This window comes from Protomyctophum bolini (assembly GCF_963924005.1).
Source record: "Protomyctophum bolini genome assembly, chromosome: 15".
NCBI lineage: Eukaryota > Metazoa > Chordata > Actinopteri > Myctophiformes > Myctophidae > Protomyctophum > Protomyctophum bolini.
Genome location: NC_137876.1, coordinates 31677232 through 31799102, shown reverse-complemented (window position 1 = coordinate 31799102; position 121871 = coordinate 31677232). Strand labels below are relative to the sequence as shown.

The window sequence follows — 121871 nt, the reverse complement described above, 5'->3', positions numbered from 1 at the left end:
TGTCAGGCAGCATTCAATAGGATTCAATAGCCTACTGACAACATCTTTAGAGTAGACTGATAATAAATGCCTGTGACTCAATGTTTCCCCTTTTCATATACAGAGGCTAACATCAAATATGAAGGTATAGTAGGCTAGCCTATATAGCCTACATAATTACTTATTTGTAAACTGATAATAGCCTAATAATTGAGAAACAGATTTTTGTGGCAACTTTCAACGTTTGCACGGGAAAAACATGATAGTCTAGTTATGCCAACTCTTCGTGTGAACCGTGCATCTTTCATGTATCATGTAAGTACGAATAACCAAGCGAATACCTTGTCTTCAGTCTCAACATCATCCCCTTTGGCACTTTCCTCATCAGCCACTGCTGTATCCTTTGCTCCCCGTTGCGCAGAATGTGTGTCTCCCATTCTCGGAACTGCAGCGCCTCGCTATCCGGAATGTGACTGACTGTTCGCAGTGCTGAAAATATCCCAAATGCGCACAGAAGCGATGGATAGGTCCCGGACGACCCGGAGTGTGTGTGCGAGAGATATTGAATGCTCAAATGGTGCAGCCTGGCTCTTGAAAACTCGTTTAGCAAACACCTCCCCGCAGAATCACATGAAGGCCATATGAGTCCGGCCCGGTCCGGCACGCCTTCACTGCATCAAAAAACCTGCCGAGTAGATTATGTCCTTACACGACTGAGAAAAACACCCATTCATCTAGGAAAAGAACATCCACCAGGATGCTAAGCTTGCTTGGCCGCACGCATGTGTGTATATAGCTACGCGTGAGATCAAACTTATAGGTTCACTTCAGGCGGGTGGAGCTTTGTACATTAAAGACATTATTAAAAAATATAGTATGTGCATAGCTGCATGTGTGAGGGGAGGGGTATTCTCAGATTTGGATTTGAGTAGGCTACAGTGCCAATGTCACTCTGTAAAATAGCCTACTTTGTTACACTTAAAAGTAGGCCTACTGTATAAAAATCGTAGTTGATTATAATTGGCAAGAGTAAAAGTATAGGCATCACCCACTTATTAGAGCCTAGCCTACATAATGCTAATTTTAGAGTCATACTAGGCCTATCTATAGGCCTAATTACTGATCATTGAGACCCATTTTAATACATACGATATATTTTTTAAACAATTTCATTAATTATTAATAATCTAAATCGGCAAGCTGTCAAAGGTGGAGTTAAAAGTGCAGTATTTGCCTCTGAGATGTATAGAGTAAAGTATCAATTAACGGAAATAACCATAGGCCTATACAACAAGTGCCTTGCAGTAAATATAGGCTATACTTACTTATAGTTATTTACATCATCATAGAATAAATATAGGTTGAACCTTATCACAATGAGCAGAATTTCAGGACTTGTCCCTTGGGCATAAGCTTACTTATTCAAACAACTGAGATTGCTTGGATTCAGTTCAGTTCAATCAATGAACGGAATTGAATCGAATCCTGCTCGAAGTTAATTTCTTGGAAGTATATAGCCTAAATTCATTTAGAGCCAGCTTTACTTATAAAAATGCGTGAGAAGTTTGAAAACCATTGATGGCCCGTAAAAACAAACATTGCTTCAGCAATATAACATAAAATATATATATTTTGCCAATGAGCCCTATAATTAAAAAGCTACCATAGTAATTCATAATACGTTTACTTCATATTATGCTCTCAATCACTTCATCAGAGTAGGTCTCACCTCTTTTTAAATATAGTAATAATATGCCTATAGTGCATATTATCCTTTAATTTGTATCAAAATATTAAAATTGTAGGTTAAGGTAAGACACAGAAGTCTGCATCTTGAGCTTTAGCCTATGTCCACATGAAATGACAGCTAAGATTATCTCTACGTATAACATTTGGCCCCCTCAAAGGGGAACCTATACAATTAGACCAAAGCATAAAAGACCAAGCAAATCACATTATATGTGGACAAGCCAACTCATATGGTTCATGACTTTCCATACTAGGCCTACTGGCAGATCTAGCTAGCTGTCTCATGGGAATATGACCCCCCCACACACACGCACGTACGCACGCGCACACACACACACACACACACACACACACACACACACACACACACACACTACCAGTCTGCAACCTTGACCATCTTGGAACTCTTGCCAAAACAACGGAATGTCCATTGCTTCCGTTGTTGGGAATAAAGAAGGTTTTGTAACTACTGTCACACCACATCTGTTGCATGTGGTATGTCTGTTTATGAAGAAATATTACAATATTTGAGGCTAGGAGTTAAAATTTAACTCTTAGCAGAAAACAGAAAATTGCATTATTTAACTGTTAAATAATGCAATTTTCTGTTTTTTTTGGTAACAAGCCACATCATCTAAATTCTCAATGAGCAATGGAACCACAACATATGCATCAACAAGCATTTGAGTCCTCACAGTGGGATACTGTATTTAAGCGCAGGCTATTGTGATGTAGGCCCACAGTAGTGGCTAAAGATCGAAGGGTAAATGTACATGGAGCATTAGTTTATTCAAAATTACTTAATCTTAAAAAATCTCTTGTACTGTAGTACAGTGTACTCAGCATAAGAGTTCTATTCCAAAATCTAGACGCATACTATTATGTAACATCTGAGTTGCGTGTACAGATGTAGGCCTACTGTATCACTTGAAACCATGAATCATCAATTTGTGTGAGGGAAAAGGTATATCTCTTGGGCCATTACGTATTAATGTTACATTCCAAGCTTAGCATTGCATTCTTTAATAGACATATACATGTCTGCTTATTAGCTATAACGCAACAGTGCTGCAGTGATTAAAGTTATACTAAAATGGGGCGCCTGCTGGCCTAGTCGTCCAGGCGCATGCAACCTTTGCTGCATGTCTCTCCCCTTCTAGTACAGGAAATCTATGGAAAATACAGGATCAAGCTCAAACTAATTGCAAAAGAAACAAACAGGTGATTTTTCATCTTCAATATATCCTGAATAAAAAAAGTGTCTATGGTGGCCATACTGTACAGGCCATTTTCAATACTTTCCCCTCAGACAATTCCAGGCAACTTTCTTTCTGTTATTCAGGATATACTGAATAAAATCAGTTTGTTTCTTTTGCAATTAGTTTGAGGTTAAATTACATTATTACTGGACTATTCTCTCTCTCCCTCTTTCCTGTCCGTCTTCACTGTAACTATCAACAAAGGCACAAAACCCAAAAACAAATCCTTAAAAAAAAGGTTATACTAAAATGAAACCATAACAGTATACCAGGTTATGTAAGGAACAAGAAGCTTGCTTGAAAACAGAAATCAACTGACTGGTCAAATGTTACTCTGGAGCAAAACAGACTTTATCATAATGTAATTTGGAGATTAAACAGGGGCATGCGGACAGACTATCACGAGCAGAACAAACAGCCACACATTCTGAAACAGTCTAATGTTGCCTACAGTATGCTGCAAGAACCTCTTTGATAATTCAATGTTCATCTACCAGAGGGAGTGGTGGGCACTTCTGGAGAACTGACTTAGAACTGCAGCATCAGGAGGGCCTGTTTTTCTTCAGGCTCCTTGCTGTTTGTGTCACTGTTTGGAATTATATAATTGTAAGGGAAACTGAATACATTCATGTATTATTGCATTATGAAGTAAACATTTCAACATGTCTGTGAGAACCCAATAGGCTTGAAGTCTATTAAGTTGATGGTCAGTATTAAAAATGTGAACCAATTTTAGTGAACAATTTGATTCTGAAATGATGAAGTAATGATATTTCAATGTGAAGGAGAGGTAATACAATGAGTTTAATAGGACTGTTTCTTTAACCCTGGTCCTTGTCATTGCTTCTATCTAACCAAGAAGGGAATTGCATGCACTTGTATTGGTGTTTCTAGTGCCTGATAAGAATGAGACTGGTCAATTACCAGAATTATTTGTCATGTCACCATTATAAAGAAATAGGATAGTTGAATAAGTATATTCACCTTTGACCGAACTGTACAGTCTGTGCTTTGAGATATACGGTATGTTCATTTAATGGAGCATGCCATCGTTGACCTCCTGATTTGTCATGGTGCAAAGGCAAAGCTAGGGACAGGCCACCTGAAACAGCAAAAGAAATATTACCTTTAAAAAGTTAGACCTTGGGAAATCCACAGAGCACAGAGACACTCCGAACACATGACAAACATCCATGTTAATTCAATAAAATGGCCTGAGACACTGGTGTTTCTGTGCAAAACCTCCATACTAAGTTAATAAGATGAGTTAATTGCAGTCACAGCTCACAGCTACACTATGGTAACTGTATGGTAACTGGAAACAGCTGATGTTTTCTTCACTGATTACAGCATTCAGAGTCCTGAGGTCTGAGGGGATATGATGAAACAGACATGAAGGGACCTAGTCTGGGACCATCTGGGTACCCTCAAAAGAAGAAACAACACATATTACAAGGGCTTTAGAGATTACTCCAAAAAGGTCGACATAGAAAAACAGTAGCAAGACAAAATAAATCTTAATGTAAATTCGAAGAAATCTCTCACCCTATGGGCAATTGGGCATATTCCATTCACTTCAGGAAATCTAAAAACGAGATTAAAATACTGGTTAAATTGTAACTTTATGACAACTTTCAGCACAGTCACACTCCTTGTGGCGCCATGTTGCATAACAAGTGCTGAGCAGAGTTTATGGGAAAGGGAGCTAGCTGATCTGGAAGAAAATGACTCAGGGTTTTGGTTGAGGGCAAGATCGAGGTCTATAAAGACTCAAGAGGAGGGACACAGATAGCCTAGCATCGGTTTTACATGTAGAAATGCTGATTTGAGTCCTTTTTGTGTCCAGTTCAAGTACAGGTTTGGTAGCTAAAAAGAGATTCCAGATTGATATACTTAATAATCACCTCTTACTTTTTTTTTTTTTTTGTGGATTTGTCAGCTTGGTCAGTCGATGAATCCTCCATGGTGCCTCTGGATTGACCAAGCACTGCAACCAACATACTGTAAATCAGTGGAGCCATAATATAATGTCAATGTTGTGTCAAATAGTCCCCATGTAATAGTAGCCTATCTTCATAATTAAAAGAATGGTGTTCATATTTATCTCAAGAAATGGACAAACATTAAACATATAACAAAGACAGAACTACTCAAGTACAGTAAAAGTACCTTGATATTGTAGGGGGAAAAAGAGCATCTTGGAAACGTCTGGATGCACTTCATTTTTGGCATGCCAACCACTCACTCACTTGCTGAGCTGAGTGGTGAAGCTATTTGGTTGGCCACCAAACAACAGACTATAGTCTGTAATGAAGCGAGCATAGCAAGTATAGGAGCTTTAAGATTGATTGATTGATTGATTGATTGATTTATTGATTCATTTGATTGACAGACAGATTGAGAACAGTACATGACAGTACAGTTAAAAAGCTATGCTTAATGCCCTGGGGGTTTGTTCCCATTGTCATTTTCATCATCAAGATTGTTTTCTGTCTCGAGTAGGCTACAACTTAACTTACATTAACCATGATTAGCTCTTACTCAGTGCAGCTAAATATGTTAGTGAAATAGTGAAAGTAGCAGATCTACAATCTCACAGTGTTGTCATGTGTTGTGACTGTGAGTGACAATAAGGCCCAACCCTAACTGGGCCCTAACTGGTCCGGCCCGCCCGACTAATTAGCATAAATGTAGGCCCGACCCAGACCTAAAACGTCAGGTCGGGTTGGGTTTGGGTAGAATTTGAGAACTCTGTCACAGAGTAAAAGTGAAACGCCAGTCAGCACTATCTTGATATTAGATACTGGTAATTAAATTATATACAGACAGACAGAAAAAATATGATTCTTATTATTATTATTTTATTATTAAATTATCAATACATATATTTTTATTCATGGTACCCGAGGCTAGGCCGGCCCTATTAATTAGCATACATTTTAGGCCCTACCCTAGGAAAACGTCGGGTCGGGCCGGGTCAGGTTCGCTCTGAATTTGAGAACTCTAGTTGTGAGCTTGTAGATCGGCTACATTAATTTGAATATTGGGGATATTTTTCACATTTTCAATACAGGAATGCAGTATATTACAATGCAAATGTTCTTTCTAATTTGTACTTTTGAATACTACGGTATTTTTTAAAGCATGTACTTTTGAATAGTTAAGTATTTGATACAGGTCCTTCAAATAGACTTGTTGTTCTGTGGTCACTTTTGGAGTCAGAACAAATGTTCTCATTGTTAATTTAATTCTGACAGTGTAAACACGATCGCAGTTCTGTTTTTAAGTGAAATTATCTGGAAGATTTTTCTGTGCAGAATTGTGTTGTGGCTCTTAATTCTCTAAACACAATTAGTAACCATGATCTCTACCTGTAAAATATAATATATCCAAGAAGGGCAGGCAAGGGCTCAAGCACCTATATCTGATATTCAAGTCATGTTTATAACTATAACTATAACTAAGGGGAGGCGGTGGCTCAGAGGTAGAGTGGCCAGATGGTAACGGCAAGGTTGCCAGTTTGAACCTGGGCTCCCCCAGATTTAGTGTCGAAGTGTCCTTGAGCAAGACACTGAACGCCTAATTGCTCCTGATGTGCCGGTTGGTGCCTTGCATGGTTTCCGCTGCCATCAGTGTGTGAATGGGTGAATGTAATGCACAATCTATGTAAAGTGCCTTGGATAAAAGTGCTATGTGTAATGTAATGTAATGCACAATCAAACTATAATAATAGCAGCAGCAACAACCACACTATAGTTATTCAAATTCATTTAGCCTATTTATTTGCCTAGAGGGGCATCTCAGCCACTGGAAGTGCCTGGAGTATACATAGTTTAACTAGAGAAGCAAAAAAGAAGTCTGGAATCCAAACTTTGTTGCCATCTTGTGGTACATATGTGTTAAGTCTGGACATTCTATTACTGTGGTGTTTGTGTGCGTGCGTGCGTCTGTGTGTGACACCACTGGACCAATCAGTCAAACCTTATTGCATGTAGTACAGTGCTCTTACAGATTTTTTGAAGAATCAATCAGCCTCTAGTAGCTGTATGTGAAACACACCAGACAGTTTCAAAATATTCGGCCCTCTCCAACTTATACATTTCTTACATGATGACAGACATTCCAGAGAGGGAAAAATGAAAAAAACGATGGGTTATAGCCCATGTTTTTCGGAAATTGGAAATTGCGGAATTATGTTGTGAGTCATGTGTTATACAGTAAAACAGGGTTTTGGTACTGTTTGCCTGTTGCCTTAATGAATTTGCGGGTAGGGCCTATTTCGGACAAAAAAAACAACACACAAATTGCGGAATTGCGGAAATTGCTGACACTTTGCATTCCACACTAACATCAACTAGCACAGAAATTCCCCATGATTGTGTGCCTCAGTGGGCCAACGGATAAGTCAAATGATATCCGTAGTATACCTAGTAGAAGTGTGCCGGTTCGAACCCCGACATACTCAAATCTTTACTGACACTTTGCATTCCACACTAACATCAACTAGCACAGAAAATCTGTGTTGTAGTAACCAGCAGTTAGCTCAGTGTGATGAGTGGCTGTACTTGTCATCCACAGGTCCACGGTTCAAATCTCACATTATTCATGTGTCTCTGTGATGCTTTGCTTTGCACACTGACTTTCAGAAGGACAACTTTAAAGCAGCACAGAAATTCCCCATGATTGTGTGCCTCAGTGGGCCAACGGATAAGTCAAATGATATCCGTAGTATACCTAGTAGAAGTGTGCCGGTTCGAACCCCGACATACTCAAATCTTTACTGACACTTTGCATTCCACACTAACATCAACTAGCACAGAAAATCTGTGTTGTAGTAACCAGCAGTTAGCTCAGTGTGATGAGTGGCTGTACTTGTCATCCACAGGTCCACGGTTCAAATCCCACATTATTCATGTGTCTCTGTGATGCTTTGCTTTGCACACTGACTTTCTTGAATAAAAAATAAAAACTCAAAAGCACCAGGAGACATCTGCTGAATGCCCCAAGGTGCCTTGGCTCAATGGTGTGGAGCGCTTGACCCGTTGCCTCTGCTACAGACAGTTGGCTGGTTCAAGTCCCATGTCATGACATCAAGGTGCTGGGAAGGACCATCGGGAGACGGTGCTCTCTCCCCCTGTTTCCTGAAAAGTAACAGTTGGGGGTTATGTCTGAAAGAACCCTGTCCACCTAAAATTTTACAGATAAGAAATTGCGGAAATGTTAATTGCATGGTTTTCGCAACGATTTTTAAAAAAAAAGTGAAAATGATGAAAAAACGACATTGCGGAAATTGCGGAAATGGTAATTCCGGAAATTGCGGAAATGGTAATTGCGGGAATTGCGGAATTGCGGAAATGGTAATTGCGGAAATTGCGGAATTGCGGAAATGGTAATTGCGGAAATTGCGGAATTGCGGAAATGGTAATTGCGGGAATTGCGGGAATTGCGGAATTGCGGAAATTGCGGAAATGGAAATTGCGGAAATTGCGAAATTGCGGAAATTGCGGAAATGGTAATTGCGGAAATTGCGGAATTGCGGAAATTGCGGAAATGTTAACTGCATGGTTTTCGCAACGATTTCAAAAACAAATGTGAAAATGATGAAAAAACGACATACTATAGTTCAAAAGGTTAGCTGGACAGGGTTCTTTCAGACATAAGCCCCAACCGTTACATCTCAGGAAACAGGGGGAGAGAGCACCGTCTCCCGATGGTCCTTCCCAGCACCTTGATGTCATGACATGGGACTTGAACCGGCCAACTGTCTGTAGCAGAGGCAACGGGTCAAGCGCTCCACACCATTGAGCCAAGGCACCTTGGGGCATTCAGCAGATGTCTCCTGGTGCTTTTGAGTTTTTATTTTTTATTCAAGAAAGTCAGTGTGCAAAGCAAAGCATCACAGAGACACATGAATAATGTGGGATTTGAACCGTGGACCTGTGGATGACAAGTACAGCCACTCATCACACTGAGCTAACTGCTGGTTACTACAACACAGATTTTCTGTGCTAGTTGATGTTAGTGTGGAATGCAAAGTGTCAGTAAAGATTTGAGTATGTCGGGGCTCGAACCGGCACACTTCTACTAGGTATACTACGGATATCATTTGACTTATCCGTTGGCCCACTGAGGCACACAATCATGGGGAATTTCTGTGCTGCTTTAAAGTTGTCCTTCTGAAAGTCAGTGTACAAAGCAAAGCATCACAGAGACACATGAATAATGTGGGATTTGAACCGTGGACCTGTGGATGACAAGTACAGCCACTCATCACACTGAGCTAACTGCTGGTTACTACAACACAGATTTTCTGTGCTAGTTGATGTTAGTGTGGAATGCAAAGTGTCAGTAAAGATTTGAGTATGTCGGGGTTCGAACCGGCACACTTCTACTAGGTATACTACGGATATCATTTGACTTATCCGTTGGCCCACTGAGGCACACAATCATGGGGAATTTCTGTGCTGCTTTAAAGTTGTCCTTCTGAAAGTCAGTGTGCAAAGCAAAGCATCACAGAGACACATGAATAATGTGGGATTTGAACCGTGGACCTGTGGATGACAAGTACAGCCACTCATCACACTGAGCTAACTGCTGGTTACTACAACACAGATTTTCTGTGCTAGTTGATGTTAGTGTGGAATGCAAAGTGTCAGTAAAGATTTGAGTATGTCGGGGTTCGAACCGGCACACTTCTACTAGGTATACTACGGATATCATTTGACTTATCCGTTGGCCCACTGAGGCACACAATCATGGGGAATTTCTGTGCTGCTTTAAAGTTGTCCTTCTGAAAGTCAGTGTGCAAAGCAAAGCATCACAGAGACACATGAATAATGTGGGATTTGAACCGTGGACCTGTGGATGACAAGTACAGCCACTCATCACACTGAGCTAACTGCTGGTTACTACAACACAGATTTTCTGTGCTAGTTGATGTTAGTGTGGAATGCAAAGTGTCAGTAAAGATTTGAGTCTTTCATTCTGTCTTATCATGACAATATCCAATCAACTCCTATAATTAGAATCGCATGTTGAGAGACCTACAAAACATGCTTTCTCTTCAGCTCATAGGGGCACCACGAATGTCAAAACGTGAACCGTATGGCGTAAAAGAGAGAGAGTGAGTGAAAATAGCAGATCTACATGCTCACAATGTGTCACATTGCGACACTGTTGTACGATGAAGTATTAAACAGAGCTTTTTAACATTGATTCATTGACAAAATATATAATAACTAGAACTGCACTCTGCCGAGTGCATACTTGCTTGTTGCACACTAGTAGGCCATAAATGGCCTACTAGTGCGCAAGCAGAGCGCGCAAGTACTTTCGAATTACAACTACATACTCTGTATGTAGTTGTAATTTGATTAGCAGTATACTGTGGTTACTTGGTTCCAAAAAGTGAAGCCAAGTTTTTTTCAACCGTAGGTTTGTGCCTGGTTTGCTGGGACCAGTTACAACATTACGTCATCGTTGTGAACTGGGACCAGAGTACATGGTGTGTATATGACGTAATGTTGTAACTTGTAACTTGTAACTAGTCCCAGCAAACCAGGCACAGACTGTATGTAGTTGTTCTAGTTACAACTACATACAGAGTATGTAGTTGTAATTTGATTAGCAGTATACTGTGGTTACTTGGTTCCAAAAAGTGAAGACAAGTTTTCTTCAACGGTAAATCTGTGCCTGGTTTGCTGGGACTAGTTACAACATTACGTCATCCTTGAGAGAGTACATGGTGTGTATATGACGTAATGTTGTAACTTGTAACTTGTAACTTGTAACATTACGTCATATACACACCATGTACTCTCTCAAGGATGACGTAATGTTGTAACTAGTCCCAGCAAACCAGGCACAGATTTACCGTTGAAGAAAACTTGGCTTCACTTCGAAGAGACCAAGCGAAACGATTACTTGCGCGCTCTGCTTGCGCAAGTAATTATAAAAAACTAAATTATTTGATTAATTGAAAAAGTAATCGAGTGAATTATCTCTACGATAAACATGTAGCCCTATAGCATCTGTAATACTTTCAGTATTCAGACGAAAATGAAGGACCCATCGTACTGTGGTAATGACACCGCAACAACCAACTGCCCGGCCAACTTCCTTCTTCCATTAGCCTGTTACCCTCTTTTCTCTGAGTGAATGATTAAACAGGAAAACGATACAATGTACAGGCCAAATGAAGTCACAACTGCTGCAACAACTGAACATCTTTTCAAAGATTGTTGGACAACCTTCAGAAACTTTATACATCCATATATAAGATCAGACTAAAGAGGTCCGTTGTCCACCAGTCGACTTTGAGGCTTAATCAGGAGTTGTAGTAGCCATGGGGTAATCTAGGCAGTGGACATTGCTCTTGTCTTCATGTCTTTATGTATGTAATATTATTTTGTTCTTTGTGCTATGTCAAATGTGTGTACCGGTATATGTGTTCTGCATACTGCTGGGTTGCAAGACAAATTTCAGTGTGAATTGACAATAAAGTACTATATCATATCATTATGTTGATCCTTCCCCATCCATCCATCGTCTCCTTTTTGACTGATACCTGTCCTAGTTAAACGGGCATGCCCCAAAGTTATTAGTGCATCCGCGCCCGGCACCCGGCGAAAACTATAGAGTTCTCAACAGGCGTTGAGTTCTCAACAGGGCGTTGCTGAAAATGAGCACCTGTGCTCAGCTACTTCCCTGGGTAAATCAATAATTACAACATATATATATATATATATATATATATATATATATATATATATGGCCTGTACAGAATTAATTTCATATGTTGATTTGACCCTCCATGCCAAAGCGCCAGCGCTCGCCCACCAGTCTGCTGTCACTCAGGCGGATGCGTGCATGGGCGAGGTCGCTTCTCGCCCTCAGGCGTCTTACTGGTATGGGGACTAAAATTAAAGTACATATTATCAGTCACATTATCATCATCTGAGAAAAGGCCAAAATGACAAATTTCTGCATTTAGCCCTATAAGAAACACTGACCAGTGAAAACCAACCAGTAACTGCAATGCATGTGTGCAAGTTGGTGATATCTCAGTCTTATGTGTCACTAACTCAAAGGGGAGTTTTCCCCTTCCTGTGTGTGTGTGTGTGTGTGTGTGTGTGTGTGTGTGTGTGTGTGTGTGTGTGTGTGTGTGTGTGTGTGTGTGTGTGTGTGTGTGTGTGTGTGTGTGTGAGAGGGGGGGGGGGGGTCTCTTCTCTAAATTGTCTTGAGACAACTTGCTATGATGTGGCACTATAATAGGCTAAAATTGAATTGTAATGAATTGAATTAATCAGTGTCTGGGAAAGAAGCGCTATGTATTCAAAACTACATTTTGGAATCTCTTAATTGTGTTAAGGGATGATAAGATTTATTTGCTGGCCGCCATGTCTGAACTTCCAACTACTTAAAGATCTTTAGATTAAAAAGAAAGTATCTCATAGGAACACAGCACAACAAAACAACATAAACTCACTATACACACTATATACAGTAAATGATCTGTAATTATAGGTACTATAATTGTTATGATCAGGTGTGGGTTTATAGCAATTAAGCAGGTGTGTTTGAGATGTATGATCAATGTATGATCAAGATGTATGATGTTATGTATGTGAGAAGTTGAGGCCTTGTATTATGAGTCTTTGTGAATACAACTGAAAACGGATTAATTTCCTTTGTATCGATTTTTGTTTACAATATCATTTTAGCTTACGTTCTTGAAGTGAATTTGAAAAATCTTGAAAGTGTGCAAACTACTAATTTAGAAAGCATTTGTAGAATCGGCCTCAGGTCTTGAGTTAAATGTTTCATCACTGATTTTACCAACAAATTTTTGCTAACCAAACATTTCAAGCTAATCTTTATAGTCAATCAAACGTATTGGGTGAGTTTGGTAGAAAGTCCTTCAGATAGTAAGTACATTCATGTTGATGGTGATATTAATACTGACCTACAGTATGCATGTTCTATACATTGCTCTGCCTTTGTAGCTTTTCACTTCTCAGGAAACTACAAAGAAAGAACACAGTGACCTAGATTATAACATGTAGCCCTACAAAGAATACAAAATAAAGCTCTTTGTGTTTAGGAATTAGGAATACTGTGCAATATGATGATAATTAATATATCACTCTGGCCCAAATTGAAGTATTAATCAATAAAATGAATAAACCATATTTTTGAGGGACACTCTCAGCCTTGGTGCATCTCTCTCTCAGATATGAGATGCAGACAGGCCTCTTGCACCCTCTTTGCATGCACAAACACGCAACAGTAGAGTAAACAAAATGTGTCTATTCCCTTCATTCACTAGAAATGAGATGAGAGACAGACTGAGTTAACTGCAGTCGATCCAGAACAGGTTCTGACATATATCCATATATGGAGATCTAAGGGTTCGAGGTCAGATGTAGAGTTGCTGGCCAATATTGATGACATCAGGGATCTCCATATATGGGCTTTATTGTGACAGCAGGTCGCATTTACTATGCAACATCTCCATCCCTGGTGATGTCACAAGACCTGGGTACCATATGGGGGCTTTCCCCATGTATGGGGATTTTGAGTGACTGATGGGAAATGCCCGATTTCATAGTAAATGAGACCTACAGTCCAAAAAACCTTCACTCAGGCATTTGCGACTTTGCCTACATGCTGCATGCATTGCTTGTGTTGTGACCTTAATTGTGTGAATTGTGTAACCTTTAACTTCTGTAAATAGTTGGGGAGGGGGGTGGGGATCTCATGTCATTGTAGTTTTTTAATGGCTTTATTTTTACTCTTTAGCTGATTGAGATTTGCTTTAAATGTTGTTTTATTTTATTTTCTATCTTGAATAAATATTTAAAAAAAGAATTGCCATGTTGTTGAAATGTGCTATGCAAAATGTATAGGCCTACCACATTTCAACAGCAAGTTTATTTGTTGTATTAGCCTACAAATAAACTACCGGTATTTGTATTAACAATAAAGTAAACTTGCTTTGCTTTAATAAAGAAAGTAGAAACTCCCTTGTTCTGCATGGTGCGTCTCACCATTGTCTAATAATAAAGCAGACAATGACGTGACATTTTGATAGAATATCCTACCAAATATAGGCCTGCAGTTACAGTAGCCTACAGATCAGAGTGAGATTGCGTAATCGGAAGATTAATCTGTGTGCGAGGAAAAATTACACTCTAATAAGAGTATGTGTAATTGCTGTCAGGACCCTGTAAAACGTGGTGAATATTGGAACGGGGTGAAGGCGTGATCTTCCGCGTTGGTTGGGCTACTTTGCAGTCACCTGCTGCAGGCTGCAGCGCCTATGTGTATGTGTATGTATGAGGAAAGTTTGACTGGACTCACTTCACCCCCATTCTGCGGGAACTCCCATTAACTCAACTGTCGGTTGATTTCTGAAGATGTTGACATTTTTGTTCACCCTTACGATTTACGAAGAGAAATGGTGAAATGAATCGTTGCGTAGCCTACTCTTCTTAAGTGCTATTGTGTATGGCTATTTGAAGGATCTTTGGAACGTATACGAGAAGGTAGGCTCACACTCACTCTGCAACTGTGTAATGTTGTCTAAATAATGTTACATGTTTTGTGTCCGTGGTGGGAAGATTACGCATAATTGCGTCTACCTTTAACTTTTTGAAATGGTTATTTCTAAAGAAAATACATTACATTTACGTCTGTGTGCCTGTAGCTAAATTGTGTTGTGGTCAGGATGCTGTTCCCTACGCTATAGTCCTTGAAGTCGTGTGATGCTTAACTGTAGTAGTGTTAGTGTATGTTAAAATTAAAAACCTATAGGGCCATGCCTACATCAAATACCCTAATAGGTGTAGGTCTACTATATACACAGAGATACAACATTTTGTGATGGTGACAAGAAGACCCAGGGCTCTAATAAAGGAAGTACAATTTCCTCTTCAAAGATTTTGCATGATACATGTTCTATTTGGGTCATGGCCACAGCTGCCTCTAGAAGTCACATCTTTGCCAGCTAATTATGACTCCTCAGACAGACAAAGTAAATAAACATTTGTTTTCGCAATGTGATCAGATAATCTAAACTTCCATCAAAAGATCTTTCAACATTGTCTCATTTATTTGCATATAATGTCCTGCTAACATAAATGTTGTCATCAGAATGGAAGTATAGCGTGGTTAAACCAAATTTAAGTAATTGGCATTACAAGATTTTTAAGATTGTAAACTATTTTGAAATCTGGTAGCATCACACAAAGGCATAACCAACGGAGTAGCACATGAAGAACTGGAACAAAATAATAACTCACTAAATAACTGGAAACCATCATTGACAATAAATACACCTTTAGTAGCTTCAATGCCAGCCAACCACCCCCCACCTGCAAGATCATTGGAGACCTGGGGATCTGGCAGGGGACTAAAAGTCCCACTAGCCAGGAAAAATGTGTACAAGAAAAAAATTGTGCCCTTGCTGTGGCCACTCACTCAATACAGGGACATAAAATACCACCCACTGCTGCAGATGAAAATATATGTTATGTATTTCTGTATTTTAGCAGCACTTTACTGTCTGTTTTGCCAGAATGCCCGAAGGCAAATTTCCACTTTACCTATGTAAATTAACTGGACCATAACGTTTTTTCATGTATCCTGGCTACCAGAAAGCAGGTCCTAAGCACAAACGCTATGATCAGCACATTATTATCAAAAATAATACAAAGGCTCTATCCTCTTCCATTTTGAAGGCAATATGAAGGACAGACTAAGTGCGCTCCATAGTGTCACTCCCAAGCCTGGAGCCACAGAGAGCAGGCATGAGGATCAACAGACCAGTGAGCATGAGGGTAGCCTGGGGCTGCTGGAGCAAGAGGCCATTGTGTTCAATGGAGAAGATGAGATGGACTGCATCTACAAGGAGGCCCAGTCAATGCGGAAGGAGATCTCCCTGATCAGGTTGGATGTGACACATCTTGGGAAGCAGAATACCCGATTCCTCACATCCGTCCGAAGGTTGAGCAGCATCAAACGAGATTCCAACACCCTCGGACGTAGCATCAAGGCCCGAGGGGAAGCCATTTATGCACGTTTGGACAAGCTGGGGAAACGGAGCAAGGAGCTGGAGGCAGAATATGGGCCTACAGCGGCTCTGGTGCGCATGGTGCGCTCACAGTTTATCTCTCTGACCATTGTCTTCCAGGAGGCCATTTCTGAATACAACGAGGCCGAGATGGCCCAGAAGGAGAACTGCAAAACCCGCATCCAGAGGCAAGCCGAGATTATGGGCAAGCAAGTAACTGGAGAGCAGATTGACGAAATGATAGAAACGGGCAAGTGGAACGTGTTCTCTGACAACCTCCTCACTGATGGGAGAGCTGCCCGGTCGGCCCTCACGGAGATTGAGAATCGCCACAAGGAGCTCCTCGAGCTGGAGGGCCGTATCCGGGACATTCACGACCTCTTCTTTCAAATGGCCATGCTGGTGGAGGAGCAGGGGTGCATGCTGGACAATATAGAGTCAAACGTAGGTGCCACCCAGGACTATGTTGTCAGTGCTACGAGTAAGCTCAAGAAGGCTGTGATATATAAAAAGAATAATCCTTGCAGACGTTTTTTCTGCTGTTGTTTCCCTTGCTGCAATAAGTAAAGTCAGTGTTATGTATATCTCTCAAGTGGAGTTTGAATGACAATGTTTGCTTTCATTACCGGTTTAATTTCTCATTATGAAAAAACTGTATTTCAAATTAACTCTCATATCTTGCTGGTCTCAGAGAAAAGGCCTTGTAGCTCTGTCTGTTACATATACAGTACATATAATGTATACAGTATTTTTAATCCAAGACATTTTATTCTCACTGTTTTAGCACTTTCAGCTTTAAACGAGATTGGGTCCTGTAAAACGTAGAAAGGTAGGTTTCTGTAAACTGTCAAGATTCAGAAGACATTTGTAGAATAAATGTAATAAATTAATGTTTTAACATAAATTAATGCTGCTTGTATGGCTTTAGTTTTCAAATGCCCTGACTAATTGAGTAGGTAATGCTGATGAACCACCAACTCATACTGTAGTGTTAGAATTGTTGCTACACACATGTTGAAATTCAGTGAACACAGCACAGCCTCTGTGGTTATTTAGCTAAGCAGAGGGAACAAGATAGCATTGTGCAACTATCTAGCACAGTGGCAGCTACCCGGCAGTCTGGCTATTGTTATCCAGGTTAGGGCATGTCTGTTTCACAAGGTCTGCCTTCACACCAAAGAAAACATGCACTATCATGTGTTAAAATTGTGACAGTGAAACAGGATATATAATATACATGTTTTTTACTTTTTTTTTGTCTGTCAGTATTTAAAAACTGATTCAATAAAAAATGAAATTATTGTAAGAAATTGACTCATACAGTTATTTATGTAAATGTATTCCATTGTTTTAAACAAATAGATTTAATGTGGGTGGTCTAATTTTGGACTGAAACCATGCCATTTTGTTGTGAACTGTGGAATGAGGTGAGTAGGAAAATCGTGAACATGTTATACTCTTCAGTTCAAACACATAATGGGCCCAATTTTTGTCAGTGCTAAACCCCTTATTCCTAAACTTCTTTGCCTTTTTACTATTTCGAAAAACAGATTAAAATAGTTCAACTAGCCGGTCTACATCAACACGTGAGCTTGTAGATCGGCTATTTGAACAATAAAAAAAATCAAAATAGTAAAAAAAAGGCAAAGTAGTTTAGGTTTAGCACTGACGAAAATAGGGCCCATAATCTGTGTGTTAGTAATTCGATTTCACCACCGTGGTGATTTCACACTGCTTTCAATACTTCCTCCATGGTGACTTCACACTTGAACATAATGAACATCAAAATGTAGGGGGGTTACTTGTACCTAAAAAGATCACACCCGTGTGAAATGAGTGGTGCAACTCCCCCCCCCCCCCCCCCCCCTCCTCTCTCTCTCTCTCTCTCATTAGCAGGCAACAATGCAGCACTATCTCTCTCTCTGTTTCTGGCACAACTGCGGCCCTACTGGTGCTAATAGTCATACTGGTGCACATAGTCACATAGGTGAACACGGACATTGCTGTTCCTTGGAGTGGTTGCACCACTCAATAAAAAAATCTTGATCCTTGAATGAACTCATGAGTTCTACTATTTTGAGTAAGCTGAATTTTGCCTTTAAATTTAGGTATAGGTGAAAGGTCAGCCAGCATGTTGCTGGTCAACCTTCTTGAGTCTCATGGTGTTGTCTCTGCAGAGTTACAGTGGCTCCCCAGATAAGATCTGTCCAACGCAACTGAGCTAACTAAATCTCACAAGATACTCACTAAAAAACTAAAATATCAATCAAATCAATCTTAAAAGCTACATAATCATAGAAAGGAAATATAAACATAAATAATACAGTGCTATATTATGACCACAGCACTGCTTTTCATTTGACTCATGGCATGCATGACTTAACCACTGAAGAACATTTTCACTGTCCATCTAAATTCTGAAAGATTCTCAGAGGGGATTTATAAACCAAAGGTGCAGATACTGTAGGCTGGAATGGCTGAGGGTTGACGACATTGGGTCTGGTCTACAAGATTCGCTACACCACCAAGATAACCATGTACCTGTCTAAATACTTCTTAATAAGTCCACACTCACAACACCAGAGGGAGTTCAACAAAACCACATTCGTTTTAAACAAGGGATTAAATTAATTCCGCTCCTATGCCACTAAAATGTGGAACACCCTACCAACAGCCATTAAGATATGTGAATCCCTTGACTCCTTCAAAACCGCTCTCAAAGAGCACCTATGGACGGCTGCAGACGCTCTTAATCCAGAGCGATTTACATTAAGCAATAACAAAAAGCATGGCATACATCATATATAAAAAGTAGTTATTAAAAGTAGGTATTTAAAGGGCAACTTTAGGGCTTTTTTTCAGCTAAGGTTCATGTTTTAGGTTGATATTGGAGAAAGTAAAAGATGAGTGTTATTCTTTTTCCATTTTATGCTTTCTTTCATTTTAGAGATTGTAACTATTTTTGACAGGGGGGCGGGGGCATTCGAAATGGTCCTAAATATGTATTTTTATTTTTTGAGTGGTGCAACCACTCCAAGGAACAGCAATGTCCGTGTTCACCTATGTGACTATGAGCACCAGTATGACTATGAGTACCAGTAGGGGCGCTGTTGTGCCAGAAACAGAGATAGTGCTGCACTGTTGCCTGCTAATGAGAGAGAGAGGGGGGAGAGGGGAGTTGCACCTGAGTGAGTATGGATGCTATCTTAGATAGCATCCATAGTCCATACCATACTCACTCAGAAACAACTTGTTGAAATATGTCTCACACACTCTTCTAGAGAATGGAGGACCATTAGCCCTGAAACATGTTTTGTTTGAAGTACGAGCATCATGTGAACCATGGCTACTCCTCCATGTTTGTTGACTATAGCCACAGCTAGTAACTGTTGTCAGCTGGTTATAGTATCATTTAGAAATACTGAGTGAAAGCCCAGCTTCCTGTTTCCAACAGGGTAAGGGTTACATAATACACACTATAGCCTCACCCTGTCTCTGAATTTGGTGGCAACATTAAACAGAACATTGAACTTGTTATAGTTATAATAAACAACACACATTACCGTTTTCACCTGTGTGCTTGCCTTCTCTCTGTCTCTTGAACTCTTCCTCCTTTTTTAGTCCCACCCCCTCAGAACCTTTACTACAGTTGATTGAGCTTTGTATGAGTATAACAAACCAGTCTGTGGTCCGCCAACTAGTTAGTGCTGCAAGACAGGAGAAGATTTTTGTCCAATAATTGTTTTGTATTATTAGTTTGAGTTGACCAGTTTTATTGAGGCACTTGATTTTACAATGTATTATGGCACTTTGACGCCATCTAGTGGGGAAAAGAGGAACATGTTGGATACCTCTTTTGCGAATAACTGAGCAGATGAGCCGTGTCTCATGAAAATACTTTGTCGTGTCATGTCATTACTTTTTTAAAGAAAAACAAAACTTTTAATGCTCAAGGAAAGTATGATACACTCGAGGAGCCTGTAAACACAATCCATGAAATAAACAGTTTTACAGCTGAAAAACGTTAACTGATGTATTTGCCGAGAGCCCAAACACACCCATATATTCTCTTTCCTGATTCGGCTGACATTAAAAACACTAACATCTCATCTCAAGTAATAAAAATAAAAAAACAGAAAAAAAAAACCTTATTGCCCCCCAACAAATAATCCAAAGAGCAGCAACTGAAGGAGCAGTGATCTCCTTTTTTGTCAAATATTGTTGGTACATTAGTAGGTAGTATGCAGTCTATTAACATTTACTGGCATACATTTTGTCATGTGCAATACATAAAATGTACATGTCATTCAAAATGGCAAAAACATAAATGCTTGCCTTTGTAGGACAGTGTACATTGAGAATAATGAACGGAACATGTGCGAATGGGACAACTACATGAATGTACCAACCCTGTGAATTAAGGCTGAGGGGGAAGAAAAATAAAGAAAATCTCACTCACATGCAATAAAAGGGAGAAAATCCCTGCTACTTGAGCAAAAACACCTCTCACTACATTTCTTACAGTACATCATGTGCAAAAGAAAAATCTGAAATTCTGCCTAGACATTACATACACAGGCATGTCAATCCAAATAATAGTACCAGTAAAACAAAAAACTAAACAATATAAAGCAAACAATTGTGAATTGGGTTTTAACAAAGTGTTTAGGCTGTACAGCAAACTCCTTCAAAATATGAACACATAAAACAATGTTTCCTCGTTAACTATTGGCTATTTTTCTGTGCCATTTTTAACTTACTTTCCATACAGTATAGCAGAGCTATTCTTCACATAAGGGGGAGAAGAAAAATAAAATACATTTCTTAGACCTTGTTTTTTCAACATACCAAATAATGGTTTCATTAACAGTAAACTGTTAAACGTAGTGTTGACTGAGATCAAGACAGCTTACTTTCACAACACATTCAACAGTTTAGTTGGTAGGTGAGTTCCATTACTCAGTCAATTGGGACTATGATGAATAGCCATCATCTCTTCCAGACATGGAAATCATTGTTAATCCAACACTGCAATACACACAATTAGGCTATAATACTGAGTGGTATCCCATATTCCCAGTCAGTCCCTAGTCTCCATGATAATCAAGTAGCTGGTGTCTTCATTGTGTAGCTCTCAGTGATTCTGTAATGCTAAATGTATACACGGTCGTACAACAAAGTATAAATAAAGCTTAAGGCTACAGGCCAATGGCCAACACTTTGTGATGCCGTTTCACACTACAACCCTGAGACACCAAGAACATTTGTACACTGGTTGGTTGGTTATGTTGTGCCAAGAGAATGACCATGAGAGAAATAACTGAAAATGAATGATCCTTATCAGAGGGAAGACTGTGCCTCTTATATTTCTTCACACCTGGCCTGCAGGATTTTATGAAATATTACATTAGGGCAGGAAACAAATGTTTTTCCCCACCAGCAACGGTGGCAAACTTCATCTGGCACTTTAGCTATTTTGCCAAATAAAAAACAAACTAATAATAATGGCTGGTTAGCTGCCAAAGTGGTAGGTCGAGTAGGCAAACTCACAACAACCACAGCCAAAATTTACCAGCATTTGGCTAATGGATGGGGTGATATCTCATCCTGTCCAATGTGCCAGCACATTTGCCAGAACTTAGATTAGAACATAGTTAAAGTTAGTTACTGGTAGTTCAGATTTTTGGATTTAAAAGCTGTAGGAAATACCTGCCTGGTCTGGTTTTGGTGAATATAGCAATTATTCAATAATGAAACTGGCCCTGCTAAGGATTTTTGATGGGAAGTAATTAATAAAAAAAACTAGAAAGAGGTTAATCTACCCGTTTAGTGTTTAGCACTGATTTAGCAGTTAATGTGTTAAGTAGTTCCAGTCATTTGGTGGGGGTCTGGGGACCACGCATAAAAAAAAATGAATCCACAAAACTCAATTGTATTGTTGACCTATTTCTACCATATAGAGCAACTTTGACCCATCACATGGAACTATTTTTTGCGTCCAGTATCACTACACCAGCAGCACCACAAAACCATAGTTCCATATATGGTATATGGTAGACATAGGTCACCAATACAATTTACTTTAGTTTTGTGGATTTACTTATTTTTAATGCATGCCTCCCAGTGCCAAATGACCTTAACTACTTAATATTCACCAAAACCAGACCTCACACCACAACTCAGGCAATCAATGAATACCTTTGCAACAACAATATTAATGGTATTTTCTACCGTTGAAGTCTAAAATTCTGAACTAACCCTTTAGGAAGAAGACCAATCAGCTAAATCACACTGATTACACAAAACACACATTTGATGTCTGGTCAGTATCTAAAAATGAATTATTAGTGAGAACTATGAGCAAAGTAACGCTGGTTACACTCTAGGTGTCAGGATAAGATATAAAACCGTGCAAGATAAGATAGCAGTATTTGTTCCAGCAGGAAGCCATTTAGAAATCTCACCGAGATATTCAGAACCCTCATGACTAGAACTCAAGTGTGTTCATACGTTAAGGCTCTGCTCTCATTGCCCACACAGCACAATACTAATAACTTCTTAATATAAAAATAAAAATTCTACATTGAAATATCTTATTATATACACATCACTGGCATATGCAAAAATTAAAATCTTCAGTACATTGGTATTAGTTTAGCAAATCACAGAGGCAGCATTGAATCTAATCAAGTGCTCTCTTTGAGTGGAAAATTGCAGGCTTAGACTTGAATTGGCTCTTTACGGTGCTGAACTGCACCGTCTTGTCCTGCAGGGCTTCCAAACATAGTAATACGTAATTTCCATAATGACATATTTGAAATGATATCTTCTTCACTCCAATAAAACTCGTACATGAATTGTGAAGCTGTAAATTTGTATTATTTGTAAACAGTGGAGTAAAATAATAGTATTTGGAGTTATGGGTGCATTAAGATAGTTTAAAAAAAAAGCTGTATCTGCTCAAGCTACTGGCTTGAGGACTGAGCGTAAACATCTTCCCTCTTTAGTGAGCTCTCTCGTGAAACACATGCAAGGCAAAGGGATCGCCTCCTCCCGACGTGAGATTGTGTTGAACTTGCACTTCTTGAGGTGGTCAGCCATGCTTGCAATGTTGGCAAATTTCCACTCGTTCACTGTACCAAAGGCTGTGCTGAATCGCCACACCTGATTGGCAAACAGGAGAATAAATGTATTACTTCTCTCGTGCACTATTTAAATACACATTACATTTCTTGGAACAGACATGACAGGTATGTCTACACAATGGTGCGTCAGTCAAAATGGAGAATTGTGAATCCAAATGAACAAATGCAAAATGCCTGGTAAACTACCTGGAAAGAAATTAACTATGACAAAATGTACTAAATTACTAACCTTTTCTTTTATCTGCCAAGAATGTGATCCATCAGCGCATCGTTTCTTCTCCCAGAGCAGGACCACCATGCCACGATTCTGTAATAAGCTGGCACACACGTCTCTCATGGTTCGGGACACTCTAGACAGTTGGCACAGACTAAAGCCATCCAGGAAACTTGCTACATGCTGCAACAACTCAAACGGAAGACTGGTGAGGTGGTCACACTGGGAGCCAAAGCGGCAGGTGTTTCTTGGGAAACTGCCCCCATTTTTCAAGGGCAGATTGGGCTGCACTCCGAACGAACCAAGGTGCCTGTCGTGGATGATTCTTGAACCCTGCACAGATGGGCAGAATCGTCTTTGTGAGTAGGTACAGCCGTAGTAAGCCAGGGGGCAGCGGTGCTCCATCCAGCCATTTAGCCCAGCATGGATATCCCCATGGACATTTTTGAAATGAGAGGAGAACTCATCCCGCCGGAAAAGCTGGCCACACACAAAGGTGAACATGGAACGCTGCTTGGTTTGGTATCGGGCCACACACTCAAGGACCAGATCCAACCTGAGCGTGTGGAAGGGGCTCGGGTTGGAAAGCTGCGGGCTGGCATGATCGCAGGCAGAGGCTGAAGCGATGTCTCCAACCATGGTGTTGGTTGCGAGAATGGCAGAGGGAAAAGAGAATGTCTGTGTACCAAAGTCAATGTGGTAGCCATCTACAAACCTGCTGTCTGAGATTCCTCGGCCGCCCGGAGAGTCCCCCAGGCAAAACAGCAAGGCGGCAGTGATGAGATCAATGCCGTGGAGCCCCATTGGGTCGTCTGCAACCTCCAAATCAGAAGTGTCTACTGACTTGTCCTCCATCTTTGCCCGAAACAGGTAACCATCAGACAGCAGTGCTCGTCTGCCATTGAATGTAAACACACCCATTCCTCTTAGCACCTCAACATTATGCAGCTTACGTTCCAAGCACCTGTATTCAATAGGCAGGTGTTGAAACAGATTGTTTCGTACGTGAAGATCAGGCAGCAAGAACGGCATCTGAGGTGGAAGTGGCGCTGGTTGGGGCCCTTGCGGCACCGTTGCCACTGCAGGCATGGAATGATAAGGCACCTCTGGCCTGACATAGGAGTTGTCATCAATTGAGTCATTGTCATCGATTGACTGGTTGTCATCCGGCTCTTCAACATACAACTCAACAAAATCAGTCTCTTCTACCCAACCAATGTCATTTTCTTCCCCAACCACACAATCCACCCCGCCTACAGCTCCAAGCTCACAATCTGAATCAGAGTCACTTTCCTTCATGTCTACGTTTTTCAAATCCTCAACAGCGTAATCACTGTGCCCATTTTCTCCATTGTGAAGCACCCCATTCTTATCAGTCTTTTCACCATTCAAGTTTCCAATGATTGCATCAACATCCCTGGAACTGGTGAGGATGTCTAAGGCAGCGACCAGGCTTCTACTCGTCTCTACCGATGCCTTGTACAGCTCATTGTAGGGTTCCTCTTCCATGTCCACTGTTCCATTCCCCAGTATCGCTTCTGATGATGACATTTTGTTTTTGTCACTTTCACCAACTTTCTTCTCACCGTTCTTAGACACATTTGTTATCACTTTCAGGGATTCTAGTAGCATCCTCTGGTCCTGCAAGGCCAATGCCATATCAAGCTGCTCCACCTCATCAAAGTCTTTGCTCAAGTTCTCGTAGGACTTACGGTCGGCATAGCTCACAGGCCAGCGGTTCCACTCCATTGTACAACACACCACGCTCGCTGGGCATGTTTGAAGGTGCTCTGCCATCTTTATGCGAGCGATGGTGAACGGGCACCCAAAACCAGTGTTTAGGCAAGGCACCCGTTCATAAGGACACAGCAGACGATGTTCCTCTATTTTGCATGCATGGAAAACAGCCCCACAAACAAGGTGGCAGCCGATGAGGTCACAGGAAACACCCAACTCTGGTCTGACCATGCATCTTCTATTGATGCACTTGAGGCAGTGAGTGTGCAAATCTTCCATTGTCATGTGGTTACTCCAAAGCAAAGAGGTGCCTTTATAGGAAGGGGTGAGGTTGTCAACCCTGAAACAAAACAAAACACTTGTTTCACAACGTTTCTGAAATTACACTAGTAGAGACTTTGTCAACCATACATATTCGTGCTTAAGTCAAAGCAGCAGACACAGACGGTGATGGAATAAGCCATGCATGTGCATGTTACAATCACATTATCCTATGGACACACCTGTCTTACCACACATGAAGACAAATCATTCTGTAATATAGCTCCTGAACTTTTCTCTGACAGTATCTGTTTACCAAAACGTATGTCCCATGACATTTCACAAGACCCATCTTGAGTTACATGGTCACAACAGTTCCCCAAAGACCTCAGGGTACACTTGACCCCTCACCTTTGGCTCAGAGCAGGAGCTGCGCAATGACTCCATTCATGGCGTTTGGTGACAAGTCTGACAACAAAACCTAAAGAATGTGAACAAGCTATGTATGCAATTGCAAACTATAATGGTCATGACAAAAGCAAGGGGAGAAAGAGTTTTTTTTTTCTTTTGTACTAAACTAAAAGGTACTAAACGCTTATGTCTGATTAGTATGATGACAAGGTATTAACTTTAAAAAGTTAAAACCCCACAACGATGTCGCAACTTGCAAGTCACAACACACCACAGTGAGTGAGTACACACAGCACAGCCATTGTTCCAAGTCACTGCCAACAGTCTAGCAGCTAATTACGCAAGGTTGGCTGGCAAAGTAACTGCTATAATAAACAAAAACACAAGCCAGCGCTTCTGTCGATCTACAACACTTCTATGACTTAGTGATGTAACTTGTTAGGTTTAATATCTACAAATTACTTTACAGTCCAGTTGTGTTACTAAATAAGCTAGGCTGATGTTGCAAAAAAAACTTTTGTTACACAAAGCACAACATCAACATGGCCAGCAGGCTAACGCTGGATAGCAGCTACCTTGGCTAAGTTCTCCCCGGTAGCTTCTAGAAATGTGCTTACCCGAATAAAGCCGCGCTCCTACGCGCTTTGCTTTTGTCTTCACGTTGTGCCAATTTACTCCTCAACTATAATGTAAAATATTTAGCTGTAAAGACGATGATCTGCGGTGATAATGTGTTCAAGTCTTATTTTATGCAGAGGCTACTAGCGGCTATCGCTGGCTAAGTTAGACCTTTACTGTTCGGCCGTTTGTGTGTTGCTTCTTGCTTGCTACAAGTGTGGGGCACTAGAGTACTACGTCAGCAGGCAAGAGACCAGTAACATTTGGGCTGGCGACATGGGACCTATGAGCGCACCGTAAATAGACAAGTCTGGGGAATACCCTAAGTATATTATGTATATATATGTCATCATCAGACACTACATGCAATTTATTGAAAATTCAGGGAGTAGAGCATTTAAAAAGCAGGTGTATTTTACAAATGACCAAACTCAGGGACAGCAAACTGAGCAAAGATCTTTATTAAGTTTTGTTGTTTTCTTACAAAACATGAAAATAGATTTTGACAGAGAGAAAAGAAAAAGTTTTCAAGATTTTTATAAAGCACATCTCCTTTTACAAAATCCTTCAAGTATTTCCATGCTGAGGTTTAATTTACACCCTCAATAATCTGTGTGTGTGCATGTGCGTGCTGCGTGCGTGTGATGGGGGGAGGTAAAGAGAGGGAGGCAGAGGAACAGTGTTTCAGTACATTATGTGTGTGTGGTCATCTGTCCGTTTGCCAGTTCAATGGGGCTACTAGTTCACGAGGCCACCTCTGAGATGTGGTGAATGTTAGACAGGGTGAGCTGTGCTTCTTGTGCAGGGTAGGAGCGTCTGGAGCGAAGCCATAACCTCCCAAACACCCCTGTGACCAGCAGCAGGACAACCAGAAGCCCTCCGAGAACAAAGGTCTCCACAGGGGGCACACCTCCAGCATCTGCCAAGAAAAGGGAGTTAATTGTAGCACATTCTTCACATAAATTAAAAGTATATTATGTTGAATCACATTTAGAAGCTGTGAAAGTACCAAACAAATATATTAATCTAAAAAGAAGATCAGATTAGTGAGGATCACAGGTTTACAATCAAATAAAATACCATCTTTGAAATAACCTAAATTAAACAAAAGTCATATAAAATTATATTGTTTTAAATTACATAAAAGTGCAAAATGTACAAATAACAAAATAAACACAGTGTCTTAATATTACGTGTTCATGATCAGCCTGTCCAAATTAAAGAGAAGAAAGACAAGCCACACTGCCATTGTTGGAAACATACTCAGACCGGGTTGGTCCATTTCTGACATAACCCGTCTGATAGGTCCATAAGACACTGTATGGGACAAAGGGATGTCTCTCCGTGTCCTCCCCAAGGGATCTTCACCAGAGCAGTTCTGTTGTGGGAAAGACATTGTTTTGTCAGGCATATGAGTGACAGAAACACAGGGGCATCAACAGCCTCATTGTCACGTTTCAAGTCATTAACACAGCCTCATTGTCAAATGGTGTGTCAGACTTTTGTTTATTCATCAAGAACGAGAAGAAACATTGTCCATTTGGGCTTAGAATCAACTTAAGTCAACTTAGGTCGGGTGCCACACTAGGATACAGCTGGAAAACAATTCTCGACTCCTTGGTCTATTTTAAGACATCAGCTGTATATATAGGCTAACTTGTCTGAACTGGCCTCTGACTACCTGTCTGAGGAATGGGCACAACATGAACTCAACTCACAGGATGGCAGAATCCTGGTGTATTGTGGCAGATTTGGACATTGCAGTGGAGGAAGACATCAGTATAAGAGCTACCCACAAACTTGAACATTTGTATCCTGAACATGGCCTCCGGACCCTGGCCGTTCTTCAACACTGTCAGTGTCTGTTCACTTGATAGCACTGGGCAGCTGAGAGAGAGAGAGACAGACAGACAGACAGACAGACAGACAGACAGACAGACAGACAGACAGACAGACAGACAGACAGAAATCAAGGCCTGGCAGTACAGGAGACAGAATGTCATGAGGACACAGATTGTCATATTGAACAGTCAGTATGTCATCTTCTCAAATGATGCAAATTGCAAGGGTAATGTTGTATTTTCATTATAAGCATTGCATCCATTCACTCTGATTAACTGCAAAGCTAACACAGCTAACAAAACAATGTAAACACTAAGTTTACAGTTTGAGTTTTTTAAGTGCAATAGAGACAGCATAAGACAAATCGCTTTGAGGATCATCCCCATTGCATGGCATTGTGAAATCCTTGTGCATTTCATTGCCTTGCTGTTGTTAACAGTACAATATACTGCCTGGTTGTCAAGGGCATGCACAGCTGTTGAACAGAAACGCATATGGCCTCAAACAGGGAGGGGGTGGGGTCATATGACCTGGCCCAAAGAGTTGTTGTCTGGGCTGCTCTCTAAGCAACTCATTATTTTATTTTGGATTTCAACAGTGAACTCCTAGGCTGAGTAAACAGTTATTTTTATTAAGTTGTATGCTGGTGTTGCACATCGAAAATAGCCAAACTACTGTACAAGCTCACAATGTGTCCCAGCACAACACATTATGGCTTGTATATCTGCAATTTTTGGTTTGCTATTGCTGGTATGTATTTTGATTGAACAGGAAGCCAGAGCATGTGATACAAGCACAGACATCTTTCAAGTATTTCAAGTATACTGTAACTTGTAACACTTGTATGGTCAAGAGTCAACACTGATACCAGAAATAAAATAAGGATTGACACTGATGGCTTTCCAGTTTTCTTGTGAGAATGCAATAAAAACATTTCAATTTGGAAGAAGGTGTTTATGGCATGACTTCTGAATTCAGCTCCTAATAAAGCAAAAAAAAGAAGAAACAGAAAAAGAAAAGAAAAGGTAAAGATGAATACAGCTGGATTTATTCAAGCTGTCTTAGGACAGACCTGTCCCTGATGAAGGTGTACTGGATGTTGCTGTATGGGTCACTGGTTGGCGTCGCCCAACATCTTTCCATACGCAGCATCAAATGTGCCGGTATCTAAAGTCACAGAGACAGCCAGGGAGTCAGGAATATATCTGATGCAATCATCCATAAGGCAAAACTGACGGTCATTCAAGTCACACAAGGTAAATATTTTCCATAGTGGCGTGGGTCAACAACACCATTTCACAACCCGTAAACAACAGTTGCATGGGGGGGATGGGGTTCTTGGTATCTCCAGTGGCACATTTGGGATCATAACAAGCTTAAAATATTTGCTGGGGGGGGGGGTAGGGAAGCAAGAGTGATGTGAAGAAACACAGAGGCTGTGCTAAGATCTGTTTTGGAAGGAAGGGCCTGTTCAAAGAGCATGAGCAGCATTGAGCACGAGACCAATAAGTAGCTCTGATTGACTCAAATTACTGTCTGGTCTGGTACGGTCTGGTCATGACTACAGCTGGGCCTGGAACCTCTTACAACACCACATATTGCTTAACATAGACTAGCAGAAACATGCCTAACCTAGTCAAGAAATAACTATCAATGGGTTAAAAAAGATAAAATCATCTCATGTTTTCCACCTGATGTTCAGTGGTGTCACTATTTTGGGAAAACAGGTCAAACCTTTAAAAATACCGGTAATTAAAAAATGTGAAAAGAATTCCAAAGATTTCGCAAAGCAACACTTTGTGAGCTATTTTTGCTATGTGTTGTACAATGAAGTATATGGGGAATAAGTGGTTCATAGGATAATTGTAATACATGCATTTCATCCATTGAACATGTAAATTGTATTCTACTGATATTATTATTCTTAATAACACTAATAGTAATATTCACATTCACATTAACATTTGTGCAAGAAATGTTAGGGTGTGCTTTTTTAGTAAAGTATGATTTACTTAAATTTACGGCATATTTGTTATTAGGAGAAAATATTAACGCCATAACTGAACATATATGGTTAGTAGCTTAGTATAATTATGTTAGTAGATCTCAAGTCTACTTGAAATTCCTGTATAATTTGTTGCACTCTAGTCTTACATTCCTGCATAACATAAGATTATCAGTCCCAAATAAATGTTAACAGTAACTAAATCTTGGTTCAAAGGTTATTCAAATCCAATTATTTGATACTGTCTAATATTTCCACATAGTTTCCACATTGAGCAGTGGTTCTCAAGTTGGGTCCGGGTCCAGGTCCATGCAGGTCCTCGAGGGGTTTCCAAATGGACCCTTACAGATGAGATCTGTACTGTCAGAGTCATGATGAGGTCCTTAAAATTAAAAAGTTTGAGGACCACTGACCTTCAGCATCCTCAGGGAGGACAGACCCGTTTTCAGTCCATGCTAATTACCATAAAAACGTTCACAAAGATGTTGTCCTCCAAGGTAAGTGAGGGCACGGTAGTCCATCTGTCCTCAAAGTTCTCATCTTTGAACAGCAACATTGATACTGAGAAGTTCCCATCCTCTGTGTTCAGAGTGATTGTTCTGCAGAAAGAAGGTTAAGATTCACATTTTTATATAAAAAAGAAACCATCATCGGAAAAAAAGAAAAACGTTTCCAAACATAGGGTTGCGACCCATTTAGGGTCATGGACACATTTCTATCGGTCGCGGAAATATCCCATTTTCTTTTTCACCTTTTATACAATTTATTTTCTTTAAAGGTTTTGAGCGTGCACAGATCTGGTATTTCTAGTATCTAAGTGATTCTTCCATAATGTAATTTTGTACGTTTAGGTCCTAGCAACACTGGGTCTCAAGCTGGAAAAGGTTGGGATCCCCTGATCTAGACAGAGAAAAAGAAGAGTGTTTACTATTTATAGCTTACCTGACATCCACTCGAATCAGATTCTCTCCATTAGGCTGTTGGACCATGTAGTTGATCGGATAACGGCACACAAAGGTGATGTTGATGTAGTTTCTGGTAACAATGTCTGTATCATTATTGCGTATGGTGTTTATGAACATGATATGTGTGTCATCCGAGGTCTGAAGAGAACAAAATAAGCAGACGTTTAGTTGTATTATTAGTCAGAATGTTGAGCCATCCGTCTATGACTCTATGTTATAAACAGCAAGATTTGTTCTTTTTTACACTGATGCTGGGGCATTGACCATTTCAGTCTCACTGTATACTAAACGAACAGTAAGTAAAGCAAAGACAAAGTATAAAGACACAAGTACTTCACATGCAGTGCAACTGCAAATAGTGCAATAATATAATTATAGAGTAGACATATATTACTATCCCATTTTGTACAGTACATGCAATATTAATCTATGCACTGTGGCAAACCAGGGGAAACAGCCAGGCCTATTCCCCACATAATGAGGCTGGGGGAGGTGATAGAGGGAGTATATCACCCTGTACAAGTATTGCAGCCAATGGGAGCCTGGACATGGACGCACCTGCAGCCGGTAAGGCAATCACCAGAAGCTTTTAAATAGCCGACGCCCAAGCTGTCTGGTGAGTCAGTTTGAACTAATGGAGGAGTGAGGAAGGAGGAATCACTATGTTCATGAGGAGGCTGGTATGAGGGAGATCTCACAAGTGAGTACAAGACTTAACTCAAACCTTTGGACCCACTTGGATGTGCTGTGCGTGTATTGTGGCTCACCTGGTCTCGTTCTCTATCCCTCCCTCCTAGGCTGACTGAACTCCACAAGGGAGAGCCTACAGCACTCTCTCCCAACTGAGTAAAGTAGTCACTAGCTCTCTCTCTGCTCTACCCACGCATGTGGATAGAAGCCCAAGCCCCTGACAAGAGGAACCCTTTGACGTTTTGCCCCCTTTCCCTAACACTTTAATAAAAGACAATTTAAGTTTATGTTGAATCTGACTCTGAGCCTCTTATTTTATTGTGCCTATTCTCCCCTGGGTTGCCACAGCACTAAAGGACCAAGGCATATCATATGGCGGCAGTGAGGTGGTATAAAGTGTCATAGGAAGGCAAATGGACAGGCATAACACGACAAGTGCTACAGCATCTTCCAGCCACAGTCCCCACATAAAAAGTAATAGGAGAAATGTCATGGCACCTGCAGATAACCATGAGTGGTCAGTGGTACAGTAATGCTTCTTCAAGCTTCCATAAAAAAACACACCAATCTTGCCAATGCCATTGCTCTTTCCAAAGCCATAACTTTAACAGTAATAATCCCTTCACACTGTAAATGTGAATGATACAGTTCAATGCTCAGTTGCAGGGCAGTGACGTAGTTGAAACCATAAAATGCAGACTTGTTGAAAAGGTTGCGTCCAAGTTGTGTCTGGGCCCCTGTTGAGCTGAAATGGAGTATGGGCCCCGTGGTCACTGAGCAGGATGAATTGCCCCCCTGTGCCCCTAACGGTCCAGACACCTTTTACTACCTCTTGGTAAATATGCAACCCCCCACTATGACCACTACAGACTGGTTTTCTACAGTGAAAGGACATGTCTGCATTTCTTAAGAGAACCCCACTAACACTTGCACTTATTACAAGATAATGCCAAGCCTTGATGTTTCGCGGATGTAAAAACATCAGAGGGAACATGACCACATTTATAAGGAAATGGATGACCTGTAAACCAGTTATCAGTCATTTATTTTGCGGAGACTGGGTTTAAAAGCTTTTAAGTTCAAGGTGAAAGGCGGATTGGCAGCTACGACATTCCTCTCTTTTAACAACAGCATCTAATACAAAGCAGGCTTACTTTCTTCAACTGCTATGCAAAAAGTCTTATAAAACGACTGAGGTGTGTGTGTGTGTGTGTGTGTGTGTGTGTGTGTGTGCGCGCGCGCATGTGTGTGTGCATGTGTGTGTGTGGCTATGGAGAAGGCGGGCCGGGTTCTACCACTTCAAAGCTGTGTTAACCTTTTACTTGCTTAACAAGAACATGCCCCCTATATGCTTTCTCAGCGAGGCCTTCAATGGCACTCGTGTCCTGAAGTGCGGATTTATACCTTGCCAATGTTAGAATTGTCCTCGGTGCAGTGTGCAGCCATTCTCTGAGTGTTTGGAGGGAAATAATAAGGCAAGACTGCAAGGTTGGCCAAAGAATTATGGTCCCCCTCTTAACCAATTTAAACACACGGTCATCATTTCCATATAAATCCTGAAAATTTAGAGCTGCAGGGCCCTTTCAGCTACCACTTGTTGCTCTGAATGACATTCTGGTCTATTATGGGGAAAAGGAACAACGCTACCCTTCTCTGTATAAACATATGCCACTTCCCCCCTCCTTTTTGCCTTCCTTTCTCTCTGAGTTTGTGCCTTTCTCTGTCCACCTTATTATGCCTGGTATGAGCTAATTCCAAAGTAGCAATCTGGACACAGGGGCCCACCGTCTGCACTTGCGTCATAAAAAGGGGGGGGGGGGTCTCTTTTAGTTATTTTTAGTGTTATGTAAAGAGCAATTACCTCACCCAATTAGCTCCTTTTCTACCACCCAGATGGGTGGCCAGTTCCCATTACAACCGTAGATATCATAAAATAGATAATCTATTATGACGACTATTTCATTTAGTCAATAATGGGTGTATGAACTGTAAGTTGCCTTCATATTATGAACGTAATGTCAAGAGCACCTGCATAATTAGTCTATACATTAGCATGCAATGCCTGATTCATGTTCTGATAGCTTAAATCTTCAATCTTAAAAGAAATACACAAATGGAGGTAAAGTGTTAAAGACATACCATGATGGTTCCACAGTCAGATAGGTTTTTCTTAATGCTGAAAATGTAATCATCTCCTTTCTCAACACCACGGCACTCTGGATCATTTAAATGCAAGTCCCAAACCTAGGTAAACAAACACACATTTACACTTGAGAAAAACATGATTGGCCTAGATATGACAGACAAAGTACTTGGTAAACAGTGTTGAATAGGGTTGGTGCTCACTCACTTACATGAACTGGAGGCACTTTGTTGAGGAAAAAGGTACTAGGAATTACGACCTCCATATGATCGTTAGTACATACAACAGTGTCATTGAGCTCTACAAGAAAGGAGAAAGAGGACAACAGTTTACACCTCACTTACAATATTTGATTTATCTCAACTCACATAAGTAAGAAGTAACCCTTTGTTTGCTATCGTGATTTTTACCAGATGGGCAGGTTTGATTACATTAGGTCGATTCATACAGAATCAGCACCATTGACAGTCACACAAATGCTAAATAATGAATAATTTAACCCTGAAATCTTAAATTAACACTTAATACATGTGGCATATAATTATGAATGTTTTGGCTGCATAACTTCCTTATAGACACAACTGTGCACCATGACACATGTAAGTTCAATGGACTATCCATACATTCTTTATGAAACATACCTCAGGGCCAACACATGGACATTTTTGACCCCTTGACAGATGTGCAGCACAAGCAGTTTCCCCAACCTCAGGTGAAGAGCTTACCCTGCTCCTCAGGCTCCAGATAGACAGCAGACGCACCCATCCTCACGGTGAGCAGGAACGAGACAAACACCAATCTCACAGGTGCCATCTTCCAAGGAGTCTCTATTTGGCGTCTCTTCAGCACGAACACTTAACTCACTCTGCACCCGTTTTAGCCCTTTCCCCCCTGAATGTGTGAATCTTCTGGGACTCCTTCGCCACAGCTAGCTGTCACCACCTCAAGATGTAGTACACCCCCTCTCCTCTTTACTCCAGCCCTCAAAAAAACTGTTCGAATGGCCTGGGGAGCCTCCCTCCAGCCTTAAAACACCAGCTTGAATGATGTCCCTGACCAACAATGAGATTCCGCACATGAATAGGGGGATCCGAGGGGAGTCCAAGGTAACACGCATCCAACTCCCCTATTGCGGTGATACCCCCTTTAGTAAACATCTTACAACTTTTTCTTACTATGGGGAGCAACAAGAAGTCTGGTAACCATGCAAAGAGGAACAACTGGGGATGGTTCCCTTTTGTTGTCTACATCTTTTGTCTGTGTGGATTTTAAAGGGCACGGCAAAATCTTTACTAGTGCGGGAATCCCGGTCAGTCAGACGGAAGGCCATTATGAGTCAAGGGCAGTTCACTGACACTGCCAAACGCCTGAGATTGTGTGTGTGTGTGTGTGTGTGTGTGTGTATGGGGGGTGGAACAGACAATAAAATTCATCAAGATTAATGGAAAGAAAATAAACACAAAACTATCTATGTAAACACCACGAAAAAAAGAAAGAAAATGCATAATGTATAGCAATTATCAGCATGTGGATATTGATTCCCAAATAAACCATGAGTAATATCACAGAGCAGTGTACAATGATTTGAATTACATGACCCTTTTGTTTTCCCAAATTTTTTGATTATTTTACAAGATGATTTTGAAAGAAACAGAATCTTGTAGCCTATTTGTCTTGTCCTGCAAATAATACAAGCTGAATTGTTAAGACCTGGTTGTGCAGACAACTCGCATAAAAGGATCCAATGGAGGAAGACAGTCCTAAGGTGTAATCTTTAATGGCTTCCTTCCGGCTTCCCTGTTTACAACATGGAAATAAACCATAATGGCTGCAATCGGAAGAAATGTCAAACAAAAGAAGCAAGTCGAAACAGATGTGTAAATGCTTAAATGCTTTAATTCTGTGATCCTCCATCATATTATGTTGTACTTTTCTGACATGAATTAGATTAAGACAAACTTCAGTTCAATTGAGTAAAAGCAACCACAAAAACACGTATTCAGAGTTGAAGTTCTTGAGCTAGACACTAACAAGTTTTCAGCAAATATATGGGCTACTGCAAAGTGGTTTTATTATTCTAAAAGACATTTGATAAATAACTAAATGCAATACGTCACTGGTTTGCTCAAAATCCTTCTTTTGGAAGTTAATTGTTTACATTTGGAATGCATGTACTGTATATAAAAAGTGGAATGTGCAAAAGATACAGAACATGTATTATCGTCACTATCTGTCTGTCTGCTAATGTGGAGTACAGTGGATAGATTCACTCCAGAGGCTCACTGTCTTCAGTGAACAGGTCTGCGAGGTCAGCCACTGTCAGGACAGCAGCCTCCGAGTGTTTCATAGCAGTGGTGCTGTGGCTGGCGGGGAAGAACATTTACAAATGCTCAAATTAAATGCCATGCAATATCTTCTTTAGCTTCATTCACCTCTGTTATTATATTTAAACTCTCTTTATACTATATTAGATACAATATTAGTTTTGATGTGGATCTTACCTCTTCTCTGCCGTCTTTAGCATTGCCTGCATTCTCTCTTCAATAGTGGATTTGATGAGGAATCTGTGAACAAAGGTTGGTCTAGGGCAGTGGAGAAAAGGGGAATTAGAGCACTGGGCTAGTTATGTTTCAAAAGGCTAAAACGCACACCACTATAAATGGTTTAAATGTTCCTCTTGCATTGATAAAGTGGTTTAAGGAAACCTGCCAAGAGAAAGTGCCTTGCCACCTAAACAAGGACTGGATAGTAGGGAATAGGGATTGATTCTGTGTAGTTATGATTCATTCGCCCTTGGGGCTGATAATGATCAAAGCGGGCGGGTTGGTGTGTCTGACGCTTAGGCCATGCTCTGTGGCCTTCAAATTCCATGTTAATGTCCAGGGGTAAATGTGGCTTCCAACTCGAAAGGACCACAATGTTGGAGATGGTTTTGGAAAGGACCGTATAGTAGGGATTGATTCGGTGTAGTTATGATTCATTCACCCCCGGGTGTCGGTCAGAACACACTGGACTCGCCAGCCGCTTCTTTTCACCTGACAGTGAGGAGATTCACCAGGACAGCGTGACGCACAAGCTGGTTCACGCTATCGTTCAAGATCCCCTTCCTGTCCTGACCAACCGGTAGCAGTTACTAGTGCAATAACAAAGACAGAATCTTCTGCTGACTCTCTGCTCGTGATCACAGCCAAAATTTGTGTTCATTAGTGATAGTGTGCCTGGCCAAACCAGAGGCACTTCTGCCAGGAATCAAACCCGGATGTCTGCAGTGGTGGGCAAGTGCTTTATTATGCTTTATAAAGCACTTGCTCTATGCCACCAGCAGGGTTCTTGCACCATTTTGAAATGTAAGACTTTTTAAGACCATTTTAAGACCTTAACAAATGTCGCAACAATGTCTTCCTAAATTTAAATTGGTTAATGGGAGACTGGTGACCAGGACACCCCTGCCATAAGGGTGGCATTTCCACGCTGTCCATTAAAATAATGTATTTCCTGGTTCTTACTTGGTCTGGCCAATGCGATGCACCCGGCCTATGGCCTGGAGCTCGTGGGCTGGGTTGAGAATTGGCTCCACCAGTAACACGTGAGTGGCCTCGATGATGTTGAGTCCATTGGAACCCGTATGGAGTGGAAGGAGCAGAATGTTGATCTTCTCCTCGTATTTGAATGAGCTCAGATTCTCCTGTGGACATTGAGATAATGGTGCATCAGTTCAAATAGAGGAGAGGACAGGAGAGCTGGAGAGAGGAATATCTGACAGCAGCAATAACGTGGTCAGGTATGTGATATGAATAAATATATTATTATATATCAGATAACTGCATTTATTATGAGCTTGAGTTCTGTTTTCCATCTTACTCTCCTCTAAAGTGTTAAAAGTTGGAATCTGAGAGCTAATACAAACCTGGAATTTATTAATCCCGTTAATTTGAGAGAATTCCATGTTGTTGTCAAACAAAGCCTTAGCGATAATGTCTAATACACTCTGCCACTGTGGAAACAAAACAACACAGACAACAAAGAATTTAAATGATCTGGACCGGTTATCATCAAGATCTCCTTCCATACCAGATTGAAGAAGGGTTTTGTGTTACCGTGGAGAAGACGAGGCACTTGGCCCCAGGGTCAGTTACTTGAATCTTCTTCAGAGTTCTCACAACCGCTTCTACTTTGGTAGAGTGGCTTCCCTGTATACAAGAGTATATACAAGCAAGGGAGTTAGCCGATCTACAAGCTCACAATGCTCACAATGTTCTGTGAAGCGACAGCACACAACACTGTCTTATATAAGTTATGTTGCACGGCTGTTCCTTTACCGAATAAAACTCATTTTCAAGCTAACAACAACAACACAATGCATCGCGATTTGAGTAATCGTGACATTAGACATTTTCAGCGGGGTGTTGTAGTGAGTAGTGTTGCGTGTGGCCATGACATCACTCACACACACACACACACACACTCAGGGTGTTGCCACACTATCTAAAGAGCCGCGCACATTCTCGGCTGCGCGCAGCTTCTTTTTCTGGGTTTTTAGACAGCTGGTGGATGGAAAAGACTCCACTTCCACGGACGACTTGCGGCCAGATTCCCGGAAACGCTCTCCTCCGCGTCAGTCGTCCGTGGAGGTGGAGCTTAATTTCCATCCACCAGCTGTCTAAAAACCTGCGCAAAAACCTGCGCACAGCTTCAACTGTCCGCAGCTTCTTTTCGTTTTGCGCTTAGGTGTGGAGACAGTGACAGTCATTCAATCATTGTCTACGCCTCTGTCTCTCCTCTCCACTCATACCGACACACCCAGGCTGGCACACCTGCAGCAGATTCCCCTAATTGTCCTCTGCTGCAGCCCTCTGCTATAAAAGCCAGCCAGCTCAGTGTCAAGGCAGACACAGACCCAGCAACAACGCAGTCCCAATATGATGTCAATATTTTTTCAGTTAAACTTAATTTAGTTCAGTTTGGCCTGGAGATGGCCGGCAGTCATAGTTTTCGTTATTAGTAGTTAGTTGGTTTTAAGTTAGGGGAGGGGGGAAACAGCTTCGACGTCCCTACAGGGGGTGGCCTGCCCCCCCCCCCCTCATTCTCCTGTTTTGGCTGGCGTCTCCTTTGTTCTCCTTCTGTTCTACTGAGTTGGTAAAGTACCTCACAGTAAAATGTATTTTGTTTGATATTTTGTTTGTTGAATACTTCTGTGGGGAAGTGGTTAATAAAAACGTTAACTTGTCCACTCTGTGATGTCCGTCCTTATGTTGAGGTCTCCAATTTGAGCCACTTGTTATTTTGCATACTTTGTTTGGAGGCCGCAACAAGTAGTTCAATTTATGTTTTGAAAATCAATCTTGTTGTCAGAGCTAGCATCACATAAGTTCTTTTTTCAGGAAAATACACTACTTTTTAAGCATGATTCATCACAGTTTGAGAAAAGATAGAAAAGTGCCTTTCCACTATTCGGAAGGCAAGATCAAATTTGATAAAGTTTGGACTTAAAGGGCAACTTATTTTTACATTAGTCAAAAGGCACTGGAAATCCTCGCTAGTGATTGTGAAATGCATTAGTTTACATATTAAATTGTCAAAGTTGCTCATTAATACAAACACAACTTGTTAATTCAATTGTAATACTTTATGAAGCGATAAAGGTTGACTCTCTCAAGACAGACTGTTGCCTCAACAGGGGTCGTTGTTTTCCCGGAATATTTGACGATGGGATTCTCAGATTGTAAATGATGTAACAATTATTTGTTATTATTAAACACTATATTTTTCTATACAATTTATTATCTATAGATCTGTGCACCCATTAGCTGACAATCTAATTAAAAAAAGAGCATAATAAAAGTGCCATTCTTGACTGACCTTGACTGGGATGTCTTGGTCCTTACTGGAAGACTGAGCGGTGAACACATAAGAGATCTCAGCGTGTGACGTGGTCTGCCGACAGATGGCACACTTGATGGCACGACGCCTTGAGCCCACGCTGTATTGCTCCACAATGATGGCGATGCACTCATTACAGAAGCAGTGGCCGCACGTCAACACTGCCCACTGGGGAAAGAGGGGCAGAATGATGACTCAAAACCACCACTACACAGTAAAATCCTCAGTGGGAAGGGCCTTTCAAACGTGAAACGATATAACGAGCCTACTGTATAGTTCATTTGCAATGATGAGACCTGCGGTTTAGTGTATTTACAACATGGAATGAGTGCAGTCCCGTGAATTTGTTGCGCGCGTGCTCGTTTCGTGCACACTCACCAGACCTGGATACTGTTTAGCTTTTTTTTACGCTTGCGTTGTTGTGCCCCTCTTGACTTGTCGTTGATCCAGGCAACAACGTCTGCGTTCCTCGCTTCCCGTTTGAAAGGCCCTAGACCCCTTTAGTCTTTTAAACTACTAACTACTATCATTCAAAAGCTGAATTTAATTTCAACAAACTAGCAAAAGTTGAACAGCTATTTTCGCTATTTGTTGTTGTTGAATTTGCAGAACTAACAGCATAATATTTTCATTCATATTTTTAAGCAACTCTTCAGATATTTTACAAAAAAATGATTCAAATGAGTTGATCTTAAAATTTGCATCAATTAAAATAATTACTTTATTATGTCACACAGTCAAGCTTTCATGTAAATATTGCTTACTACTCACCCCTTGTCCAAGAGGGCGAGCACAGATGGGACACGGTTCTGGGTTCTGTCCTCCAGTGGCTTTGTCCTGGGACTAAAACAAGAGAATGTTACCTGTATTTTCAGTGTGAAAAATGTTGGTGTAGACAAGCTCTTAATTGCAATTAAAACTATTCAAAAGATGTTCAACATTTTGGTGTTATGACCTTCATTAAGATAGTGTTACATGATTTTGTTGTGCTATTTTTAACAGTCATATCACACATTAAAAGGTATATTCAGTGATTTCACTTAATTCAAATATAACTTATTTTTTTGTTTTGTTGTGATAATCCTCCCTACTATAGAGTGTGCTGAACATATAAGGAGTTCCTCCCTGTCCCCAGTTAACCCCTGTGGTCAAAAAACTTCAGGTTTCATTTTTGGCTTGGTGGCCCAGCCTTCATCCAATCAGGATAGAGAGGGGCCTTCCGCAAATCATGATCGAGCGGGGGTGGGCCTTGGTGTGCGTGCAGTTGGCCTGTCGTGTGTCCCCCCCCCACTGTAGTGCGTGCATGTGCACATCTTGTTACCGTGGCAGACTGGGGGGTTTTCCAAATCATTGAATGCTCATTTAAACATCAAGAACTCATACTGTGTACAGACAACAAATGGTGGATATGAACTAAGGAATTGGTCATAAGAGAAGGTAGTGCAGTAATCACAAAGCATTTGTCTTCCCCTACTGTATGTGAATAATATTAATCAATCATCATAAATTGATGAATGAATGAACAAATCAAGTTTTTAAAGTAATTTCTTAATGTTCGTAGAATCGTAGTGGCAGGCATAACATGTTTATTTAGATGAGGTTGAATAACAAAAAGTTAAAGTACAGTGTCACTCTAAAACGCCTGGGTGACAGACTGCTGGGCGAGCTCTGTCGCTTTGGCATGGGGGGTCAGATCAACATATGGAATGAATTCTGTACTGGCCATATATGGAGTGTGTCTTGAGTGTACAGGGTTTGATGAGGTCAGATCAACATAATCCATATATGGAGATCTAAGGGTGGCAGCGGGAGCAGTGTCTTGAGTGTAGGGGCCCAGGTAGGGCCGTGGCTTAATTTTCGGCCTGTTGAGAACTAGTTTTCGCCGGCTGCAACGGCACTAATAACTTTGGGGCAGGCCCGTCTAGAGTTTAAATGGACAGGTATCAGTCAAAAGGGAGACATCGAAGAGGAAGGATGGATGGGGAAGGATCAACATATGGAATGTCAGAACAGGTCAGCTCCATATATGGAGATCTAAGGGTTTGAGGTCGGATGTAGAGTTGCTGGCCAATATTGATGACATAAGGGATCTCCATATATGGGCATTCCCATATATGGGCTTAATATTGATTGATTGATTGAAATATTTATTAACAGTTTGTAGAATTACAGTACATTTCAAGCACAAACTCAATACAAAGACTGTTAACTGTGAGTGGACGACCCAATTAAGCATTACACTTGTTTACAACAGGGTCCACATTGTTCAATTCATCAAAACATTTAGAGACATACAAATAGACACTTCTATGTAGTAACAGAACAGGAATTCATCATATAGGAAGCAAAAAGGGAAAAGATACATATACAGTGAGGGGAAAAGGGTGGGGGGGGGGGGGCGGTGGGGGGGATTCCGATTTTACAGAGGCCAGTTTCGAATTGCAGCCATCCGTAGGTGCCCTTTGAGAGCGGTTTTGAAGGAGTCAAGGGATTCACATGTCTTAATGACTGTTGGTAGGGCGTTCCACATTTTGGTGGCATAGGAGCGAAAATAATTTAGTCCCTTGTTTGTGCCGAATCTGGGTTGTACATGGTTTGTTGCACTCCCTCTGGTGTTGTGGGTGTGGACTTCGTTTACATTAAGGAAGTATTTAGACAGGTACATGGGTATCTTAGTGGTGTATCGAATCTTGTGAACCAGACCCATTGCAAGATGCTGTACTCTGTCGTCGACCCTAAGCCATCCCAGCCTGTCAAAGTGGGCAGGGGTGAGGTGGGTTCGGAGGATGAGGCCAAGTAGGAGCCTGACCAGTTTGTTTTGGGAGGTCTGGAGCCTTGTTTTAAGGGCCTTTGAGGTGCTGTGGTACCAAGAGGTGGATGCATAGTCAAAGAAACCTTGTACGAGGGCTCCTGTTAAGGTCTTCAAGGTGTTTTTGTTGACCAGTGAGGAGATCCTGTAAAGGAATCTTGTTCTTTGATTGACTTTTTTGATTACGTTGGTGGCCATTTTATCACCGGAAAGATTGGCCTCCAGGATGGAACCTAGGTAGGTGTATCGAATCTTGTGAACCAGACCCATTGCAAGATGCTGTACTCTGTCGTCGACCCTAAGCCATCCCAGCCTGTCAAAGTGGGCAGGGGTGAGGTGGGTTCGGAGGGTGAGGCCAAGTAGGAGCCTGACCAGTTTGTTTTGGGAGGTCTGGAGCCTTGTTTTAAGGGCCTTTGAGGTGCTGTGGTACCAAGAGGTGGATGCCTAGTCAAAGAAACCTTGTACGAGGGCTCCTGTTAAGGTCTTCAAGGTGTTTTTGTTGACCAGTGAGGAGATCCTGTAAAGGAATCTTGTTCTTTGATTGACCTTTTTGATTACGTTGGTGGCCATTTTATCACCGGAAAGATTGGCCTCCAGGATGGAACCTAGGTAGGTAATTTCATCTTTTTGTGTGATAATATTGTCACCCACTCTAACCAAGAATCCATCTGCCTTGCTGAGATTACTATTTGAACCGAAGAGAATGGATTCAGTTTTTCCTAGGTGTAAGGATATAGTTTGTTATCAGCGAGCCAGGTGCAGATTCTACCGAGTTCAGAGCTGAGGGTCTTTTCAACCTGCATATTGTCCTGATGATGTCACATGATGTCACGTGATGGGGTGACGGACCAATGAATAACGGGAAATGCTTTCATAGCAAATGCGACCTACGGTCAACTGTTACCTTCTCAAGATTTGTGAGATAAAGAAACTGTCCAAGCTTCTTCTGGAGTTGAGACTTTGCCACTGCCTGGTCGTTTAAGAGCTTCACTCTGTTCTGCTCAACCTGAAAGTAGTGCAATCAAAGAAAAGAGGACACATACAATGGAATAAGATGGTGTGTAAAAAAATGTTTTTCAAAAACAATGTGACACTAATTTATTTATTTATTTTTGTACATTTTTATTTTGAATAAGGAAAAACTAAAAACAAACAAAAAAAAGCAAATAATTCATAATAACAGTACAAAAAAATGCATATTAAAAAAGGAGTGAGAATAAGCATAACTTATTGCTCTCAGTCTCACCCCTTGTCCATCAATTACAAATATCAATCAAGAATCTAGTCAATAATAAATACTTATATTATAGATATATTTGTGAAATACATTTCTTGCCTGTTCTAAATATGAGGTCAGTGTAACCCTGTAATTCCTTGATTAACACACTGAAGTCCAGACTAGTGGTTCTCACTCTCGTGGTTTAGCATTAGCACTTAATTAGACAATGAGTCACAGTTTGTCACCCACCACTACCATTCATCTGGTGGGAGCTTTACTATTGCCACATTTTCAAAGCATTCAGAACTGTCCCATGACGTACGTTTGGACCATGAACCACTGGTTTGTGGTCTAGACATGGGAGACATTTTATCCAAAAGAAAGCTATTCAACATGAGAAACTAAATATGTCAACTTAAGACTTATAATAGAGCATGTGTTATCGATAGAATAGTCAACATAACATTTCAAATCTCTTGCTCACCTCATGAGGCTCTATGATGTGCAGAACCTTGGGTTTGGGCTCATCAGGTAGGCGGACACGTAGCCGCTCTGTAGCCATTCCCAGCTCATCTATAGCAGACACATGGTTCCGCAGCACCATCCAGTATTCATGTAGAACCTGAGGAGGGATATGGAGTAGAGTTCCTTCTAATCTGGAAACAGTCCGTTTCTAGAACCATACAAAGCTATTTGCAGTAAGTGCACTAATATCAGATTTTTCAATGTGATAGATAGACTAACGAATAAAACATGATAAAGCGGCAATCCCTTATTGATTTCAATGATCAAATCAATTTTGTGTGAGTGTGCATGTGCGTGGGGGGGATTAAAAGGATTGGTTGTCATTCCCGATATCCGATATCTCTACTGTTCTAAACAAAGAAAATAAGGATGAACAATACAGACTAAGATTCGACTTTATTAAGTGCCTACCATACCTTGTACTCTTTCTTCCAGTTCTCAAACAGTTCCATGAAAGTGTTGCCTTCCTCCACCAGGTCGGGGTTCATGCGTTTAGCTTTGGCAAAAGACAAGATGGCCTTCAGGGTCCGCTCAGTCTCACTGGCCGCCCACAGACCACGGCTGGTCGTTGGGAGTCGGTCATCCACCAGCCCCTCCTCGTCCTCAATCATCTCCTCAAAGATGGCCGTTTGACCTTTAACACTGTAAGAGAGACAAGATGTCACAGTAGCATGCATTATAACACTCACAGGACCATATACTGTATACTATATAAAGATAGAATTCAAGTAATAACAATAATGAGAAATAGTTGCTGAATGCTGAGTGTGCAAAGAGCCACAGTGAAATAAGGTGACTAAGAAATCTATGGTGAATGTTTGTGTGTTTCGGATGGTATTTCTCAAACTTACGTGTGAGAAAACAGCTTGGATTCGTAGTCTGTGAAAAGCTCATCTGCTTTGCAGAAAACGCAACTAAAAAGAGCGACAACAAACATTGTGAGTCAAGTTGAAACATTAACTATGACATTGGCTGGAAAAAAGAATTGGATCTAAATTACACCAGCAAAAAAATATATAGTTGCAATTTGAGCACAAGTACATGACTACATTTTCAGGCAAAATAGAAATAACTAAACTAGGAGCGCAGCACATTCAGTTCCAAAAAAAGTGGGTCATACTTGTTGAGTGGCAGACGCACAGGCCTCAAGTGACAAATGGTGGCCTCCTCAATAACTTGTTTTGAAGAAGGTCCTTCAAGCCTCTTCACTGCATCCTGCACAGTCTTCTGGGACTTCATCAGATCCCCCATTTGAGTGGTGAGTAAAAACTGCAGACCACGCCCATCACGGAACCTAAAGTGTACAAAAAGAATCAGACAAGCCCAACCTAATGGCCATATTTGTTTGGACACCGTTCCGAACAATGACGTCACCACATGGGATAGTGTGGTGACGTCATCCTTAGTGTAACATACATACGTTACAGTCCCAGAGCAAAAAAATATAACCTTTTAAAAGTCTTACAAAAATAAATTAATACATCACACTTGTGTGAAGTGAGGAGCGCTTGGTAATGATTTTTAAAGTGCTGTAAACAAACAAATCAATCCATCAGTTAAGTGCCATGGACGGAGATTTCCGTCTTTTAATGTTTTATATTGTTTCAGGTTGGTCGCAATCCTAAACTACATCTGATTAGATCTGGAATGCTGGCCCAATGGAGACGGGCGATGACCCCGAGATTCAAGATGGCCGCAGCTGTTCTCTGTTAGTGCTTTCTGGCAATCACACTAATTATGCATGTCATAAGCTTTTCATTGTAAAACAATCTCAAAGTTCTACATGAGTGCAATAATAGAATAAAACAAAGGCGCTACCAAGGGACACAGATAACACAGCAACACAAAAACAGCAATGCATTCCAATGTCTGTTAAAGAAATGCCCTGCATAGCGACCTGTAGTACTGTACGTTGATATACAATAGAGTCCAGAATTTTAAGAGTCATAATGCTGTTTTCTGCTATTTTTGGCTAATGTTCCCCCCAGAATATGGATGCTGGTGTTCAAGTGGTTAATTACTTGTCAGCCATGGAGAGCTTGTGGGCTTGCTGTTTGTAGCTTGATGTCAGTTCGTTATGGATGCGGGAAACCAGATCGTCATCTATGGAGGACCGGATGGCTTTCTCTATAACGTCCAACCACCAGGGAGAGCGCACATTTACCTGTGAAATGGGCTAATGTTATGGGCTAATTCTATTTTAGACATTCAGCCGATACTCGTAGTCTCATACCCAGAGTGACTTGTACTAATAATACTGTTTACTATTATAAATAAACCACTGCTTATGTGACAGTAAGAAATATTGTATTTAAGTAATTCATTTGTAATATCTAGTAACAATTACATTCATTGCTTTAGAAGGAAACACATCAATAACACGTTGATTATTGTATTCAACAGTATAAAATAAAATTATTGGCTAAAGAGCAAATAGCATGCCACTGCAGGCACTAAACTGTACGAAGTGTAATAAAGCCATTCTATTACTTTGCGTTTGAGCTCTCTAATGTTCTGCAGCACAGGTTGGAGACCCTGGTATGCAACAGCCACCTCAGAGTTGTATTTGGTCATGTAGTGCTGCCGTAGCTGCTCTGCCTGCAAAATACAGTGTTGGACCATTAAATCACAGCGGGCAACCGGGCATTCATATAGTAATGAATGATGTATACATGAATATATATTCAATTGGCATAACGACTACATTGGAGAGAAAAATGGGTAAAACAGGGGTTCTGTTTCGCTCAATGGCTAAAAAGTTAAATATAGGCTTAAAGACATCACCTCCTCACTTAGTCGATCGTCTCTCAGAGTAGGAGGTATCCCAGGGTGCTTTGCATTCAGCAGTTCCATCAAATTGTGGGTGGCATGTAGCCTCTGTTTAACAAAGACAGCAATGACTGAGCCTTCTATTCAGGTCAAACACAGTAAAATCCTCAGTGGTCATTCTGAAGAGTGTACAAATGGAACTGAATGGACCTGTAAGGTCCATATGGTTCCGTTTTTGTACATGTTCTGGAATTATATTAACACTCGACTTTACTATGCAGGTTAATTTACATAACTTACAAGTTCATGAGATATGTACTTATAGCAATGTTTAAATGGTTCTGAAAATATAATAATATAATAACTTCAATCAAAAACGTACTTCAATCTGTGCAAAATAAATGTTGTCTTGCAAACCACCCAATATCCTTTAAAAAGTGCCATTCCACGCTATTGTCTTGTAAGAGCACATGCATTTTTGTGACTAAAGTCCCTGCTGGTTTGAATCCACTGTGGTGCATTCGGCTTTGTCGGGTGTCTATGCGAACAGAATTGGAGGGTCATTGCATGTACAACTGTTGAGTCAAAACTCAGAAATGGACCACAAATATGGTCAGCATGACATCCCAGACCTCAGAAACTACATCTCCCAGAATGCAGCAGCAAGATGGCTGCTCGTTACCTGATTAGGAGCACCTTAAAAGGAATGGAGCTTCAGTCATTCAAACAAACACCAGATGCAGCAAAGACTACTCTTGGGTTCTACGTCCAAAGACGCCAATGGTCGGTGATTGTTTTATTCACACTTATGTATGCAGCACTGTTTGATGTGTGAGATTTTAAAAAGAAGAGAAGAAAACGCATAATGGGGATACCTGCAAGGAATCCGTTTTCAGCCTGCCTTTGTGTTCCTCTGATGAGCGGAGCACATCTCTGTACATCTCCACCGCCTCTCCAAACTCATCTACAGTTGTCAAAGGCCAATAACCATAATTAGCAACATTCAATGACATTACACAAGAGTAATAAAACTAATATTGACTAATGAGATGTCCCCTATACAAACAGCCCAGTACCACTCAGTGACAAAACATGTAAACAGAGTGAGTGATGCGATACAAAACAAAAAAAGACACTAAAAGCAGGGGGGGGGGGGGTGTTGATGAGATCATGCATTCTGTGTTTCCCATTTCCCATGGAAAACACCAAGTGTGTTGAGACACTACTTGTCTTAGAGAAAGCAAGGGGGGTTTCGTACTTCTGATAATGTGGATTCCGGCCAGGCCATTGAGAGCACACACCAATTGTCTGTGGGCTTCTTCACACTCTACTCGACATTTCTTCTGCAAGGACTTCAGGAGTTCTTCCATCGTCATGGTGCTAAGGGGGGGGGGGGGGGGCACAGACAAAACCCTCTTAGCAACCCATCCAGCTCAAATGACATGGGAAAGAGAGAGTGAGAGGTGTGTGTGTGTGTGTGTGTGTGTGTGGGGGGGGGGGGGGTGGTGGGTCATCTGTAAATAAGATGACCCCCCCCCCCCCTTTGCCATAGGAGGGGGTTATTTGCCACAAGCTTTTTGGTCTATTATTGTTGATAATCCTGTGATACTCTATTCAGACTAGGTATAATTCTTAATTATCTGAGACAGCTATGATCCAACATAAACATTTTCCACTTTTTTGAGTGGCTTAGCTGAATTTGAATTGGCTTTAGTTTCATTTATACAAGTGTTCAGAATGATTTACATGAAGTGAGCTGGATTGACAAGTTGACGAGTTCCATAATTTAGAACAAATATTTAATTAGTAGTGAACCACAAGCCCACAACGTGGCGCAAAGTGACACATTGTGAGCCTGTAGATCTGATATTTTAACTACTAGTTTGGGTCCCGAGCAAATATCTAATTTCTGTTTTGGCTCACGGGCTGAAAAGTTTTGGGAACCACGTGACCACACCATACATACAGTATCTACCTTTTCTGCAGAGGTAGGAACTCCCCCCTGACGGCCTGGGGGTGGCAACAAGCTTGGCGGAGTCTCAGGAGCGGGTACAAGATGGTGCTGACGGTGCGTCGGTCCAGGCTGCCCAGCTTCAAGCTCCAGTCAGTGATCTTCCTGAGCTTGACCAGTGCATCCTGAGAGCAGACCTCATGCTGGCGGTGGTAGAAGTGGCCCTCCACAGGGGAGAAGTGCAGCCAGTGCACCTCCTCTGTCTGAGGGGGGATCTGGATCTGGGAAACAACAACAGTGAGTAAGGTCTAAGGTGGGTGCATGTGTTTGGTCCGACGTACTAACAGTCCTACAGTCATGAGTCCGACACCCTACTCAAAACCCAACCATAAACCTAACCTCACAGGAAGCCACTGGTTAGTTTTAACCTGCTACAGGTTAGTTGTAACCTTCCACGTGTGTTGGGCACAACGGGTTAGTTTTAACCTGTCAGGAGCTAAAGGGGCGTTTATCCCGGTCGCGGGTTAACCGGCCACGGATGTCGGGAGTTGTCGGACTAATGCCTGTCGGATTGTAGGATGCACTCCGAATAAGTTTGGCTTAGTAAGGTTTGGTTTGGTTTAGTTTAGTTTAGTACTCAATTTGCTCAAAGACGTAATGCAATAACTGAGGATTGATAAAATGCTAAGAGAAAAGATTTACAAAAATGTCAAACTCAAACAATCTCCCACACCTCAAGAAAAAAAACGCAAATGCACAACTATGAACATATTCACACAATGGCACATACTGTACATGTATGTATGTGGAATATACTTACAAAAAATCCCACAACATTAGGAAGTTTCAGAAGATGACATGATTTATTTTCTTTTAGCTAACCCTAACCATGTATATATGGTACATAAAATTGCGTAATGCATTTGTTACATCCTACCTGATCAATGACGTCTTTTTTCGCCGATCGCCAAAGCAACTGACCCATCAGGTTGTACAGGGGCTCTGTGTCTCCACGGCGATAAGGACGGTACAGCAGCTGCACCCACCAGTGTTTCACCCAGTATGGATCAACCCCCAGGAACAACACCAGGCCATAAAGGTCTACATAAAGCAGAACAAAAATCACTTTAGGGAGAACTATAATTGTCCTCCACCATCTTCATAAAAGGCTTTATAAGATAACTTGTTTTTTGTCCAAAACTGAACATTATGGGATTATATTTGAAATTTTGCATTGATATCAGCAGGGGTAATATTCTCTTATGACTCGGCAGTGACTCAGGAGGTAGAGCGGCCACTTGGGAATTCTAGGGTTCCCGGTTTGATCCCCGACTCCCCCTGGGTTAGTGTCCTTTTGCAAGACACTGAACCCCTAAACGGCTACCGATGAGCAGCTCGTTGCCTTACATGGTTTCTTTCCTCTGCCGTCGGTGAATGCAATGCACATTGTAAATCAATTTGCATAAAGGTGTTATATAAATGCACCATTTATGCATTATGCATTTATGCATCAGTAAGAAAGATTTCCTGTCAGTTTGTGGAAATGGAAATCTTATTGTTTAAAGTAAAACAACAATTGTAACAACATGTACAAAGCATAATTCGAGCCTCATTAGAGATTACATTTAGATATACTGCTCACCTTCCAATCCTCTCTGGACTGGAGTACCACTGACACACCATCGATTAACAGATGCCAGGCGCAGAGCCATTTCTGCTGCCTGATTGGGAGACAAGAAAAAGAGCATAAACTTACGGAAAATACAAAAATTACTGAATTGCATAAATCAGCTGGATGTGTCAGGGTGACTGGATGGTTAATACAGGACAAGACAATTAAGACTTTTACAGGACCAGCAGGCAACACATTAATACTGGCTAATTTATACTTTGTTGTATGACCAAAATAACCTCTTTCTTTTTTTTTTTAAGCTGAGGCGATCTACATGGTGTTACAACAAAGTATAAATTAGGCTTAATTAGGAACAACAGCTGTCTGTCTGTCCATCTCACCTTTGCAGTGGTGCATTCCACCATCTGAGCTTCATCCAGACAGATGCGCCACCACTCCACGGCCACCAGTGGGCTCGGCACCGCCATGTAGCGCTTCTGGTTGCGGAAGCGGCGTCCATCCTCACTGTTGCAGTGTGGGATGTCGACATAGTTGAGCTCTGAGCGAAGCACATCATAGGTGGTGATGACCACATCCTGCTCAGCCAGCACGTGAGGCTGGATGAAACCATGCTTCTTCACACCTTGGTAAACCTGAGTTAGATAAATGGATTTATGATAACTTTCAATAAATCAAATAAGGCAATTTGCAAAGAGTCAAAGGACACAAATAAAATAAAATAAATAAAGTTGAGGCAAACGTGTACAGTAAAGGTGATTGCACACTGGAACCACCTTTACTGTCGGAAAACAGACGGAAAAACGCTGCTAGAAATCCGAAAACGTGTCCAGTGTGCAGGGACCTTAAGTGTGTGTTGTGTTGCATGTGAGCTCCAGGGAGCTAGCCTGGGTTCCACCCTGCTTAGCTGCGTTCCATGAATTTGTTTTGTCACTAGCTACTCAGTCTAGAAAGGGTCCAAGGTGGCGGGACATATAAACGGGTGAAATCGACCCGTGGCTTCTATATATATATTCTTTTTCTTGCTCTCAAACTTTTCCAACATGTTGTTGTAAATTAAGTGAATTACACCGTGGCTTCTATTTAGTCGACCCGTGGCTTCTATTGGGGAAAAAACACCAGTTTGACATTGCATTAATAATACGCACTGCACAGCTACTGCACTCTGCACTTCTGTTGCCCTGCAACGTACGCATTGTCAGGTCTTTTGTACTACTGAATCTGACATAGTGGACTACTGAATCAAATTAGTGGTTACTTTTTACCATCTCGAGTGAGAAAATCATGGACTGCACTGGCTGATGACGTATCAGCAACAACATGGCTATAACAGGTGAAGTTCGGAAAAAAGAATCTGCTGCCTGCTGGCCAGACTGAGTAGCAAGTGACAAAACAAATTCACGGAACGCAGCGAAGCTACCAGGGAGAAGTACCCGGGAGTCTGTATGAATAATGAACAACTGACTAGTGAGTGAGGATCTATAGGTCTTTATAATCACCAACGAACACAATACTAAACTAAATGATCTACACACCAAGCTACTTACTAGCACTCGAAGTGAGGAGGAGCTGATGTGTCTGTTGATCTCCTCCACCCACTGGTGGCAGATGGAGCTGGGAGAAATGATGAGAGTGGCTCCCGTTGAAACAGGCTTCATGGCAACCAGGCAATGGGGGCAGTAAAAAGGAGTGGTTTCCAAGCTCTCCTCTTTGTAGTTGACACAGTCGGCATGCTGCCACAACTGACAGTTCATACACTGGACGCGGGCCTTGCAGTCAATAATGCCCAGCTCACCACAGATGCACTCAAAGCGGTAGTCTGGGGTGTTGAAGGGGACCATGGATGACCTGGTGGGAGGTGGTGTCTCCTCTCCCGCGTCGAAGAGTAGAACGTCTCCTTTCTCCTTGGATAGGTCATCCATTGTATTTGAATCAGAGGTTTCTGATTTGGTTGTATCCTGCGATGCCTTTAAAGTCTGTTTGACGTCTTCACCTGCAGGGTCTGATGTATAAACAGGGGAAGCATCCTGAGATGTGTCCAGATCTGTTTGATCTGCTCTCTCTTCAAATGTCTTGTCCTGGTCACACATCTTGCCGATTTCCTCATCTACAGGGCGTTCAGAGACAGGGGAGCTCTGCAGGTTTTCTGCAGGTGTGTGTGACACCACATCCATATTCTCCTTTACTTTTCTCTGTGACATCCTCCTAGGCGTGGTCGCTCTGTTTTTGGAGTTCTGACACCAAAACAAAACATGACAGAATACCCTTTAGCTGAAGCAAGAAAGTAACATTTACAGCAAAACACATCTATCAAAAGGTTTCTGTTCTTACCGACTTGGCTGCCCCTGCCAACATCTTCTTAGTTTCTTTGTAGTTCTTTCCAAGCTTGAATGAGCCGGCTAAACCGCGACCTTTAACGCGATCCACTACACCTTCATCTATCAGCTTTGTCAGGGTCTTCCTGATGTGATTGCGGTTCTTTAGGAGGTCATAGTGGTAAGTGGTTCGGATGTAGGTAAAGATGGCGTTCACAGAGGCTCCTTTGCCTGTTCTCATCTCCTTTATTGCAGTGAGCAGCATAACACGGACAGCTACAATAAAGAGTTATGAAACTGTTATGTGGAATTTTATCAGACAACAAACAGGTAGTGCTTTAAAAGCTAGAACTAGGTTTTAAGGCAACTAATAAAAGGAACGTCAACTATTTTGACCAAAAAATAAGTGACTTACTCGGGTAAGAAATCTTCACTTTAGGCTGAGTTTCTGACCTGCAGTGGATAAATTCATCTTTTTCTAATGGAGGGGGTATAAAATAATTCACAGATTTTCCCTGTGAAACAATGAGAAATAAATATATCAGTTCATCAATAAAGTTTTTTTTTCTTTTTTTTTCTAACAATTGAACTGATTCAGTGGTCTTTTCCCGCTTAGGCCTTTTCAGACTCGGAGCGACTGACGCGCCTAGTCATTCATTGTCAGTGATAGGCGTGCGTTTATTTTGGAAGCACAGAGAAGTCAGAGGGGCGATTACACAATCACATTTTCACGGGCGCTGTCCCGTGAAATTGTCACTTGTGTGCTTGTTTCGTGCACACGCCCGTGGGCGACAAGACTGGATTGTGGTAATCTTTGTTTTTGCCCCTCATGAGCAGACCTGGAGCAGACCTGTCGCTGATCCAGGCAACAACGCCTGCATCACTCGCTCCCCCTCTGAAAGGACCTTAAGGGTCAAAGGAAGAAGGGGTTGGGCAAGCGGAAGAGACAGAGAGAGATCAATAAAAGCAAACAAATTATCTACCTGGCACCTTGCCTGAAATTGTACTTATTTGTCAAGCCAGATTTCAAGCCCACTTCTCGACATTTCTTAGGTTCTCACCTCAGGTAAGGTAAGGGTATCCTGCTCCAGGCCCTGGCGAGTATGAAATAGGATGAGTGCCAGCACTTCCACGGTCTTTCCGAGTCCCATCTCATCAGCCAGGATCCCCCCAGGCCACTCCACACCGGCTAGGGGATACTCCCGTATCAGGCTGAAAGACACATGCACAGTAAACAAATATAAATTTATATTATATATATATATATATATATATAATGTATTATTAATTAATTCATTTTATTTTTTATGGAATCTGGAAGGGAGAAAAAAATAAATATACAGTGGATACAAACAACATAAATAAAGATGAAATACAATAGGTCTTACCAGCCAATAAATGGGTTGTAGAACAGCTTCTTTCCACATAAGGTGATCAACTCACGCCATAAGAAATGCAATGATTTCTCTGTAAATAAAATGTTTGTTATTCATCTACTAATTGGGAAGTGGGGTTTGTCTCCTCAAACGACATGACAACCTTCTTTGAATTAATTTGCTTTAATCAAATAAAGAGGCAACAACAATAAGGCACACACAGAATGGCAAAATGAATGGCTCATGCTCTCAACTCTGCTAGCATAAACCCCCTGCTAGCAACCACAACAACCCCAAACTAACAGTCCCAACCATCACACAGTTCGCTACATTATATAGCGCTTAAGATTTTTCATATAGTTTGTGAGATCAGGAGAGAGTGAGAACCACACCTTTCGGGGAAGTGTTCTTGTATTTTTCTCTCCTCAACATCCAGTTCACAGCCTGTCTCTGATAGGGCCTGAGAACTGGTATCAGAGCCTCGTGCTGTACGTCATACGTCACCTCCTGAATGTCTCGCTGGCACAGGTGTCTTACGTAATCGTAGAGCTCCTCAACATTCTGCCTCTCAAGATCTGTGTCACACTCTTCTTCCTCACTCTCTACTACCTCTACAGGGAAATAATACAGCAGAAAATGATGCAGGTTTTATGTTTATCCAACTGAAGTTTACTTAAGTATCAACCTGCTACATAAACATACAGGTATAAACACTGAGGAGCTCCACCTGATAACAATGGCATTAAGGTGATCTCAAAGGTCGTTGCTAATGGAGGGGAAATAAATGCTGTCATGACAGGTTGTTAACATAGTACTGTATTTAAAAGGGGGTGAATTGGTCAAGACACTTACCAGGAATAATGAAGTCATAGAAATATTCCATTAATTTCTGCATGACTTGGTTTGCCTTCTTTAGCCGGGCGTTTCCTTCACTTAGGAACTCTGGTTTACCGAGTCCAGGTTCCAGCAGGTATATCCCCACCTGCAACATGAAGTAGCAAATCAGAATTTAAAGAAGGAAACTATGTGACCGTGTTCACTACAGCATCCCATTGTTAGTAAAACTCACAATCAGAGTCAGTACAAAGACTAAAGACATACAAACTATTAAAGTTAATCCAGCATCCATTGTCAAGCAAATACCTTGCAATCAAAAACAGCATTGCACATGTTATACAGTATATCATACATGCCTTGACAGAGTCTTCTTTTCCCTGGTGGCACAACTGTACAACCCTCCTCTTCTGTAACCAGTCTAGGTCCTCTAACAGGATTCTACTGAGGCTACACTCTGCTGTGCACACCTCATCAACAGATTTTGCTTCCATTCCCAAGCTCTGATCATCTTGGCTGGTGAATGTGAGGCATAGCTGTTCTCCCATCCGGTGTAGGGTGAAAGCCCTCTGTTCACAGTCAGATGGGACCCAGGCAGGCCTGATGCTGAACTCCCCTATCAGTGCCTTCCAGAGGTGATCCAAGTTAGAAACGGGCACCACGGAAAGTGCCAGAAATGCTGAGATGGAGGGTGCATCCAATGATGTGCTAGGGAGCTCCTCGCCTAGTTCTGAAAAAATTGCAGGGATGGAACAGCTTGCCTCCGTGTCCTCCTCGCCAGTTGAGTGGATGGGAGTAGGATCAACAGGGAGAAGGGAGCAGGTGGGAATCTGCTCATCTCCCTCAATGACTTCCCTCTTCCTGTCCTCCAGCATGTTCCAATTCATCTTCTTTTTGGCCTCTTCATCCACCCTTACAGGCGGAGCCCTCTTTCTCCGGCTACTCATGATGAAATGCTACAAGAAAATAAAAGTATAAGTATAAATGTGTCTGTAAGAGCCATTTGAGCCACCATATTGTTTAAGTATTTCATTGTCATTTGTCAATCAAGTTCAGGTTGCCATGGTTACAGTGTAACCTCTGTGCCCAGAGTCACATTGTTTCTATGTATTTTTGTTTGCAATGTTTCAATTTTCATGTATTTTCCACCAATCCGCTGCTCTATGAAATTTTCCTATTTATCTGCTGGACTATATGCTACAAGAAGCCAGTGAGATGCATGTGTTGCTATGGCAACAAGCCGTGATTGAGAGACCCCGCCCACAGCTCACCTGGCTGATGGAGTGATGGGCAATCACAATGTTTGGGCCACCTGGAGAGTTTGACTCTGTCAGTCCAGAGTGGAGGTGAACAGAGAGACAGACATGTTACTGGAGAAGCAAGTGGAATATTTATGGAATATTGGATTCTACCATTGGATTCAGAGACCTTCTTTTAGTTTTTGGAGTTTGGATTTCGATTGAGGACGGACTTTGTGGAACAGTGTAAAGGGTGGTAAGAGGATACTTACCACTACACAGCATTAACTGGGTTCCATTTGGATTTCTTTTTGTGGACATTTAAGTTTAGTTTTGGACAGTGCCAGGACACTTGAGCTTTACACCCATCCCTTTTGAGGCAGTTTTATTTTATTTTTATTTCATTAAGTGAACATTTTGTTATGGAAAACTGTATTTAGCTTTTGATTTAATAAATTGCAGTTAAACTTATTTACTAATTCTTTAGTTATTCTTATTCTGAACTGACCCACCACCTCCCTAATCTTTGCTATAATTGGTTCCTTAATTGTTATTGTTGCAACCGTTATAACGGATATTTAATCCCGTCCCTAATGAGGTGCAGGTGTTGCCAGTGGCAGAGGCAAACAGTTTTGACCTAATGTAACGCCCAAGTCCCTATACTACAATATGGTGGCTCAAATGACTCTTAGTGTCCATTTTCACCAAAATTCTTAGGTTGAATATCAGCCACTGTTATTACATGCTGTTACACGAATGTGTGTGGATATTGTATTGTGAGCGGATGATGGTGGATTGAAAATTTAACTTTGATACAACTATCAAGTTTAGTAATACAACAATAACAGACTACAATAACAGTTAACAGTAAGAAATAAAAGAGTCAGTCAATCAGACCGCCAGATGCTTGTTTGTAGAAAAAACTAGTATTTTCTATCTATCTCTGCGCATTTGATAGTATAACACGATACGTGCACTATATTACGTTACTAACTTACTACAATACAAATGTTATCAGACTGTACTGCTTTGATATTTAATGCCTGCCCTCATTTACTGACAAGAATAAAAAAATAAAACGTTTACTTTTAGTCGCTCTCTCACAGACACATCGGCTCCGATCAATATATCGAACAATCCTCTAAGGATCGCAGGAATTCATTCTTAATTGCAGCATTAAAGCGTTTGCTGTCATTATGTATACAAATGTGCTATGTTGCTGTGTTGCTGTCCACCATTTTTAAACACAGCCAGGAAGTGACGTAAGTGCAGTTTTGGAATTTGGAGACATTGATTGCAGCACCGGTGGGATGCACTAGATGGCAGCAAAGTTATCTCAATATATTTACTGTACGCCTCACCGTTGACTAGCACCTACCTCTGTAGACTCCCAGTATCAGCAGTAGTAGTATGTATGACTAATGTTGAGGTTCGAAGTTTTAATGGTTCCCCATAGAGTTTTAATGCCCAGTATATAGGCTACCACCCCTCCCTGCATTTGGTTCCATGTAGTTTTTCTTTTTTCTTTTTTCCCCCCTTTTTCCTTTTCTTTTTCTTCACAACTGCCCGAAATTGCTACTAGGCTGCTAGCCAAAATGTATATTGTGCTCTTATAGTTTGCTTATTGGCGAATCATTGTTTGTGTTTATTATAGGATTATAATTTAAAAGAACAGTCGCCGTTTATGAATTCAGTTTTCTTGGAGCACTGCAGTCGCTGTGACCTGTTTTCAAAACGCAGTGATGAAGAGGAGAAGGGGGCACCATATGATCAGCTGGGAGGGGGGAAGATCCCAGTGTTTTCAGGCAGCTATAGTCCAGTCTGTGTGGTTCAGACAAGACTGGGATACTCACAGCTATGCTATGTCCTGTTAAAGGTATGTATGGACTCAATAACTGTCTATTGGATTTGCGGTTTAGCTGACATGGGATAACAATTTTGATGTCTTAACATGAGATTCACTCGGCATCGTCAATTAAGATTACCTGAATTGGAGTGCATTTGCAGCCTGCATGCCTATCTTTAAAACAATGCTCCAGTTTAGCAACATTCGGTGGTCAAATGGTATAATAATATGAGTGATATATTCAGTCTATAATCGGGTTAGTTGGGATACTATCGTAAAGTTTAAATAGTGTCGCACTGAAATGGATCAACTTCAAGGAATGAGTGTAGCTAGATGAGGCAGCGCTATCCATGGTGCTGAAAGTCTGAAACTAATAAGTTTGTTTAGTGCACTGTATTTATTTATCCTTTAGCAGGCATTCAGAGATTCAATCTGCTTTCAGTTGATAATGTTATGGGGTATGAGACATAGACATTTTGTGTGTCTTTTGTCTTTTGTGTGTTTGTTTATTTATTTCGGGTCACAATGCTGTAAATTATACATAAAACATGAGTAAAATATCCCTCATCCCTCATCATCATGCAGGAGGACATCATTGAGGGAGAAATGACAGAGTTGATGGTTCCTTCATGAAGTGGCTATATGGATCTCCATTATGACCAAGTGGACAAGATTCTATCAACACCTGTGACACAATGTGGAATATGATCTACCTGACTATAATAAGCATTTTCAGTTTCTTTGAGGCCTTTGTATCGGCAGAATATAATAACAACAGATATGAGAGGTCTGCACCAAGGGCTGCCTCACGTTTGGTGGCCAGAATGGATGGAGATATTATAATCGGTGCACTGTTCTCCGTCCACCACCAGCCCTCTACGGATTGGGTAGCTGAGAGGAAATGTGGCGAGGTCCGGGAACAATATGGGATCCAAAGGGTAGAGGCAATGTTTCATACATTAGACCGCATCAACGCAGACCCAAACTTCTTACCCAACATCACCCTGGGCTGTGAGATCAGAGACTCTTGTTGGCATTCCTCTGTGGCTTTAGAGCAGAGTATTGAATTCATCAGAGACTCACTCATCTCCATACGGGATGAGAAGGACGGAGGCTCAAAGTTGTGCCTTGAAGGAGGTCCTAACTATCAGCCACCACCCACCAAGAAGCCCATCGTAGGGGTCATTGGGCCTGGCTCGAGCTCAGTCGCAATTCAGGTCCAGAACCTTCTGCAGCTGTTCAATATCCCCCAGATTGCGTACTCTGCAACCAGTATTGATCTCAGTGACAAAACCTTGTTCCAGTACTTCCTTAGGGTTGTGCCCTCTGATACTCTTCAAGCCAGAGCCATCTTAGACATTGTCAAACGCTACAACTGGACCTATGTGTCAGCAGTGCATACTGAGGGTAAGACACATTTTGTTGCTGACAGTTATGATTACTGTGATTCTTAAATGAAACTGGAGCAGTGCACGCCCCTTGCGATTCATTTTCCTTCTTGTGAAAACAGTTAGTGGGCTGGGACTGAAACGGCATAAGAAGGAGGCAGGCAGAAAGCTTCTGGTCACTGGTCCTTGTCTGGGCACATGTGTGCTGTAGTTCCAGTGATCTTAACCAGTGCATTATCTTAGTACATACATTTTCTACAGGCAGTAACAGTAACATTGAACATGTGAAATGGAATTTAATTTAATTTTGAAAGAGCGAGAGAGAGAGAGAGAGAGAGAGAGAGATAATATCACCACAGTTAGCATAAAAAAAAAGAAAAGGAAAGAAAAGGAAAACTAAAAAATAATCATTTGGGTGATGCCATGTCAGGGAATGATTTGCCTTTCTAAAACAATCTGTAATCTTGTTTAGTTGCTTGCATCAGCAACTACCACAATGTCCATTTGGCAGCAAACCTTTACAAAGAGATTCTGGACCAATTACCAAATAGTGGTATTTATTCTAGACTTTAAGCTGCATAGTTTCTAGCACAGAACTCTGCAGCACTCTGATGTCTGATTCGGAATAATACACATCAATTTTGATAATGACAAATTTCGACAAGATATTTAGTAATTAAACCCATTTAATAAACGGTTAGCTGCTGGATTATAATAATCTCCGTATGAACAACATCACAATTTCCTCATATGCATACTCAAAGTAACTGCTGCAACGCTTAAGCAAGGTATACACTCCAATTGGTTGTGCGGGGAAAGTCCTAAGTGTGAATGTGACTTGATGAGCAGCGCACATTTTCAAACGGAGCATGTTTGCTCAGCAAATCATTCCTGGATAAAAAAATAAAAAAATAAACTTTTCTGTCAACGCTTAGATAGTCTCACATTTATGTGGAACACAAAATAATATTGCCTGTTCAATGAAAACCTATACTTATTATATTTTTCTTCTTGCCACATCTTTTCTCCACAGGTAGCTATGGAGAAAGTGGAATGGAAGCCTTCAAAGAGCTTGCAGCCCAGGACGGCCTGTGCATTGCCAATTCTGACAAGATTTACAGCAATGCAGGGGAGAGGCACTATGACAGGCTTCTGAGGAAGCTGCGTGAACGCCTTCCCAAAGCGAGAGTGGTTGTTTGCTTCTGTGAAGGCATGACTGTCCGAGGTATACTCATGGCTATGAGACGTCTTGGTGTTGCTGGGGAGTTCCTCCTAATTGGCAGGTTTGTTTCCCGATTACACTACACTGGATTCCTGTTTAACAATCAATCTTAAATGTTATAAACCAAGTTTAAATAGGTAGAATTATGTCACCTGGCTTATACAAAACATCTTATATTCTCAGATGTAATGCTCTTGGAATGTTCTCAAGTCTAGATCAAAGGCCAAAAGGTTATTTGACTTTTCCCATCAGGGCCCGTAAACTGTGGAAAAGGTTGTCTGAGCACACACATCCGGTCAAAGTGGACATTTTGGCCTAAGAGACATGCTAATGGGAAAACCACAGGGTGTGCATTAATATTATCAAGCGAGTATTGTGTGAAAGTGGAAACTTATTTGACATAAGGGTGGTCAAATCAGTAGGGGTCAGCCTCTGGGAAACATAAAGGTGCACTGCAAATTCCATTTCAATCCGTCAGCTGTTTTCAACATCATCTTTGGGACTAAAGTAGTAACGATCAAACGATCAACATAGCCATCCTTAGAGCTAGCAGAGCTAATAAAAACCCATAAAAAGCTTTTCCACAGTGAAGAAAATATTACCCCTCATGTTTTTTCACGTTTCACAGATGTGACTTATATTCATTGGAATGCCTTCTGACTGAGGGCAGCATTCAATTTCAGGGACATGAAATTTGAAAAGACCAAAATGTAATTCAGAAATGAGAAAGCACTTGAAAATGCATTTCCAAGCCAGCTAACAAAAGTGCATTTCCACTTTCATGTTTTATTCCTGTTGTGACAGTTTCACTTCTACATTGTCCATACAGTTCTGTGCACAGTGTCACACAGACAGGTCACACGTCTTTATCTCTCCTGGTTGTAACTGAATTGGGGCTAATGTTCTTGCCTTAAGATCATAGATACCGGTAACTAAATCAGAGACTGCCATTGCATTAAATCACCTACAATATTGAACAATATTCAAAAAGACGCAGAAAAGGTTATGCAGAATTCAGATAGAACCGAGATAATCTTTTCCTTCTACACTTGTACACAGGAGTAGAGTTCTTCTGAAAGCAGAAGATGCAGAAGAGTCAGGCTCAGTCATAAATAATGCATAAATGAGCCCTCCCTCTCACTGTCAGATCACAGGCAGGACTAGCAAGCATCAAAGCTCACATCAGCACTTACTGTATACTAGACGTTTTTCTCTGCCGAATCCCAGCTTACTTCCAATCCTGTCACGAGTAGTCAGAGCAAGCTTACTGAAATGGGAATAGGGTTCTTGGTTAATACACTATACAGAGAGTTGTGCATTAACAAAGCAGTGATTTTATTCACAAATGTTGATGAGGACTAGGGCACAGCGTAAAAGGGGTCCTGATGAGAATCATGTACTCAAATTCTTGAATAAAGTGTAGCATCCGTCTTACTTCTTCCAGTTGATTTGCACTGCTTAGTCTCCATAAAGGAGAAGGAGGACATGCATTTGGCGTGGCTGTGGGTTTTTTCTTTCTGGGTCAAGGAGACTACTGAAAAGGGAAAAGGCTTTTTTAGAGCAATGCAGTAACTGAACACTTGCAGGCCTGTGCAATGGACCAATCAGAATGCCTGAGGTGCTGGTCACTATATCCATCCATAGCCATCCATCCTCGGCTCTTAGGGCAAATGGATGTTACCATGGCTGGCCAGGCAAATGGCCAATACCATGCATATTACAAAAATCACACCCGTGTGAACTGAGTGGTGCAACTCCCCTCTCCCCCCCCCCCCCCCCCCCCTCTCTCTCTCTCTCTCTCTCTCTCTCTCATATTAGCAGGCAACAGTGCAGCACTATCTCTCTTTCTCAGTTTCTGGAACAACAGTGCCCCTACTGGTACTCATAGTCACATAGGTTAACACGGACATTGCTGTTCCTTGGAGTGGTTGCACCACTCAAAAACAGTGCTCATCACCAGGAGTCTAAAATAAGACAGTGATTTCAAGTACAGTAAGTAATCAAGAATCAATCAACAATAGAATACAATAGAATCTCAGAGGAGAAATGTGACAATTTAGTCATTCACATATTGCTCTATATTCACATATTGCTCCAAATGATACTTTGATTGGGCTTCACAATATTGTCAAATATTTGCATAGAGGTTCATACTACTACTTCTTATTTGAGTGCGTTGACGTCAGAGATGTCGGTTCTTGGCAGACAGTGTGCTGGAATGGAGAGTATGATGCTGAGAAACAGATGGCTGGATATCTCTGCTGTCATAGATAACGGCCTTTGCCCATTTGTAGCTAAAATGCTATACTTCAACAAAATGTACACATTAATACAGCTGGCAAGCCTGGCATAGGACACATTGAGTTACAATAGGCTAATAAAATAGTCATTGTTTTCCCACAATGTTGGAGGATCAATGAAGTATTGTCTTGTTGGATCATGGCAGTACTGCACTTTAAACTTATCAACCGAGGCAAGTGTGTGTTGTCCTGGAATTTATTATTTTTTAACAATATGTCACCATTACGCAGATTCCATTTAACAATACTTACCATTCCTTGTTTACCACCATCGTTCCTCACTAAGTAATGGTGATACAACACTTGCATGATGTAGAAATCTGCTCAGAAATTTCTCACAGCATTTGGAAAGTACACACTGTCACGACTGCTGGTAGCAGGATAACAGGAAACGGGAATACAGGGAAGGACACATGGAGGACAGACGACTAAGGCAGATCTTCTGCAGCTCAGTGAGGTACAAAGGCTTCAGCATATGAGAAAGGCATGGATCAAAACCAAAAAAGCAGCCCAACATGGGCAAACAAATTCAAAAGGAACCCAAAATTCAATGATCAGCCAAAGGTTCAAACAGGCAGTTCAGGCATACAGAAACAGGCTTGGGTTTTATTATTATTATTATTACCATTATAAGATATTATTACTTTGTTGTATGCGAAATAGTGACTATAAGCTCACGTTGAGATTATAGATACTGTATGCTATTGTTGCCATTTTGGAAAAATCTGAACATAAAAAAGATATGACCAAAACAAAGACACATAGTTAAAGTGAGGGAAGTGAGGGAAAGTGGAAACAAGTGAGAGAGTGGGGGAAGTGGGCTAGGTAACTGCAGGCTGATGAGAAAACTGGGAACCGATGTATAGATGCATGCATGTACAGTAGTAACATGGCTACATGCACTACTGTACAGCACTTCACCTAAGCATTTAAACTCCCTGGTCTAGCGCCTTTAGGAGGATGGATGCCCTCATTACTGTCTTTGGGGTCTGGGGGTCTGAGAGGCAGAACTCAATAACAATATATTAAGCTGAAACCCAACTGTATCCAGCATGTGATACACACAAACTTTGATAGTATCTTCACTCTTTATAAATAAGGCCGTATAAGATGATTCTTTTAGAAATTTAAATATTTCATGAGCCCCTATTTGGAAAAGTGTTGCCTAAAATTATCAGTAGCCATGATGGATGTAAATTATTTCAAGGCATTTCCATGTTTTTGGACAGTACAGGAGAGACATGAGGACAGGGAACGGAGAGGAAATAAACAATGAAAACGATTCAGCGATTAAATTCAGTAGATGTTTAATTCTTTTGTCAAAATGCTGTTGTAACATGGTTGCTGTGTGCTCCTCTCCTATTCAGTGATGGGTGGGCAGACAGAGATGAAGTTGTGGAGGGATATGAAGAAGAGGCTGTGGGCGGCATCACTGTAAAACTGCAGTCAGAAGAGGTCACCTCCTTCGATGACTACTTCCTGAAACTCAAGCTTAGTACCAACACCCGCAACCCCTGGTTCCCGGAGTTCTGGCAGTACCGCTTTCAATGCCGCCTCTTCGGACACCCACTGGAGAACACAAATTATGCAAGGAACTGCTCAGGTAGATAAACAGTTACTTAGACGACTTGCTCTGATGATGGACTCCATCACTCCACAAGACACTACAACCTGTCTTGTGGATTTTCAGTTTTTTAAATCTGAACATCAGTTTGTCTATTGTAGCTGCTCAGTCAGTGTGTTCTGTAACATGTCACAATGCCTAAAGTAAGGCTGTAACAGTTTATTTAATTATTAATTTGTTTTGCAACAGGGAATATTTTCTATATAATGAACTTAATAATACATAATTTTTTCATATTGTTCATTTTTTGACATTCGACTCAACAGAGGATGATCTAGAACTAGGTAATTGAATGCTTTTCAAATCAGCACTTTAGAAAGGGTGAAAGCAAACATAAGCATAAGCTCTTGATAACTTGAAACAATGCTCAACAAGCATGTTTCATTTGACATTTTTTCACTAATTAATTTTACACATTATTATTTCTATGTTTTTGAAACACTATGCAATCAGCCTATAGTATATTTACGTTTTCAAACCAAATGTATCATTTGTTACTATTGCTTATTTAAATGTCCCACATTACCACAAATAAACAATTTTATACAAAAGAAACACAGTAAGTGTATTGATAAACGTAAATATAAGATTCTGCATGCAATGCAACAACAGTAAAAAACATCATTTTTGGAATTTCAATTAAATTCTCCCACAGTTCATTTTTTCCATTCCATTTCCCTTCCAGACATTATTTCTAACCATATTTCCTTTGCAGTATTTACAAAAACAGAGCTTACATTCCTTAATCTGCAAAAACATCAAGCTTCCTCTCATTCTTGCAGTCCACTTTATGTTTTTTTTAATAAATGTACAACAGTAATTCATTGTTTGTTTGTCATGAGAGATACAGTTATTGTTTGCTGTTCTGTCACATCTATTGTTTATGTGTTGTTCTCGTTGTTTTGGTGTAGAACTCCAAGATGGTGAGTCTATCGCTCTGGACCCATAATGCTCCTCACTTTGACTATATACATAGAGGTTAACTTCTTCCCATCTGATTTAAATAGTCCATTGACAATATTCACACAGTGGCCACTTTGTTTTTACTTCATACTTGGGTGGTGGACATATAAAGTAAGCAAAATGTTGGCCGCTTGAATATAGTCAGTTGGATGAATCATTCTGAATTTCAATGACCATCAAACTTCAGTTGACCTCTAATATATGAAGCTATTGGGATGTTTTTTTATGATTAATGCACAGGAGTGAGAGCACGGCAATTGGTCTGGTCTGCACTGTGGTCTCACACCTATTTTTTGTTATTTAGACAGATATTAAAACAGCCCAATAACATTTAAGTGAGTTGCCAACAATGGTTGGTCTGGCTTAAGTTGCATGTTGCCACAGCATAGCCATATAGCAACTGTATAATAAAACACTTTTTTTTAGATACACAACCAATTGTGTCCATGCACAATGCAAATTTATTCATGTGAAATTACCTCTTTGAATTATGCAAAATCTGTCCTTGTGTGTGGATTTGCCACAAATCTGATTTAGTGAAGCTGGTCATCCTTTTGCATGCAGAAAATGACTGAATGTCAGCGAGTGAGAGACAAGGAGGTGGTCAAACTGAAGGAGCTGTTGAACTAGGTCATAACTTTTAGTCTGATGCTTTCCCCTGCTGCTACTCCTCCAAACGGATTTGTTTGTACAGTATGTCCTATAGCATCACTAGTCTCAGATTCCTTTTACTTGCCATGACTTGATCTAACATGCTAGAGCAATAAGCACATCAGCAATGGATGATGTTAATAAACCTGACCTCCTTGTGTAAGTTACCCCGCCCAGTAATGTTTTGTTTGTTTGGGAATCTAACCCGACACTCGATTTAAAAGCAAAATGTGTGTTTCTATTGGACTCGAGGCATGATATAATAAAGGGTAATTTAGGTGTTTAAGAATCAGGTGGCAAATAAAGTGAAGATGTCATGTGATATATATTGCAGAATTAAAATGGGCAGTCAATTAAACCAATTTATTATGGCAGTTATGTTCAAAATAGTAACCTAAACCAAATAGTGCTATTGAGCAAGTAGACTAAACTACTATATTTAAAATTAAATTACAATGTTCAGTGTCTTGAGTGGTGGCTAATCATCAGGAAAGCTAAACCAATTATCTTGAAACCACTTCTTTCTTTCTTTCTACATAGTATGCTACAGAAGCTACCAAGAGCAAGCGTGCCCTCTGCATCTGCATACTGTATAGTACAAGGCTTTTGTGTATACAAAATGGACATTTTGGTGCCAAAGTATCCTACGCTCTGGCAGGCTGACATGTGTGCCAAGTTACGAATGCAGCTATGCTCGCTCACAATGTCAGAATATACTTTATTTATATCGGAGTTGTCAACTTTGTGCACATCATTCATTGCTGTACCAAAATACATTTAAAGTGAGGATTTTAATGATTATGACTAATATAATGTTGTACAATCAGTACAGTATATTTAACCACAAAGCTACGGAATAGTAGATGCTTATACAGCTTTTAGCGTGCATTACACTGAAATGATAGGGTGTGTTTGAACATCATATACTCTCAAAATATGAAACATTCTGGTCTCCTTCACCCGCCATGTTTGTCTGGGAATAAGTAAATATAAAGAGTAAAAGGTGTGAATTAATTAGTTAATTGCTTTAATTCCTTGCTTGATTATACGTGTAACAACAGCAGTTTAGAGTTGAAAGACTAATCGAATCCTGAGTTATAAATTCAGAAATGGATAGTCAAGCCATGGTAACAAGGATCCTTTGAAGCCATATTCAAATCATCCCATCTTTGATTCCCTCTCCCGCCGAAGCAAAGCCGTGTGTAATTCTGTTTCCAAATCCCAAGTATATTTAAAATAAACTTTGAACACCCTATCACTCCTTTGTAACAGTTTTGCACCACCACATCCAACACACATACTGTGTGGGATATTGTAGCTACACAACAAACACGCTAATTGCTTGCAGCATCGAAGTAAATACTGCACATACAGCAATTTGATCCTGCAGCAACATTTATCATGTTCTTATACATTGGCAGGCTATGAAAGTCTGGAGGACAACTACGTTCAAGATAGCAAGATGGGATTCGTCATCAATGCCATTTTGGCCATGGCCCACGGCTTGCATGATTTGCACACCCGTGTATGTCCTGGCCCCGGCATCTGTGAAGCCATGGACCCCGTTGATGGCAGCCAGCTGCTGGAGTCCCTGCTTATGACTACCTTTGAAGGCGTGTCCGGAGAGAATATCGGGTTTGATGAAAATGGGGACTCGCCTGGCAGGTATGTCAAACTTTCTATGTTGAGGCATAATGCTGGTGAAAATAATTTAAAAGTGCTCTGCAAGCAACAATTAATTAATGAATTACACTCATTTTGATTGATTGAATAGTTTATTAGAAATATAAACAGCATGAGGTATAGTCAGACATTAAGGCTAAAAGAATAACCCAGAATTTGGAGCTATGCATTTTAGATGATGCTGGATACTATTTTTCACCTGCCGTTTCCTCTGACCCAAGGCCTTTTGTCCACCATCAGGTATGAGATTATGAACCTGCAGCATGTGGAGCCTGGTGTATATGACTACATCAATGTGGGCTCTTGGCACAAGGGCATGCTCATTATTGATGACTACATGATCCAAATGAACCGTAGCGAGATGGTGCGCTCGGTCTGCAGCGAGCCTTGCTCCAAAGGAGAGATCAAGGTGCAGGAAGCTTTTATTTAATATATTTTTGTTTTAACCCCAAAGTACTTACTCTACCTTTAATGCCCTAGTTCCTTATACAAAAGTGTCGCAAAAAAGTAGTGAAAATAGAAAATATACTAGCTGTGAGTTGTGAGTTGTGAGCTTGTAGATTTGCTATTTATAATAATGATAACATACAAAACATACTTGCATGTACAAGATTTCTACGTTCTTGGTTTTTCTGTGACCCCAATTTTCTGAGGCACTACAATGACTACACTGTCTCTTTGAATTCTGTACAATATGTGATTACCGTGCTTATTGTATGTCGCTCTGGATAAGAGCGTCTGCTAAATGTCTAAAATGATGAATTATGTTATTTTGGTTGTGATTCAGGTGATCAGGAAAGGGGAGGTGAGCTGTTGTTGGATCTGCACAGCCTGCAAGGACAACGAGATTGTCCAGGATGAGTTCACGTGCAAGGCCTGTGACATGGGCTGGTGGCCTGACGAGGAACTAGAAGGTGTGTTTCACCCCTATTAAACCCAGTATATACATTCGGCTGCACTCCTCCAGAGATGCTTAATGACAACAGCCATCTCTCTCTCACACACACACACACACACACACACACACACACACACACACACACACACACACACACACACACACACACACACACACACACACACACACAGTACTAATGTAGAAACAAGTTCAGGACCATGGACAGTGGCCATGATCAACCACTCTAAAGACAGGGGCCAGATAGAAGCAAACTTTGCCCAAACTTTTTCAAATCGACCTTCTGCTGGCCTGACACTACTCTATTTTTGTTACAGAAAATGTTAGGAGAATTATTTTGGTTCAAAGTACCAAAAGCTAACCGTAACATCTTTCAAAATTCCTTCATTCCTATACTGCCATTAAGGCAGGATACCATGGATACCATGTCTCGCTAGATTAGTTTTTTTTATGTATTTGCCACTGTTGTCCTGCATTTTTGCCATGATGATAATTGTGTAAGTGTTGTAGCTGTTGTTGTTGCTGTTTGTTTTTACTGTTGTTTGAGACCGAAGACAAATTTCCACACATGGACAATAAATGAAACAAACAAACAAACAAACAAACAATTGTTTATAGTATAGTTAATATCTAGCAAAACTCTCTCAGGGCTAATGCAAAAGAAATTGCATCAAATCAAACCGGTTCTTTTGAGGGATGACAATGTCACAGTTGGTGTGTAAGCTGTACAGGATATGAACTCATATTTATTTCATAACACTATGCCTCATCACAACACATTTCAAAAATACAATCAACTTTGCAAGAGTACGATAACTACAGAAATAGTCCCTGTGCATTTTTCAAAATCTCGCTATAGGGGTTCAATGAACTCCCTGAACCTAACCAAACTGTGCCTATATTTAACTTGTCACTATGTTCAGGACAACGTTCTACTAGAATCGTACGTGTTGTGAGCTTGAGCGGCTATTGTCGACTAAGGTCAACTTTACTTAAGTATTGAGGGTTTAAGTGGTTAAGATGTGCCTGTGCTGGCTGAGCAGAGCACTTTGCCAGAATTCCCCACGGAACTTTAGCTTCTGTGTAGCAACAGTGCATTTTGAAACAAATCCATACAAAAACATGAGCACTACCTTGGAGAACTGGAGAGACCACAATGAACAATAGAGTTGTATTTTAACATATTCTTTATTGAAGGAATGTCACAGGATAAGGTAAGCAGTCTTACCAGCAGAAACCCTTCAAGTTTTCTGAAAAACAAACAAACAAACTCACAAGACAAACACAAACCTTCCCACCCAACCCCCTACCCCAAAAAAGAGACATTTGAGTCGACTGTAAATAAGAAGGTACAATGAAGGTACAAGAGAGGGGGAAAAAACTAAAAAGACACCAGCCAAACGAGTATCAGAGGAGATGACAGCATGTGATACGCTTGTTGGTATAACATATTATACCCTGGAGCATGTTCTCCACCACAGGAGACCAACCACCTATCCAACAGGGGCTGCCATAATTTCAGGAAGATGTTATATTTTTTGTTGATTGCATGCCAAATTCATGCCAAGTCTCTAAGTCATTGCTGAAACAGAGGGCTAGATTCTGAATTCCATTGTTGCTAAATCAAATGTTTGGCTAGCAGTGTGCACAAGGAGATGGCTTGACCCTAAAATTACTTAATAGAGGGATTAAATGCCACTGATCCAAACATAGCCGGTAGTGGATCTGGCTAAATATATATTTTTAAGGCCTTTGATAAGTAATCAAAAATAAGGGACCAAAATTTGTTTCGTTTTGAGCAGAACCAGAATTGTTGAGCAAGTGTGCCGGTCTCCTGCTTGCCCTTATCACATAAAGGGCCTCTCAGAATTAAGGCCAATTTACTATTGATTACATCAAACAAATACTGGATGATGGAAAAGAACATTTAGGTGTATTTGGAGTTCTTCATTAACCTGATGAACCCCAGTATCTCTATTCTGTCACAAAAGGCGAAAGTAGACAAACATTTGACCAAAACAGACCATAAATTTGCTTATTTCAGAGAATAGCTACTGTATATTGGTGTCATTCATTACAGTGGAGAAAGTTTAGTTTATCTTCCCCTGCCCTCCACCACCCACTGCTCAAGACACTTTATGCTGTCGGGATTTTTTGCAGTGCTATTTCACAAACCTGTGCTGTCCTATTTTCAAAGCTTTCCCATGGCACCTGAGAAGCATTCATCATCTTCACCGCTTATCCGACAGCAGCCCTACTTCACTTAGCACTTCTCTGGCCCACTTTCAAAGGCCTTCTGCATTGTTCAAAGACAAGACACTTTCTTAATAGGATTTTCCTGTTTTCTTATAGGTTCATATTTAAGAGCTTTTGATATGCACTGACTGAAGAGAGCATGCTCAATACAGGACACAGTTACTCTCATATTCATGAATTCAACTGGAAAGGTGCTCAGTAGAGTGTAAATCTCTGCCAGAAGGCATGCCCTACCGCTCTTTATCTTTCTCTCTGTCAGAGGCATGTGATGGAAATGTTTTGGAGCTGTATACGTATGAAAAGCCCTAGGGCAATGGAGGAAGGGATATGATGCCTGCTCACTCCTCATGCATAGGGAGGACAGTTCTCAACGGGCCTTAACATTAAGGCCCGGCCCTAACTGAGTCCTAACTGGGCCATAGCTAACACGTTTGTCCAGAACCGCCCAAAAAGGCCTCTGCCCGGGCTCTGGACAGGGGCCCTGCCCAGGGCCCATAACTCCATATATGGAGGTGGCCTGTTATGACATCATTATGACATCTGCATATACTCCATATTGGGGCATGCCTGACAAAGACCTCCATGTATGTGCATAAAAGGGACACAGACATAATATCTGGGTGGGGCATGCCAACGGGCACCGCTGTAGAGGCTCCAACGCATATTATCTTGGTGGGGCATGCATTTCCAACTTGCATTGTTCCAAGTAGGCCAGTGCCCAACGGGCACCACTGTAGAGGCCCCACTTGCAGTTTAGATCTCCCAATGATCTCCCAATTATATGATTGTATAGAGGATTGATAAAGTATATCATCCACACTATCCACTCCTGGGATTTTTGTAGCCTGATTAACCACTCCCCCTTGAAATCGCATTCCCATTCATTTGTGTGGAGACTGGACCCTGCTAATGCATGGTTGGCTGCGGGAGTATAGCTTTGACAGACAACCTCTTCAGCCAATCAGCGTAACAAAAAAGTGACATCTTCAGTCTCCAACCAGTTATTTAAAGTGCTCATTAATTAATTGTGTGGTCTTCTTTCTATCAAGTTTGGTCATCAGTGTTTCTATGGCTTATTGTGCATATTGTGTATAGCTTTTTTCTTTATGGCTTGGCCCTGTCTTATCGCTGCTTTTTTTGTATTGCTTGCAGCTATTTCATTTTATTATTCTAAACAAAATTCAATATATATATATTTTTAATGGAACCCGAGGCCCTACTATTTTGCATACGTTTTAGGCCTGGCCCGGCCTGAAAACGTTGGGTCGGGTTTGGGCAACATTTGAGAACTCTAGCGCCCAAGATTACATCCTAGGCAATTGGCACCAGGTGAAAATATGGGTTACAAAATGGTGGGATAAACATTTAGAAAAAAGATAATCACACCTGTGTGAAGTGACAAGTGAGGGGCACTCTTATCATCGTACATCATACATTTTACATCTCATTCCAGCCAATCAGAATTTGCATCCTCACCTTCGTTTTCAATGTTTGTGTTGCGCAATGTTTGTGTTTACACAAACACTCAAAAATTGTCCATGGCATTTAATGTTTGTGTTAGGAGGACAAGGTTTGTGCACACACACCAAAATCTGGACATAGGAACTATAATGCCACTATAACACCATGTGTATGGTGTCAATCTTAACGTTGACTTACACCGGTACTAGTACATCCCATGTACAAAGTTAACAAACTACAGGCACCGGATTGACTAATGACTAGTGCCGATTCACATCCTCACGTGATGCTTATCTCATACAGTGCAGGCACACCTGAACTTCCATGCATGGCCAAAAGCCGCTGTCTGCCGGCCTCTCTTCCTGGTTTTTAGACAGCGGGTGGATGGAAATTAAGCTCCACCCACACGGCAGAATGCCGCTGGGGCAAGCTTTTCCAGGAACCTAGCCGACGCGGCAATCTGCCGCGTGGGTGGAGCTTAATTTCCATCCACCAGCTGTCTAAAAACAGCGGCTTTTGTCCGCACATGGAATCCTAGGTGTGCTTACATAGAGCACCGAAGTCCTGACGTCACTTGCTCGTCCCCTCAATTCCCCTGGTTCACGGAAGTAATTTCTCTATGGAGAATAACATGCATGGGTCATCTTAAAATCGTCTCAAAAGCATTGTGGTCCAAAAATAAACAAGCTGTCTCTGCGTTATTGTCAGGGAGGTGTCTGTTTCTAGCGAAAATGTAACTAATTCAGTAGCAGTAACAATAGCGTTGTCAGTTGATTCTTCATATCCATACGGAGTGCAGCGGCCTGGATGTTTATTTTTCAAACACAGTTATTATATGAGGCGATCTAAAATCCCCCTATGGGGATTACAATGCAAATAAAATACATGAACCCGTGGATTTACGCCCTCTACCGATATTGACGTCAGACTTCGGTGCTCCAGAAATTACATAGTTGGCATTGACCATGTAGAACATTCGTGAATTGTGGTCCATGGCCTGCTGTCAGCATGCACAATAATTATAATAATCAGCCTAGTTGTATGCTAGAAAACGTCTACCTGACAACTTCAGGAAAACTTGCATATCCTTGCAGAAATACTAATTTAAATAATCATAACATTATTATTACAAATATATATCTCTTGCAGAAATTAAAGCATAATTGTACATTCAGTGTTGTTGATCTGTATAGCAAGAGAAGGGACATTTTTGTAAACCACAGTGATTTACTTTGTCCTGCTGCAATGGCCTCACTCTCCTCTGGCTATACTCTCTGTAGCCCAGCCTGGCCCTCCATGACTTGAAAGGGAGTTTATTTATAGTTGAGCTGAAAACCTACTTTAAGCCTTAGTGGGTTTTCTAACTAGAATCAGATAGTCGACCTTGTGAAAACAGGGTCTGCTCAGGGTCTGTAAGCTCTGTGCATTGGATTTACCTCATGGTCTTCACTTACGAAACAAAACGTTTTTTTTAACGACATTGTTCTTTCATTTATTAATTTATCTTCTTGCATCTCTGTTAATATGAACTTTTATTAATGTTTTTTCTGATCCTGTGGTGCTGTCGAACCGTGATATTTATGCCTCTCTTTTCTCTTCCCTTTCAGGTTGTGAGAGGATCACCCTGCAGGTACTTGAATGGAGCAATCCAGAATCCATTGTCCAAGTGGTTTTCTCCTGCTTGGGCATCCTTGTCACCTCCTTTGTGGCCTTCATCTTTGTGCTGTACCGCGACACGCCTGTGGTGAAGTCCTCCAGCCGTGAGCTGTGCTACATCATTTTGGCAGGCATCTTCCTGGGCTACATCTGCCCCTTCACCCTTATCGCTCGCCCCACTGTGGCCTCCTGCTACCTCCAGAGGCTCCTCGTTGGAACCTCTGCTGCCATGTGCTACTCTGCCCTGGTCACTAAGACCAACCGCATCGCCCGGATCCTAGCGGGCAGCAAGAAGAAAATCTGCACCCGGAAGCCCAGGTTCATGAGCGCATGGGCACAGATGGTCATCGCCTCCATCCTGATCGGTGCTCAGATCATCTTGGAGGTCACCCTCATCATCATGGAGCCCCCTGAGCCCATCAAGTCCTATCCCAGCATCAGAGAGGTGTTCCTCATCTGCAACACCAGCAACATTGGAGTAGTGGCTCCCCTGGGTTACAACGGGCTGCTCATCTTGAGTTGCACCTATTACGCCTTCAAGACACGCAACGTCCCTGCCAACTTCAACGAGGCAAAGTACATTGCCTTCACCATGTACACCACATGCATCATCTGGCTGGCTTTTGTGCCTATTTACTTTGGCAGCAACTATAAGATCATCACCACCTCCTTCTCAGTGAGCCTCAGTGTGACTGTGGCTTTAGGCTGCATGTTCACACCAAAGATGTACATCATACTCGCCAAGCCGGAGAGAAACGTGCGCAGTGCGTTCACCACCTCTGACGTTGTGCGCATGCACGTCGGTGATGGCAAGATCGCTTGCCGGAGCAACAGCCTGCTTAACATGTTTAAGAGGAAGAAGAATGCTGGAAATGGCAGGTGGGTTCGTTGAGTAATTGAGTCTGTGAGTCCTTGCTGATGTGGCACCTCAGGGATGCTGGCACTGTCTAACTGTAATTGACTCTGAAAGGCCAACCTGTTGTCTTACTGTATTCACTCTCATAGGTGCACCTGTTGTATGGTGTGAGAGATGTAGGTCAGTACTCGATTCACACAACTATTCTAACCTTTCAACTGCCGTTATTAATTAAAACAAGCATCCCTGCATGCTGTGGGATCAGACACAGGACCACAGATGAAATATGGCAGAATATGCCATGCAAATTGTCATATAAACATAGCCTGCATATTATCTGCTTCATAAAATAACATTCCACCTTAAATGCAGTATTGTAGAGTAATTTCAAGAAATAAACAAATACAATTATAGCATGACATGATAAAGTCTTTTTACATGAACCAGAAATGCTGCTGCTGTCTCCACTTTTCTGGGTTCCTGTGAAATAACAGACGTCTTTATTTTGTTCATAGTTCTAATGGCAAGTCTGTGTCATGGTCTGAACCAGGTGCAAGACATCCTCCACAAGGGGATCACATGTGGCACAGACTGTCAGTGCATGTGAAGGGACAGGAAGCGGGTTCCAATCAGATGGCTGTCATCAAACCCTTAACTAATACCTACCATCATACAAACCTGGAGTTCTCAGACCTCAGCACTAAGACTCTATACAACGTGGCCGAGGAAGAGGAGTGTGACCCTGTCAGATACAACCCTCCCGCCACCCCCCCCATCATGATGGCCCACGGGCAAATGCCCGCCAGTGGGCTCATGAAAGAGGTGGATGTGGAGGAGGTGGAGCTTTATAGCCCTGAGCATCTACCTCCGCAGAATAGCGTTCTCCCCCAGCATGATATGATGGATCACCTTCAGGAGGAGGAGGTGGTTGCGGTGGTGGATAAATTTGACCGCGACGTCCCCGATTTTCGTGGTATGATTAGCATGCCCGAGGTAGTGAGTGGAGGCATGCCCGTCTACCACCAGGCCCACCTCATCCAGCAGCATCCTGTGCTGCCCATGCAGATGGACCTGTTTGACGACGAGCACACACCTCCTCTGGATGAGGAGGACGAGATGGAGAACGAGCAGTTTGGCCTCCTCCACGGCTACATGTACGACAACGCCCAGATTCATGACGAGGAGGAGCTGGTTCAGGTTAAACTGCCGATGGAGGATACTGTGTCTTTGATGCCTCCTCCGTCACCATTTCGAGATTGCTTGGGACCGTCGGCTAACCCCTTTCCCAGCTCTCCCGTGTCTGAGTCTGTTTTGTGCACTCCTCCAAACATGACATATGCCTCTGTCATTCTGAAAGACTTCAAACCAAGTTCCTCAACTCTGTAACGGTGCAAAGTAGATATTACCAGGTGTTCTAAAATGTTTTGTAGTTGATTATAACTTGTGTTTCTTGTTTATTTTGCTAATGGTTAACATGTCAATAATGGAGAATGTATAAGGTGTGAATCTGTGAATCAGATTCAAGTTCACTCTACAGCTTCATATATTTTACAGGGAAAGGGAGAACTATGAAGCCCTACTACAACGTAAAAAACTGTTATAGATTATGCCTAAAGTAGTGAAAACATGTACCCATTACAGACAGGTGTTTCTACATAAGCTTTTAACTCATTCCTCTAAACATTGTGCTTATTAGGCAAACAACTAATTGTCTACTGTATGTATGTACATGAACTAATGTCATATTCACAGCACAGAAATAGTTAATAGAGCATTTATTTGACCAATAAAAGCAATTGAGACATTTTAAAGAGGGTATAGTGAATGGTATGTTTGTAATGTTGAACACTCAAATTCGGCAATAATAAATTCAAAAGCATCTTCAACATGTAATGGAAATATTTGCATTTAGAGTGGCGTTTGCCACTTGAGTAATTGCAATTTTCTATTTTTTTTGGAGGGGGCAATTAAACACTCAGATCTTGATAAGATTATAAAAATGCAAATCAATTTTTTCAGTTGACTTTTCAGTTGATACAGAACAACCTGAAGGTGCACTGTATCATGAATGTAGCAGAGGATATGTTCAAGTGCCACATTTCTCTTGCCATTGAGAGTGATTTCTTCCCTTTTGTACATGTAATTCATTTTTACTGTCTTGAAATGCAAGTTAAGCAAGATTGCAAGTTTGTATCTTTTATAAATAGCAATCTGAATTCATAACTGTATAGATGATTGTATAAGACCACAAAAAATGCTGTAATTGTGAATGTAAGAAATTGTGAATCACATTTTGGTATTCAGATGATTACACTAATGCCTAATTCATTTACTATTTATGCTTCTATTGTATGTTGGGCAGGTCAATGACATTTCTTAAAGACGTTATAGCCAATCAGCTCTATATAATGATGAGGTATTGAAGTAGTATTAGTGCTATTTATAATTAGGTATAATTGATAAGTTGCAGCCTTAAATATATAAATGACATAGATTAAACAAATATTTGCTGTAGAGAGTTTGAAGGAAAATTGTTTAATGGGAGTATAAATTAAATATTTTTTATGCTTTTGTGTTTTGTCTTTCATGTCAGGCAATAGAGTAAAAATCACATTTTGGGGCCATATATGTGACTGAGGCTAATTATAATACCTATTGCAATAAATTATCAAAATCTCGCTTAAAATATTTATGAATTAAAAAAGGGGGGAGGGAATAAATAATTAGAGGTCAAAAACATGTTGACGTGCTCTTAATGTATAGCTATTAGCTATGTTTTCAAAATCCTTGAGCACAACAAACATATTTAAATTAATTTGGAGAGGGCGCGTTCGGAAATAGCGCACTGAGCGCACTGTGCAATGCAAACTAAACTACCGTAATAGGCGAGTGCGCTCCCGGGGCGCATTTCCGAACTAGTTTACTTTTACTTTCTATAGATAGAATGCTCCATATGAGGAGAGTGGGCGTCATGGTTTTCAACTAGCGATCGATCGGAGGATAGGATATTGATGGCGTCGCCGTCGGTTCGAACGTGTTGTACAGAAAAGTTGTTCAAAGTTGTAGTTATTGGAGACGTGGCAGTTGGAAAGAGCAGTGTAATCTGCCGTTATGTCCATAACCGTTTTAAAGAAACATATAAAACATCTATTGGTGTTGACTTTGCTCTCAAAACAATTGAGTGGAACAGGAATACCGTGGTGCGGCTGCAGCTTTGGGATATTGCAGGTGAGAGCGATGAGGCTTAATTGCGTACAGAGACTATAAATGGAGAACACAGTTCACACTATTAATAATTTAGGCTATATTCAGCTGTTGTTCACTTTGTTGTGTATAAGCTTGAACGTGTAGGCTAGCAGTTATAAATAGGCTATAGATATAGAAGCCTTGCATGCAGGCTCTGGCAATAGGCAATTGGTTCAAAGTTCGACATTTCATGCTGCAATGATTATCTACTCTACAAGTAGTACAGACTAGTGGCCCACTTTGCTGTGTTTTCTGTCACCCATAGCATGTAACTTCCTACATGTAACACCAGCAATCGTTTTATCAGATCTATTTTAGTCTTGTTCGGTGTCCATGGATCGAATATGCCGAGATTTCATTTTCTTTCAGGCTTGCATTTGTTCATATAGCCTACATACAAAAAGGTTGCATATGCTACTAAAATTATTCACATATAAGAAAGCTATGGGGAACATTTAGTCTTAATTTTCAATCCACTTCAAATGTGTCCATTCTTTTTCTGTAAGACATATGTGGCCTAAAATAATGTCCTGCATTGAAGCTATATAAGCCTATATTTTAGGACGAAATTTGTTGTGTAAAATCCTTGTATGTCCCATTTCTTCAAGGTCAAGAGCGATGTAAGAATCTATCCAGGGTGTACTACAAGGAGGCAATGGGAGCATTAGTTGTCTTTGACATAGCTAAAAGGTCCACTTTTGAGTCTGCCCTGGAGTGGAAGCAAGGCCTAGATAGCAAAGTAGTCTTGGACAGTGGAAGCCCAATTCCTGCTGTTCTCCTGGCCAACAAATGTGACACAAAGGAAGGAGACAGAGAACTATCCACCACACTTGACCAGTTCTGTAAAGAGAACAACTTCATAGGATGGTTTGAAACCTCAGCAAAGGTGTGTGTAATATTTATATTTTTCTTCGTTTGTGACCAGAGAATGCTCTGCATGTGTGTAATCACTGGTATGTTGATGAGATAGCATGTTTGATCTTTTAACCCTGATTATAAAATAAACTCATAAAATGTGTGCAAACATTAACAAAGCCATGCTTTAAATCTTTGACCTTTACCTTTAGGGATATAATAAGCTGTCACACTTATAGCATACACTTTGAATTAAAGGGGAATTTCTTCCTAAAATGCTTATTTTACCTTTTAAAGTACTTCTCTGGTCCCATAAAGACTCTAAACTATGTACTGAAATCCACATTTCCCTGACTATTTATAGGACAATATAAATATTGATGAGGCTGGTGCTTTCCTTGTTGAGAACATACTCCGGTGTGACAAAGACCTGTCCAATGAAGAAACCCATGGGGACAGCTTCAAAGTGAAGGCACCTGGGGCTATACAGAGTAACAGACTGGCATGCTGTTGGGGACAAAAAATCTGAGGTAGAGAGACATACAAATGTGATTATAGGTTAAATGCTTTTCCAAGTTGTTGTTTGGCATGGCACAATAATTAAACAACCCAGATACAGTGTGATTCATATATATATTTTTTGTAAACACACTGTATACAGAAGGTATATTTCAGAATTTCGATGTTCTGTGAAATTCACAAACAAACATAGTCAGAGATGTTACTGATGATGCCAGATAGTGCTAGTAATGCTGAGACCAGTCCTCGATCTCGATGTGTATGTCAGTGTGTGTATAAAAATAAATTGATACATCCCAAATTTAACATGTGCTGATTGCTTTTTATACACACCGTCAAATATATATGCAAGAGTAGTCTGATACTGAGAATTAAATCCACATCTACTGTAGTGCTTCACAATGCTGGTATGCTGTGTTGTGATCATGTGCTGAGCATTACACAAAACTGGCACCATTAGAGCTATCTTTGCCGTTCACGTGTCATGCTAGCTTGTTTCTTTCATGTGTGAACTGTGTGGGTTGTCTCATAAACACCTCTGAAACGATAGAGCTCATTTCTCTGATAATCCACTGATACAGTCAGCATCCTAATAAACAGATCAGCATGACACATGTACAGCCTGCTGAGAAAGGTCTGTTTGACACTCCCTGTGTACGCAGGACGTGGTCATGGTCACTGCATACTATAATGTGGAGCTCTGAAGCATGTGATCCTATAAAAATGGCATTATCTAAAACAATAGATGAACTAGTAAGTATTGCTGAATTGAGGACCCACTCCAACTTTGCACTATAGCTTTACTTGTCTGTTACAGTGTGTACATACATCCCATGCATAATATTTATCTCCTAATCACTTTGCCGTGTGGCACGGCAAGACCAGGCGATTATCGTACTCTAGCACTGCAGCCAGTCCTGATATGACCAATAGTAGAATAAATATTCCAGCTTGACCTGGTTTTAGGGAGAGAGAGGGGGGTGGGCGTGGGTTATTTGAAAATGCAACACACTGTTTCACCCTCCAGTGGGGACTATGCTTTGGAGTGTGCTAAGGTGTATAGAGGGATCCAATAGAAATGTTTTTTTTATGTGAAGCGAAAAGAGAATGACAGACAGACAGAGCCTACTACTGACCGTTTTTCTTGAATGCTACTGTATGAAATAGAACACATTCTGATTCTCAGAAATACTATTACTCACCACACACTGTTTGTTGTGACTTCCAACAGATGAACAGTTGATTTCCCTTGAGGTGTAACTGTTTTACAGCAACCACTGATTGAATACTTTATTAGACAGAAATGCATGCAGTAGAAGTACCTGTAAAATGATTTAATCTGTATTATAAATGTTTGTGCTACTTTTAATGAATGGCCTGTATTGTATTCAACACTGCATGTTGCTTTGTGACACTGTCATATTCTATTGCGATAATTAACTAATCCTGTGATAGTGAAGTATCAATAAAGACTGAGTCATTCATGGCTTATCCAATTATGAACTGTCAATGTAGGTTTGGGGTATTTAAGGACGTTTTGTGCTGCAATTCTGGAATTCTGTCAACCAATCTGTATGTTACTATGGTAATACAATATAAATAGCACATCTGTAGTGGTTCCATACTATTCCATGGAGAAATTTAGATCCTGGTCTCAATGAGTTCTGGGTTTGAGTCATGGGTATAGGATATAAAAGTTATGAATTGCAGACACATTTTCACCACTATACTGCACATACAATTTAGATATATACAATATACAATTTTACCTTGAATCTTTCTTTTCAGTCTTGCAGCGAGTAATAATAAACCATTAATCTGATTAATTATTCAAGAATTCAAGATTATATGTTATGGACTTTTTTGAGACAGAGACTTTGTCCTTTATTTTCACTGACATGATGCATATTGTAGAGGATATTTTTACACACCCATTTGTTATTTGCTGTCCTGTAGTTTTACTTTGCAGTGTCCTTTCTGTGCGTCTTGGGATCTGCTCTACATCCAGGCTACAGTATACCTATAGCTCTTGTCCATATTTGGGCACTGTACACATGACAAGATGTCAGGGACTCTTGAATTTGTGTACCACAAAAGAGTATATATCGCCAGTTTGAGATAAACTTTAAATAAATAAAGCGTTTCAATATCCATCATGCAATATCTCTAAACTACCTGTTGGATCCAGTCTGTAAATTAAACGTTTCCAAGAACCATCTGTGCTTAAATTATTAATTTTGTTTCCTACGGTTCATATTATATGTCAAATATACATGGTTGTTTTTGTATGTCTGTACTCAATTGTTATTGTTATTTTTTATTTCATTTCATTTCATGATGATGACGATAACTGTGGGGGAAGGGATGGGGTGAGGGAGAAAAAACTGTACTACATTGTTGAAAACTACTACCAATAAACATATATTAAAAGAAAGTTTCCAAGAACCCCCCCCCCCCCACACACACACACACACACACACACACACACACACACACGCACGCACGCACGCGCACACACACGCGCACACACACACACACACACACACACAAACAAACAAACACAGTCACACAGTTTGAGACAAAGCTCTTTCTTTTTAATGTATTTAATATGTATTTAACCTTGAATACCTTTTCTTTAATAACACATTACTTGGCTATATAGTATACTAATAATGCTCAGTTCAACCTCAGCATATCCGCAAGACAATTTACCTTGTGTGGAAAGTGTGCCCTCAGGGAAAGTGACTGAGAAGCAACACACAACTTCTAATTATGGATACGTCCCAGATACTAGAGACCTAGATTCTGGAGTCAAACAGGGATGCTGCATGGCCCCAATACATCTCACATTGGACACAAAAAGATCAGGTACATAACTAACATTTATTTGTTGTTGTTCATAAATGCTCTCAGATGCTCTGAATTATAGTCCTAGTTTCCTATCCTATTAGGCTACTTGATATTAGCTGTTTTTCTTTGATTGAAATTGGTAGGCTGTATACTTGATTGCAATGTATTAAATGTTCAAAATTGTGAAGTTGTCAACAGGACAACATCCACGATTAGACAATATTATTGAAGAGATTGACACAATATCTTTCACTTTAATTTACAAAATGTTCTTCGTAGGCACTCAAACACAGCAGAACAAAATTGTCCGAAACTGTCAAAATAATTTATACCCTAGCTTTCCATTGTATCCATTGTATGGAAATATGGCGAATTATCCTGGCAATATACTAATACTACAATATAAACGGTGTAAAATATCAGTAGTATATTATGATTGATTAAAATTATATTTGTTCCCAACCTATTCAAACCAGTAAACACGGCATGCTGTTGCTGTCCATGTTGCTGAATTCTGGCTGTCATGATACAACGCCCTACCAATGTGCAAACTGCTTACTTGCTGACAATGTTGGTACATTCCACCATCTAGTGTGCAATGGTTGTATTTGCAGAGCCTGCGAAAATTACCACATACAGATAAATATGACCCTTCACTCAACCCCACCCCAAAAGCGATTGCACACACACACACACACACACACACACACACACACACACACACACACACACACACACACACACACACACACACACACACACACTGTACACACACATAAATATAAAACTTTATACATTTCAAATTCCAACTTTAGTTTAGATCATATAGGTTTATAATGTTTTGTGAGTCACACATGACAGTAAAATAGTCAGGTGGTGCTGCTTGTGGGCCGGGTCGAGAAAGGAGGGGAAATGACCCATTTTCCATGAACACACAATAGAATGGTACAAAACAAAATACTTCACATAGGGAATAAAGCGATTACTGTTAGCTTATATCATATTTCTGCATGGGGCCTTTTGGCCCTTGTAGTGGAACTTTTTTTTTTCTTCTTTTTTTTAAGAAATGTAATTTGTGCAGTTACATGACATACCGTAGTAGGCTAATTCATGAGATATGTATGAGTTCTCTCATGTGATGGGATTAAATTGATATATATATATATATACTAGTGTCAAAGACGGTACAGTTGGAACTGAATTCACTGGTTCTTTTCTTGCTAACATAGTACAGAGGGTGAAAGTGAACACAACCCTCTCCTCAACATTAACTAGTAATGTTGGTGCTCCTGCTCCCCAAGGGTGTGTAAACTCAGCTGTACTATTCACCCTGACAGCTGTCAGGTTTTACTGACAGCTGTCGTAGTCATACTGAGGATTGTCTGTCTGAATGTCGCACTGACACACCAGTTCAATGCATTCTAAAGTATTCAGATGATACAGCTTTGATTTCTCTCCTAGATAGTTCCAGTGATCCTGGACTGCACCAACAGAGAGTAAACAAGGTGGTTGAATGGAGTGATAACAACGCTCTCATCATTAACACACAAAATACAGGAGAGAGACACACAGATCCCCCACCCAATTAATAGATGTTCATATACATACCTTACCTAGTAGTACTAGTAATAGAACATCTTCTGTCTCGGAAAGATAAGATTGAATCAGTGTGTAAGACAGGCTTGGCTCCAGGATGAAATGACTGAGGGTGCAGTCGAAAAACTGCAAGGGGGCACACATCATTGATCATTTTATATAGTAAACCAATTTGTACATAAAACTTAAACTGAGGGGGCAGAATTTGCAACTGAGGGTACCAGGCCCCCTCTGGCACCCCTGTGGCGCCGGGCCGGGTGTAAGAAAACAAAAGCAAATAATCTATTTCCTTCACCGTTTAAGATCCTTTGGCTCTAGTCGACGGATTCTTCTTTCACTTCTGTTATTATGAGTGTTCTCCGGTGCACCATACTGTAGTACCACCTGGTATGGATATGTTTGTCTGTAGTCACAATAGAGGGTATACGCGTGACATCATCATCAAACCCGGAAGTTATGCAGGAATGCCTACTGAGTGGCAAAAAACAACTTTCTGGCCTTGACAACCGGTGCATCCAAACAGAAAAGTCCTATCTGATTCCATTAAACAACGTTAAACAATGTTAAACTCACTTTGCATGTTGCTTTGCCACTCAATGTGCCATTCACTTTAAGCATGCGCATACCCTCTATAGCTGCAACAACTGAACATTTGTGCAAGGGTTGTTGGACAACGACTTCAGAAGCTCTATACAACATCCAAGTATGATAACAGCATAAGGTTTAGCAAGGAATATCACCTCTAATACTAGCCATGTTTTGTATGGAGTATAGGCATGCTTTCTTCAGGAAGAAGATAGCCTATGGTGTGAACTGTGAAGTTAGGTTGAAAAGTGGTGAAGTGGTCCTTTTAGGTACAGGGTAAACTGTGAGACCACATTTATAAAATTCATTAGGCTACAGGGCTACAATATTTCTGTTGCTTCTGATACCATAAAATCGGACCGGCCTGAAGTGAGTGGTGCAACAGTGCCCTCTGTTGGTACTCTAATCATAGGGACGAGTGGTTGCGTTGCACCACTCAAAAATAACATGTGCGTGCGTCAGTACGTACATGGCTTCAAACAAGTTGACATAATGTAAAGTTGTTTAAACATAAAGTTATAACAACAAACATGGACACACGCGCACTGGAGGCAGTCTGGCACGCACGCACACACACACTCGCGCGCACGACGAGCTGTCAAAAAAGTTTCCTCCTTGCCTGAAAGGTTGCCTGACAACCAATCAACCAGCCAATCACAGCGCAACCGTCCCTCCGGGTTATGGGTTTTATACAGCGTCGCAGACTCGCAGTCCCGCCCCCTTTCATGACGACGAGAGACCTAGAAGTGAATTCCCCATTCTTTTTCCGCATAGACTTTTCAAAAAGTATTTGTATAAATACGTTTACGCGGACAAAGCCAACTCGGATCGTGACAAATCATTACAATAAACACAATGTTTTGGGCCGATCAAAACATTGTGTTTATTGTCATGATTTGTCACAACTCGAGTTGGCTTTGTCCGCGATGTAAACGTCTTTATATAAATACTTTTTAGTGGGCGGGACAAGCGCTAGCCATGTCATCCGGGTGCCCGTGTGGAGCGCACTCAGCGCAGACTCAAAATACGCTGCAATTCACTGCGTTTCCGTAGCCAGTTTGCTACCAGCTGAGCCCTGGGAAACAGCGCACGGAAACGATTCCGAATCCGATCGAATAATAACGCCAGAAGAACTGGCACCACAAATGGCGGATTAATACCGATCTCAGAACAGACTTCATGACTCAATGTATATGGGCATAACGTGGGTGCTTTTGGACAGTGCGTTGGCAACAACCTAGGCTCCGTAACATGTGAGATTAAAACGGCAAGATATTAACTGTGCGTCTTTAGCTGGCTAGCTAAGCGGCTACCCCTCCTGTCAATTTATGGTAGCTCAGTTGATGTGTTTTTTCCTATTTGATTCTCGTCTGTACCGAGGGAAAAAATGAAGAAGTTTAACATTAGGAAGGTGCTGGACGGCTTGACAGCGGCTTCCTCATCCTCTGCAACTCCACCGCCGGGTACCAGGGAGAACGATGTTATCCAAGAGACCCTACAGTCCGAGCATTTTCAGCTCAGTAAGGTGGGCTTTCCGTTAAATAGCAGCCAACACAGTCAGATGACAGCGCGTGACCGATACCAACGTTGTCCTAATCTGTCAACAATCTCAGCATTGGTTATTGGGAAAGAGGACTGCTTTAGTGCATGCACCACGCTGCTGCACCAATATAATGCATTGTGAATGTATTGTCATTTTATTATTTGTTCGTTGTTATTATTGCTGTACAGAGACCCCCCGCGGGGACTGGCTTTTAATCAGCTGACTGGTCACCCATGCACGGCTGCTATTTACCAGGGTTGTAGTTGAAGGCTGTATGTAGCCAGGCTGTCTTATTTACCACCATAGATGTTTGCATTGCATTGGATTTTTGCTTCGAGCCATTGATTTAGCCAGCTAGCCTAACAGAAACAGAAACACTGCAGCCTGCTGAAAGCAGGAAATCTCACAACATCCGAAGTTATCCCTAACACCCATGTGGGCGATTGTGGTTTTTGACATGTCCAAATAATAATAATAATAATCATATAAAATAATGATAATGGTAGTGATAATGCTGACGCATACTTTCCCCAATCCTGTTTATTGGCTGTTTTGGGCTGAACATGTTACATGTGCATCCCTGAGTGCCAATCCAGCCCACCAATGAATGCTGGCTAGATGAGATCAGATTAGGTCAGGTCCCCCAGGTTACAGGGACAGGGCATTAGGTATTGCATAACCTGACGGCAAACTGTGTTTGGGTGAGCCAAAGTGGAGAGCTGGGCAAGTTTGTGTCAATCCTAAACAACCTAGTCATGGATGCATGAGGGTTTTGACATTTGTCCTGTTTTTGAAGCTGCATTGAATTGCTGAGTGTCAGTTTAATATAGCCACACTGTAATTATCGGATAAATAATTCTGTGTATATGCAATTTATGCATGCAAACTAATTTGTAACCAAGTATTAAAATGTGAAAATGAGGCTTGAAATGATGAGGCATGTGCTCTACAAATGAGCTATTAAAGAGTAGATGAGATTTCCAATTACATTTTTGTAACGCCCTTGGTTCATTTTATTTTATTAGTTTGAATGAGATTTGAGACAATTCCCTTGATGGATTGCTCTGATGGCAGCTATGTTAATATACATTTTCATTTTTCTTCCTCCAGTTGTGGCAGCTTTGCGCCACCAAAAAGGAAATAAAATCTTTGTGTAGTGGCAGATGATGGATTAGTCTAGTTCTAATATAAACTATGCTCTTTCCTAACAGACTGTGCGTCATGGCTTCCCACATCAACCGTCATCAATGGCTTTTGACCCTGTGCAGAAAATACTGGCCATTGGGACACAGAGTGGAGCTTTGAGGCTGTATCCTTTTATTTTATCTAAAGGCAAAAATGTATAAAGAAATGGAAGACAAATACTTTTCTATCATGTACATTCTGCATATGATACGCCTTTTCTCAACCCCTCCAACTCTTAGACAAACACTCACATACACAAATGCGCAGCACAAACCCAAGCCTCAACTTCTCATGTTCCACATTAGTTCCGCTGAAAACATTGTAGCCGGCCCCATAATAAACATGTTTATCATTACCGGATTCATATAGCACGTGACCTCCCAGGGCCTCTAAGGGTTAATTGATCAGAAATGAACACTAGAGTATTTTACTGTGCATCTTGTTTTGCCTGATGCCTACTGTATGTCTTTCTGGTTACTTCACTATTGGAGGATGGAGATTTGCAGTATCACGTCTGCTTATGTAGATTATTGTTCGAGGTGGATCCTGTCCTTGCCTTTATCCAGTATTGAGATTAAGAGAGCATTGTGTTTACAGGGGCAACTCCCAAAGAACACACACACACACACACACACACACACACACACACACACACACACACACATACACTGCTTCCATGTTGTCCTAATGTGCATGTTGGAACTGATGGGATTACTGTCATTCAGGCAATTGGTCCATTTATCAAAAGACAGGCTGTATTGATCCACCTCATTGCCCCTGGAGTTTGGAAACACAGCCACAGCTCAGTAGTAGACATAAACTCAATGAGATGTCTACAAGCTATAAATGTCTACTTTTACAAGATGTGTCTTATAGTACAGTGTTTTAATCAGTACATAATTGCGACACTTCCCCGATTCCACATAATCAGTTTATCTTTAGCTGCTCTTGGCCATTAAAAAAATAAACTGTTCTATATTTTTGGGTTGTTGGAGCCAATGCCAAATTAAGCATTCAAAGTGCTGATGATTGAATGTACATACTGTATTTCACAATGCCACTATTGACAGATTTTCTTTGTAGGTGTTGGTAGCTGAGGTTATGGCACTGCAGTGCTAATTGGACTGTATTTATTTAAACTATGAACAATCGGTATGGCTTTTTACAAGGTTGCTTAATAGAACAACTTTACTTTTCTTTGAGCTAGTGTGCATAACACAAGTTCCTGTCCTGATGATTATCAGTTGCTGTGAAAAACTGAGCTGTTGAAAGGTCACTTGGTGAACCACACTGCTGTACCAACATGAGGAAGTCTTTATCTTCAAGACGGTGTAGTTGTAGTGATGCATTTTTATTTCCGTGGACATTCTGTTTCTGCCCCCATCCATGTCTGTGTACAGCTAATCTCGTAAACTGCTGGACTGATCAATAAATATATACCCCCCAAATTCTTCAGATCAGCCTCCAACTTTGCATTTTGGCCTTTAACTCTTGAATCATATGTTGTACTATTTGTACTATTTCCTAACTCCACTTTCTTTTTTTTGCTGAAAAAACCCAAACTAACCGCTAGTACCACAGACGAAAAACAGTCTAAATCCAAATTTCATTCTGACCCCTCCACGAAAAGGCCTCGTTGTCCTGAACCCTTATCTATCATTTATACATTATGGATAGTGTGGACTGTTTTTCATCTGTGGCATTCAGTTACTGTTGAGTCCTGTGATAAACGTATATCATTCAGATTTTTCATATTCCATTCCGATTGGCATTATTTGGCAAAAAACCCAAATTTGAATCGCCCATTGAGGGGCCTCTAAACAAAGCAGAGCTAAAAGTGACCCACTTAGACACACAACAATGGTTGTTGGAGAAAGATGACAAATCATTCGTACCCAAACACCAAATTCGGTACAAATGATTTCAGAGTCATGTGACAATGCTGAGTGTTAACAAACTTAGCGTTAACAAATATTCCGTACTATATGCCTGCTTACCAAAGACCTGACTTAAACACTATGCCCCTTGAGTCATAAACATGACTAATGCAAACATCATTAATGCACACAACGTCCAATCACTGGTGAAAATGTCATGTCTCAACTATTTACCATGTCAGAGATATTTACAAAACTGTCAGTTGGCAGAAGGAGAAAATGTAGCACGAAGACAATAGGGTGAGAGCTGAAAACACCTGAGACAAAAGAAGATTGGGCTTATAAAACGGCATCAGTTCTGCCAAGTGCCAACCACTCAAACTTTGGCCATATCAGATAAATTTGTGCACCAAGATGTTATGGGCTTAGGCAAGAGTCATTATGACTTCGCTTATTGTGCTGATGAGCCTCTAAGTTTCTATTCTACTGGGCGGCTGTGGCTCAGGAGGTAGAGCAGGTTCTCCAATGATCCCTGGTTCGGCGGTTCGAATCTCGGCTCCTCCTATCCATAGATATGAAAAAATAGATGCCTCATTGGCCGCTGCAGTTCGTTGGAGGCTAGCGATGTGTGTTGAAGGAGGGGTGGAAGAATTTCACTGGAAGTGTGGAAGGCACGTTACGTCACGCTGCCACTCAAGTGATTACTGGCCAATCACGACGCATCTTTTCTGGAACTTACAGACCCCGAACATGTGCTCTGTGATGGACGCTCATGCTTCCGCAGTGCGTCGCAAGGAATCTCGGGAATGTTTTTCCCTCCCTTGAGCACATAAACTCCAGAGCCGGAAAGGGCGTCTGCATTTATATGTCTATGCTCTTGTCCACATGTCGAAGTGTCCTTGGCTTGGGCAAGACACTGGACCCTACATTGCCTCCAATGAGTTGGTCGGTGTGAGCTTGCCACCATTGGTGTGTGAATGTGGGAAGTGAGGACGCTGGCGTCGACTGTTCGCCGCTTCATCTCCCATGTGTGAATGCATGAACCATTGTAAAGCGTGTTGAGCACTTGGAAAAGCGCTATAAAATGCAATTCATTATTATTATTTTGAGTTTGTATGAGATGTGAGGTGCAGAGCCTGTGAACAGTTTGGCTTGTGTGTAATGAGGTGGTTTTTAACATGGAGCTGTTGCCTGTATTGTGAATTCAGCTCACTTGTTCACACTGATGCTAATCATTATCACTCATTCAGCTCAGTGCACAAGGAAGAGGATATATTCTGCCACAGTGATAAAATCTTGGTTTGGTTTCTTTCTACTTCTCTGCTAGTCTAAGGCAGCCAGACAAACGAAACCATTAGCCTACCTACTACAGCACATTGCGATAGAGACATTGTAAACACCAGGAACATTTGGTGAGTTGGTGTCTGGTTGGTGTACATACAGTAACATAAATACAGCAGAGTAAATAGACATTAACTTGTGTCAATAAAACCTAAATGGACAACGTAGTTCTTGGAATCAATACTACCATTTTAATTAGCATTTTCATTCGTTTATGACATTGCCATATTTATTTTATTTTCTATTTGTTTGTGAGACGAGTTCCGGGAGTCTCAGGGTTTTGATTCTCCCCTGCCTTGAATGGCATTTCTCAAATTGTATTCGATATTCTTTTTTACACAACTATTTTACCTGTTATTAAATAAGCTACATAGAAATGCTACTGTAAAGATGCTACTCAGTGTATGCTCACTGTGCTGCGACGTGTCTGCTTGTAGATCCGCTATTTTATGTGTGCGACACCGGAACACAACTGAATGAATCAGGCTTTAACCCATTCCGGGGCGGGAACCCCTTTTGGTTTTACCCCTTCAGGCTGGGAACCCATTTTTGTGTTCTGTACAGTATGTACACTGTACAGTATTCAAAAATGTGATTCTGCTAAATATTTGTTTTTCAGAAAAGGCGTTTTTAGAATCGTCCTCAGGCCTATTCTAACAAACAAACACTGGACGGCAACTTGACACATTTTCCTGATTAGACTTCCTCTTTTAATGTAAGACAACTTATTCACACCACTAATGAATCGCAGCATTACTGGCCGAATGGATGCTCAATACACATCAATAGTTACGACAAATAAAGAACTTGGAAGAGCTAGAAGCTCAATCTAGGTAGTAAAGGTCAGGGGTGAAAGTGAGTTCAGTTGCCTGTGGCTGGCGCCAGTGTTTAGGTCCTTACAGTATGTCTGTGTTTGCCTCTGTCCTTCCACAGAAGGATGCTCAATCATGAGCCTGTCTTTAAAGACCCCACGGTGCCACCTTAGTTTGTTTAAGGCACTGAGTGATTGTTTGACTGTAGCTTTTGGTCTTGTTAATAATTATATTTGTTAATCCGGTTTGTATATATGTCTTTATTAATCCTGTGTTCAGAGTCAGACATGTTATTACATTTGTGTCAGCTGTAACACAACACTGGAAACAACGGGACATTCCTAGAATTCTGTTTGAGCAGTTTTTATGTTCTCTTCCTGATGCCTTTGTTTGCCATGCATAACGTGGCCTACTTATCTTGTCTATTTCGTGAGAAATTTGAGATTTGCTGTTGAGATACTGCTCCTAGTAACAGTTTGTTTCTGGTTTTTATTTTTGTTCTTGGAACCATTTTGGAGCCCTGGTTATGAGTCTAGGGGCTGCTAGCAGGGGCTCCATTCTGATGACAAGAAGTTCATCTGCAGCAGGAAGGTGTTGCTCAAGGACACTTTGACACATGGCCAGGAGGAGCCGGGGATCTAACTGGAAACCTTCTTATTCCAAGATGTCCACCCTGGCACATGATGTTGATAAATATAACTTGTTTTAACTTTCAACCTTTTTTGGAGAGCACAAAACATGTTCATATTGTGGTATAAGTCATCACTATCGTCAGCCGAGTCAGCTGGTACTCGTTTCTTGTTCTTTTCTATAGCTTCTACCACTTGACAGGTGAAGATGGTGCCATCTACCTAGTTAATGTTAGCTGCTGTGTTCTCCACTGTAGAGTAGACCGTAGCCCTAGTGGTTGGCCTGATTGTTTTTGCACAGACACATTTAGCAGGCAGCTACCCTCTTACCTGTACTTAGTGTCGGATGGATGGATAGATGAGGGCTTAGACAAGAGACACAACTAATCTGCCAGTTGCCATACAAGCTGATGCATAGAGATATTAATAAATGCTCAAGGCAGGTAATTAGTACAGTATGTATTTCCTTTGGCCAAGTTGTTGGAAAGCTGCCACCAAATGCATCCATGTAGTTTTTAGGCTGTAATAAGCCTCGAATAGGCCTATATTTGGTTTGATATGATGACCCAACAACAATGCACAGCCAGAATGTTTCAATTATTGCATGTTACACAACACAATGGCTTTTAAATCTTGTATTATGATGTCTTAAGTTGTGTATCGCTGGATTCAGATTTATTGCTGCATTCACCTCTCCTCTGTTCCTTGACTGTGGTGAACTTCAGCTTTGGCCGTGCAGGTGTGGAGTGCTACTGCCAACATGAGAGTGGTGCTGCTGTCATCCAGCTCCAGTTCCTCGTCAACGAGGTTTGGTGTCATCCTCTGTTTGTCATTGGGGTGCATGTTCATTTCCATGCAGCCCCAGCCTGCCTGGCTATGGCTGCCTGTTCGTTTGTCCATCCATTCACCCAACCACTCGTCTCTCCAGTGTATCTGCTCATCATCCATTATTTCAACAATCCACCGTTTCCTCCATCCTTTCTTTGTTCCTTAATCTTTCCTTTCCTCCTTTGTTATTTCCTACTGTACTTCCATCTTTCCTTCCTTCCATCTATCCAGTCATCAATCCAGCCATCCGTCCATGTCCTGTTTTCTTGCTAGTACTAGGCAGCATTACCACTACTTAGCAGTGCTTCTTCAATGTTTATAGGCCATGAATCTGCTCTTGCTGTGTGAAATGTGCTTTTAGTGAACAGATTGATTAAACAGTAATGTTTTTTTTTTTACAGAGTCTCTGTAATGGTCTCTTAGTTGTGTGCTCATGTTCTTCTTGCATAACGCAAAACCACAGTCATGCCACAGCATGCATCATTTATACCGGACAATTGGATTAAATTATTTCCCTTTCTTTAATTGTACCCCCAGGGGGCATTGGTGAGTGCCTTAACTGATGACAGTATCCACCTGTGGAACCTGAGGCAAAAGCTTCCAGCCATCTTGCATTCTCTCAAGTTCAACAGGGAGAGGTAAGAAGAGTTAATAAACATGACAACCCTGTAGCAGTACTTCTGAGCGATCATACATGCTCTACTCTCAAGTACAGTCCGTGTCTGATTTATTATTAATTTATCTAGTAAAATCGGTCTTAAGCCACGTTCAGTGGTCTTTACATGTGTATTAAAGAATTGCAACGGTACTTCTAGAATCGTGGAAAATGCCACTCAAACACCCAGAGGTCATTCTCTGTTTAGCATCAAGTGAAGATGTTTGACACTGCTTTGGCAGATGGGAATGGCCTCCCTCTACCCTCAATACTGGCAAAGCATTTTTCTCAACACCAGCAAAAACCTGGTTAAGTTGGCTTTCCAGTTTCCACATCATCCATTTTGGTCTGTTCAATCTTTAATGGGGATGAAGTGTATGAGGCAGGTTAGGAGACTGCTCAAAGAAAGGTCACCAGAGCAGTAAATTTGATTTTGGTCAGTCATATCCATCTCTAGTCCAGGAGCAGACGTGACTATGTACATGAATGATCTTTTGAGTGAATTCAACTTCAGATGAGGAAGTGATCGATGCATTCCTTGTCTTAAATCTTTTCTTTTTTCTTTTAAATATCGTTTTTCCATTTTTCATTTTCTCTCAATGTAGTTTTTATTATGTAGTCTAGTCCCTATCACAGCTGACCCATAATGTTAGTTCTTGGGGAGGGTGTTGAGGTGCAGGTGTCTCCGACGATAACATTTGACATCTATTCCCCTGGCAATGAGGAGTTTCACCAGTTAATGCATTGTGTCACCTTAACATAACCAGAGACGGTCTGCTGGCAGGATAACCTAGCTGTTAGTCTGTAACCAAAAGCTCACAGCCGTGTACTGTATGCTGTGAATGTGTCCTTGAAACATTTACTTATTTGTGTATAAGAGTGTCATCTAAACATTCCAAAGGTTGAGTTTCCCACAACTTTATACTGTTAATTTTAAGAACATATCTTGTTCATTTGCACCCATCACCAACAGCAAATCTCCAAAATGTGTTTAGAAATATGTGACACATTGATATTGTTAACAAGTAATCATTTAAATACTGCTTTTTTATCTAAAGAAAGTTGGATGAATCCTCTATTAAAGCCTCTTTGTGGTCCCGCAGAGGTCAATATTTAGAACATTGCTGCAATTTCATTGTCAGGGGTTTGTCTCCCACTGGGAGCACAGTGCTAAAAATAATATTCACTCATGGTACTCTAATGTGCTTTGGATAAAAGCATTCACCAAATGGCATATGTTGTGTTTATGACTACAGCATTCCACTCGACCTCCCAGCTAGTAGACTCAAATCAGGGAGGTTGTAGTAGAAAACTGTAGACCATGAGCTAATGACAAGACTGGCTTGTTGTGACCGACACTGATCTCTGGTCTTTGCAGGATCACGTGTCTCCATCTGCCATTCCAAAGTAAATGGCTCTATATTGGCACAGAACGAGGAAACATCCACATCGTCAACGTGGAGTCCTTCACTCTCTCAGGCTACGTCATCATGTGGAACAAAGCCATCGAACTGTGAGTCTCTACCATGTTTTAATTTTATTTCCCCTCTCTTTCGCTCACCCTCGTCTATGCTCATGCTGTTGAAGTGGGAAAACCAGAAAATGAATGAGGAAGGAATGTGCTATCCGGTGCCTTCTGCTCCTGATGTGAGCTTTGGCCTATATAATGCCATCAGTGTCCGGTTAACGGAGATGAATACATATAATTAAGTCCCCATGGTGCATGTGGCAATGGGTGGTTCTGTAACACTCTGGTGTGACCCATTTTATGTGATGTAAGTAAATCTCTCTTTAAAAAGAAAATATACTGTATACTAACTTTTCAAAAGAACTTCATACATTACATTTTTTTAGAACAAGTTTTAAGAAATAGTGAAAGTAGCAGATCTACGCTATTTTCTCTAATTGCCCGGGAAGACAAAGTTCTCTACCATCCAACGACCCCCTTGGTGTCCTGACAATAGGTGCTGACCTTAAATATTGCAAGGGATTATTTCATCAGATGCTGTGTAATGGTAAAACATAATACTAGGAGCTAAACTTGGAAATACTGTAAAATACCATTGCCTCGAGGTGAGGTTGCGGCTGCCATGTGATAAATTGCAGTCTTAGATCTTAGGCTTGGCCGTGTCATGGTGCTGAAGTACGGTGCCAAGTGCCAACTCAGATTAATGCTTCACATGTAGAAAAAGCAAAAGTGTATAATCCTTAGCTTTAATTTAACTCAAAGTGTACAGCATCAAAATCAGTTTAACAGTTTAACACTATTTGTACTTATTTTATTGTGCTATTTGATGCGTATTTTGTTTTGCCTATTTTCGAACACTGTCATTCCAGGCAGCATCAACTTTATGCAGTTTGTGGCACTGGTGACTCTGCAATTTGGTTGAATAACATTTTCCACACAGAGAGCTCTTGGCCAATTGTAATGGCCATAGACACATTTTATACACACTCATATCATATTCAGCTCCTCCCTTCATTGGTTGCCAGTACATTTTAGAATTTATTTTAAGATTTTATTGACTACTTTTAAAGCCATGCGAGGTCTGGCCTCAAGTTACATTTTAGCTATGTTAAAGCCCTACCCTCAGATCAGCAGGCAGGGGTCTACTGACACCTTTTTAAAGCGAAACTCGTTACCATGGGTGATAGGGCCTTCGCAGCCCGGGCACCGAAACTATGGAACGCCCTACCCCAGAACCTGAGGGATGCAACCTCAGTGGCTGTCTTCAAAACACTTTTTTTACACAGGCTTTCCCATAGATAGCCTATTGTTTATTATGTGGTGTTGTTTTATTATATTGTCTGTTTAATGATTTAATGATGTTTTGTGCCTTTATTGTACTGCATTTTATATGCAATGTAAAGCACTTTGTGAATTTTGTTCTGAAAAGCGCTCTATAAATAAAGTTTATTATTATAGTTTGATGGAGGGTAGCCCAACCAACAGACTCAAAACCAAATCCACAAACCTAAACATCAAAAGCCTCGCTCATTACTGAATTTGCAATTTGCCAGATAAGCTAATATAGCCTTTTAGAGAAAAAAAAAATGTAATAACCTATACCGAAGTATTTTTGAGTTTTCATACACCTCAGTATTTACATTTTTTAATTTTTTATACAACTTCATGAAAACATATACGACTGATAATACTGTTCTTATTTATACTGGTCATATTTGGTGGTGGTTATGTTAGTCGACGCTGTGGTCATCAGCAACCAGACCTCAACATTTGCCCAACAATTTTATTCACGACTACATCCTTGTTGATTAGACCATATTGACTCATCTGCAGCACTAATGATGAGATCACTATCTTACTGGAGCCAGGCCACATTCAGTGGTGACACTGCAGTTAGACTAGACCTCCCCCGGTGCCCCTTCTCGCTCTCTGTTGTCACGGCAACACTGTCTCTTCCTACACGCCGCTGCTGTCATTTTGCACAGAGCCTCATTCGACCCTCTTTCTCAATCGGTCTTCCTGTTTGACTCTCTGAATCTCCTGTCGTCATCACATCATGTCCCTTTTCACTCATAGTAAAGTTTAAATTTAACTCTTGAGGGTACAGTGGAACCTTAATTGTCCATTTGGTTACATTTACACTGAGTTAAATATGGATTTACTGTACACTCTGTCTCACTGGTAAACAAACACTAGCCATGCTCACGGAGTGAGATTCAAATGTCCCATAGAGCGTCGCAGTCCTGCCCCCTTTGATGATGACGACAGGCCCCGAAGAGAATTCCCCATAATTTTTTTCCCATAGACGTTTCAAAAAGTATTAATTTAAAGACATTAGGAAAAGAGAATTAAGTGTTGTACCCTGCCCTTTTCTTTTTAATTATTAGATTTTTCTTGTCATTATTTGTCACAACAAGAGTTCGCTTTGTCTGAGGCTTCAAAGGTCTTGAAATAAAGACTTTTTTGAAACGTCTATGGGAAAAATGAATGGGGGAATTCTCTCCCGGGCCTGTTGTCAGGGGCGGGACTGCAACGCTCTATAGCCTGAAGGGATGTGACGCTCTGAATGGTTCAGAAACATACAGCCTTCGGTTTCAGCCTGAAACTTCAAAATTAAATGACTGAAAAAGACATTGCACCCCTACTTTAAATGTTTCAGCCCTATTGGACTTAACAGTACATCTAAACTACTGTATTTTTATACACATGTACTGTGTGTTTATATGATAAGCTTACATTTCATACAGTATCACACTCCATATGCACTTCTGTAACTTTCACAACCGAATAACATCTCACAACAGAGATTTTATCCAAATTGATTATTTCTTTCTAATTGATTAAATCAATCACTTTGATTAACTAATGTTTGTCATTGTTATCTCTCTCTCTCTCTCTCTCTGCCCCCCCCCCCCTTCTTGCTGCAAAACCTCACAGATCCACCAAGACACACCCTGGGCCTGTTGTTCACATCAGTGATAACCCCATGGATGAGGGAAAGGTACGTCAAAGCAGTACACTTGGGGTAGCCTCGGTACCCAGGCTTTTATTTTCGTTGGCATTCAGCTCAAAAATGAAAGCCTGGGGGAACAAAAGACATTTCCTGGTCTAGGAGCGGACGGGGCAGGGGCGGGCCAACATTAAAAACCAACATTATCCACGGACGGGGGGACGTACTACTTAAGAAGTTATTAATTGCCTTGATTATATATATATTGGAGATACAAGGTTTCTGCATGACAGCGACAATATACTATGTGCAATGTCTGTATGGCAATCATTGGAGCTCTGCCCACTTCTGTTGTTGTTCCAGATCCTGATTGGATTTGAGTGCGGGATAGTGGTGTTGTGGGACTTGAAGTGTAAAAAGGCTGACTACCGCTACAGTTATGATGAGGTAAGGCATATTATTTCCTTTGTTTTCAGGTCATATCGGGACACCAGGTCGTTCAGGGTGTTTTCAATATTTCCACTGAATCGTCCCAATTTACGTAATAAGGATACAGTACACAATTCTTTCATCCGGATTTCACAAGGGTAAAGTTCCTGCCCACCAACGTGGAGACTGAGGTCTGAGTCCTTTGCGAACACAATTGTTTGTTTGTGGGTGGGAAGCTGGCAGTCGCTACTCTCTGTCGCTGCTCTAGCCACTCCCACAGTTTGGCTGGTTTGGGTAAGGGTAGGTGTGTTCATCCACATGCAACTAAGCTCAATGTAGGCTCAATGTAGGCTGACAGCGCATCGCAGGTTCGAGTCCTGATCCCGACGGCGTTTTCTGCGTGTCACTCCTCATCTCTCCCTCTCTCTCTCCCGCTCTCACTCCCCATTTCCTGTCAACCTACTGTTTAAAAAAGTTTAAGAAGTAGTAAAAGTATAGCAGATCTACGACTGGTGAAGCATTATGTTTAGTTTGGGTCCCGTTTAGACGTTTAGGGCAAATCTCTAAATTCTAAAGTTTTCCTGTTATCTCATGCATGCGTTTGTCCGCGTTTCTATCAGGCAATCCACTCTGTAGCATGGCATCATGAGGGTAAGCAATTTACGTGCAGCCACTCTGATGGCACTCTGACCACGTGGAATATACGAGCCCCTGCCAAGCCTGCACAGACCATCACACCACATGGTAAGATCTACACATTGGGACTGCACAGTTTGGGCTACAATATTAACCTGATGTCAGTCTATGTCAGTCGTTCTTTGATTTTTCAAAAATAGCAGACCTACAAGCTCGTAGCGCACCACTCGGTTGCGCGCTATGAGCTTGTAGATCTGCTATTTTTCAATAGCTAAAGCATAACATACTGCTAACACCATAAGGGGTTCCCGTTCAGAATGGGTTAATCCAAATTAATTGTCCAAAAGTGATTATATAAATGTAATGTGAAGAAGCGATGTTTTACATCCTGCGATGACACCATGAGTACTTTCCCTCTTGTTAGTACATGAATATGATCTAAATGACATCAATATCTGCAGTATACAATATATTTTACTCATTTAAATGTTCATGGTAATACAACGGACATGAATCATCACATTGGCAAACATGCACATTGGTCAGTTGATATTGCCGTGTGTGACATATGGTCAGCATATGTACTGTACCATATGGGTCACCTTCGTGTTTGTGTACTTTTATTTTTTTAGTAGCAATTCATTAATTCGACTGGGTAGGGCAGTGTTATATTTTTTATTAATGATATTTGAAAAAATTAGTTCAACTGATTGTCTGAGGTGACTACTCATGTTGTACACACATCATGTACTGTAGGTCTTCCGTAGTGCTCATTGCATTAGCTTTATTAATAATATAAGCCACTATACACTTTGTCGTACATCAATTAGTAGCCAATTTACAACCTGAGCTTGTAGATCAGCTATTTTCTTTATTTTCATTTTGTTTCTTTCCAAGTCTTCTATGCACTATACTGCATATTTGTCTTAATTTGAGTATGTATACTGTGTTACTTCCACCAGGAAAGCAACCTAAGGATGGAAAGAAGCCAGAACCATGCAAGCCTATCCTCAAAGTGGAGTATAAAACCACCAGGGCTGGGTAAGGGACTAAAGGAACGGAGCTGATTCAAACAGAATTATGCACTTCCATGTTAGTCGCTGGTGCAGGACAACAAAGAATAAATATTAAGAATAAAAGAAGACTGCACAGGCAGCTGCTGCTCTGAATACATTTATAGGGTTTAAATTTAAACCAGTGATCTTCCTCCGGGGAACCTGAGGAAGGGAGACCTCTCTTATTCTTAAGTGTGCCGTTAAGAGCTGACATGTTGTGAGTTCCCACCCATCCTGTGTCAAAACCGACTGTACACAGTAAAATCCTCTGATATTGTACAAATGTAACCATTTGGTTATATTTGTACACTCTCCATGTCCTGTAGCGAAAGCAGCTTTTCCGGTTGTTTTCAAGATACAGTAGCATGCATGTGCTGTGCAGTAGCTGTACAGTACATACAATATCTTATTAATTAATTATTTTTTACATTATTTCTGGACTTGATACAGATGCATTTAATTACTGTATGCTGAGAGGAATTAGAATGGGATTTTCAGATATGGATAAATCCATAGCCAACATTTAACTTTTGGATGTTATTGCATTGTTTAGGTCTAGTACGAACTTTGTTGAGAGATAACCGGGAAGGGTTTAGTTCCGGTTTGTCTTTGGAGTTAAGTTGACATGAATATCCATCACAGAATGATGTATTGTTTAAGTAGGCTCATGACACCCCCCAGAAGCTGCAATAGTAAAACCTGATTAGCTCTCAGTGTATCTAATTAGGACTAAGTGGATATAGAGGGACTGTCCCTGAGCCTCTATATCCACTTAGTCCTGATTAGATCTACACTTCTTGAAACGGAATCTATTAAAGTGTACAGGTATGTTTCTATTTGTGTGTGTCTGTCTGGGCCTTTTGTATATCTATTGTACTACTGTCTACATCGTACGTCTTTCTATTTGTGATCCTTGTGTCCAGGGACGCATTCATGGTCCTGTCTGGCGGTCTGTCTTACGACACAGTGGGCAGAAGATCCTGTCTGACAGTGATGCATGGAAAGAGCACTGCCGTACTGGAGATGGACTTCCCCATTGTTGACTTCCTAATGCTCTGTGAAACCCCATATCCCAATGGTACGTTCCCACGCATGGCTCTAGGCAGATTTTCTTTTCTTTTCTTTCTTTTCTTTTCTTTTTTTTTGGAGGGGGAAGGGTGTATTAGGAGACTTATGTAAGAAGAGCCTTTTTAATACATTGTGTTTTCTGCTGATTTACCAGATTTCCAGGAGCCTTATGGTGTTGTGGTCCTGCTTGAAAAGGATTTAGTTGTAATTGATCTCGGACAGATTGGGTGAATATGTGGTCCTACACTATTATTATTATTTTGTCATTATAAAGTGTTGTTGTTGTTGTTGTCCACCTGAGATTGATAAATAGATTAGTCTAGTCTTGAAATACCCATCCATACCAAATAACAATGGGTTATATAAAACATATTCATGACATTGGCAGCTTTATTGTAATGGCATTGTTGTATTGACAGGTACCCAATGTTTGAGAATCCATATCCTATAACCATCCATGAATCACCAGTAACCTGCTGTGAATACTTTGCTGACTGCCCCGCGGAACTGATTCCTGCACTTTACTCTGTCGGCTGCCGGCAAAAGAGACAAGGTTACAGTAAGAAGGTAGGCCCACAATAAGGATGGAACACAAACACTTTTTAGGTTTTTAGGCTTTTAGTGCGTGTCCACAAACTTTGTCCTACACAAACTAATTCCCATTGATAATGAATGGACAATTTTCCTTCATAGTGTAAACACAAACATTGATAAAGTTGAGGACCCAAATTGTGATTGAACGGAATGAGATGATGTTTGATTATGTACAATGATAAGACTTCACTTCACATGGGTGTGATGTTTCAATAAGCATGTACAAAAACCTCATCTGTGAAAAGACCTGCAAGATCTCCATCCCTAATTTTAATCAAGAGTTGCAGTATGTTCCCTTTTAAACTCTACAAATTTGAAGCACTGCTTCTGAAATGGTATTACTGCTTAATGCTGAATTCACAATTGTGAATTCAGCGAATTCGGTGAGCAAATTTTCGCAGTACAGGATTCCACTAAATGGGCGTGCCCGAGGTATGACTGAAATGGAGGAATGTCGTAAATAAGTGAGTTATGGTCCAGTTGGAGCTCCACTGCTCAAGCCAGAACAGGTGTGCCCTCTAGGAAAGCTCACAGCCAGGGTAGCTTATTTATGAACAAATCTATACCCTTAGTAGTCAACCTTAAACGACTGCTTTTCAAAACTCAACTTAAAATCAATATTCAGTACTTTCCATACAGTAGTCTGTTTAGTGTGTACACTACGCCCAGTCCACGTGTGTTTAAATTAAGAGCACAGTGCGCTTTGGTGTCGCCACGCAGTGTCGGCGAAGAAGTTGCATTTTTGTGTCGCAGCGGTGAAAGCTGTATTCGCTCCTTGCCACAGTCTAGGCACATGCATTGGCAATCTTTCTCAGAACGCGGAAGTGGCATACCACTGCTGGTGTGAATTCAGCATAAAACTTAACGTGTGTTCTGCTGTCCATAGGAATGGCCTATTAATGGTGGAAACTGGGGTCAAGGCACACTGAGCTACCCAGAGATCATCATCACAGGGTGAGTTTAGACTCAAAGCTTGGGAAATCTCTGTGTGTGTGTGTGTGTGTGTGTGTGTGTGTGTGTGTGTGTGTGTGTGTGTGTGTGTGTACACACTACATGGACGCTATATTGTATGCTAATCAGGAGTTTCCTTTTTTCCCTCAACTATAAACATGACATTGACCATAAGACATGCTGATGGGTCAATCAAATTTTGGGACGCTTCTGCATGTGAGTATCTTGATAAGTCTTAAGAGACCATACCAGTGTCATTGTCAACATCGGCCACATAGTTTACATACCCCCCCCCCCCCACCCAAATGTCATTATTGTTTAGATTATGTTTGTTTATATTTTTTCCATAATAAACATTATAACCCTAACCCCCTTCAAATAAAAAAAATCCAGGCATACTTATTTATATCCAATGGCTGTATTGGATTGAAGTAGCGCAGTGATTTTTGAAAGTTATGACAACATGAATGGCAGTGACTGACTTTTAAATGTATGCAGAGACATACAGTTCACAAATTTGTTGAAGACGGGCAATCACTGCTAATAGCAATCACTGCTAATGGAAATCACTGCTAATGGAAATCACTGTGCTAATGGCAATCACTGCTAATGGCTAGAAGTCAAAACTCCACTGGTATGGACTTTTTATAAGCCTTTCACACACCAGGGGAGATTTATTGGTGTGATTTTTTTGCATGCACGTCATATTTATTTCTCAAACCTATATCTAGTCAATGTTACATGGCATATTGATTAAACTTATTTTGTTTACATATCACAGACAATTGAAATGTAAATTTGCTCATCAAGTAGGAAGGGATTATTAGATAGTCTTTTGGGATTATTCCTATTATGGAATGACGACTAGATCTAGGAAGCTACCGGCTGGTTACCGTTTTCCTCTGTGTCTTCCGGCAACCATAAGGCAATAGGATGTGAGTAATAATCAATAGGATGTGACAATAATCTGTCAACTATTAAATTAGATGGTGTTTCATTTATTTGCATGATGCTTGGTGTGTAAAGTTATGTCTGTACTGTGGCCACTCCCATTTTTATCATGTCATAATAACTTTCCTTAATTCTGTTTTCCTGCAGTAATGCTTCAAGTACTGTACAAGCTGAAGACTGCCAAGGTTTTTGAAAGGGCTCGCGGCAAGGAGGAGAAGCCGAGCACAGACATAGTAGAAGAGGACCCGTTGGCCATCCAGACTCTCTCCTGGTGCCCTGAGAGCAGGATGCTCTGTGTGGCCGGAGTCTCTGCCCATGTCATTGTCTATAGGTTCAGCAAACAGGAAGTGACCACTGAAGTTGTGCAGGTACTACTACCTATACAGTCACTGCACCAATCAGGATGAAGTTGCCTTAAGGGTTGTGAACAAACTTCCATTACCACATTAGAGTTGACTAGGCTCTGCTGCTGCTGATGCAGTTCACCTTTCAGCTAGTTTTGTATTAATTAAGACAGGAACATTAAGAGGAGAGAAAGGAAGACGGAAGTTCTGATGGGGTTCAACCATACGAGTCTTGATTCTTAATCTTCTCTCACATTGAGTACTGTTTCACGAATATTGGTCTTGCACAGGTGTGACGACACTCAAGAACAGTTGTATAAGAAAGACATAAAAAAACCACAGGTTCCAAACTTCCATCACTGAGGAATCCTTAAAAAAGTAATACCTTTGATAACTGGAAGCCCCCCTTTTTGTATTGTTCCTTGTTTTCTGTGTGGGGACTACGGATGGAAACTAACATTATTTCTAAAGCCGGTGTATTTACATGCACACACACAATATGCGCTGTCCCTCCCAAATAAACGTATACATAAATAAATAGTTCTGACGACACTATTCATTTTGTTTCTCCCTGCAAGGTTTAGGTTCAAGTAGTCAATGTACTTTAGTACAATGTGGTGCAGTAAAGATAGATATGTCTGAATTCTCTGAGTATGTATAAATGGACTTCCTTCACAGCTACTAGAGGTGCGCATGCAGTGTGAACTGTGTGATGTGGTGGAGTCTCCAGACCCAACAGGAGGGGAGCAGCAGCAGACCCCCACCCTGCCCGCCCCAGGAGGAGCCGCCTCCAGTCCGCAGGAGACTGAGCCTCCCGCCCAGCCTTCCACAGGCAGCACCAACTCTGATGGACCCCGTGACAACATGCCATGTGTTCAGTATGAATGTTTTTTATGCTGTCATCCTTGTTGTGTACAGTATGCCACAAAGGTGGCCGAATACTTCAGAATTGTGTGATGAATATCTGCAACCCCCCCCCCCCAGATGTAATTACAGCATGATTAAGTAAGAAAGTAAGTTCTGTGTGAGTAGAGCATGGCTTTGACCCTGCCAGGGTTAGGAGTTTGACTTCCAATTGGACCATTCATTCTTCAAACACATTACATGGTCAATGTCTGGGACAGATTACATAACTTTTAGTGAAATTAAAGGACTGCAGTTTCTGAATCTCACTGCTCTTTCTATTCCTAAAGGGTGTTTATCTACCAGTAGCTAACTAGGAATGTCAGATTTCCTTCACCACTATTCCAACATTTGTTGAGAAGTGAGAGTAGTGATGGGCTTAGTTTTTCTAGACAATCCGTGTGTAGCACACCGGAATAAGATGAGAACAACATGGAGAACAAGCAACTACTTTCAACAGCTTGTGGCATAATTTCTGCATATTGTTGCGGACAATATTTTTTTCTGCAGGGTGAAGAGCTCCCCGCTGAAGCAGTCTCCGGGCTACCAGGTGGAGTTAGTGATCCAGCTGGTCTGGGTGAGTGGGGAGCCACCACAACAGATCACCAGCCTAGCTATCAACTCCTCCTACGGCCTGTAAGTCTCTCACTCACTCACACACACACACGCACTCACACTCATGCGCACACTCTCACACTGTGCTCACTTCTCTCTGTCTGTTCTTTGTAGCCAGAGGCCATAGTCATACTGTCGGGGGGGGGGGGGGGGGGGGGAATCCTGCTTGATTTGATTATATCAGTGCACTAGAGTGTAGCTGAACTTCTTGTCCAGACAAACTAACTGTTGCCACACATTGCAGCCAGTTAAATACCTCAAGTAGCATTTAAGAGTACAACGATACTCAATGTTATTTCATGCCTGTTAGGAAAGTTACACGACTGACGCACCAAGGTGATGGCAATAATACTAATTACCGTAGTCTTAAGTCCAAACACACCAAAGGGTCACCATGCTACTCCTTGGGTCCAAACGGTTGCAAGGAGTTAACGCTAAAACCGTCTAGTTTTTTTTGGTGTGGTTTGGGCCATTGAATTCCATGCGTTGAATCACTAGGGTCAACGTGTAACAAGACATATCACACCGCAGGGACAACGCTAAAACCGTCTTGACCCTTTGGTGTGGTTAGGGCTTTATGTCCGGGCTACACTGGGGACGGAACGGAACTGTACGCTAGACTGGCTACACCGACAACTCGTCCGTGACGGTTCGTCCCGCGGACACACGGAAATATAGAGCACAAGCGTAAAAAAAAAAAGATTCATGTGTGTAGCTTACGCATAACCTGCGCACCGCAACCACGGTTTCATTGATTATAGTGGCAGGGTGCCGTTGCAGAGCCAATTCCGTGTCCAGTGTAGGCCCTTACCATGCATTTCATGAAAACTAGTTTATTGAAATAATGTCATGCACATTTGTCCAGTGCATAGCCTACTGCAGGCCTGGTTGACTAGATTTAGAAGACATTTAGAAGCTTTTGCTACTGAAATGATCAATTATTTTATATGGAGAAATCCCGTCATTTAACATGCATCTCAAAAGGTTGAGAAGGACAGCTTGCCATCGCAGAGTGGGTGGAGCTTATCGAAGTGCAAATTGAATGAATACAGAGGAGACTGTCTCATTCTAGCTTTGTGTTTTCTAATACAAACAAATACCACCTCTCTTGTGTTACAGTGTGGTGTTTGGCAACAGTAACGGTCTGGCTGTGGTGGACTACCTCCAAAAAACATTGCTGCTGAACATGGGCACATCAGAGTTGTACAGTCCCTCTGATCCCTACCAGAGGCCTTGTTCTCCGCGCAAATCAAGACAGCCCTCCGGAGGTGAGCATTTCAATGTAACTGTTTCACTGCTGCCGTCTGTCTTTCTCTATTCCATAAGGCCTCTCCTTTCCGTCTGTGACGTCTCCCATCCTGCACTGGCTACCACAGTCAAATATGTCTTACATTAGTTATTGCTTTATTTAGCTGTAATTAATTTAGTATTCCTTCACATCGGGTAAGAGATTAATATTATCGTCTGAATGGTGTCAGCCGTCTAGGTCCATCGCAGGCGATCTGTGAAGAGAAGACAGGTTTGACACTTGGCAGCCAGCTTGGCTTTTGCAACTTCAGCCCCCACCCTGCCCCCCCCCCCCCCCCAGCAGTAGCTCCTCCCCCTCAAGAGGGTGCGTCACTTACAGATTCTCCCATCTGTTCATTTGGACAGTGAAAAGACACAAGAGCATGGGGCACGGTGGCACAGTTGGTAGTGCTGTCGCCTCACAGCTAGAAGGTCCTGGGTTCGATTCCCGCTAGGGACGCTGTGGGCACTGGCGGCGTGTTCCCTCCTCCGTGTCATCAGTGCCCATACCCGAGGCGGGGGTTGGCGAAAGGGCCTTTCTGTGTGGAGTTTGCATGTTCTCCCCGTGTCCCCTAGGGTAGATACCCTCACAAAAACATGCAGTAATCCTGGTCTCTAAAACTACCTCCCCCTGGCCAGCCGGGGCGCCTGATGGAGGGGAAAGGAACTGGTCGGAATAACGTGTCCCTTCCACGCGCTACGTCCGGCCGGGGAAATTCCCCCCTGTCAGGTGAAAAGAAGCAGCTTGGACTCCTCATGCATAGAAGGAGGCATGAGGTCAGTCCGCTGCCCCCCCAGGTTGGCAGAGGAAGTGTAGCGCCCAGGATTACATTAGATAATTGGCACTGGGTGAAAAGAAAACTGGGTTACAAAATCGTGGGATAAAAATTATAAAGTAAAAAAAAAGAAAAGACACAAGAGCATGCTAGTTAAGGGCACATGTACTGTACATGTTCACAACGTATCTGCTTGTAGATCAGTCATTTTTTTAAGTAGAAATCCCGCTTTAGTGAGCTGTGTACTTGTTGGCACGATGTGGCACTACAGTACATGTTTATCACTTTATTAAGTCATAACATGTAATTTAGCTTTGCTTAGTATTTGCTTCTGTCAAGTCATGTTGTTTTATGTCATGTTGTGTTTTTCACTCTGTGCCTCATCATGCTTTCATTCTCGCTTTGTCTTTGCGTTGTTCATTCATCTTGTTCTCACTGTGGCCATCGAGCTGTATTCAACACTTTTTTGTGCAAAGAATAGCAGTTATTAAGCTACACAAAGGATAAAGGCAATGTCTGACATTTCAAAAATATTCCCTGAATCAGTTGTTTGGATTGGTACGAGTCAAGCTGCTGGCTTCTGCGATCCTCTGCTTCTTCCTGAAATCTGAAAAGAGTGTTACTCTTAAAATAACAATCTGGATTTTTGTGTATTCACTTAGGTTTTCCCTGTTCTGTTGTTGACCTTATTTGACTGTTGGTCTCTCTCTATGATTTTGTAAAGACATTCCAACTTTGACGTCTTGCATGTCCAGCCTTTCTAACTTGTATACTGAGTCTGTGAAAAAACTACACTCTTCTCGCTTAAGTGAGTCTTTCTTTTCCTTCATCTCTCAATACCATAAATCTGTTCTTTAAGTCCTCCATTTTTGTCTATTCTCTTTTCTCTCACATCAGATCATTATGTTATATACTATGTGATGAATACATAAAATATACTGAACATTATGTGAACAACTAACTAAGTACTGGCAATGACATCATCAACTGGCAATGACATCAGCAACCTGCTTACGAATAATCTAACTGCCTGCTGCATACAGTGTTTCTGTGTAGTTTCTTGACGGTACAAACCGCTGAGATACCTTGGGTCAACAAATATTAACTTTTTTACTCGAGTGGAAACCTATTTGCTATGTGGTTGAGTGTGCTGTGCTTATGTTAGCATAAAGAATGGCGTGTTTGTAAGAACAGCCCTTTGTATAAACTTTGTCAATGTGTTCGAAATCACTCTTTAATACTCACTATATAGTGCACTGCACTATATAGTGATTATGCCATTTTGTAGTGGCGTCCAAATGTATAGGGATAATTATTATGCCCTACGTATATCGGACTCATCTTAAACCACAATGCGTTGTGAAAAGTAGCTTACAACATTCTGCATCCTCCCGACAGGACTCTGTGACTCCAATGACGGCTCCAACGCCTCAGAGGATCGTTGTAAATCACCAACTTCAGGTAAGCCTCCAATTTTACCTTCTTTCTACAAAGAAACTGTTGGTGTATGGTTCATTCTGCTTACACTGTTACTTACTTGGCACGTAGGATCTACCTCACCCTGCAATTCTGACGATGAACGCAAACAGCAAAAGTTCATTGAAAAGGGTACTGTATTCGCCAAACAATCTGCATCCTACAAATCTCTGAGCTGAAAAATGTCAAATGATTGACATGTACTATTGTTATTGTCATTTTTCAGTGAAGTTCAAAAGCAGGCGTTTCTCCAAGACTGTTGCCAATGACTTTGGTACTGTATGATCAGAATGTACTCTCTCGCTCCGATTTCTCGGTTTCTCTCTATCTTAAATGACTCGTCTAACCATGCTGTGCCTTAATAGAGCATCACACAGTGCAACTTGTGCCACTGAAACAAAGAAATGCATTCCAGCAATGTGATCTTTGTTTACTAATCAAAAGGTGTTGGGGTCATGTACTGTATTTGATTGATCAAATTGATCAGGAATGATTATTCCCAAATGCATGAATGATAGAAGTACTGCATATCTTTTTGTACAGGTTGCAGATTTTCTATGCAGCTTGAATCACAATTACTAAAGTAGCCATTTGTCAATATAAAAATTAAAGTCTATGAATATAACAAAACATTAAAGCCACTGATGAAAGACACAAAACTGTTTATTTTCAGAAGAAACAGAAGCAGAGTTTCGTGTTGCCTGTACTTATATACTTAAATAAAGAACACCAACCTGGCTATATTCTGGTCCAACTCCAAGTATACAAAGTCTAGTCACAATCACATACTAAAAATAAACAAACGGCTCCTCCAATTACAGTATCATGGGCCCTTGATACACCACTACAGCTTTTATGGCTTGAGCATGCCATGGCAAACAAGGCCCCACTTTCATTACAGATCTTACAGAATGTTATTCTTCATCCAGAAGCATAGAAAATCTGCATTGTTTATTTCCTCACAAAACTAATGTCTAACCATAACTGAAGTGAACTCTCTCAATCGTAGCGGCTGTCCTTGATGCCATATTTGATTGCAGGGCTTCTTCTGTTGACCCTACTTTGCTTCAGTTGTTTTGCTTCTTCTTATTGCCCTACTTTGTAGTAAACTACAATAATGACATTTTAATGACACGTCGTCTTGACTTTTTCCTGCTTTGTTTGACAGTACAGTCCCCATGGCTGTGTGATACTGCTCAGTGTCTCGCAAATGTTTGTGGGATATTCTTGGCAGTTTTTTGGGCAACGCACCCAGACAAGGGCTTATTAAGGAAACTATGTTGGATTAGCATTTACATTACAGTATTTTCATTTAGCTGACACTTTTATCCAGAACTGCAAGCATTTTTTAAGCTTAATTTCCTATCACTACACATGGCATTGCTAATTCCAATCTTATTCTTGGACGTTGCCAAAAAAGATGTCATGTGTATCACTATCCAATGTTTGAGCATGATGCAGTAGCTCAATGTATGCCTGCTGGGTGCAGTATCTCATTTGAATGTGGATTGTTGAGTAAAAAGACATTTGAGAAAGCTGAGATTTGTCAGAATTGGAATAATTTACATTATTTTGCGTTATGAATAGGAATGTATGTTTCTGTTACAGCCAAGATTATTTGCATTTATGAATAGGAATGTATGTTTCTGTTACAGCCAAGATGTCACGGAAAATTAGCTCGCCTACTGAGCAAAAGCCAGACTTGGGTAAGCCATCCTGACTTTCAGTTTTGAAGCACTGTCATATTTCCTTACAGGTGTGACCTCCCTGCGTAATCACCTTTCAATCCACTGTTTAGAGTGTGTGTGCGTGTGTGTGTGTGTGTGTGTGTGACTGTGTGTGTGTGTGTATATGCTGCTGTTTTTCTTCCAAGATTGTGTCAATGTGAATGAAATTCCTGTTTTGTAAGCTGAGACACAGCGACCAATTTCTGTGTTTGCACTTTGACCCAGAGGAGAGGGTGCGGCGCCAGTGCTCTTTGCCACATAAAAAGAAAAGGTGCTCCCCTGTCACAAAGGAGTATGTCCGTAGACTATGCTCAAATCCTGAATATCGTGAGTGGGCCATCAGTGGTCTGAAGTGTTATTATAACGTTTACTAACCCCATCTGCACCATTGCTGGGGTCTTCCTCTCCTGGCTTGGCATGCAAGTCTGTGTGGTCACTGACTCACTAATACTCTCATCATTACTTATTTCCTTGTCTTTTTTTTTGGAGGAAGTTTCAGCTGTATGACTGCACTCATACGTGTTGGAAATCTGGCTTTTCTTGTTTGCACTTTCTTGCCTCTGAAACACAGCGGTGATTTGTTCACCCTTTGTGTTTGAAGTTCTTAATGGGAGACATGGTGCTTCTGTTGGGTTGACCTCACTAGCCTTGTCAAAGAGGGTAAAAGCCTGTATTTAGAAATGTTGTCAGCCTGGCAACAAAACATGAATTTGTTCTTTCTCTAGAGTTGTAGTGGGGTTGCCAAAATATATATATATATATATATATTATTTTTAAGAATCTATTTAAAGGAAGAGTGATATGAGCAGAAGAAGATCAATGTCAAAAAGCCTGGAGGATATTAGTCTTTTGGGACATTACATACTGGGTTATCCTTTGTTAGTTACTGCATATTCGGGTCATGTTGTTAAAAAGAAGACTTGGAGCTTGGTACCATGCCGTAATAGAGCGTCGCAGTCCCTCCCCCTTTCAGAACGACGAGTGGCCCAGGAAATGAATCGCAATGCATTTTTCCCATAGGCTTTTCAGAAAGTATTTATTTAAAGACGGTTACGCCGCGGACAAAGCCAACTCGGATCGTGACAAATCATGACAATGAACACAATATTTTGGGCCGATCAAATCATTAGAAAGGAGAAAATAAAGGCAGGAGACAACACTATTTGTTTTGTTTTTCTTCTTATAAATTATTTGATCGGCCCAAAACATTGTGTTCATTGTCATGATTTGTCACGATCCGAGTTGGCTTTGTCCGCGGCGTAACCGTCTTTAAATAAATACTTTAAGAAAAGCCTATGGGAAAAATCCATTGCGATTCATTTCCTGGGCCACTCGTCGTTCTGAATATAGCAAACGGTTGTTACCCACATGGCATTACAGCATGGAGAATGGCATGTGCTACAGCAGTGGTTCTCAACCTTTTACACTAGACTGCTGACTTAAGCAAGATTTATGCTTTATGCATATGCCAGCATTGCTCGCCTAAACAAAACTTTTTTCCCTTTTTTTTTTTTTTTTTTTTACAATTATTTTTGGCAAGTGATAGTTGTGCTATAAAGCTCTGGTTCTCAACCTGAGGTCCAGGGACCCCCTTGGGTCCTTGAGGAGTTACAGGTCAGTAGCTGAGTGTGGCCTAATGCATATCTAACTGGGGTTACTTTAATTTAAAAAGGTTGAGAATCACTACCTAAATTATGGTTAGGTCAACTGCTTAGGTTCAAGCAGTTCACTGTTCATGGGTGATTACCAGTTAGTGCAAGAAGAAGAGGCTCTCTTCATACTTCCTCTCTCTTTCATGTATCCCTTCTCTCATTTTAATTCTCCTTCACTCCATTTTTTTCCTCTCCCTGTCCAGATGCCAAGGACAACTCGTTCTGTCGTTCACGCAGCTCCAGCATGACGAGCATAGACAGAGAGTCTCGAGAGGCCATCTCCTCCTTCCACTTCTGCGAGAGCTTCCCCAGGAAGACGGACGTGGCGGTCAGCCCCAGTGTGCTGGTGGGCACCACCACAGGCTCCGTGCTGGTGATGGCCCTCAGCCTGCCAACCAGTGCTGACCAGAGACTGCTGCAGAACACTGGAATATCCTCCTGTGGTACGAAGAAGTAGTGGGCCTCAACCTGTGGCATTTTCAGTCTTCTATGCAGGGAGTGTGGGTGTGTGGTGTCTGAATGTGACTTGGCAGATTTTGAATAGATTTAAAATTTCCACAGCTTATATTATTTATATAATGTGTTTTGGGCCTACTGTACCATGTACCATCTGTGATGGGACATCTTCTAACATCTTAGCCAGGGATTGCTTCTCCAGACATACAGTACAGTATGGGTCAGTAACATCTGTCTGAACAGTAAAATAATTTATTTTTTATCAGGTTGACCACTTGAACGAACACTAGCATCCCTATCTTGGGGGTCTACAAGGCGATCTGCATGCTCACAACGTGCGACGGCAACACGTCGTGAGCTTGTAGATTATCTATTTTCCAATGGATGGAAGAACTTCGGGATGGGGGCTTATTATAGAATATAGACCCCTGTACACTGTTCAAATCAGAGTTACAAAGTGCTTTAATTACAGTTATGCAAAACGGATAGAATCGCACAGTTTTATAAATAAAACAAATAAATAAATCTAACACAAGAAATAATGTAAACTCATCTCTTTGTGCATTGTCAGGCACTTTGGTAAAACTGAAGGGGGGCATCCTGACCATGGCCCTGCTGGATGCAGCTGGCTCTCTGCTGCCCCCTATGTACGAGTCGTGGTACGACCCCAACGCCTCTGAAGAGGACAAGGAGAAGGAGCGGAGCAGGAGACGCAGGCCGGCCTCCCCTCCCGCCTCCTCCTCCCAGGAGGGCCAGGACAGCCAGTATGTTGTGGTGTGCTCGGAGAAGCAGGCCAAGGTTGTGGCCATGCCCTCGCAGACCCGCCTGTACAAACACAACATCACAGAGTCCTCCTTCGTGCTGAGAGCCGATGTGGTGCAGATGGCCACAACAAACTGCATCGCCTGCTTCTGCGCCAATGGACACATCATGACTTTGAGGTAGCCTCCTCCATACATGCTTCATCTGTAGTCATTAATACCAAGTGTGTTGTTTTAGCTTTTATTTTGTTTTATTGTTTTTCAATCAACGGGGTACAGATTATTATTTCCTTTTTTTTTTTTTTTTTGCAATAATGTAGAAACAAATAAAAGGAAAACCAAAACCAAACGCAAAAGTAAACCTTTTTTGTTTTCAACATGTCTTGGGTCTCTTGGGGTTTTAATAATAATGTATTCTTCATTTTATAGTTTTGTTTTGTGATTTTTATCCTCTGTTCGTGATGGGACAGTACAGAGACAGACATAATTCAACACAAAATGTATAAAATGGGGGGTGTATTACATCATTTATATCATATATGGGCAACTGGCTTTGGGCTTTAATCACTTCAGTCTATATTAGTAGCTGAATGACTATGTCCAATGTATTTGCATTTAAATTAACAAAGTTAACATTAGTATAACTAAATTAATTTGAAATAAAATAAAAATGTTACCATTCAGGATCCCAATTCAAAAATAGCAAAACAAATATTCAGGATTTCAATTCAAATATAGCAAAAATAGCTGATCGGCTATTTTTGCCCCCGACCTGCAATGTGGAAAATAAATATAGTGGCCCTCTCCAGTCAAACTTGCCCAGCCCTGATGTGTATACTTATTATACTCCTGTGTGTTTTTCTGCCAAAGTTTGCCCAGTCTGCGCCCCCTGGTGGATGTGAACTACTTGCCACTGACAGACATGAGGATAGCCAGGACGTTCTGTTTCTCCAGCCTGGGACAGGCCCTGTACCTCACCTCCCCCATGGAGATCCAGAGGATCACATACAGCCAGGAGACCTGTGACAATCTGCAGGTCACATACCGTCACATCACTCCCACTTTGTTTTAGGGAATTCATATCGATAATATATATATATATACAGTGAAGAGGTTTGGGTTGTGTACTTACCTTGCCATGATGTAACTCCAATGTGAGCAATTTTTTTTTTTTAATTTCTTGTCCACATTTGGAGTTGGACTACACAACCCAAACCTCTACAAAAGTGGTCTTACCCTTTAAAAACCCCAGGGGGTAAATCCGCAACATCGGAGTTGGAACCGGAGACCAATTGGGTCTCCATTGACCCACTGAGAGCTGTTCAGAGGTGGACAGCCGCTGCCCCCGCTGGCAGGGGCAATGGGGCTCAAGAGGTTAACACCAGAGGCAGATCCCTACAGCATTTTGTATAGCTCAGTGGTTTCAAACTTTTTCCTAATTCAAAATTCAACAATTTTTAAACACACACATAAATGACACAGATGCTTTCCCGAAAATGGGTAGGTTATAGGCCTGACTTAAACACTGTTCTCCATTTGTCCATCCATTAGCACGTTGTGTAAATAATGGTTTGACAAGTGCTTTAGAAAACAACTATTATAAACTTTACACTGTGAGGTGAAATAGGAGAAATGGAGGACTAAGGTAAAACAAATTGTGGACTTGTCAATGTCTGAACATAAATGACTGCTGTTTGTTTATTAAATAGTTGAGCATAGTTGTATTTAGGTTACCGGTATGTATTGCATTGCAAGACCTCGATATGCATAATGTTAAGTCCACAAGATGGTGACATATTTATGCATGCCACAAATTTGTAATTTCACCATGCTAGAGGAGATGAAGATCAGGAAGTGACGCATGCATGAACGCACACATACAAGCAAGTTAGCGCACACACAGACTTCATAGTCCCCCCTCCACCTTTTGTGGTTGGCGACAATCAGGCAGCCTAGACTAGAGCACAGCTTAATCCAGTACGTACAGTACATACTGTACATCGTTTGACATGTTGTTTCTTCTCCAGGAGATGCTCAGTGAGCTGTTTAACCCGGTGGAGACACCAGAGGCTCCCAACAGAGGGTTCTTCAAAGGCTTGTTTGGTGGAGGGGCACAATCCCTAGACAGGGAGGACCTCTGTGAGTACACCACCTACTGTAGCTTCATGTTAACTTCAGCTGTTTTGTTTACAAGTTCTGTTCTCATTCTAAAATAAGATATCCTATAATAGCATGTACTAGTAATCCAGTCTGGCAGTGTGTCTGTGTTCTATTTATTTATTTTCCCCACGTTTAAATGTTTCTTCTATACTATATAAACAACGTTAATTAAAAAACCTTTCCTTGTATTTCTGATAGTTGGTGAGACATCTGCTGGTAAAGCCTCCCGCAGCCTTGCCCAGCACATCCCTGGCCCAGCGGGCATGGAGGGCATGAAGGGGGCTGCCTCTGGAGTGGTTGGAGACCTTGCCCGTGCCCGGATAGCTCTGGATGAAAGAGGGCAAAAACTGGGAGAGCTGGAGGATCGAACGGCGGCTATGATGGCCAGCGCAGACTCTTTCTCCACACACGCCCACAATGTATGTTTCACAGCTGGCCTTAATTTCAAGACGCCAAATCGCTTTTCTCAGCTTCCTTTACAATCAGAGCTAAGCCTAGGCTTTACAGTCAAAAGTACAACACACAGTATGTGCAAAGGATAGGGTTGTGCAGTTATAACCTTAATATGGTAACCTGAGATATTTGAAAATGACGATGGTATCCGTTTCAACACCTTCGTAAAATTGTGATGCAATTCAAACTTAGACACTTAGGTGTTGTCATCTTTAGAAAGGGGTCTTTTTTTCTTTCAAAGGGATCTGAGTTGTATAGCGGGCAAAGTTGGTGCCTCCAATATGATGGCTGGCAGAGAGTTCATTATACTGGATTTGTGCTGCATTCTCATAACCTGACTCTGCCAGATGGGGGTGGTATTGAGTCACAAGTTCACAATCCAGTTTGTGAAACAAGTAAGGAAAGGAAAGGTACTATGTTTACCCAGGGTAACTGGACTAAGCTCAAGAACTTGTTTACAGCCAGGCCCTGCTCATAGAACATATCATGTTAGAGGTTCAATGCCTTAGGTTAGCATGCTCATCCATCAGTACCCTGATGATTGCCGTGGCACTGGTCTGGGATCAGCACCACAGCGGGATGTCTGGTCAATGAGGCCCATTATTCGGAAAAAAGCATTGTCCGCATAGACTCTCACTTGCGCCCCATTTGATGTGAATAAATGGGATTAACCGGATACCACCCAACCGGAGATTGTCTTGTTAACAATGGCACACAACATATCAAGCCCAGTAACGTAGAGCGTTTTTACAACGTAATTTTTCTTTCTGTTTACCTACTCTCTCGCTTGTGTTATTTCTCCCCCAGATGATGCTGAAGTACAAAGATAAGAAATGGTACCAGCTCTGATGGATCGCTTGCAGAGCGTTTCTGACTCTTTAATCGCGTTCACCACTTTCTCTCTGAGAAGATGCAGCAGCAGGTCCCTCTCCTTCTGTTCTCCATTTCTCTTCATGTGGGGGGAGGGGTCCATCCTCTAACAAATATGATGCTTTTGAGAATTTTTGGGGGGTCTCACACAATGCGTTACCAGAGGATTGCTGGGGGAGTGGATGGCATCCAGCCTGATGATGCAAAGACACACGAGAGGAATGGAAAATAAGAAGGAGGTCTTCTGAACATGTCTTTCTGTTTCAACACAGAGGGACAGAAGGAGAACAAGAACTTTTCACTCATCTGCCACACCCTCATAAACACACACACACACACACACACACACACACACACACACACACACACACACATACTGTACATAGTATATATATATATATATATATATATATATATATATATATATATATATAATATCTATACATATACTATACTGCTGTTTTGTTCTGAAAGAGGAAAGACAATTCTATGAAACAAGTGCTCGTAGTGGCCTGATTGCTGTGGTTTTCTTTTACTTGCCCTTTATGGTGTCTGCCATATGTGAAGGACTTGACATGAGGAGAAAAGTCTGAGGAGAAGCCGTCCTGTTGAATTCTAGTCAGATTGACGTTTTGTTGACTGTTAGTATGCATATCAACGATTGGAAGAATGAGGCACTCTGCCTGTTCGGTTTTGTTTTTGTACTCTTTCTAATTTATTTTCAGGATTTAATCTCTGATCTTATATGTCAGCTTGATTTTGTTTTGATTTTTATACGAAGGATTTGTCAAGCACTTAAAACAGAATAACTATTTTTTTTTAATAAGGATTTGTCAAACACTTGGAACAGCAGATTATTGACAAAGAGGTGATGATGAGCCTTGTTGCATCTCGCCAAATAAGGGCTGGTAGTGCACTAGATTATCACCCATCATTTGTATGGAAAGATTTACCTATGAAGGTTCTAGGTGAGACGTAGATGCAATGTGTTTTCTGGAAGTCCAAATTTTGCCTATTTATTGGGATAATGCCATCCTAATAAGTAAGCAAGCAAAAATAGACATTTGTGTGCTGGGCATTTTCTCCTCAACAAAACACGAATGTGCAGGAAATGTTTACCCCAGGCTGAGAGAGTTTACATTGATTTATAAATGAAGAGTTGATACACTGGAAAGCCCCTGAAGTTGTCAGTGGCTGCAGCTACAGTATAGCCTGACGTTGCAGTGCGACAAGTTGTGAGCTTGTAGATCAGCTATCATGGGTGCAAGACACCGGCGTGCAACCAAGTAAAAATCAGGTGTAAATCACACGGGAATAATGATTCACTCGTGGGTTATCCTTTATTTTTTGTTACAGTTCTCAAACTCCTTTTGTGAATGATTCTGATCTGTAGACAGCCGTTTGTTCTTCTTTTGATAATTTTTGGTAGGGTTTTGCTTTTCCACCTAAAAATACGCATGTATCTCTTCCAGCACAATGGATCTGGTGTTACTGTATTGTTAGATGCCAGTAGAATGACCAAGCACCACAAAGTGTCAGTACAAATTTTCATTGGTCATATTTCTGAAACCATCAACTTTAAAAAACCAAACAAAAAAAGATTCTCTTCTGCCTTTGCCTATCATGATGCATATACTAACCTCTACCTATGTGTATATCTGTCTGTTTGTGAACATGCATATATTCAGGAATATGTGTATGGGCAACATTATTTATAATACTACATAGATATACAGTATATTAATTACATTAGGTCTTTTGATATTTTTTGTTTTTGCTTGACAGTGTTTTTCAATGTGATTACCTAGACTTCTCGTAATTAGGATTCTTTTTATGAGGTGCAAGGATATGCTGCTATTTGTGTCAATGTAGGAGCATCATTTGTCTGTCTTTTATTTTGAAAAGAGGGAGACAAAGACCTTGTATCAATCCAGATTGCTGCCAAATGTTGTAAATAACAGGACAACTGGACACAAATCTGACAGTGCAGGTTTTGGCCACATGACATACATTAGTGGCCATGTTCTTTTCTGACACCAAAGAGTTGCTTAATTTCACAGCGTTGTCTTGTGTTTTTGTTTTCTCAATGGTTATAAATCCTGAGGTCTCCTGTTTGTAGAGAGAGAGGGTGCCTTTGAGGCCATAGCATCCACTCAGACCGTCCCATACTGCTGTAGATGTATTCAGAAGACAGGAAAAGTGTATTTGAGGGGGTTCATTCCAAAATGAGATATGTGAGATACTTATGTGCTGTGGACTCATATCGAACAATTGCTGAAATGACACTTAAACCCATGTAGTATTGGTGAACATCTTTGGTTTAGTATCCTATGATAATTTTCTTATGAAATTGTCACATCTTAGAATGTATTTATCCACCACAAGTACTGAGTAATCAACACAAATGTTTTTCTTTTATCAAAGACTGAAATAGAGCTTTTTGGAGTGACACCCTTCATTTTTCTTATTTGGCAGATATAAACTTCATTGTTACTGTGCCGTGTACTACTGAGCGAATGCGTTAGAACGAGCAGATGGGGGGGTTTGCACTATTTTTTTGTACCCAAGAGTAATTTGATTTTGTTTTCTCTACATTTGGACCAAAATATGAAAGAAAGCTTATCTATGTCATTTGCCAATTCTGCTGATTGCTTCACTTTCAGATTTGTTTTCAATGTCAGTTTAATGATATGATATATTTATATATTTGAGAACCTATATACATTTTATTTCAATGATATATTACAAATTAATACCTTTAATGTACGTTTGAGATAAAAACACATTTACGTCTAAACAATGGTTCTGTATAAATTACCCATTGTCCAAACATGGAAAATAAACATGCTCATCTTATATTGGAGCTTCCTGAAGTCTCAGGAGTGTGTGATCTCCCATGGGAACGGGGCTTAGAGGCTTTCAAACAGCGGCCTCCAAAAGAAGTGCTTGAATTCACAAAACATTGTATGTCCTAAATGGTCTCTTATTGCACATTGGATGCATGATGTGAAGTGTTTACAGAGTTGAAACAACCATGTATTATCCCCTTTAGAGATTGACTGTTCCTGGCATTTGTATCTACCACCAAGTTGAACAAAATCTATATTCTCGTCAAAACAAGACATTTTCTACCGTTTATTTTGTATTTTCATTTTGAACATGCTAATTGTATAACTGTGAGAGATTATATTTATTTTCATGTTGGTTTGTACTTGTTTTTCTGTTGGTTTCATGTACACAACTCTTGCATACCTTCACCTTGTAGGCCTACTAGCAAATCATTGAAATCTACACTGGACTTGCAGTATACTTTTATCAGTCACCATAACTTAACATCTATCTGTCTACGGGGATGAATATCTGTGGAGTTGCAGTATAGTCTCTCATAGTAGACATTTTTTGTACAGTTTTATTAAGATAAATTTCACATGGTTGTCTGACGATCTGCCACAAACAATTTAAACATGTAGTATACTATATATATAATGGAAAATAAATGTAAACTAAATCGTGGTTGTTTTGTCTTTAATGTTTTTAATGTCAGTCAGCTTCATTGCATGTTGAGGCTTGTTTGTTTTTCTTTGTACTAAATCGTGGTTGTTTTGTCTTTCATGTTTCTTGTCAGTCAGCTTCATTGCATGTTGAGGCTTTTTTGTTTTTCTTTGTACTACTCACACATGGCTCTTCTCGAGTTAGCCGCCTGTCCCAATAACACCGACAGAGGGCGCCAGAGGTCAAAATATTTTCAACCAAACCAAGGAGAACTAATCCAAGCTTTGTGAATGTGCTTGATGTCTCTGAGCATCACGCTCACTGGATGGATAGAGGAGTCTGGCCTGGGAGAGCCAATAAAGTTCATATCGTGGAAGCTGGTCTCGAGGGACGGCACAGGTACTGAGGTACAGACGTCAGACAATAATCCTTTGCATTCAACCTTGCGTTTTATTCAATGCCATGACAATGGCAGTGTTTTGTTTGTTCTTCTGCACAGTGTCAACTGTGTAACGCACGGGCTCTATGAATCAAACAAAAGAGATGAACGGCCAGTCTGATAGCCAACTTCGGGAGACCCGGACATTTGTTAGGGTAACTTCAGATATTTGGTAAGCTCAATCAATGAATCACTGTTTTGCTGTTGCATGCGAAGAAAAAAAAGACTAGTATTTTTGTAAGAAATGCAATATATGCGTCGTTGGCCGCACATGATACTGCTGCGCGTTCTATTTGATCAAAGGATTGTTTTTTTTCTAGGTTAGCTGTAGAGTTTTAGAGTATGTAGAGAATATTTTGTTGTTGCGGCAAAGAAACAC

At 41.1% G+C, this 121871-nt stretch overlaps 7 protein-coding genes across 13 annotated transcripts; 4 read left to right on the top strand and 3 right to left on the bottom strand.

Annotated features, from left to right (window-relative positions):
- Positions 1–14338: 14338 nt before the first annotated feature.
- On the top strand, positions 14339–17344 carry stx11a (syntaxin 11a). The gene is made up of 2 exons (XM_080784108.1): positions 14339–14533; positions 15728–17344. The coding sequence occupies exon 2, from the start codon at positions 15733–15735 to the stop codon at positions 16624–16626; it is 894 nt and encodes a 297-aa protein (XP_080640234.1). The 5' UTR covers positions 14339–14533; positions 15728–15732; the 3' UTR covers positions 16627–17344.
- A 2634-nt stretch (positions 17345–19978) lies between these two features.
- On the bottom strand, positions 19979–26624 carry fbxo30a (F-box protein 30a). The gene is made up of 3 exons (XM_080784577.1): positions 26445–26624; positions 23434–25495; positions 19979–23223 (listed from the first exon to the last, which is right to left on the bottom strand). Exons 2-3 carry the CDS (start codon positions 25438–25440, stop codon positions 23020–23022), a joined length of 2211 nt encoding a protein of 736 aa, XP_080640703.1. The 5' UTR covers positions 25441–25495; positions 26445–26624; the 3' UTR covers positions 19979–23019.
- A 408-nt stretch (positions 26625–27032) lies between these two features.
- Positions 27033–34994, bottom strand: LOC308329959 (pancreatic secretory granule membrane major glycoprotein GP2). The gene is made up of 9 exons (XM_080784534.1): positions 34816–34994; positions 34302–34390; positions 34087–34191; positions 31235–31395; positions 30756–30891; positions 29360–29454; positions 28164–28332; positions 27709–27823; positions 27033–27364 (listed from the first exon to the last, which is right to left on the bottom strand). The coding sequence occupies exons 1-9, from the start codon at positions 34901–34903 to the stop codon at positions 27189–27191; spliced, it is 1134 nt and encodes a 377-aa protein (XP_080640660.1). The 5' UTR covers positions 34904–34994; the 3' UTR covers positions 27033–27188.
- Positions 34995–35988: 994 nt separating this feature from the next.
- On the bottom strand, positions 35989–57861 carry shprh (SNF2 histone linker PHD RING helicase). 2 transcript variants are annotated; one of them, XM_080783166.1, is made up of 31 exons: positions 57723–57861; positions 56670–56725; positions 55758–56354; positions 55417–55546; positions 54957–55175; positions 54577–54655; positions 54250–54400; positions 53604–53703; positions 53205–53464; positions 52421–53107; positions 51257–51508; positions 50886–50964; positions 50181–50344; positions 49268–49524; positions 48551–48672; positions 48168–48256; positions 47308–47400; positions 47014–47121; positions 46545–46687; positions 45644–45817; positions 45375–45437; positions 44940–45165; positions 44483–44620; positions 43684–43785; positions 40742–40813; positions 39950–40138; positions 38188–38280; positions 37998–38084; positions 37597–37775; positions 36592–36672; positions 35989–36453 (listed from the first exon to the last, which is right to left on the bottom strand). In XM_080783166.1, exons 3-31 carry the CDS (start codon positions 56343–56345, stop codon positions 36357–36359), a joined length of 5022 nt encoding a protein of 1673 aa, XP_080639292.1. In that variant the 5' UTR covers positions 56346–56354; positions 56670–56725; positions 57723–57861; the 3' UTR covers positions 35989–36356. The 2 variants fall into 2 exon arrangements, with proteins under 2 accessions (XP_080639292.1, XP_080639293.1); XM_080783167.1 differs by lacking the exon at positions 56670–56725.
- Positions 57862–59177: 1316 nt separating this feature from the next.
- Positions 59178–76844, top strand: grm1b (glutamate receptor, metabotropic 1b; the record flags this gene model as incomplete). The annotated part of the gene is made up of 8 exons (XM_080784330.1): positions 59178–59889; positions 60904–61153; positions 64760–64995; positions 68052–68295; positions 68554–68722; positions 69101–69227; positions 74554–75481; positions 75974–76844. The coding sequence occupies 8 exons, from the start codon at positions 59178–59180 to the stop codon at positions 76842–76844; spliced, it is 3537 nt and encodes a 1178-aa protein (XP_080640456.1).
- A 1625-nt stretch (positions 76845–78469) lies between these two features.
- On the top strand, positions 78470–80782 carry rab32b (RAB32b, member RAS oncogene family; the record flags this gene model as incomplete). The annotated part of the gene is made up of 4 exons (XM_080784329.1): positions 78470–78686; positions 79313–79590; positions 79924–80025; positions 80741–80782. The coding sequence occupies 4 exons, from the start codon at positions 78470–78472 to the stop codon at positions 80780–80782; spliced, it is 639 nt and encodes a 212-aa protein (XP_080640455.1).
- Positions 80783–86112: 5330 nt separating this feature from the next.
- On the top strand, positions 86113–118641 carry stxbp5b (syntaxin binding protein 5b (tomosyn)). Of its 6 annotated transcripts, XM_080783982.1 has the most exons (29): positions 86113–86634; positions 87864–87961; positions 93222–93303; positions 93862–93962; positions 95358–95492; positions 98385–98448; positions 98761–98844; positions 99447–99570; positions 100425–100503; positions 101441–101595; positions 101740–101812; positions 102005–102152; positions 103066–103133; positions 103306–103346; positions 104229–104449; positions 105104–105303; positions 105839–105964; positions 107063–107211; positions 109405–109467; positions 109555–109614; positions 109709–109756; positions 111138–111188; positions 111435–111536; positions 113065–113304; positions 113889–114258; positions 114949–115114; positions 116106–116217; positions 116437–116657; positions 117499–118641. In XM_080783982.1, exons 1-29 carry the CDS (start codon positions 86497–86499, stop codon positions 117538–117540), a joined length of 3561 nt encoding a protein of 1186 aa, XP_080640108.1. In that variant the 5' UTR covers positions 86113–86496; the 3' UTR covers positions 117541–118641. The 6 variants fall into 6 exon arrangements, with proteins under 6 accessions (XP_080640108.1, XP_080640109.1, XP_080640110.1 ...); XM_080783983.1 differs by lacking the exon at positions 109709–109756; XM_080783984.1 differs by lacking the exon at positions 111435–111536.
- Positions 118642–121871: the final 3230 nt, after the last annotated feature.

Bases quoted from the DNA above. Each gene is read 5' to 3' on its own strand.
- stx11a (XM_080784108.1), top strand. From the start codon at position 15,733: ATGAAGGACAGACTAAGTGCGCTCCATAGTGTCACTCCCAAGCCTGGA.
- fbxo30a (XM_080784577.1), bottom strand. From the start codon at position 25,440: ATGACAATGGAAGATTTGCACACTCACTGCCTCAAGTGCATCAATAGA. The intron at 23,224-23,433 runs GTTAGTAATTTA...TTTGCCAATCAG, and splicing joins CTTGGCAGATAAAAGAAAAG to GTGTGGCGATTCAGCACAGC.
- LOC308329959 (XM_080784534.1), bottom strand. From the start codon at position 34,903: ATGGCACCTGTGAGATTGGTGTTTGTCTCGTTCCTGCTCACCGTGAGG. The intron at 31,396-34,086 runs GTATGTCTTTAA...TGTTCTCTTCAG, and splicing joins CTGACTGTGGAACCATCATG to ACCTCGGATGACACACATAT. The intron at 28,333-29,359 runs GTCTGTCCTAAG...TCTCTCTCTCAG, and splicing joins TACACCTTCATCAGGGACAG to CTGCCCAGTGCTATCAAGTG.
- shprh (XM_080783166.1), bottom strand. From the start codon at position 56,345: ATGAGTAGCCGGAGAAAGAGGGCTCCGCCTGTAAGGGTGGATGAAGAG. The intron at 51,509-52,420 runs GTAAGTAGCTTG...TATCTAACTCAG, and splicing joins CCTCCTCACTTCGAGTGCTA to GTTTACCAAGGTGTGAAGAA. The intron at 38,281-39,949 runs GTCAGTCAAGAA...TCTTGTATACAG, and splicing joins ACCAAGACATCCCAGTCAAG to GGAAGCCACTCTACCAAAGT.
- stxbp5b (XM_080783982.1), top strand. From the start codon at position 86,497: ATGAAGAAGTTTAACATTAGGAAGGTGCTGGACGGCTTGACAGCGGCT. The intron at 87,962-93,221 runs GTATCCTTTTAT...GGTGAACTTCAG, and splicing joins CAGAGTGGAGCTTTGAGGCT to CTTTGGCCGTGCAGGTGTGG. The intron at 104,450-105,103 runs GTACTACTACCT...CTTCCTTCACAG, and splicing joins TGACCACTGAAGTTGTGCAG to CTACTAGAGGTGCGCATGCA.